At 43.4% G+C, this 144,179-nt stretch overlaps 2 protein-coding genes across 2 annotated transcripts; one reads left to right on the top strand and one right to left on the bottom strand.

Annotated features, from left to right (window-relative positions):
- Window positions 1–11,701: 11,701 nt before the first annotated feature.
- On the top strand, window positions 11,702–78,230 carry LOC130283202 (oocyte zinc finger protein XlCOF7.1-like). The gene is made up of 15 exons (XM_056532408.1): window positions 11,702–11,836; window positions 13,347–13,487; window positions 13,598–13,732; window positions 21,225–21,324; window positions 27,568–27,659; window positions 31,113–31,224; window positions 35,019–35,927; window positions 42,845–43,378; window positions 46,264–46,282; window positions 51,452–51,581; window positions 51,702–51,878; window positions 53,168–53,285; window positions 58,591–58,688; window positions 67,357–67,465; window positions 76,896–78,230. The coding sequence occupies exons 2-15, from the start codon at window positions 13,380–13,382 to the stop codon at window positions 77,786–77,788; spliced, it is 3,534 nt and encodes a 1,177-aa protein (XP_056388383.1). The 5' UTR covers window positions 11,702–11,836; window positions 13,347–13,379; the 3' UTR covers window positions 77,789–78,230.
- A 7,530-nt stretch (window positions 78,231–85,760) lies between these two features.
- Window positions 85,761–117,585, bottom strand: LOC130283203 (uncharacterized). Its single transcript, XM_056532409.1, has 16 exons — window positions 117,278–117,585; window positions 116,755–116,885; window positions 116,282–116,341; window positions 113,871–113,921; window positions 111,026–111,070; window positions 109,087–109,152; window positions 103,944–103,991; window positions 102,490–102,534; window positions 102,060–102,083; window positions 99,508–99,543; window positions 97,826–97,867; window positions 97,618–97,665; window positions 94,156–94,224; window positions 92,829–92,876; window positions 89,258–89,365; window positions 85,761–85,912 (listed from the first exon to the last, which is right to left on the bottom strand). Exons 1-15 carry the CDS (start codon window positions 117,327–117,329, stop codon window positions 89,276–89,278), a joined length of 855 nt encoding a protein of 284 aa, XP_056388384.1. The 5' UTR covers window positions 117,330–117,585; the 3' UTR covers window positions 85,761–85,912; window positions 89,258–89,275.
- Between the last annotated feature and the right edge of the window lie 26,594 nt (window positions 117,586–144,179).

Genomic DNA, 144,179 nt, shown 5'->3' on the forward strand with positions numbered 1-144,179 from the left:
GGTGAAGTTCCTGGAGCGCCGCGCTCTGCAGTAGCAGAGGTTACGGCTTGTTTCAGCTCGGCGCGCGCTCTGCAGGAGCGAGGCGGCGTCTCGCCTAATATCCGGTTTCGGCCGTGCATCACCGTGATGCGCTACACAAATCCCCGCCCAGGATTGGAGCGCAACATCTCGCTGCTGTCAGAAGACAGCGCAAGATCACGGGACTTAGTGCACTGGCCCAGGTAACCACTGGATATGAGGGACTTAGTTAATAGATCTCACTAAGCGGTATTTATGGGCTTGTTTATAGGGTAAGTATACAATGGGAAATCAAAAATGTATACTAACAACCTGTTAGTTTTTGATATTATGCTGAGAAGCAATCAGATCATTATACAAGATTGTAGATGTGCACCATGTCTGTTTTCTATCCGAATTCACACTGTGTTTTCTATCCCCTCCTTTTTTTTTTTTTTTTTGTTTGTTTGTTTGAACATGTGCTGCACTCTTCCCCACCCCCTCAGCCCAACCCTATATAAGTAGTTGTTAGCTACACAAGGGCCATTTCTTTCCTAGTAGCCTCCCAGTCTGACTGGGAGAGCATGGTAAGTGAGCCATTACACCTTGTTCACACTGGTGTGGTGCTGTGCGGCGTCCATTGCTGCTGTGGTGCCGTGTCTGCGGGGAGGTGCGGCCCATAGACTGGTTTGAGTGGCATTGGGGCCGCTCTGCCAGTGGGTCGTTCCCCCCGTGGGCACTGGTGTCGCGGCGGTGGTGGTCGCCGCCCAGTACTACGCCATTTTATGCTAGGGACGTTAGGGACCCACTCTATATAGGTGGCCTTGACGTGGCGAGTGGGCTTGTACTTTTTGATCAAAAATGTATACTAACAACCTGTTAGTTTTTGATATTATGCTGAGAAGCAATCAGATTATTATACAAGATTGTAGATGTGCACCATGGTCTGTTTTCTATCCGAATTTACAATGGGAAATACTAATCTGAAAGGGTACAGTAATGCAATAGTATAAATAAGCAGAATTGTTAGACATGGAGGCAAACGAGGCATATTCAGACAGAGGGTATACCCGGAGCTGCACATAAGGACCGTTACAATGAATACATCCGATCTAAGTGCCAGATCATAGGTCATATCTATAGCCGCAGACGGTAACTAGGGGTAACACTGGGCACATCCAGCAGTGAAAAAGAGGATACGCCCCCTCCCCCAACACACATGACTGTATTCATTAGACCCATACTAGAACAAGGAGCCTTGCCTCCATGTCTAACAATGCTGCTTATTTATACTATTGCATTACTGTACCCTTTCAGATTAGTATTTCCCATTGTATACTTACCCTATAAACAAGCCCATAAATACAGCTTAGTGAGATCTATTAACTAAGTCCCTCATATCCAGTGGTTACCTGGGCCAGTGCACTAAGTCCCGTGATCTTGCGCTGTCTTCTGACAGCAGCGAGATGTTGCGCTCCGATCCTGGGCGGGGATTTGTGTAGCGCATCACGGTGATGCACGGCCGAAACCGGATATGAGGTCAGACGCCGCCTCGTTCCTGCAGAGCGCGCGCCGAGCTGAAACAAGCCGTAACCTCTGCTACTGCAGAGCGCGGCGCTCCAGGAACTTCACCCAGGAGAGGATCAGCTTAACCGTAAGTGTTACTGGGATTATTTTCTTTGCAGGCACCATCTCTCCTGTGTCCTCACTCTCAGCATATGTATATATATTTCTTACAGGTGCGGCATTTCAGGGCTGAGTGAGTACGGAGAGTTACTTTTTTCGCACATCCCATGTACCAGGTTGTATTACTAAGATATGAGAGTGACATGGGTTCTTTTTTTTTTTTTTTTTTTTTGTGTGCTTTTATTTTACAGGTATACAGCAGGAATCCTGAAAGCGCTGGCCTGATCGTGTGATATATTTTGAGCCTATTACATAGATAGTAAACCTTGTATGAACATCTTGTTTACTGTGCTGGCTGTAAAGCAGTTGATGTATGGGCATTTGATACCCCCTAATAAATTCCCCTGAGGAAGGCGCTATACCAATAGGGGCGCCAGAAACGCGTTGGGAATAGTGAGTTTTGTAACGGGTTCCTTCTCCTGATGGATTTAGGAGAAGTCATATGTATTAACAGTGTCTTTCATTAAATCAGTGTCGCACTGGTGGCACTGTACCCAGTTGATCATATACTCATCACTACCAGGTGATTTTATTGTAGAGATTTTACTGAGACATTAATAAATGTTAAGTTTTATTTAGCACCTCCCTTACACTATTATTTTTCTCACATAGTGTTAATATTTCTAATTTACAAATCTGTTTAACTTTCCGGAGCCAGTTGATATATAAAAAAAAGTTTTGGCCTGGAATACCCCTTTAATAAAATGGGAATGGTTGGTGATATTAACTTCCAGTTTGTGGCACATTAGCATATGCGAGGGGGGAAACTTTTTAAGATGGGTGATGACCATGGCGGCCATTTTGAAGTCGGACATTTTGAATCCAACTTTTGGTTTTTCTATAGGAAGAGGGTCATGTGACACATCAAACTTATTGGGAATTTCACAAGAAAAACAATGATGTGCTTGGTTTTAATGTAAGTTTATTCTTTCATGAGTTATTTACAAGTTTCTGACCACTTATAAAATGTGTTCAATGTGCTGTCCATTGTGTTGGATTGTCAATGCAACCCTCTTCTCCCACTCTTCACACACTGATAGCAACACCGCAGGAGAAATGCTAGCACAGGCTTCCAGTATCCGTATACACTGCTATATACTACTATATACACCGCAGGAGAAATGCTAGCACAGGCTTCCAGTATCCGTATACACTGCTATATACTACTATATACACCGCAGGAGAAATGCTAGCATAGGCTTCCAGTATCCGTATACACTGCTATATACTACTATATACACCGCAGGAGAAATGCTAGCACAGGCTTCCAGTATCCGTATACACTGCTATATACTACTATATACACTGCAGGAGAAATGCTAGCATAGGCTTCCAGTATCCGTAGTTTCAGGTGCTGCACATCTCGTATCTTCACAGCATAGACAATTGCCTTCAGATGACCCCAAAGATAAATGTCTAAGGGGGTCAGATCGGGAGACCTTGGGGGCCATTCAACTGGCCCACGACGACCAATTCACTTTCCAGGAAACTGTTCAGGAATGCTCGGACCTGACACCCATAATGTGGTGGTCACCATCTTGCTGGAAAAACTCAGGGAACGTGCCAGCTTCAGTGCATAAAGAGGGAAACACATCATCATGTATCAATTTCACATATCCAGTGGCCTTGAGGTTTCCATTGATGAAGAATGGCCCCACTATCTTTGTACCCCATATACCACACCATACCATCAATTTTTGTGTTCCAGCAGTCTTGGAGGGATCTATCCAATGTGGGTTAGTGTCAGACCAATAGCGGTGGTTTTGTTTGTTAACTTCACCATTCACATAAAAGTTTGCCTCATCACTGAACAAAATCTTCTGCGTAAACTGAGGGTTCTGTTCCAATTTTTGTTGTGCCCATTCTGCAAATTCAGTGTGCCGATCTGGGTCATCCTCTTGAGATGCTGCAGTAGCTGGAGTTTGTAAAGGTACCATTTGTGACTAGCTAATATCCACCGAAGGGATGTTGGACTAATGCCACTCTCCAGTGACATATGGTGAGTGCTACGCTGTGGGCTCTTGCTGAATGAAGCTAGGACAGCCACTGATGTTTCTTCATTAGTGACAGATTTCATTCGTCCACATTTTGGCAAATCCAACACTGAACCAGTTTCACGAAACTTAGCAAGCAGTTTGCTAACTGTAGCATGGGAGATGGGTGGTCTCGTAGGGTGTCTTGCATTGAAATCTGCTGCAATGACCTGGTTACTGCGTTCACCAGACATCAACACAATTTCTATCCGCTCCTCACGTGTTAACCTCGACAACATGTCAATGGCTGTAAACAGAGAGAAACTTGTTAATAGCTCATGAAAGAATAAAGTTACGTTAAAACCAAGCACACCAGTGTTTTTACTGTGAAATTCCCAATAAGTTTGATGTCACATGACCCTCTTCCTATTGAAAAAACTAAAGTTGGATTAAAAATGGCCGACTTCAAAATGGCCGCCATGGTCACCACCCATCTTGAAAAGTTTCCCCCTCACATATACTAATGTGCTACAAACAGGAAGTTAATATCACCAACCATTCCCATTTTATTAAGGTTTATCCATATAAATGGCCCACCCTGTACATTGTATTTATTGGACCTGCACCCGTGTTAAGAATTGGGTGACATCCATATCGCATGGGTAGAGGTTGCCACCAACTTGCTAGACTGATTTCATAACAGAACGGCTACCTTTACATTCTCTGTCTGCCTGGATGCCGCAGCATGTGAAACCTGTTCTTGGCATCTATTGGACTGTGTGATCTCCTGCTGCTGTATCCCATCTGCTTTAAGGTTGGGTGCATTCAAATGGTATTCTGCATACCTGGGTTTTAACGAGTGGTTATTTTGAGTTACTGTTGCCTTTCTGTCATCTCGAACCAGTCTGCCCATTCCCCTTTGACGTCAACAAAGCATTTCCATCCACTGTTCACTGGATATTTTCTCTTTTTTACACCATTCTCTGTAAACCCTAGAGGTTTTGTGTGAAAATCCTAGTAGATCAGTAGTTTCTGAAATACTCAGACCAGCCTATCTGCCACCAGAAACCATGCCACGTTTAAAGGAAAACTGTCAGCCTGTTTACCCACACTAAACCCAATACACTAGGTTATAGTGTGGGTGAACAGGAGTAACGGGTCATTTACTTTGTTTTCTTGCCACCGAGTTGTCATCCGCTAAAGTTCCGTAATTTTGCCCTTCACTTGTGCACTGAAGGCAGGTCCCCCGCTGGTAGCCTTGCTTTGGGTCCCGGAGGAAGGGGCCTTAGCCCGCCCCCTTGTTCGCATATTCATTTTTTCCCCTGAGCACAGCGCTCTGTGCAGTGTAACTGCGCATGCGCCAGTCCCACCCTACACCCAGAAGTACCTCTTTCTGAAGTCTCAATACTCCCGTCTTCCGGGTGTAGCGAAGGACAGGCGCATGCGCAGTTACACTGCACAGAGCGCTTTCCCGATGCACAGCGCATACAGACAGAGCATTGCGCTCAGGGGGAAAAATGAATATGTGGACAAGGGGGACGGGCTAAGGCCCCTTCCTCCGGCACCCAAAGCAAGGCTGCCCGCGGGGGACCCGCCTTCAGAGCGCAAGTGAAGAGCAAAATTACGGAACGCGGCGGCAAGAAAATATAAAAAGTAAGTGACCCGTGTATGTTCATCCATACTATAACCAAATGTATTGGGTTTAGTGTAAGTGAACAGGCTGACAGTTTTCTTTTAAAGTCACTTAAACCCACATTCTGATGCTCGGTTTGAACTTGAGCAAGTTGTCTTGACCTCATCTACAGGCCTAAATGCATTCAGTTGCTGCCATATGATTGGCTGATTAGCTATTTATGTTAACAAACACTTGTACCTAATAATAAAGTGGTGAACAGGGCGGGCTTCTAGTTCAGGAATTCATCGGCGCTGACCGGGAGAGGGACATCAGACAGGTAGGATACCTTGACAGAGGATTTTATTGTGGATAATGCAACGCGTTTCACCACGCATGCGTGGCTTCATCATGTGTGGCCTCCACGTGCCCGTATGACCTCCCTACAATGCCTGGGCATTCTCCTGATGAGGTGGAGGATGGTTTCCTGAGGGATGTCCTCCCAGACCTGGACTAAAGCATCTGCCAACTCCTGGACAGTCTGTGCTGCAATGTGGCATTGGTGGATGGAGCGAGACATGATGTCCCAGATGTGCTCAATCGGATTCAGGTGTGGGGAACGGGTGGCCAGCCCATAGCATCAATGCCTTCCTCTTGCAGGAACTGCTGACACACTCCAGCCACATGAGGTCTAGCATTGTCTTGCATTAGGAGGAACCCAGGGCCAACCACACCAGCATTTGGTCTCACAAGGGGTCTGAGGATCTCATCTCGGTACTCAATGGCAGTCAGGCTACCTCTGGCAAGCACATGGAGGGCTTTGCGGCCCCCAAAGAAATGCCACCCCATACCATTGCTGACTCACCGCCAAACTGGTCATGCTGGAGGATGTTTCAGGCAGCAGAACGTTCTCCACAGCATCTCCAGACTCTGTAACATCTGTCACTTGTGCTCAGTGTGATTATTTTTTGTTTACACTCACTCCTACCTTGCCCTGGATTGTATTCTTTCCCCTGCTCTGTCCCTGCAAATCTTCTTCCCTGAGGGGGCTCTGATCGCGCAGAGGGGGGTCCATAACACCTTCGAGCAGCTCTGCCCGCTGACTGAACTGAGTAGAAGGGCAGAGCTGCGAGAAGATGATGTTAACCCCTCCCCTGCCGACTGCTATTGGCTGGACAATCGTCCAGCTGGTCCGGTCACCGGAATTCCCACGGACATACGCGTATGTCATGGGTCCTTAATTACCAGGGTCCCATGACGAAGCGGTACATCCAGGGTCCTTAAGGGGTTAAAGGGGTACTCCGGTGGAAAACTTTATTTTTTTATTTTTTAATCAACTGGTGCCAGAAAGTTAAACAGATTTGTAAATTACTTCTATTAAAAAATCTTAATCCTTCCAGGCCTTATTAGCTGCTGAATACTACAGAGGAAATTATTTTCTTTTTGGAACACAGAGCTCTCTGTCGATTTTAAGAACTGTCCAGAGCAGCATATTTTTGCTATGGGGATTTTCTCCTACTCTGAACAGTTCCTAAAATGGACAGAGATGTCAGCAGAGAGCACTGTGGTCATGATGTCAGCAGATAGCTCTGTGTTCCAAAAAGAAAAGCATTTCCTCTGTAGTATTCAGCAGCTAATAAGTACTGAAAGGATTACATTTTTTAATTGAAGTACCGTATTTATTGGCGTATAACACGCACTTTTTAGGCTAAAATTTTTAGCCTAAAGTCTATGTGCATGTTATACGCCGATACACCCCCAGGAAAGGCAGGGGGAGAGAGGCCGTCGCTGCCCGCTTCTCTCCCCCTGCCTTTCCTGGGGGTCTAGAGCCCTGCTGCCGGCCCTTCTCTCCCCCCTGGCTATCGGCGCCGCTGCCCCCCTGACTATCGGTGCCGGCGCCGACAGCCAGGGGGGAGAGAAGGGACAGCGGCACCCATTGCCGGCGCCGCTGCCCCGTTGCCTCCCCCCATCCCCGGTGGCATAATTACCCGGGTCGGGTCCGCGCTGCTGCAGGCCTCCAGCGTGCGTCCCCGGCGTCGTTGCTATGCGCTGCACGGCGTGGCGCATGACGTCAGTGCGCCGCGCCGTGCATAGCAACGACGCAGGGGACGTGCGCCGGAGGCCTGCAGCAGCGGGGACCCGACCCAGGTAATTATGCCACCGGGGATGGGGGGAGGCAACGGGGCAGCGTCGCCGGCAATGGGTGCCGCTGCCCCTTGTCTCCCCCTGGCTGTCGGCGCCGCTGGTAAAATGAGGGTGCGTGTTATAGGCCGGTGCGTGGTATACCCCGATAAATACGGTAATTTACAAATCTGTTTAACTTTCTGGCACCAGTTGATTTAAAAAAAAAAAAGTTTCCCACCGGAGTACCCCTTTAAAACAAAAAGGCAGGATGTAAGACATTTCAAACAACTTTATAAACTTGGAAAAATCAAAAAGGTTAAATCAAAAAGGCTGGGGTGCTCACACTATATAATATATACTGAGGTGCTTGTGATACACGTAGTCTACGTGCTGACAGGTACAATATAATAAAAAGAAGACAGACCTCTAGGGGTATATAGGTGATGAAATGGATTTGTGTGCAAAATGTGGGCTAGGTAAAGTGAGTGCAAATGTGGTGTGGAAAAATACTTTATAATCTTTTGAGGAAATTCATGCAGCCCAAGGCATTAAGGGTCTATTCACACGTACATTGAAATCTGCAGGATACTGTACGTGTAAGGATCTGCTACATATTTTTGCTGCAAATTTTCGGCAGCTGCACAAAATATGCAGCAGATCCTGTACGTGTGAACGTACCTTAAGTACCATACTTTTTTATGCAATAGTGCAATAGTAAAACAGCCCTTTGTTCAAACACACATTGATTTTGCGGCCTTAATTTTAATGTTGTAAATTAAAAGTGGGGTCCTTTATATGGGCCGAAAATGGCCCAAAATATGTCCTATATGAAAATTGCTTTTTTTTTTTTTTTTTTTTTTTTTTTGCCTACAACTTTTGCTACAACCAAAAAATTGAGAAAATACAGCTTATAACATTTTGAAAATATATCTGTAATTTCTACCTTTTATTTGATTAAAATTACGTCTCAAAACGAGTGTGTGGACATGGCTTCATTTCTGTTTTCGAAAAAATGCTTCTATGTTGTATATGGTCAGAGCTTGGGGTTCGCTGATCTATACTGTGAGGAATTTTACTGCCAAGAACAGACATTTTCCTGGATACTGAAGCAGGGTGATCTCTTCTTAGCTTCTTCAGATGCAATACTTCCAAGACATGTGAGGTAGAGCCCTGCTTTGGGATTGGGATCCCGCAGGACCTGCCCCAAAACGTGCAGGCGGTCAGGAGGCTGCTATACCTGCAGATCCCGTAAATCCCACACAGCCACAGCCAGGGTGCCAGCTAAATGGGAAAGATGCCTGCCCCCGCAAGGGGGGAAGGGAAGTCTGTGTATGCATTAAGGCTAGGTTCACACTACGGAATTTCCGCCTGCAATTCTGCTTTGAAATTGCAGGTGGAAATTCCGCTTGCTAAAATGTACTGTATAGTGAATGGTTTTCCGTTCACAAATTCACACTGCGGAATTTGTGAAGCGGAATTTGGGAATGGAAAATCCGCTTGGAAATTTACGCCTGAAGAAAGGCGTTGCTCTTTCTTCAGGCGGAAATCCGCGCGGAACACATTGCAGTCTATTGGAGACTGCAGTGTCCGCGCGGTCCTAGCGCCGACTGATTCAGCCAGCGCTGGCCGCACTCTGAATCTCCGGGCGGAAATTTTCTGCTCGGAGATTCCGTAGTCTAAACCTAGCCTAAAGGGTACTCCGGAGGAAAACTTTTTTTTATTTTTTATTTATTTTTTTAAATAAACTGATGCCAGAAAGTTAAACAGATTTGTAAATTACTTCTATTAAAAAATCTTAATCCTTCCAGTACTTATTAGCTGCTGAATAATACAGAGGAAATAGTTTTTTTTGGGAACACAGAGCTGACAGTGCTCTCTGCGGACACCTCTGTCCATTTTAGGAACTGTCCAGAGAAGGAGAAAATCCCCATATCAAAAATATGCTGCTCTGGACAGTTTCTAATATAGACAGATATGTCAGCAGAGAGCACTGTGCTCGTGATGTCAGCAGAGAGCTCTCTGTTCCAAAAAGAAAATAATTTCCTCTGTAGTATCCAGCAGCTAATAAGTACTGGAAGGATTAAGATATTTTAATAGAAGTAATTTACAAAACTGTTTAACTTTCTGGCACCAGTTGATTTAAAAAAAAAAAAGTTTTCCACCGGAGTACCCTTTTAAGTGTGCAGGTGCACACAGCCTCCCCCTCTGGTGCCGTCAGTAAGGTGCAGGCTGGGAAGGGGTTCCACGCTCGCACATGTAGGAAAGGGGATGCTGCTCCGGAACCACAGCTCGGCTTCAGGTAGCCCAGTCCCCCCTGTCATTTGTTCTCCTCTCTTTCACTCCTGTCGTCAACCTTGTCCCCCCCCCCCAATTTAGCCCTCCTACACCCCTGCTATACACATGGGGTTATGTGCAGAGCATTGCACCATAGATTCTGTACTACAGACACTAGGGTGCAATGCTCTGCCCATATCCCCATGTATCTAGCAATGTATAATGTTAGCAGGAGCAGGTGGGATTGGACAAAGATATTGCAGGAGCGGCGAAAACACCCTGCGGGCGGGTCTGGACAGAAATTCATCGGGAGCGGACAGGAGCGGGATTCAAAAAACAGTCCTGCGCAGGGCTCTAATGTGAGGAGCAGGAGATTTCATACAAGACATATGAGGAGCGGGAGACTTTATACAAGACATATAGGGGCCAGGAGACTTATGATATGTGAGGACCGGTAGACTTGATATAAGACATGTGAGGACTGGGAGACTTCATATAAGACACCTGAGGACTGGGAGACTTGATATAAGACACGTGAGGACTGGGAGACTTTATATAAGACACGTGAGGACTGGGAGACTTTATATAAGACACGTGAGGACTGGGAGACTTCATATAAGACACGTGAGGACTGGGAGACTTCATATAAGACACGTGAGGACTGGGAGACTTCATATAAGACACGTGAGGACTGGGTGACTTCATATAAGACACGTGAGGACTGGGAGACTTCATATAAGACACGTGAGGACTGGGAGACTTCATATAAGACACGTGAGGACTGGGAGACTTCATATAAGACACGTGAGGACTGGGAGACTTCATATAAGACACGTGAGGACTGGGAGACTTCATGAAGGACATGTGAGGACTGGGAGACTTCATATAAGACACGTGAGGACTGGGAGACTTCATATAAGACACGTGAGGACTGGGAGACTTCATGAAGGACATGTGAGGACTGGGAGACTTGATATCACACATGTGAGGACTGGGAGACTTGATATCACACATGTGAGGACTGGGAGACTTGATATAAGACACGTGAGGACTGGGAGACTTCATATAAGACACGTGAGGACTGGGAGACTTCATATAAGACATGTGAGGACCGAGAAATTTCATATAAAACATGTAAAAGGAGATTTTATATAAGACATGTAAGGATCAGAAGACATGTTAAGACCAGGGGATTTTTATATAAGAAGACATGTGAGGACCAGGGGATTTTATATAAGACATGTGAGGACCAGGAGACATCATATAGGAGATATAGGGACCAGGAGACTTCATATAAGACATATAGGGACCAGGAGACTTCATATAAAGACATATAGGGACCAGGAGACTTCATATAAGACATATAGGGACCAGGAGACTTCATATAAGAGATATAGGGACCAGGAGACTTCATATAGGACATATAGGGACCAGGAGACTTCATATAAGACATATAGGGACCAGGAGACTTCATATAAGAGATATAGGGACCAGGAGACTTCATATAGGACATATAGGGACCAGGAGACTTCATATAAGACATATAGGGACCAGGAGACCTCATATAAGACATATAGGGACCAGGAGACTTCATATAAGACATATAGGGACCAGGAGACCTCATATAAGACATATAGGGACCAGGAGACTCTCATATAGGACATATAGGGACCAGAAGACTTCATATAAGACATGTTAGAACCTGCGAGGAGCGGGGCACGATCGTAGGAGACATCCAAATCCCCTCCCCTCCCTTCCCTCTGAGGAGCAGGGGTCATGACACAAGGAAATGCCGGGCACAGTTTTCTCCACTACACCCGGCGGCCGGTCACTAGGCGGCAGCACCAAGGATTGCCGTGATGTAAATTCCCTCCTGGCCTTTTGAGTATTGGCGGCCATATTACTTTAGGGCACAGTCCCTACTCTCCGTGCAGTGTTTCAGTGGGTTCCAGCGAGCGGAGCGTTAATGACCGGAAGTAATACCACAGAGCGAGGGATTACTTCCGGGGTGAGTCCAGTGGCTTCTCAGTGAGTGTGTCACCTGTGTGGTTGTCCCTCTCTGCATTGTATCCGGAGATCAGTCATGGCAGGGCTGCTCCAGCATCCTCTCTTTACGGCAGATTTATAACTATACCGTACACCCAATGGGAGCCCAGAGCTGCGTTTTCCAGTATATATTTATTACCAGATGTTGTATTTTAGGGCTTCTCTGCTTTTCCTTGTAGGCATAACCAATGTCCTGCTGTGCCCATACAGCCTGTGTGTCTCCAGTGCCCTAGTATATGTTGGACGCCCCCTGCTGTCTGAACTGTACAACATGAAATTATTGTTTACAGCAGTGTTTCCCATCCAGGGTACCTCCAGCCGTTGCAAAACTATAACTCCCAGCATGCCCAGCGTTGTAGTTTTGTAACAGCTGGAGCCACCATGGTTATGCTGAGTTCCAGTGTTTCAGTTCATATAGATAGGCTACCATAAGGCTTGTGACTTAGCATGCTGATTCCCCATTCTGCCTCTGTTGTTCAGTGTTTGGTCAGCACTCCGGGGTACAGCTGCAGATGTTTTTGGTCAGTGTTACGTGATGGCCGCAGTCGATCAGCATCCTTAGAGTGCTGCTCTGTCTAGCGTCATCGCCGAGGCTGCTGATTGGCTGCATCAGTCACCTGATGTCCGCTGCTCATATAACACCAGAACTGACCACAGGTAGAACTGGGGATCAGCGAGGGAACATAGGCGAAGGTAAGTAAAGCAGTTTTGTTTTTGGTTTTTAAAAGAATGACAAAAACCTGGATGCCCACCACCATGAAATTTGGGATTTGTCAAGCCCTAATATAAGCAATCATGGATTGCATTCACTGTGCAATATAATCCCTTAGCATAGCGTTGCTTAGTGATATCGATGCTCTACTAGAACAGTCTGCCTGAGGAGCCCTTTGGCCGCCATTTTAACTAATGTGCTGCGTTGGTTTGTTGAGAGCACCGAACCCACCGGCAACTGTCCCTATAGCCTTTAGATGCCGTAATCAACATTGATCTCAGCATCTAAATGGTTAATGGATCAGGCAGATGTCCGTCCTTAGCGGTGTGTCCCAGGTGCCGATAGCAGGCGGTCCTCATAATCTATGAAGCGAGCGCAGCTCCTGAGCTCGCTTCACAGACAGATCGCACAGTATGACGTAAATCCCCTATCCAATGAGACCCCCGCGATCTCGGCTTCGGCACCCCAGACATCCGGTGTATGGGGCGGACATCGCTCCGTCCCGGATGGCTGTCGATGCGGTGGCTTGTGACTTAATGGCCACGCCCCCTCAATGCAAGTCTATGGGAGGGGGCATCATGCCCCCTCCCATAGACTTGCATTGAGGGGGTGTGGCTGTGATGTCACGAGGGAGCGTTACCGTGACTCGAGCCTTCAGCAGTGCACCCGATGCTCTATACGAATGCCGGATGCAGCCAGGAAATCGCAGGGGTCGCCAGCCGCAGGACCTCTGCGATCAGACATCTTATTCCCTATCTAGGGGAGGTGTACCCCTTTAAGGTGCAGATCGCTATGATGTTAATTTAGGTCATAGGGCAGGAAGGGGTTTAACAGCACCTCTATTATCTTGTATAAGCAGTGTGTATATACATAATGCTATAATACACTTATGGTGTGCTCTGCTTATGTTCCTTCTCTTAAGAATTCATCTTGCTGAAATCCCCTCGACAAAGCAATGGTCCTATTTCTGACCAACCCACCAAGGATGGATAAGGACAAAGACGACTTAGCCAAGAGGATATTAAACCTGACCATAGAGATCATCTATCTGCTGACTGGTGAGGTGAGGGATTATGGGAATGATATCACATGACATCACTCCAATCTGATTAGACCAAACAATTGTGGAGGAATGTTTATAGTTACATTTCTAGTATTTGTCTCCATACACAGGATTACACAATAGTAAAGAAGACATCTGCTGTGTCAGGGGGTAAGAGCAGGACCCAGAGCCCCATTAAGGAGAAGAACAATGAGAACAAGATCCTAGATCTCACCAACAAGATCATTGAGCTGCTGACTGGAGAGGTGAGCGCTGATGTGACGCATTAAAAAGCTAAAGAGAAAAATTTAATAAACAGATAAAAGCCGCAAAAATAGAGACAGAAAGACTCATTGCCAAAAAAAAAAGTAAAACTAACCCCAAAATATTCTTTAACTACTTTATCTATAAGTAGCAAAAAGGTTAAAAATGAAAGTGTTGGCCCTTGAAATGAATGAAATTTTTGTTTAGTTTTGTAAAAAAAATTTTGGTTCGGTAATATTTTCGGTTTTGATTTTTCGGATACATTCGGTATTAGGGTGTTCGGTTTGATTTTTTAGATACATTCGGTATTCGGGTATATTCGATAAATCTTTTTATTCTTTTTTGGAATACAAAATTATGGAGATGCCTTTTTTATTAAAATTTCATAGGGTACCATAAAAAAATTATTATAAAAAAGATACAGTAGTGATGGAAAAAATTGTATCTAAGGAAATGTATCTTTTTTATTATGAAATGTTTATTAATTTTTAAACAGGAATCAATTTATGTGAGCGGGTAAAGCACTATAGTAGGGGACCATAGTAGAGCGGCCTCCGCATCCATACATTATACAGGAGCATCACAGCGGGCGTCATGAGTGATACCCGCAGTGATCTTTCTTTTACTACAAGTACTACTACTTCCAACATGGAGTACACTCTGCTCCATGCTGGGAGCTGTAGTACCTGGATTAATAGACAGATCGCAGCGGGTTTCAGAAGTTACACTCGCTGCGATATGTCTATTAATGCAGGTACTACAGCTCCCAGCATGGAGTATTAGTACCTGCAGTAAGGGACAGATCCCAGCGGATAAAATAAAAAATGCATAGGGTTCCCCGTATTTTCATTCTCAGCACAATACCAACCAAACAGCAACAGCCTGACGTTACCAGGGTGGGCGAGGACCATTGTTACTGGCCCTCCCCAGCCTAAATAACGCCAGCCTGTTACCGCATAGGCCCAGGAGCGCCATTTTTGACGCTCCGGGCCTGTTGGTACCGGGGTAACAATTGGGGGTTAGCGCTAGCTGTTTTTGGGGCTAGCACTAAGCCCTGGCTTAGTAATGGATTCAGTCAATAAGACAGCTTCCACTACTAAGCCAGAAAATTAAAAAAAAAAACACAACACATTGGAAAAATTATTTTATTTAAAAAAAACACTCCCCCACAGCCCTCGTTAACCATTTTATTAAAAGAAAAAAATAATAATCCGCCGTAATCCATCAAATCCGCAGTAATCCTCTGCATACACGGATCTGAAACGAGAAAAAAAGAAAAAAAAAACACAAAAAATTGGTTATGACATTTTTGGCGCTGTCTGCTGGGGAGAGCACCCTTGATGCAATGTCTACCCAAACAGGGAGCCACCAATTGGTGCAAAACTACAACTCCCAGCATGCCCAGACAGCCTTTGGCTGTCTGGGCATGCTGGGAATTGTAGTTTAGCAACAGCTGGAGACTCCCTGTCTGGGTAGACACTGCCAGAAGGGTCTGTTCAAATTATACAAAACGGACAATGTGAACAGAGCTTCAGATTAACTAGCCTTGTTCCCTTCTGTAGCTCCGCCCCCTAATGAGATCATCACTAGGGGGCGGAGCTACATGGACCTGCCCGGTACTCGAGGGAAGTAAGCGGACTTCGTCTTCTGTATACACTATATACAGCTATCTATAGATAGCTGTATATAGTGTATACCGCCCAAAGGGTTAACCTACACTGTCCGGCAGTGTAAGTTAACTCTTTCCTTGCTGGGCTTGCACATAGCGCTCAGCAAAGGGTTAAGTGAGCCAGCAATGTGTATACTGTATACACATTGCAGGCTCACTGTAGGTTCTTGCTGGGCAGTAGATATACGATGTATACCTACGGCTCAGCGTCAGCTGTTCTCCCGGCTCTGTAGCCCTGAGAACAGCTGATCACGACATTCACATAAGGGCGATCACAGCGGGTGTCAGGAGGAGTGACATCCCTGGGATCTGTCCCTTACTGCAGGTACTAATACTCCCAACATGGAGCACACTCTGCTCCATGCTGGGAGCTGTAGTACCTGCATTAATAGACATATCGCAGCGAGTGTAACTTCTGACACCCGCTGTGATCTGTCTATTAATGCAGGTACTACAGCTCCCAACATGGAGCAGAGTGTACTCCATGTTGGGAGTAGTAGTACTTGTAGTTAAGGAAAGATAACTGCAGGTATCACTCCTGTAACCCGCTGTGATCCTCCTGTATAATGTATGGATGCGGCGGCCGCTCTCCTATGGTCCCCTGCACGGCCGTATATATACACATATTCCTATTTCTCACAGAGAGCTGTGATTGGCTGGAACCATCTGGCCAATCACAGCTCTGCGGGAAATATGAATATGTGTATATATACATGAGTGCAGGGGACCATAGAAGAGGATCGCAAGGGACCCCGGTGATCTGTCAATTAGTACAGGTAACTACTACTCCCATCATGGAACAGTGTGTTCCATGCTGGGAGTAGTAGTACTACCTAAAAAAAAATTTGAAAAAAAGTGAAAAAACACGCACACACTACATTTTTATTATTGTCGGCTACATTTTTAGTGCTTTACCCGCTCACATAAATTGATCCCTGTTTAAAAATGAATAAACATTTCATAATAAAAAAGATACATTTCGTTAAATACAATTTTTTTTTAATTATTTTTTTGTTATTAGAATGAATTCTTTACGTTCGTTTATGGATAACGAATGCATTCATTATTTTGCTATTCGTATTATCGTGGCTATTCGGGAATGTTCAAAATATGTTTTCGTGCATTCGGATTGGTCCGAATGCCTGAAAACGGTAAAATTCGGTAAATTAGACATTCGTGCAGAACCGAATTGCACATGTCTAGAAATTATAGACGGGGATCAGGAAAAAGCAAATATATTAAACAAGTTATTTTCCACTGAATTCACCGAGGAAAATGAAATGCCAGGTGAAATACAGTGTGATAAGGTAAACTCCTCAGTACAGGTCACCTGTCTAACCCAGGAAGAAGTACAGTGCCACCTACAAAAAATCTAAATAGACAAATCACCAGGTCCAGATGCATTCACCCTCATGTTCTAAAGGAATTAAGTAATGTAAGAGACAGACCCCTATTTTTAACCTCTTAAGGACTCAGGGCGTACCTGTACGCCCTGAGCCTGGTCCCGGTGTGAAACATCACACCGGGTCGGTCCCGGCTGCTAACGATAGCCAGGACCCTGGGCTAACAGCGTGCGGCGTGCAGCACGCTGTTAACCCTTCAGACGCGGCGATCAAAGTTGATCACCGCGTCTGAAAACGAAACTAAACGCTTCCCGGCAGCTCAGTCGGGCTGATCGGGACATCTTGATAAAATCGCGATGTTCCGGTCAGCCGGGACGCAGGCGGAGGTCTCCTTACCTGTCTCCGTGGCATCCGATCGGGGTTTGATTGCTCCAAGCCTGAGCTACAGGCTTGAGCAATCGAGCCCCTATCTCGCTGATCCGTGCAAAGCTATGGCTCTGCAGGGATCAGCATAAGAGAACAGTGTGTGCAGTGTTATAGGTCCCTATGGGACCTATAGCAATGCAAGAAAAATAGTGGGAAAAAAAAGTGAATAAAGATCATTTAACCCCTTCCCTAATAAAAATTTGAATCACCCCCCTTTTCCCATAAAAATAAAAAACTGTGTAAATAACTGTACAACTGTACATATGTGGTATCGCCGCGTGCGTAAATGTCCGAACTATAAAAATATATAATTAATTAAACCGCACGGTCAATAGCGTACGCGCAAAAAAATTCCAAAGTCCAAAATAGTGTATTTTTGGTCACTTTTTATATCATAAAAAAATTAATAAAAAGCGATCAATAAGTCCGATCAACACAAAAAGGGTACCAATAAGATCAGAACACGGCACAAAAAATGAGTCCTCATACCGGCCCGTATGCAGAAAAATAAAAAAGTTACAGGGGTCAGAAGATGAGAATTTTAAACTTATTCATTTTCCTGCATGTAGTTATGATTTTTTTCAGAAGCGCGACAAAATCAAATCTATATAAGTAGGGAATCATTTTAACCGTATGGACCTACAGAATAATGATAAGGTGTAATTTTTACCGAAATATGCACTGCGTAGAAACGGAAGCCCCCAAAATTACAGAATGAAATTTTTTCTTCAATTTTGTCGCACAATTATTTTTTTTTCCGTTTCGCCGTGGATTTTTTGGTAAAATGACTAATGTCACTGCAAAGTAGAATTGGTGGTGCAAAAAATAAGCCGTCATATGGAGTTTTAGGTGCAAAATTGAAAGCTTTATGATTTTTAGAAGGTGATGAGGAAAAAATGAAAATGCAAAAACGGAAAAACACTGAGTCCTTAAGGGGTTAATATTCAGGGACTCTATAGTAACAGGGACTGTTCCCCAGGACTGGCGCGTGGCAAATGTTGTGCCAATATTTAAAAAGGTGTCAAAAGGTGACCCCAGGAATTATAGGCCTGTTAGTTTAACCTCCGTTGTGTGTAAGTGAGTGAGTGTTTTCTAAGACATGCTATTTTGGAATACAGTGATCCCTCAACTTACAATGGCCTCAATATACAATAGTTTCAACATACAATGGTCTTTTCTGGATCATTGTAACTTGAAACTAGACTCAACATACAATGCTACGGCCAGTCCAGATCTGCAAAACGTGTCAATGACTGGAATAACTGACCAATCAGAATGGACATTCACTGGTAAAACACCTGTATTACTGAAGTGTATGCACTGACTGGTGTCTAGTAGCGCCCCCTACAGTACAAGGAGGTATTACATGTTCTGTACTACTCTTTACCTGTGCCAGGGTTACCTGCTCCTTTGGACACCAGGTGAGGGCGGCTCCATTCTACTTTTTTAGGACAATGTATGTTCTGTACAGGACCCTGAAGAAGCTCCTGTCCTCTACATAGACAGTGATTACAGCTCCCAGCAGATCTTTCTTACTTTTATATGTAAGGATTTGCTTTATCTATATTAGTTATCTACTTATTTTTCTTTAATCCTCACTTTTTCCTATTTTTGGATGACATTTTGGTGGCTTCAGAACCAATTACCAGGTTTCCATAGAGTTATGGTCTCAACATACAATGGTTTCAACATACAATGGTCGTCCCGGAACCAATTAATATTGTAACTTGAGGGACCACTGTATACTTGATACAAATAAATGTATGACTCCATATCAGCATGGCTTTATGAGGGATCGGTCAAACTAACCTGATCAGCTTTTATGAGGAGGAGAGCTCCAGACTGGACCAGGGGCAATCGCTGGATGTCGTATATCTGGATTTTTCCAAAGCATTTGATACGGTGCCACATAAAAGGTTGGTGCATAAAATGAGAATGCTTGGACTTGGGGGAAAATGTGTGTAAGTGGGTAAGTAACTGGCTCAGTGATAGGAAACAGAGGGTGGTTATTAATGGTACTTATTCTGATTGGGTGACTGTTACTAGTGGGTACCACAGGGGTCAGTCTTGGGTCCTCTTCTATTTAATATATTCATTAACCCCTTAAGGACCAGGATTTTTTCCGTTTTTGCACTTTCGTTTTTTCCTCCTTACCTTTAAAAAATCATAACTCTTTCAATTTTGCACCTAAAAATCCATATGATGGCTTAATTTTTGCACCACCAATTCTACTTTGTAATGATATCAGTTATTTTACCTAAAAATCTACAGCGAAACGGAAAAAAAAATCATTGTGCGACAAAATTGAAAAAAAAACGCCATTTTGTAACTTTTGGGGGCTTCCGTTTCTACACAGTACATTTTTCGGTAAAAATTACACCTTCTCATTCTCTAGTTATTTAATCCATGCGATTAAAATGATACCCTAATTATACAGGTTTGATTTTGTCGTACTTCTGGAAAAAATCATGACTACATGCCGGAAAATTTATACGTTTCAAATTGTCATCTTCTGACCCCTATAACTTTTTTATTTTTCCGCGTATGGGGCGGTATGAGGCCTAATTTTTTGCACCATGATCTGAAGTTTTTATAGGTACCATTTTTGCATTGATTTCACTAATTTTTTTGCGCATACGCCATTGACCGTGCGGTTCAATTAACAATATTTTTATAATTCGGACATTTCTGCACGCTTTGATACCACATGTTTATTTTTTTTTTTTATTTATACTTTTTTTTTTTATGGGAAAAGGGGGTGATTCAAACTTTTATTAGGGAATGGATTAAATGACCTTTATTCATTTTTTTTTTTTTCCCACTTTTTTTTTTGCAGTGTTATAGCTTCCATAGGGACCTATAACACTGCACACACTGATCTTTTATATTGATCACTGGTTTCTCATAGGAAACCAATGATCAATGATTCTGCCGCTTGATTGCTCATGCCTGGATCTCAGGCTCTGAGCAGTCATTCGGCGATCGGACACCAGGAGGCAAGGTAAAGGACCCTCCTGCTGTGTCACAGCTGTTCGGGATGCCGTGATTTTGTGGCAGACATCCCGAACAGCGCCCTGAGCTAACCGGCAATGATTTACTTTCACTTTAGAGGCACCGTTCAACTTTGAATGCCACGTCTAAAGGGTTAATGTGCACAGTAATACGGGGAATGGGAGGACTACAGTACCCAGAAAGATTATCAGAATTAGGGTTACTTAGTTTAGAAAAAAAAAAGGCTTAGGGGCAATTTAATAACTATGTATAAATATATCAGGGGACCGTACAGAGATCTCTCCCATGATCTATTTATACCCAGAACTGTATCTATAACAAGGGGGCATCCTCTACATCTAGAGGAAAGAAGGTTTCTACACCAGCACAGAAGGGGGTTCTTTCCTGTAAAAGCAGTGATCTGCCTGAGGAGGTGGTCATGGGGAACTCTGTAGAAGAGTTCAAAAGGGGTCTGGGTGCATTTTTGGAGAATAATAACATCGCTGGTTATGTATACTAGATTTATATGGACAGAACGTTGATCCAGAGATTTATTCTGATGCCATATTTGGAGTCAGGAAGGAATTTTTACCTCTAGTATGAGGGTTTTTTGCCTTCCTCTGGATCAACTCAGCAGGGACACATTAGGGATATAGGTTGAACTTGATGGACTCTGGTCTTTTTTTTTTTTTTTTCAACCTTATGAACTATGTATGTTACTATGTAAAATGTAACTTAGTGCTTAAAGGTCTCCCCAGGACTTGCTGGTTGACCTATCAACTGCATGTGCGTCACTGCACCACCAATCCACTGTTCATATCAGCACTTCAGTAAAAAAACTAAACAATTGTAATATTCACCTTTTAAAACAAATTGACATAAAGTAAAAATTTGTGATCCATTAGTGAATTCCATTGCATTGAATGGCAGTGCAGTATGGTCTTTACAGTGCTGAATAGTTTAGGTTTTCTATACTTGAAATGATGTGGTCCATACTCAGACACCACCGATAGGATCTTTTAACATCTCTATGCTTTTTTTTTTTTTTTTAACTGATCAAATTAGAGTGAAGATCTAAAAATTGTAGTAGTACCAGGAGAAGAGACGTATGTGAGGACCGATGCGCAATGTAAAGAGGAGAAAATTCCTGTAGATATCAGCAAAAGTGAGTAATAACCACAACATTCTGTACAGAAAATCACATATTGAGTCATTCCAACAGTTCCTCATTCTACACCACTGAAATTGTCAACCCTACTGCTCCTCACTACGTGTCATTGTGGATGGGAAAACATGGAGACAAAAAAGTGTGTAACCCCTTAAAGGAAAAAGGTCAACTGTTCACCCACACGATACGCCGGTTTATAGTTTGGGTGAACAGGAGACCGATGTGAGGTTTTCCAGCGCTGAATTGCGTGCCGGATGGGCGCCTGCCGTCTGGATTTGAATATTCATTGATGCTGTTATTGTGAGCGCTTGTGCCTAATGAGCACTCGCGTGACATTTTATTAGGGGAGGAGCTAATTTACATTTTTTTTTTTCCACTTTCTTTTTTTTATAGCCCCCATAGGGGGCTATACCATCGCTCAACATTGATCAGTGTTATCGGTGCTCTGCTGCTTCAGCCTGCAATGGCTGTCTGAAAGCTTTAGAGCACCTTTTGGACAGTGAGGAGGTAGGTAAGGGCTCTCCAGCCGTCCTTTTAGCTGATCGAGACATCATGGTTTTACCACAGTGTTCCTGATCAGCTCTGCTGAGCTAACAGACACGTTACCCATTTTAGACATGGCAATTAACATAAATATTGGTGTCTAAAGGGTTAATGCCAGGCATCGGCCCGATCTGCGATGTCTGGCATTTACCCTGGGTCCTGGCTTCTGATTGCAGTCTGGACCCACCAGGTTTAAAGCATGCTTCAAACCCCGGTACTGGGGCCACAGGTTCACCCTACATCCTTAAAGGGGTATTCCAGGCTAAAACTTTTTTTTATATATCAACTGGCTCCGGAAAGTTAAACAGATTTGTAAATTACTTCTATTAAAAATCTTAATCCTTCCAATAGTTATTAGCTTCTGAAGTTGAGTTGTTGTTTTCTGTCTAACTGCTCTCTGATGACTCACGTCCCAGGAGCTTTGCAGCTCCTATGGGGATATTCTCCCATCATGCACAGCTCCCGGGACGTGACATCATCATTGAGCAGTTAGACAGAAAACTTCAGAAGCTAATAACTATTGGAAGGATTAAGATTTTTTAACCCCTTCCCGCTATTGGACGTATGCATACGTCCAGGCGAATTACACGTTCGCGCAAATGGACGTATGCATACGTCCAAGCGATTTCCTGCTCTGCCGCGGGCAGCGCAGGAGATCGCGGGTGGGACTCAGCTGTCAATCACAGCCGGAGTCCCACCGCAGCTGCCGGGGCCGCGATCGCGCCGGTCCCGGCAGCATTAACCCCATAGATGCCGTGATCAGTCTGATCACGGCATCTATGGTGTTTGCAGGGGGAGCGCTCTCCCCCTGCCCATCAATCGCGGCGCCGCGATAAAATAAGGGGGATCGGGGGTGTCCAAGACACCCTCGATCCCCCTTGAAGAGATAGGAGTGAGGTGGCAGGGTTGCCACCCCTCCTATCCCTGCTATTGATCGGCGGAGCGGCCGACCAATAGCAGACTGGGGGCGGGGGGGTTAAAGTTCGGTTCCCCGCGCTATGCCCGCCCATCGGTGTCCGGGCACAGCGGGGGGAACCGTGCAGTAGCGGCGGCGGCGGCGGCGGCTGTGATCACGGCGGCGGTGGAGGTAAGTATGACGCCGCGTGTGCAGAGTCTGTTGCCTAGCAACATCTGCAGGGCGACAGTTTAGAGAGTGGTCTCTAAACTGTCGCCCTCCAGATGTTGCAAAACTACAACTCCCACCATGCCTTGACAGCTGTTTGCTGTGTTGGCATGCTGGGAGTTGTAGTTTTGCAAGATTTAGAGGGGTTCAGGCTAGAGATCACTGACAGTGGTCTCTAAACTGTAGCCCTCCAGATATTACAAAACTACAACTCCCAGCATGCTCAGACAGCAGTTTGCTGTCTTAGCATGCTGAGATTTGTAGTTTTGCAACATCTGGAGGGCCACAGTTTAGAGACCACTGTCAGTGATCTCCAGCCTGAACCCCTCTAAATCTTGCAAAACTACAACTCCCAGCATTCAGGAACAGCAAATGGCTGTCTCGGCATGCTGGGAGTTGTACTTGCGTGCATCCAGCTGTTGCATAACTACATCTCCCAGCATTCTCTTTGGCAATCAGTACATGCTGAGAGTTGTAGTTCTGCAACAGCTGGAGGCACACTGGTTGGGAAATACCGAGTTAGGTAATAGGTTCTATTACCCAACTCAGTATTTTCCAGTGTGCCTCCAGCTGTTGCAAAACTACAACTCCCAGCATGCACGTTCTGTCAGTGCATGCTGGGAGTTGTAGTTTCCCCCCCTCCCATGTGAATGTACAGGTTACATTCACACTGGCGGCGGATTACAGTGAATTCCCTGCTTCAGGTTTGAGCTGCAGCAGCCGCAGCTCAAACTCCTAGCGGGAGACTCAGTGTAATCCGCCGTCAGTGTGAATGTAACCTAAAAACACTACACTACGCTAACACAAAATAAAGAGTAAAACACTACATATACACACGTACACTGCCCCCCCCCACCACCACCACCCCTTCCCCCCCAATAAAAATGAAAAACGTATCCTACAGCAGTGTTTCCAAAACGGAACCTCCAGCTGTTGCAAAACAAAAACTCCCAGCATTTCCGGACAGCCATTGACTGTCCAAGCATGCTGGGAGTTTAGCAACAGCTGGAGGCACCCTGTTTGGGAATCACTGGCTTAGAATACCCCTATGTCCACCCCTATGCAAATCCCTAATTTGGGCCTCAAATGCACATGGCGCTCTCACTTTGGAGCCCTGGCGTATTTCAAGGCAACAGTTTAGGGCCACATATGGGGTATCGCCGTACTCGGGAGAAATTGCCTAACAAATTTTGGGGGGCTTTTTCTCCTTTTACCCCTTATGAAAAGGTAAAGTTGGGGTCTACACCAGCATGTTAGTGTAAAAAAAAAAACATTTTTGTACACTAACATACTGGTGTTGCCCCATACTTTAAAATTTCACAAGCGGTAAAAGAAAAAAAGCCTCCAAAGTTTGTAACACATTTTCTCCTGAGGACGGAGATACCCCATATGTGGGCGCAAAGTGTTCTGGGGACGCACAACAAGGCTCAGAAGGGAGAGTGCACCATGTAAATTTGAGGTCTAAATTGGTGATTTGCACAGGGGTGGCTGATTTTACAGTGGTTCTGACATAAGTGCAAAACAATAAATACCCACATGTGACCCCATTTTGGAAACTACACCCCTCACGGAATGTAACAAGGGGTACAGTGAGCATTTACGCCCCACAGGTGTCTGACAGATCTTTGAAACAGGGGTCTGTGAAAATGAAAAATAAAATTTTTAATTTACACAGCCCACTGTTCCAAAGATACGTCAAATGCCAGTGGGGTGTAAATTCTCCCTGCACCCCTTATTACCTTCCGTGAGGGGTGTAGTTTTAAAAATGGGGTCACATGTGGGGGGTCCACTGTTCTGGCACCACGGGGGGCTTTGGAAATGCACATGGCCAAATTCTCTCTCCAAAAGCTCAATGATGCTCCTTCTCTTCTGAGCATTGTAGTTCGCCCCCAGTGCACTTCACGTCCACTTATTGGGTATTTCCATACTCAGAAGAGATGGGGTTACAAATTTTGGGGGGTATTTTCTGCTATTATCCCTTGTAAAAATGTAAAATTTGGGGGAAAACAAGCATTTTAGTGTAAAAAAAATATTTTTTTTTTACATATGCAAAAGTCGTGAAACACCTGTGGGGTATTAAGGTTCACTTTACCCCTTGTTACGTTCCCCAAGGGGTCTAGTTTCCAAAATGGTATGCCATGTGTTTTTTTTTTTCTGTCCTGGCACCATAGGTGCTTCCTAAATGCGGCATGCCCCCAGAGCAAAATTTGCTTCCAAAAAGCCAAATGTGACTCCTTCTCTTCTGAGACCTGTAGTGCGCCAGCAGAGCACTTTTCATCCCCATATTGGGTGTCTTCTGAATCGGGAGAAATTGGGCTTCAAATGTTGGGGGGTATTTTCTGCTATTACCTTTTTTAAAAATGTTAAATATTTGCTAAACCAAGCATTTTTGGTAAAAAAAAAAATTATTTTTTTTACATATGCAAAAGTCGTGAAACACCTGTGGGGTATTAAAGTTCACTTTATCCCTTGTTACGTTCCTCAAGGAGTCTAGTTTCCAAAATGGTATGCCATGTCGTTTTTTTTTGCTGTCCTGGCACCATAGGGGCTTCCTAAATGCGACATGCCCCCCGAGCAAAATTTGCTCTCAAAAAGCCAAATATGACTCCTTCTCTTCTGAGCATTGTAGTTCGCCCGTAATGCACTTCAGGTCAACTTATGGGGTACCTCCATACTCAGAAGAGATGGGGTTACAAATTTTGGGGGGTATTTTCTGCTATTAACCCTTGCAAAAATGTGAAATTTGGGGGGAAACACACATTTTAGTGAAATTTTTTTTTTTTTTTTTTACATATGCAAAAGTCATGAAACACCTGTGGGGTATTAAGGCTCACTTAATTCCTTTTTACGTTCCTCAAGGGGTCTAGTTTCCAAAATGGTATGCCATGTTTTTTTTATTTGCTGTTTTGGCACCATAGGGGCTTCCTAAATGCAACATGCCCCCAAAAAACCATTTCAGAAAAACGTACTCTCCAAAATCCCCTTGTCGCTCCTTCGCTTCTGAGCCCTCTACTGCGCCCGCCGAACAATTTACATAGACATATGAGGTATGTGCTTACTCGAGAGAAATTGGGCTACAAATTCAAGTATAAATTTTATCCTTTTACCCCTTGTAAAAATTCAAAAATTGGGTCTACAAGAACATGCAAGTGTAAAAAATGAAGATTTTGAATTTTCTCCTTCACTTTGCTGCTTTTACCGTGAAACACCTAAAGGGTTAAAACACTTACTGAATGTCATTTTGAATACTTTGGGGGGTGCAGTTTTTGTAATGGGGTCATTTATGGGGTATTTCTAATATGAAGACCCTTCAAATCCACTTCAAACCTGAACTGGTCCATGAAAAATAGCGAGTTTGAAAATTTTGTGAAAAATTGTAAAATTGCTGCTGAACTTTGAAGCCCTCTGGTGTCTTCCAAAAGTAAAAACATGTCAATTTTATGATTAAAATATAAAGTAGACATATTGTATATGTGAATCCAAAAAAAATAATATTTGGAATATCAATTTTCCTTACAAACAGAGAGCTTCAAAGTTAGAAAAATGCAAAATTTTCAATTTTTTCATCAAATTTTGGGATTTTTCACCAAGAAAGGATGCAAGTTACCACAAAAATTTACCACTATGTTAAAGTAGAATATGTCACGAAAAAACAATCTCGGAATCAGATTGATAAGTAAAAGCATTCCAGAGTTATTAATGTTTAAAGTGACAGTGGTCAGATGTGCAAAAAAGGGCTGCGTCCTAGAGGTGAAAATGGGCTGTGTCCTTAAGGGGTTAATAGAAGTAATTTACAAATCTGTTTAACTTTCCGGAGCCAGTTGATATATATATATAAAAAGGTTTTGCCTGGAATACCCCTTTAACGAGTTAATGGGGTTGACTGGATTAGAAGACATATTTTGAGATAACAGTAAATGTTCCTGCAGTCAAAAATATCAGAACACCATGATCAAAATCTAAGATTGCCAGTGTGAACAGAGGCCAAATATGACAAAATAATTACTGAAATAGTTAGGTTCTTTTAGGTCAAAAGGACATAAAGACAAAAGAACCTTTCTGTCAACTTCGGGAGTGGAAGGGTTTTAAAGGCAGAGGGTAAAATGAATTTGGCAAATTTTATAGGAAAACCTATTACAAAAACATACAGAACAACTTTCCCATCATTACATGTAGAAGGATGTAATGCTTAACAATCCCCCGACCCTCACATGGGGATGAGGAGTGGACAGGTATCTTTTAAAGTCATTTATACATATTCATAATTATTTATAAATATTGGAGTTTAAATATTAAAACTGACCATCTAAGAACGCACCATATTTATTACAGTGGATCAGGTTAATTGACTGTTTCTACCACCTTTTTAGTCTGCTTACACTGTGCCAAAGGCTTCTGCAGTTGTGGCACAAAGTCTTTCCTCTTAAACCTTGCTCCACTGCTTATCAGATGCAGAAAAAAAATGGTCCAGAATTTTTTTTTCTTTTTTTTTCTTTTTTGGAGCTAATTGTGCCAAAATTCTGCTGCAGTAAATCTGACCCGATGTATTCAGGCAATGTGTTTTTCTCCTACAGATGAACCAAGGGACCGAAATCCTCCTGAGAGATGTCCTTTGTATTCCCAGCATTTCACAGGAGAAGATCACAATGTGTCACATGATCATGAGGTAGATAAGGTGGATTTCTTACCAAATGCTCTACAAAAGATTTATGAGTATCTCTTTATTTAAAGGGGTATACCGGTCCGTAAAAACCATACATTATGGCATTAAACTTAGATCTGTAAACACGTTAAAGGAAAAGTATCAACTACAAAAACGTTTAGATCGCAGGGGGTCCAACGGCTGGGACCCCCCGCGATCTCCTGTACAGGGCCCTGGCTCTCCCTGGGAACAGAGCGTGTGGACCCCTGCACGAAGCGGTGGCTGACACTCCCCCTCCATATAGCTCTATAGGAGTGCCGAAGATAGCCGAATAGCTTTCCTATTGAGATATATGGAGGGGGGCGTGTCAGCCTCCGCTTAATGTGGGCGTTGACACGCATGTTTCCGGAGAGAGCCTAGGAGATCGCTGGGGGTCACCCCCAATCTAGAATGTATCTTGCGGATAGGGGATAAAGTTTTTATAGATGATATATCTTCTTTAATGTAAAGTATTATAAGAAAATAGCTTATTAGACATGTATTTGCTCACCACAACAGATCCCATTGTAACTGTTCCAAGTTAGAGCTTAAAACAGTGTTTCCCAACCAGGGTGCCACCAGCTGTTGCAAAACTTCAACTCCCAGAATGCCTGGACAGCCAAATGCCATAGGAAGAGGATGCAAAAAACTTAAAGGGGTACTCCGGTGAAAAACTTTTTTTTTTTTTTTTTAAATCAACTGGTGCCAGAAAGTTAAACAGATTTGTAAATCACTTCTATTAAAAAATCTTAATCCTTCCCGTACTTATTAGCTGCTGAATACTACAACGGAAATTCTTTTCTTTTTGAAACACAGAGCTGTCTGCTGATATCATGAGCACCGTGCTCTCTACTGACATCTCTGTCCATTTTAGGAACTGTCCAGAGCAGCATATGTTTGCTATGGGGATTTCCATTTACTCTGGACAGTTCCTAAAATGGACAGAGATGTCAGCAGAGAGCACTTTGCTCATGATGTCAGCAGACAGCTCTGTGTTTCAAACGGAAAAGAATTTCCACTGTAGTATTCAGCAGCTAATAAGTACAGGAAGGATTAAGATTTTTTAATAGAAGTAATTTACAAATCTGTTTAACTTTCTGGCACCAGTTGATTTAAAAAAAAAAAAAAAAAAAAAAAAGGTTTTCACCAGATTACCCCTTTAACGACGCAGGGCGTAAATGTACGTCCTGGTGATGTGGTACTTACCGCACCAGGACGTACATTTACGTTCTGAGCATAACCGCGGGCATCGGAGCGATGCCGGCATCATGCGAGGCAGGTCCCGGCTGTGGATCGCAGCCAGGGACCCGGCAGTAATGGCGGACACCCGCGAACCCCGCGGATGTCCGTCATTAACCCCTCAGATGCCATGATCAATACAGATCACGGCATCTTCAGCATCGCGGTCACTTAACAGAATGATCGGATCGCCCGCAGCGCTGCCGCTGCGATCCGATCATCCTGCACGGCAGACAGAGGTCCCCTCACCTGGCTCCGCGGCCTTCCGGGAATCTTCTGCTCTGATCTGCCTTCCCGCAGACCAGAGCAGAAGATGACCGATAATGCTGATCAGTGCTGTGTCCTATACATAGCACTGAACAGCATTAGCAATTGAATGGTTGCTATAAATAGTCCCCTATGGGGACTATAAGAGTGTAAAAATAAAAGTAAAATAAAGTTAAAAAAAATAACTCCAACAATAAAAACTTAAATTGTCCCATTTTCCCTATTTCACCCCCAAAAAGTGTAAAAAAAATAATTTTATATACATATTTGGTATCGCCGCGTGCGTAAATATCCGAACTAGGGATCGACCGATTATCGGCCGATAATCACGATTTTGGGCATTATCGGTATCGGCAATTACCTTGCCGATAAGCTGATAATGCCCCGCCCCCCGCACCGCCCCCACCGCACCGCGACCGCCACCCCCCCGACCCATCTCACCGCGTCGCACCCCCCACCGTGATGCTGGGCGGTATACCGGTATGGATTTTTGCCCATACCGCTATACCGGTCGGGCCCCTCCCCCACCCTCCGAGTCAATAAAAAAAATTAAACTTACCCGTAATGGGGGTGGTCCGGGCCATCCATCGTTCCTGTAGTGTCCGGGGGCGTTCCGGGTGAAGGGTGAACCGGTCCGAGCTGTCCTTCTTTTCCGGCGGTCATCTTCTCCACTCCAGGCAGGCTCCGGCCTAGTAGCTGCATAGACGCCGCCAGGCCGTGACGTCAGGTGCGTCGCTGCGCACGGGCGTCACTGCGCAGCGGCGTCTATGCAGCGTACTAGGCCGGAGCCTGCCCGGAGTGGAGAAGATGACCGCCGGAGAAGAAGGACAGCCCGGACCAGTTCACTCTTCACCCGGAACGCCCCCGGACACTACAGCAAGGATGGATGGATGGCCCGGACCACCCTGACAGGTAGGGAGAGAGAAGCGGGTGGTGGCGGCGGCGGCCTATGGCCCCGCAAATGCCACTGCAGATCATTGATTTAAAGTGCCCGCTTTAAATCCATGATCTGCAGCGGTGTCGCAGGGGGTTAAATAGCCGATAACTTATACCGGAATATCGGTATCAGCTATCGGCCCTAACCTGCACCGATTATCGGTATCGGCCCTAAAAAACAGATATCGGTCGATCCCTAATCCGAACTATTAAAATAAAATGTAAATTATCCCGTACGGTGAACGGCGTGAACGTAAAAAAAAAAAAGGCCAAAATAGCTGCTTTTTTATAACATTTTATTCCCAAAAAAATTTATAAAAATGTAACAAAATTTTTGTATAAGCAAATATGGTATTAATAAAAAGTACAGATCACGGCGCAAAAAATGAGCCCTCATACCGCTGCTTATACGGAAAAATGAAAAAGTTATAGGTCTTCAAAATAGGGGGATTTTAAACATACTAATTTGGTTAAACAGTTTGCGATTTTTTTTAAGCGCAACAGTAATAGAAAAGTGTGTAATCATGGGTATCATTTTAATCGTATTGACCCTCAGAATAAAGAACACACGTCATTTTTACCATAAATTGTACGGCGTGAAAACAAAACCTTCCAAAATTTGCAAAATTGCGGTTTTCTTTTTAATTTCCCCACACAAATAGTATTTTTTGGGTTGCGCTATACATTTTATGGTAAAGTGAGTGATGGCATTACAACGGACAACTGGTCGCGCAAAAAATAAGCCCTCATGCTAGTCTGTGGATGAAAGTATAAAAGAGTTATGATGTTTTGAAGGGGAGGAGGAAAAAACGAAAACGTAAAAATAAAATTGTCTTAGTCCTTAAGGTCCAAATGGGCTGAGGCCTTAAGGGGTTAAATATCTACCATTTACTATTCAGGCAACTGTTGTCTTTTGCTGTCTTGTTTGTTACTGATTTTTTGTTCCAGTCTTAGCTCTTTGTGATTTTTGCATTATTTTCTCACATGTGACCTTAGGATGAAGAGGTGCTTGATATTAAAGTTGAGGATTTATCAAGTGAAGAAGAGACATATGTGAGGAGTGATCTCCAATGTAAAGAGGAGGAAATCCCTGGGGATGTCAGCACGGGTAATTAATAATTACTGAATACTAAATGATTGCATATACTCCATTTTCAGTCACTTTCTTATTTTACACCTTCCTGTGTCAATACAAACCAAGGTGAAATATATATTTTTCCCCATTTTTTGCTCTGCAATATTTCTAAGCAGTATTTTACTTCTGTGAAACTTGTGTCTTGGATCTAGCTAATAGGCGGCGTCATTTCGTCACAAAACAGACCAGATGTTCATTCATTTTATTTTCTCCCTAACAGTGCCACACTTGTCCACAGGATCATTCAGGTATTGCAGTTCAGCTACAGTTAAGTTAATTCAAGTTAAGTTAATAGTGTTATCTCTCTGGTGGAAAGAAATAGCTATAACGCTTTCAGTGCCAAACACACATGTAGTAGGTGGTAACATTAAACAAATGGTACAAATAAAGTTTCTAGACTAAATCTGTTGAAACTCATTTCACAGACTCGTGACACCAGGGTCACAACTCCAATGTTTTAGGAGACCTTCTGTGTAGTGGAAGGGGGAGCTGCATGTGAAAGCAGGAAGAAATATCACAGCCTGTTTCTGTCATCTCTCTCCTTGTATTGCTACCTGTGACAAGCATTAAAGGGGTATTCCGGGCAAAAACATTTAAGATTTCTAATCGCGCTGGGCCTGCTGCTGAGACCCCCTGCGTTCTCCCTGCAGCACCCACATTCTATGCGGGGACTGCTCCTCTAGTTTCGGAAGCCTCCGGGTTTCCGGGACTGGGGACGGGACGTCACGCCATGCCTCCTCCATTCATGTCTATGGGAGGGGGCGTGACTGCCGTCACGCCCCCTCCCATAGACATGAATTGAAAGGGGCGTGGTGTGATGTCCCTAGTCCCAGAAACCTGGAGGTTTCCGAAACTAGAGACGCAGTCCCCGCATAGAATGCGGGTGCTGCAGGGAGATTGCGGGGGTTCTCAGCAGCGGGCCCCCCGCGATCAGACACCTTATCCCCTATGCTTTGGATAGGGGATAAAATATTTTTGCCCGGAATACCCCTTTAAGTTTAAAGGTGTTATCTCAAGATTAAAAGATATCCCTTATTCACAGGAAAGCAGATACCTAGCTGAATGGTAGAGGTCTGAGGATGATCAATCACAAGAACGGAGTCCAATTGTCCCTTGAGTGAATAGAGTGGCAGTGTGCATACTGGGACACTGCTCCATTCACTGTCTATGGGAGTTCTGAACATAGAGAACAAATTGTACAGCTGTCAAGCATACACATTGCTGCTCCATTCATTCAGGAGACAATTGACCTCCATTCTCATAATCAATAAGAGTCCCAGTGTCATCATACTATTAGCTGAGAGGACACAGTGTGGCTGGCAATATTATAGCCGCACTGTGAGGCTAGCACCATGGAATGACAATGTATGGCTGCCACTCAGAGAGCACTATATAGCTGCCACTCATAGAGGCTAGGGGTGTGGAAATTTAATAAAAAACTACTTGTCCACGGGACTAAAACGGAGCAAAATCTACTTGTCCCTCATGACGATCCACTTGTCCGGGCCAATTTTCGCGATTACACTCTAGTTTTTTCCTCCTCGCCCTATAATAGCCATAACTACCTACTATAAGGATACCTTTTAATTTTTCAATAACATATGCTCCGAACCAAAAAATAAAAAATATATATATATATATATATATATATATATAATTGGTGAAGTGAAATTGAAATAGTAAAAGATAATTTTGCAGATTAGGTGTGTTTTCTTTTCTACGCCATTTACCTTGTGGTTGAGCTAACATGTTAGTTTGATACTTTAGGTCGCCTGATTACAGCAATACCAGATTTGTATCGTTTCCGTCATGTTTTACTAATTTAAAGAAAACTCAGAACTTTTTCAAATTCTTTTAATTGCCATTTTTTGACCCCTGTAGCTTTTTTCACATACCAGGCTGTATGAGGGCTCATTTTTTGCGCCATAATCAGTTTTTTGTATCGGTACAATTTTGGTATTGATCTGATTTTTGAATCGCTTTTTAACTATTTTTTCTGGGATATTATAAAAATAGCAATTCTGTGTTTTTTTTTTTTGTTTTTTTTTACATATACGTCATTTACCGTATGGGATACATAATGTTATATTTTAATAGTTCGTATAATTATGCACGCAGCGATACCAAATATGTTTTTATTTAGGAAAAGGGGGTGATTTGAACTTTTAACATGGAAGGAGTTAATGTGTGTCTTTTAAACTTTTATTAAAACTTTTTTTTTATATACTTTATTAGACTTTTAGGAGGAATCATTAGATTCCTCATACAGATCAATAGAGTGCTATTGAACTCCATTGATCTTTGTGCTCTGTGATCCATTGATGCCTAGTCCAGCCAGGCTTTATCAATGACAGAGCCACGGGACAGCAGGGAACAGAGGTAAGCCCTCTGGTTATCTCTATAGTGGATCGTCCCCTCGCGATCACGGTTCCGGGGGGGGGGGGGGATCCTATATTTTAGTGGAAACTATAGGGCTGTATGAGTTATATTTTAAAACTATTGCTATGTTATGCCTAGTATAGACCATGACTAATCCATGGTGCTGTTTGGACCCCCGTGTCATGCTTTTCTTACTTAGGGCCTGCACTGGTCATTATATTTCATTTTACCAACAGTTTGTCTGACAGTTTGAGGACCTGTGGCCAATTTAAAAAAAAAAAAATTTTTGTTCTATACAGACTAATTTTATTTCTTAAAGGAACCGTAATCCTACAAATAGATAATAAGAGAAGATCAGTGTTGGTCATCTGTAAGTGTTATCCACATGCTCTCATAACAGACAGTCATGAAAAATAGCCTTCCTCGTGGACACTTCCATTATCAGCTGGCAGAAGACAGAAGTGCGAAGAGGAGCTGGATTCCTATTAGACAGAAAAGCTTTCACTGCGGCCAATGAACTTACAACCAAAGACACTGCAGGGAAAGGAGTGTTGCAGCAGCCTCTGAATGGAAAAGGTGCTTTTGTCCCTGGTAGGAAGGCAATGTGATGAATGCACAAGAATGATGAGAACGGCAATTGTCAGGTGTTATTATGTCAAATTTGGCATTTCTTTGTCTAATACATGTTACAAAGTTGCAACCTTATTCTAAACTATAAAACCAGTTGGATGGTGAATAGCATAACTAGTCGGGCTGGAGATGGGGTTCTGTTGGCTGATAGCTGACTCTCCTAATATCTCCATATAAATGCACGCTCACCCAAGCATGCATGTTTTCTGAATGGGGAGAAAACTTTGCTTAAGATTAACAAGCATTAGGCATGATAAAATCCAACATACCGAACTGACGTCTGCGCAGGTCATAGAACATTCCTCGAACATGCTTCTATAGAAGTCAAGGAGTTCATCACAGGTTCCAGTGGTCCACATGGCTTCTGTACAGCAAGTGTCTGATGGCTGAGAACTGGGCAAGTGTCCTATAATGACACAGAAGAGAGAAGTATTTATGGGCCGGCTCTTGATGGAAGTAAATAAAGCAACATGGAAGCTGTAAGAGACGCGCTATGGTTGTATCTTCTATATGCATGGTGTGGGTTTATTTGTTTTATGTTTAAGTTTTTCAGTTATAAAATGTTAATTATTCTGCTAAATTTGATATCTTCAAATTTAAATCTTATTTAAACCTTTAATTTGTTACAACAGGAGTATTCTATGTCAGTGGGGGAATCACTTTATCTCGGTTTGTGATACACAAAAATGTAAGCTTTTGGTCTGAATGTTTAAAAAAAAAAAAAAAATTCACAATGACATTTTATTTTTTCTCTCCAGCAGATAATTGCATCAGGAACCCAGATAAAGGACAAATTATTTTATTTCCAGATTACAAAGTAGAGGATCCTGATATCAGTCAAGATATAAATGGAGAACGGACTTCTGGCCCAAAAATACCCCCAGTCCTTTACAGCAGAGATTCATGGGAAATAGTCCCCTGTTCTGAATGCAGGAAAACTTTTACAAAGAATCCTTCTCTGGATAAGAGGACTCCCCATACAGCGCAGTCATGTTCACAATGTGAAAAATGTTTTATTCGAAAATCTACTCTTGTAGGACATCATAGAGTTCACATTGGCAACAAGTTATTTTCATGTTCAGAGTGTGGAAAATATTTTTCACGTAAACATCATCTTGAACAACATCAGAGGACTCACACAGGGGAGAAACCATTTTCGTGTTTACAGTGTGGGAAGTGTTTTTCACGCAAACATCACCTTGAGACGCATCTGAGAATTCACACAGGAGAAAAGCCATTTTCATGTTCAGAATGTGGTAGATGCTTTGCACAGAAATCAGTTCTTACTGAACATGAAAAAATTCACACAGGCGAGAGACCATTTTCATGCTCGGAATGTGGAAAAAAATTTGCCCAGAAGTCCGTCCTTGTTGAACACCGGAGAACTCACACAGGGGAGAAACCATTTTCATGCTCGGAATGTGGAAAATGTTTTACTCGGAAAGCAACTCTATCTGAACATCATAGAATACATATACTGGGTAAACCATTCTCATGTTTGGAGTGTGGGAAAAAATTTGCCCACAAATCAGTTCTTGTTACCCATCAGAGAATTCACACAAGAGAAAAACCATTTTCATGCTCAGAATGTGGGAACCATTTTGCTCGAAAATCAATTCTTATTGAGCATCTGAGAATCCACACAGGGGTGAAGCCCTATTCATGTTTGCAGTGTGGGTCAGGATTTACTCATAAATCATCTTTTAATAAACACCAAAAAATCCACAAACGGGAGAAGATATTTTTTTGTTGATATTGTCCAGAATGTTTCAATTGATATATTCTCTTAAAGAGAATTTGTTAAATACAGTTTTTTGTATTCTTTTACAAAAATCATTTTGGAATATTAAAATAAAATACAACATTTAAAGCTGTGTGATGGTTATTATTTTTCTAATAACTTATATTCTCTTCCATGTCTACTCTATATGCGAAAAACGAAAAAATTCTGATTTACTATTGATTATGGGTGCAAATGATTGTTTTCAGCCCAATTAAAACAAATCTACACTCAACCTTATGAACTATGTTACTATACTATTTATACCCAGGACTGAATCTATAACAAGGGGGCATCCTCTATGTCTAGAGGAAAGAAGGTTTCTACACCAGCACAGACGGGGGTTCTTTACTTTAAGAGCAGTGAGACTGTGGAATTCTCATATGAGCACACACCTAAATCTATCTTAAAGAGAAATAAATTCCAGAGGAAACGTATACCTCACCACAAGGTTACATTCAGCTCATCAGAAATGGAATCAGATGGCGAATCAGATAACCCCACCACCTCTAATTCCACTCCTGGTCAAGCAACATATTACAAAAAGTCAAAAAACGCCAAACGCAAGGCAAAAAACCCAGGAGGGGGGGGAGAAAACACACCAAACATGGACACTCCCCGCTTGAGGAGTCAAGCTCAGAAACAAGTGGGGTAATGAATATGTCCAGTAGAACTTTAACTGATGATCAAGTGTCTCTACTTTCTAGGGGGCTGAATTTCTCTCCCACAAATGAATTAAATATTTTTTCTACTCTATGTGAGATAAATAAATTTATTCGCAATATCACGGTTAAAAAGCATTTTTTGGATAGCGTATCGGATGATGCAACCCAGGTTGCATCAGAAGATACTGAGAATTTGACATATAATGTATTCCATCAACTTTCTTTTTCAGATCAAATTGTACTCAAAGAGTTGCAGGAATTGGAATGTAACAATCCTTATGATTGTGGTGTTACTACTAACAAATGGCATGTGAACAAAAATCCTGGCTTTTATCCTTTATCCTCTCGTACAGAGGGCATGAATAAATTCCAGAATGAGGTGGAAAAGGATCTGGTTGCCCTAGGCAACAGCATTCCAACAAGACAACCCAAATCAGACAACCTGACCAAAAAAGAACGTTATGCTTTGAAAGAGCTAGCATCGTATGATGATATTGTGATCAGGATGTCTGACAAGGGGGGTCTTGTTACGGTAATGGACAAAGAAATGTATATCTCACAAATCAATGAGTTATTAACTGATACTAACACTTATAGAAAATTGGATCATGATCCCACCTCTAAATTTCAACAGGAACTTAGTAAATTACTAGAGGAGGGCATAGCACTGGGAGTCCTTTCAGAGAGAGATAGGGACTATTTGTACATTGAACAACCCATTATCCCGGTACTGTACACTCTCCCCAAAACCCAAAAGGGCATTATTCCTCCGCCCATGAGACCTATCGTGTCCGGCAATGGATCTTTGCTGGAGCGATTGTCCACATGGGTGGATCGGCTATTACAGCCATTAGTACAGCGAGTTCCTGGGTACTTGAAAGACACCAGAGATGTGTTAAAGTCGTTTGAAAACATGGAGTGGGATCCAGGATTCGCATGGCTTTCCTGTGATGTGGTGTCATTATACACCAGTATACCTTGGACTGTTGCCATGCGAGCCCTGAATCACCATCTCGTTACCCATAGCAACTACTCTCCGGATTTGTGTGAATACATTAAAATGGTTGTCTGGTTTCTTATGTCCCGCAATTATTTCACTTTTGATAAGTCCTTTTTTGTCCAAGTCAGTGGCGTTTCTATGGGGGCCAGACACTCACCCTCACTGGCTAATTTAACCATGTCGTTTTGGGAATCACAATTCATTTATACAAATGACAATCCCTTTAGGAACAGCATACAGTGGTACGGCCGATTCATTGATGACCTCCTCCTTATTTGGAGGGGGGACATCGCGACCGTGCCACTGTTTGTGGATTACTTAAACAATAATATGTATAATTTAAAATTCACCCATTACGTGGACCCCACTAACATAACTTTTTTGGATTTAGTGTTGAGAGGGTCCCAGAACCAAATTATTGAGACCTCCACGTATAGAAAGCCCATATCGGGCAACACGGTCCTAAGAGCAGACAGCAATCACCCCACACATACAGTTCAAGCAATTCCAGTCGGGGAACTAACTAGACTTAAAAGAAATTGTACAAATATAAATGTATTTAACACACAAGCCAGTGAATTAAAACAAAGATTAAAATCTAGGGGATATTCCAATCATACTCTTAAAAAAGCTGAACTTAAAGTAGCCAAAAAAGAAAGAGCTAATTTATTAAATCCAAATATTGCCAATAAATCATCTACCAGTACCGGAAAACCAGTTTTGGCTATTACCTATTCACCTTACTTCAATCAGATTAAAAACATAGTACAGCGACACTTACATTATCTGAAACAGGATTATACGCTGGCTGGAATCTTAGAAGATGGTTGTAGGATAGTGTCCAAACGGGCCCCCACGATTGGGGATAAATTATCCCCTAGTGTGGTCGCTTCACAGAACAAGAAAAACAGCAGTTGGTTAGAAAGGAAAGGGTTTTTTAAGTGCGGACACAAAGTGTGCCGTACCTGTCAGTATGTCAAACAGACGACTCAGTTCGAGAGCTCGGATGGTACCAAAAGGTACTCTATCAACAATTACATTAACTGTAATTACAGTAATGTAATTTATATGATAGAGTGCACAGAGTGCAATTTAAAGTATGTGGGATACACTACAAGAAAATTAAAAATAAGAGCACTGGAACATCTGAATGACAGTACTATAACAGCAGTGAGACAGAGATCTGCTGCATCTGCACACTTTCACTTTGAACATGCCGGTAAATTAAACACCTTTCGTATTTTTGCCATTGAACATGTCAAAATGGGCACGAGAGGGGGTTGCATTAGGAAAAAATTAGCAGATCGTGAAGCATATTGGCAGTTCACATTGGGGACTCGTTCTCCGACGGGTTTAAATGTCCGTCAAGAACTGCTATTTCACTACTAAATAAGCATTTATACCTATTTTTTGAACCCCCTTCCGTGACATTTAATTCCTATGTTTTTATGAACAATCAAGCTACATTATTGCATGTATGTTTCATTTTCTGGTTTTATTACACATTTTTTAACTTTGTTTGTTCTTACTAATGTGAACTATGTCACACGTCTCCAGAGAGAGGTGGGGTTATGGGATTTCTTTCCCTTCCCTCCCACAATCAAAAGGTATTTAAACCTCACCTGGCAGTACCTGTGACATCACTGACAAAGAGCGCATGCGCTCGAAACGCGTCTGAGTTCAGGCTGATTTTACCTGTGTGCTGTGTTCCTAATAAAGCTGCTTGGAAATAGTGCTGGATCATCTGCCTTTCTTTTTTCGCTGCTGGTGTTGGCTGGACACCGATCCGAGCACATTAAAGGGGATTGGAGAGCTGGTATTTCCATGTGGAATTCTCTGCCTGAGGAGGTGGTCATGGTGAAAAAGGGGTCTGGATGCATTTTTGGAGAATAATAACATTGCTGGTTATGTATACTAGATATTTAGGGACAGAACGTTGATCCAGAGATTTATTCTGATGCCATAATTGGAGTCGGGAAGGAATTTTTACCTCTAGTATGAGGGTTTTTTGCCTTCCTCTGGATCAACCTCAATAGGGACTCATTAGGGTTATAGGTTGAACTAGATGGACTCTTGTCTTTTTTCAACCTTATGAACTATGTTACTATGTTACTCTACACATCTGAATAATGTTCTCTAGCATATATAAGCCTAGTTAATTTAAAATCCAAAACAATGGAAACAGTCAGTAAAGTAGGACTCCATTTGGCATTCCTAAATTTTGTAGAATAGACTATAAACTTAGCACTTTTTACCTGTCATGTCACAGAAAAATAATGCTTATACAGTTGAATCCAGAAGTTTACATACACTATATAAAAAGACACACATGCATGTTTTTCTCACTACCGGACGTGAAATCAGAATAAACCTTACCAATTTTAGGTCAACAAGGATTACCAAAATTATTTATATTTGCCAAATGCCAGAGGAATGAGAGAGAGAATTTAAGGCTTACATACAAACACCCAGTTTAGAAGCAAATTTCCATAGCAAACCTCTTCTAAACTGGGCGTTTCCCGAGACAGGTGTCATCAGAGAGCACTTAGACAGAAAAGAACAACCTTAACTTCAGAAGCTCATAAGTACTGAAAGGATTAAGACTTTTTAATAGAAGTAATTTACAAATCTGTTTAACTTTCTGGAGCCAGTCGATATATATAAAAAAGTTTTTGCCTGGATAACCCCTTTAAGTCAGAAAGCAATTGCATTAAGATGAATGGGTGGACAATCCCCTAGGTTGCTCTAGTGGAAAAAGTTAAACATAAAGTTAAAACATGGTGTACAGAAATAGAGGTAGTCCCGAGAAATGTGGGTGTGGGACAGAGATGGTGTAACTCTCTGATGCAGTATACTGCACCAACCCTACTTAGTTCTTTATCTAAATGCTGGATATGGGCTCACATAATAATTTCTGATTGTATATGTTCATCACTTATCTGCTTTTCGGATATGTTTTGGACCCCTATTCCTCCGTCCCCTTTTTTCCTACTTTACTGTAGACATGCATTGTTTTAAACACATAATTAAAAGAGAAACATGGACATTTTATCATTGTTCATTGTTGGAAAAATGTTTAGAGAAGATTTCTTTGGTTTATTATTGCTGGTACATCACTGGGTTTGTGTGACATTTGTTATACTATGATCTGTTGTGTGACTACCCTTAATGTTAACGCACCTGTACACAGAAGGCTTAAATGTAGGCATTCAATGTCACAGAACAGCAGGAAATGCTGAACAGAAAACCTGGGTGTATAGGAAGAGGTATTAGTAGTAGAAAGAGGGAAGTGCTCATATGTGTGTATAGGAGTGGTATTAGCAGTAGAGAGAAGTGCTCATGGGTGAATATGGAGAGGTACTGTATTTGCAGTAGAGGGAAGTGCTCATGGGTGTATAGGGAGAGGTATTTTCAGTAGAAAGAGGGAAGTGCTCAAGGGTGTATAGGGAGTGGTATTAGCAGTAAAGAGAAGTGCTCATGGGTGTATAGGGAGAGATATTAGCAGTAGAGAGAAGTGCTCATGGGTGTATAGGGAGAGATATTAGCAGTAGAGAGAAATGATCATGTGTAGATAGGGAGTGTTATTAGCAGTAGAGAGAAGTGCTCATGGGTGTATAGGGAGAGGTATTAGCAGTAGAGAGAAGTGCTCATGGGTGTATAGCAGGGGTCTCAAACGTGTGGCCCTCCAGATGCAAAACTTCATCTCCCAGTTTTTCAACATCTGGGGGACCGCCAGTTTGAGACCCCTGGTGTATAGGGAGAGGCATAAGCAGTAGAGAGGGAAGTGCTCATGCCATTGTACAGAACACTGGTGAGACCTCACTTGGAGTATTGTACACAGTACTGGAGACCGTATCTCCAGAAGAATATAGATACAGTGGAGAGAGTTTAGAGAAGAGCTATAGTACATGGATTGCAGGATAAAACTTACTAGGAAAGGTTTAAGGACCTTAACATGTAAAGAAGGAAGATGAGACAGAGGGGATATGATAGAGACTTTTATATACATAAAGGGAATCCACATGGTAAAGGTGCAGAATATATTTAAAAAAAGAAAAACTACTCACAAGAGGTGAAAGGTTTGTGCAGTAATATCAGGAAGTATTACTTTACTGAGAGAGTAGTGGATGCATGGAATAGCCTTCCTGCAGAAGTGGTCACTGCAAATACAGAGAAGGAGTTTAGGCATGCATGGGATAAGCATAAGGCTATCCTTCATATAAGATCGGGCCAGGGACTATTGATAGGATTCAGATGGGCCAAATGGATCTTTTCTTCAGTTTCAGATTTTATGTTTCTATGTTGTTGGTTTTTTAATTAAACAAGTTAAATGAAAAAAAAACATAATCTAGTGTCACAATCAGGGATACCAATATACTGCATCATTTTTAATGTCACTTTGGATTGTATTTAAAGGACATTTTGCAAATGACTTCATGTGAGGCTATTTAGTTAAGACGTGTCATTCCATTTATTATTCTTGCACATAAAGTTTTTTTTTTTTTTAGATTTTAGTAATGATTATGTTCAATTTAAGTAGGTAAAATATTTTCCATAATTTCTAGTTTCTATATTTTATAAACTGACTGCTGTGAGTGACCATGTATGTTTAGAAAAGAAATAGTAATTCTGGTTATAGTAAATTTGGTACCAAATTATAATGGAGAGATTTATCAAGACCTGTCCAGAGGAAAAGTGGCCCATAGCAACCAATCAGATCACTTCTTTCATTTTGCAGAGGCCTTTTCAAAAATGAAAGAAGAGATCTGATTGGTTGCTATGGGCAACTCAGCAACTTTTCATCTGCACAGATTTTGATAAATCTCCCCCAATGTCTTTTGTTTGAAGCTTTTCAGAAGGAATGTTATAATATATCCATTGTGGTTTGGAAAAACAAAAAATAATAAAAGTATTTTTCCCCAGCAGATGACTTCACCAAAGACTTAAAGAGACATCACTTTTCTCCTCCAAATGATCAAGTAGAAGATATGGACCATGATAAATCTGGAAGACCACCCATTAGCCCAAATATATCTTTAGTTCTTCAAAGCAGAGAGTCATTATTTAAACATTTTGATCGCAAGAAGCCTACCTTTCATCAAAATGTAGGACTGGGCAGGGATAAAATATTTCCATGCCCTGAATGTGGTAAACTTTTTAAACACAATTCAAGTCTTTCCATACACAAAAGAACTCACAAGGATGAGCGGCCATATTCATGTTCTGAATGTGGGAAATGCTTTACGCAAAAATCTGTTCTTGTAGAACATAAAAGAATTCACACGGGAGAGAAACCATTTTCATGTTTAGAATGTGGGAGATGTTTTGCCCAAAAATCTGCTCTTGTTAAACATGAGAGAACTCACACAGGAGAGAAGCCATATCTCTGTTTGGAATGCGGAAAAAGTTTTACCCAGAAATCTTCCCTTGTTAAACACCAAAGAAGTCACACAGGACACAAGCCATTTTCATGCTCAGAATGTGGGAAATGTTTTACCCACAAATCGGATATTATGAGACATGAGAGAACTCACACAGGAGCAAAGCCATTTTCCTGTTCAGTGTGCAAAAAACATTTTAATCATAAGTCAGATTTTGTTCATCATCAGAGAATTCAAAAAGGGAAAAGGCCGTTTTCATGTTCCGAATGCGGGGACTGCTTGACTCTAAAATAAGATTAATTTGAACATCAGAAAATTCGGAGACCTGAAGCAATTTACCTGTTTTAAATGTTGGAAAATTCTTGTAAAAAGCATCTGTCGGTGAAGTGAAACATCTGGGTGTTTTTTGCCTAAATGATTAAAGTAATATAATAAAGGTATTTTACGTTTAGTAAATTACTTCAACCACCTGAATTTCATATAATGATAGGTTGTCTGTCAGCCTGATCAAACAATCAAGAACCGGTTTTCACGATAAGAAGCGTTAGAAAAAGGGTCACCCGCAAATGTTTGATATACATGCTCCCCAGGTGGCTTGTTTTGGTTTTTTAAAGAAATAATTTGCTTTAGGGCCCCTTCTGCAGCCTCTTACAAGCACAAAATGCAGTTTATTTCCTGATCTGTGCTCAAGGACTACAGTTCTCTCTGATGCATTTCTCTCTGAGTCTTTAAAGGGGTTATCCAGAAAAAAAACTTTTTTATATATATCAACTGGCTCCAGAAAGGTAAACAGATTTGTAAATTACTTCTATTAAAAAATATTAATCCTTTCAGTACTTATGAGTTTCTGAAGTTAAGGTTGTTCTTTTCTGTCTAAGTGCTCTCTGATGACACCTGTCTCAGGAAACGCCCAGTTTAGAAGAGATTTGCTATAAGGATTTGCTTCTAAACTGGGCGTTTCCTGAGACAGGTGTCATCAGAGAGGACTTAGACAGAAAAGAACAACCTTAACTTCAGAAGCTCATAAGTACTGAAAGGATTAAGATTTTTTAATAGAAGTAATTTACAAATCTGTTTAACTTTCTGGAGCCAGTTAATATATAAAAAAAAAAGTTTTTTCCTGGATAACCCCTTTAAGCCTGTATAAAGTTCCCTCCTACTGTTCCTTTCCTCCATCCACCTTTATTGTCTGCATCTTATTTCAGAGCAGTCTGTTTACACTGCTCTGGCACCTCCATATAGCAGCTGCATCTTCTGTGACACTGTCAGAGTCATAGGTCAGTTTTATACTATGGAATTTCCCAGCGGACTTCCGTTTTGAAATTTCACTCAGAAAATCCGGTGCAGCAGAGTCCCATTGCTGGCAATGGTAGTCCGCTGCACAATGCTTATTGTGGAATTTTTGAGGCGAACTTTCTTCCTGGAAAATCCCCTCGAAAAAAATTCTGCTAGAACATTATGCTGTGGTCAATTAAGGGGAGAAAGCAGGAACAGAATGCAGATGGGTATAGTGAGCATATAGGGGGAGATTTATCAAATCTGTGTAAAGAAAAAGTGGTACAGTTGCCCATAGCAACCAATCAGATCGCTTCTTTCATTTTTAAAGAGACCTATGAAAAACGAAAGAAGCAATCTGGTTGCTATGGGCAACTGCACCACTCTGCACAGGTTTTGATAAATCTCCCCCATAGTGGCTGGGAAAAAGCTTACATCTCAGCTAATTTGAATATACTACAGGGGCATAACTTTTCATATGGAATTGACTTAGAATTTTTATTTGCCTGACTACCCCTTTAAAAAGTGTAAAATAAAGCCCTCCCTAATAAAATTTTTATTACCCTCCTTTTCTCAATTCCCCCCCCCCAAAAAAAATAAAAAAAAATAAAGTATATTTGGTATTGCCACGTTCAGAATTAATTGTCTGAACTATTAAGCCATATTTATGATCCCTCAAGGTGAACAGTAGAGATGAGCGAACTTACAGTAAATCCGATTCGTCACGAACTTCTCGGCTCGGCAGTTGATGACTTTTCCTACATAAATTTAGTTCAGCTTTCTGGTGCTCCAGTGGGCTGAAAAAGGTGGATACAGTCCTAGGAAAGAGTCTCCTAGGACTGTATCCACCTTTTCCAGCCCACGGGAGCACCTGAAAGCTGAACTGATTTATGCAGGAAAAGTCAACAACCGCCGAGCTGAGAAGTTTGTGACGAATCGAATTTACTGTAAGTTCGCTCATCTATAGTGAACAGTGTAAATGTAAAAAAAAAATAGAATTGCAGATTTTTGGTCACATAATCTATCAGAACAAAATGATGCAAAAAAAAGAGCCGTCATACAGCCCCGTAGATACATGAAAATAGGGGTCAGTATAGAACAATTTTATGTTTTGTTAAAAAAGTTTTGTTTTGTTATTTTTTAGTACAATAGTAGAAAAGCTGTGTAACCATGGGTATCGCTTTAATCGTATCAGCCAACGGAATAACAATTACATGTTAGTTTTACCGTAAAGTGCACTGTGTAAACATAAAAAAAACTCCAAAAATTTCAAAAAAAAATTTCAAAAAATTATATTACTCTCCAACAAACAATATTTTTTGGGGTCAGGCAATAAACAGTCCCTTATATGGGTCTGTGGATGGAAAAATAAGAGTTATAGGTGAGGGCAAAAAAGCTAAAATTGGCTGTGTCCTTTATGGTGTAAGGTGGTGTTTTCCAACCAGTATGCCTCCAGTTGTTGCAAAACTACAACTCCCAGCATGCCCGGACAGCCTTTGGCTGTCCGAGCATGCTGGGAGTTGTAGTTTTGCAACAGCTGGAGGCATACTAGTAGGGAAACACTGCGCCATAAATGTCTACATGGGAATACCCCTTTAATATCCATTTATATATCTTCTTTAAAAAAAACAGCCATAAATCTGACTGGAGAAAAACATCAATAATAACACCACATTATGTGACACATTAGACTTGTGAGGACTAGGATTTTCTTCCATAGCACCAGAAACCCCCAGTCTTTAGCGCCTGCGCGTTACTGTCCTGATCCGCCGCCGCCGCCATATTACATTTGGTCAGTGCCCTGAGTCTCAGCGCAGTGGGCCAATCATTTGTAGCTAAAAAGTCACGTGACGCGCATTGCTCTGTGACCCGTGCTATAGGTTTGAAGTGATGCTCCTGTAGACGGGCGGATTAGTTCCGGGTGAGTTGGTGCTGCACAGTGTGTATGTGTCTCATGTGTAACTGTGCGCGGAGACATTTGTCTTAAATTTGTCTATAACATCCTGTATCCTCCTAGTGTCCCCCGGAGCTGAGCGGGAAGGGACTATATACCTCTATATACCCGGAGTCTCCTGTGTTCATCCCCCTGCACAGGGTGTTATGGGAGATTTATAATCCACAGAGGACAGGGCTCATGTGTCCCCAAATATTTTACCTGTCAGATGTTTCTTCTGGTCCTTTCTCCCCATATGCACGACGTCTATACTGCCCTCTATATGCAGGATGTCTATACTGCCCCCATATGCATGACGTCTATACTGCCCCTTATATGCAGGGTGTCTATACTGCCCCTTACATGCAGGGTGTCTATACTGCCCCCCATATGCATGACGTCTATACTGCCCCTTATATGCAGGGTGTCTATACTGCCCCTTACATGCAGGGTGTCTATACTGCCCCTTATATGCAGGGTGTCTATACTGCCCCTAATATGCAGGGTGTCTATACTGCCCCTTATATGCAGGGTGTCTATACTGCCCCTTATATGCAGGGTGTCTATACTGCCCCTAATATGCAGGGTGTCTATACTGCCCTCTATATGCAGGGTGTCTATACTGCCCCTTATATGCAGGGTGTCTATACTGCCCCTTATATGCAGGGTGTCTATACTGCCCCCTATATACAGGATGTCTATACTGCCCCCTGTATGCAGGGTGTCTATACTGCCCCTTATATGCAGGGTGTCTATACTGCCCCTTATATGCAGGGTGTCTATACTGCCCCTTATATGCAGGGTGTCTATACTGCCCCCTATATGCAGGGTGTCTATACTGCCCCTTATATGCAGGGTGTCTATACTGCCCCTTATATGCAGGGTGTCTATACTGCCCCTTATATGCAGGGTGTCTATACTGCCCCCTATATGCAGGGTGTCTATACTGCCCCCTATATGCAGGATGTCTATACTGCCCCTTATATGCAGGGTGTCTATACTGCCCCTTATATGCAGGGTGTCTATACTGCCCCCTATATGCAGGGTGTCTGTACTGCCCCCTATATGCAGGGTGTCTGTACTGCCCCCTATATGCATGGTGTCTGTACTGCCCCCTATATGCAGGGTGTCTGTACTGCCCCCTATATGCAGGGTGTCTGTACTGCCCCCTATATGCAGGGTGTCTATACTGCCCCCTATATGCAGGGTGTCTATACTGCCCCCTATATGCAGGGTGTCTATACTGCCCCCTATATGCAGGGTGTCTATACTGCCCCCTATATCCAGGGTGTCTATACTGCCCCCTATATTCAGGGTGTCTATACTGCCCCCTATATGCAGGGTGTCTATACTGCCCCCTATATGCAGGATGTCTATACTGCCCCCTATATGCAGGATGTCTATACTGCCCCCTATATGCAGGATGTCTATACTGCCCCTATATGCAGGACGTCTATACTGCCCCTTATATGCAGGACATCTATACTGCCCCTTATATGCAGGATGTCTATACCGCCCCCTATATGCAGGATGCCTATACCGCCCCTTATATGCAGGATGTCTATACTGCCCCTATATGCAGGATATCTATACTGTCCCCTATATGCAGGATGCCTATACTGCCCCTATATGCAGGACGTCTATACTGCCCCTTATATGCAGGACGTCTATACTGCCCCCTATATGCAGGATGTCTATACTGCCCCTTATATGCAGGGTGTCTATACTGCCCCCTATATGCAGGATGTCTATAATGCCCCTTATATGCAGGGTGTCTATACTGCCCCTTATATGCAGGGTGTCTATACTGCCCCTATATGCAGGGTGTCTATACTGCCCTCTATATGCAGGGTGTCTATACTGCCCCCTATATGCAGGATGTCTATACTGCCCCTATATGCAGGATATCTATACTGTCCCCTATATGCAGGATGCCTATACTGCCCCCTATATGCAGGATGTCTATACTGCCCTCTATATGCAGGGTGTCTACTGCCCTCTATATGCAGGGTGTCTGTACTGCCCCCTATATGCAGGACGTCTATACTGTCCCCTATATGCAGGGTGTCTATACTGCCCCTTATATGCAGGACGTCTACACTGCCCCCTATATGCAGGATGTCTATACTGCCCCTTATATGCAGGATGTCTATACCGCCCCCTATATGCAGGATGTCTATATGCAGGGTGTCTATACTGCCCCTATATGCAGGGTGTCTATACTGCCCCCTATATGCAGGGTGTCTATACTACCCTCTATATGCAGGATGTCTATACCGCCCCCTATATGCAGGATGTCTATACCGCCCCCTATATGCAGGATGTCTATATGCAGGGTGTCTATACTGCCCCTATATGCAGGGTGTCTATACTGCCCTCTATATGCAGGGTGTCTGTACTGCCCCCTATATGCAGGATGTCTATACTGCCCCCTATATGCAGGATGTCTATACTGCCCTCTATATGCAGGGTGTCTATACTGCCCTCTATATGCAGGGTGTCTGTACTGCCCCCTATATACAGGGCGTCTATACTGTCCCCTATATGCAGGGTGTCTATACTGCCCCTTATATGCAGGACGTCTACACTGCCCCCTATATGCAGGATGTCTATACCGCCCCCTATATGCAGGATGTCTATACCGCCCCCTATATGCAGGATGTCTATACCGCCCCCTATATGCAGGATGTCTATACCGCCCCCTATATGCAGGATGTCTATACTGCCCCCTATATGCAGGATGTCTATACTGCCCCCTATATGCAGGATGCCTATACTGCCCCCCTATATGCAGGATGCCTATACTGCCCCCCTATATGCAGGATGCCTATACTGCCCCCTATTTGCATGATGCCTATACTGTCCCCTATATGCAGGGTGTCTATACTGCTCTTTATATTCAGGATGTCTATACTGCCCCCTATATTCAGGATGTCTATACTGCTTCCTATATGCAGGATGTCTATACCGCCCCCTATATTCAGGATGTCTATACCGCCCCCTATATGCAGGATGTCTATACTGCTCCCTATATGCAGGATGTCTATACTGCCCCCTATATGTAGGATGCATATACTGCCCTCTATATACAGGATGCCTATACTGCCCCTATATGCAGGAGGCCTATACTGCCCCATATATGCAGGATGTCTATACTTCCCCCCTATATGCAGGAAGTCTATACTGCCCCCCATATGCAGGATGTCTATACTGCTCTTTATATTCAGGATGTCTATACTGCCCCCTATATTCAGGATGTCTATACTGCTCCCTATATTCAGGATGTCTATACTGCCCCCTATATGCAGGATGTCTATACTGCTCCCTATATGCAGGATGCCTATACTGCCCCCTATATGCAGGATGTCTATACTGCTCCCTATATTCAGGATGTCTATACTGCTCCCTATATGCAGGATGCCTTTACTGCCCCCTATATGCAGGATGCCTTTACTGCCCCCTATATGCAGGATGCCTTTACTGACCCCTATATGCAGGATGTCTATACTGCCCCCTATATGCAGGATGTCTATACTGCCCTCTGTATATACAGGATTTCTATACTGCCCCCTATATGCAGGATGTCTATACTGCCCCCTATATGCAGGACGTTTGTGCAGGAGGTCTATATGTCCCCCCATGTGCAGGATGTCTATACTGCCCCCTATATGTAGGATGCATATACTGCCCTCTATATACAGGATGCCTATACTGCCCCATATATGCAGGAGGCCTATACTGCCCCATATATGCAGGATGTCTATACTGCCCCCCTATATGCAGGAAGTCTATACTGCCCCCCATATGCAGGATGTCTATACTGCCCCCCATATGCAGGATGTCTATACTGCCCCCTATATGCAGGATGCCTATAATGGCCTCTATATATGCAGGATGTCTATACTGCCCCCTATATGTAGGATGCCTATACTGCCTCCTATATGCAGGATGCCTATACTGCCCCCTATTTGCATGATGCCTATACTGCCCCCTATATGCAGGATGTCTATACTGCTCTTTATATTCAGGATGTCTATACTGCTCCCTATATGCAGGATGTCTATACTGCCCCCTATATTCAGGATGTCTATACTGCTCCTTATATTCAGGATGTCTATACCGCCCCCTATATTCAGGATGTCTATACCACCCCCTATATGCAGGATGTCTATACTGCTCCCTATATGCAGGATGCCTATACTGCCCCCTATATGCAGGATGTCTATACTGACCCCTATATGCAGGATGCCTTTACTGACCCCTATATGCAGGATGCCTTTACTGACCCCTATATGCAGGATGTATATACTGCCCCCTATATGCAGGATGTCTATACTGCCCCCTATATGCAGGATGTCTATACTGCCCCCTATATGCAGGATGTCTATAATGCCCTCTGTATATACAGGATGTCTATACTGCCCCCTATATGCAGGATGCCTATACTGCCCCTATATGCAGGATTTCTATACTGCCCCCTATATGCAGGATGTCTATACTGCCCCCTATATGCAGGATGTCTATACTGCCCCCTATATGCAGGACATTTGTGCAGGAGGTCTATACGTCCCCCATGTGCAGGATGTCTATAATGCCCCCTATATGTAGGATGCATATACTGCCCTCTATATACAGGATGCCTATACTGCCCCTATATGCAGGAGGCCTATACTGCCCCATATATGCAGGATGTCTATACTGCCCCCTATATGCAGGATGTCTATACTGCCCTCTATATACAGGATGTCTATACTGCCCCCTATATGCAGGATGTCTATACTGCCCCCTATATGCAGGAAGTCTATACTGCCCCCTATATGTAGGATGCATATACTGCCCTCTATATGCAGGAAGTCTATACTGCCCCCCATATGCAGGATGCCTATACTGCCCCTATATACAGGATGCCTATACTGCCCCCTATATACAGGACATCTCTACTGCCCCTTCAATATGCAGGATGTCTCTACTCTCTAGCTTGCATGCAAAAAGTCTCTTCCGTTCCCATATATGCAGAACGTCTCTACTGCTCCCCCTTGTGCAGGTCATCACTACTGTTCTCCCTATTTTCAGGTAGTCAGGGAATATATTGATTTTACATAGATACCATTGTGCAGTGTAATTGTTAGCACTTATTAATGTTTCCACTATAATTAGACAGGGGGCAGTGTTACAGAAGCAAATCCTCCTCATCTTGCTTGGTCCTATAATGACAGATGACAGAAAGGAAACAGCCGAGAGAATAATAAACTTCGCCCTGGAGATCATCTGCCTGCTGACCGGAGAGGTGAGGGATTCTGGGTATGCTGTCTCAGGAAATCCTTCCCATCTGTAATACATTGGCATATGGTAAGAAAGGTTGGGTTTGTATATCGAGGTATTTATTTGTGTCTCTCTGCATACACAGGACTACACACTAGTGAAAAAAACATCTGGAGAGTGTGGCTCACCAAGTAGCCGTCCCTGTGTGTCACCAGAATGGAGTAAATCCCTGAGCTCCATCATGGAGCCTACATCCTATTCACTGATACAAGAGAAGATCCTAGATCTCACCAACAAGATCATTGTGCTGCTGACTGGAGAGGTGAGAGCTGCCAAGACATACCATCCCAGCAGGGGACATACTTTCTATCTCAATGTCACATATGTGGGTTTTTTTTTTTTTCCAGTAAAGAAGTAAGATGGTGAGTTAAAATACTACAACAATGCTGCAGCTTTGAACAAGTAATACCTTGAACAGCTTATTCTTACATTTTTGCTCTAGTCTGAACTCCATCAGAGCTAAAACATGGTGGATCTCTTCCCACTGGTCCATAAAATTGGGCTTACAGCAAATTACAGTAAATGTTTTCCAGTCTGATCATAGAGGCTCCTTATGGCTATTTAATGATCGATTCTGTGCATTCCATGTTTGGCCAGATAGATGCACTTTAAGGAGCATACTCAGTAGTATTACAGGGGCAGAGTGTGTTTTATGGCTTAGGCCGGGTTCACACTGCAGAATTTGTGCCGAACATCCGCAAGGAAAACGTGCGGACATTCCACATTTGCTCTATCCAATGGGCTCTAGGACCGATTGGAAATGTGCCCGACATCTATACTTGTGAAGTCTGCTGAAAGAATAGACTTATCTATTCTTTCTGCAGACACCGGAATCAGAATTTATGCGACAGAAACATCTAGCATGAAAATTCTGCCATGTGTAGCAGTGCAGCAGAATCCCATTGAAATCCATCAGACTCTGCTGCAGCAGAATGTCCATGCAAAATATTCCATGCGGACATTCCTCATCAATTCCGCCCTGGGAACATACCCTTAGGATCTGTTCAGACTGAGGAAATTCCACAAGAAATTTCCTTGCTGAATTTTGTCAGTGAATCTGCGCCGCCCAGAATCAGCACAACTTTTGTGGAATTTGTTGCCCAAATGAATCCCTGAAATTCTAAATCTCATTGACTAATTGGCTTTTCCAGGCGAATTCTGGAATGAAATGAAATTCCTAGTCAGAAGACAGAATTTCCAACTTGTGAACTGAGCAGCAGCCACTCATTGAGATCAGTGGGAGGCTGCTGCAAGTGCAATCCACTTGGCATTTACTAGAGATTCCAAGCGGAATGTTCGTAGTGTGGAAGAGACCTCAGGGTACAAACATTTCTTCATTGTTATTAAGAATAAAAACTTTACTATTATTTAGTGTTTTTCTCTTTTTGGCAACACAATAGAAAATGAGTCTCCAAGCCATTTAATTGATACAAATAGCGTTAACCTCAGTCATGAAATGGACCATTTTTACGCACAGATTTCACAGTTGGAAAAGCGTGTTACGGCGTGCAACTGTGTTCTCCAATGTTATTTATTGTCTTATTAAATAAGGATGAAGATTTATTAAATGTTAAAGTTGAAGAACTGGAGGTAGAAGAAGAAGAAGAGACATATGCAAGCAGCAGTCAGCAGTGTAAGGAGGAAGAAATTCCTATAGTTATCAGCCCTGGTAGGTATCAGTCTTATATTCACCATTTTCAATCAAAACAACTTTCATGCTCTTGAAAATCAGCAAAATGTATGTTTCTGACAAAATGTCAACCCAAAAACATGTAGACACTAGTTCAAATGGGTTGTCTCCTGAAACTCTCCACCCATTGGTGTACTAAAGCTGGTCACATTGGGGGAGATTTACCAAAACTTGTCCAGAGGAAAAGTTGCTGAGTTGTCCATTGCAACCAATCAGATCGCTTCTTTCTTTTTTGAAAGGGCCTCTGAAAAATGAAAGAAGCGATCTGATTGGGTGCAATGGACAATTCAGCAACTTTTCCTTTGGACAAGTTTTGGTAAATGGACCCGCTGTCACTATGCCGGGGTGTATGCCTGCATATAGCCATGGCCGTAAATGTTGGCATCCCTGACATTTTTCTAGAAAATGAAGTATTACTCCCAGAAAAAGATTGCAGTAACACGTTTTGCTATACACATGTATATTCCCTTTGTGTTTATTGGAACTAAACCAAAAAGGGAGGAAAAAAAAAAATTGGACGTAATGTCACCAAACTCCAAAAATAGGCTGGACAAAATTATTGGCACCCTTTCTAAATTGTGGAAAAATTAAATTGTTTTGAAGCATGTGATGCTCCTTTAAACTCACCTGGGACAAGTAACAGTTGTGGGCAATATAAAAATCACACCGTAAAGCAGATAAAACGGAGAGAAGTTCACTTAGTCTTTGTATTGTGTGTCTGTGTGTGCCGCACTAAGCATGGACAACAGAAAGAGGAGAAGAGAACTGTCTGAGGACTTGAGAACCAGAATTGTGGAAAAATATCAACAATCTCAAGGTTACAAGTCCATCTCCAGAGATCTAAATTTGCCTTTGTCCACAGTGCGCAATATTATCAAGAAGTTTGCAACCCATGGCACTGTAGCTAATCTCCCTGGGCGTTGACGGAAGAGAAAAATTGATGCAAAGGTGTCAACGCAGGATAGTCCGGATGGTGGATAAGCAGCCCCAAACAAGTTCCAAAGATATTCAACCTGTCCTGCAGGCTCAGGGAGCATCAGTGTTAGCGCAAACTATCCGTCGACATTTAAATGAAATGAAACGCTATGGCAGGAGACCCAGGAGGACCCCACTGCTTACACATAGACATAAAAAAGCAAGACTACATTTTGCCAAAATGAACTTGAGTAAGCCAAAATCCTTCTGGGAAAACGTTTTGTGGACAGATGAGACCAAGATAGAGCTTTTTGGTAAAGCACATCATTCTACTGTTTACCAAAAATGGAATGAGGCCTACAAAGAAAAGAACACAGTACCTACAGTGAAATATGGTGGAGGTTCAATGATATTTTGGGGTTGTTTTGCTGCCTCTGGCACTGGGTGCCTTGAATGTGTGCAAGGCATCATGAAATCTGAGAATTACCAACAGATTTTGGGTCACACTGTACAACCCAGTGTCAGAAAGCTGGGTTTGCATCTGAGATCTTGGGTCTTCCAGCAGGACAATCACCCCAAACATACGTCAAAAAGCACCCAGAAATGGATGGCAACAAAGTGCTGGAGAGTTCTGAAGTGGCAGCAATGAGTCCAGATCTAAATCCATTGAACACCTGTGGAGAGATCTTAAAATTGCTGTTGGGAAAAGGCGCCTTCCAATAAGAGAGACCTGGAGCAGTTTGCAAAGGATGAGTGGTCCAACATTCCGGCTGAGAGGTGTAAGAATCTTATTGATGGTTATAGGAAGTGACTGATTTCAGTTATTTTTTCCAAAGGGTGTGCAACCAAATATGAAGTTAAGGGTGCCAATAATTTTGTCCAGCCCATTTTTGGAGTTTGGTGTGACATTATGTCCAAGTTGCTTTTTTCCTCCCTTTTTGGTTTAGTTCCAATACACACAGGGAATAAACATGTGTATAGCAAAACATGTGTTACTGCAATCCTTTTCTGTGAGAAATACTTCATTTTCTAGAAAAACTTCAGGGGTGCCAACATTTACGGCCATGACTGTACTTATTTGACGGGATGCTAACATATACCTCTGAGTAAATGCAGTGTGAACCCAGCCTTAGAAACTCTGAGCGATCAGCTTCACCTGAAAACTCTCATCTGAGAAGTGATCACAAATGCACTCAGTCTGTATTATAAATAATACGCAGCAGAAACACAAATTAATCTGGTAGTTTTGCTGCAAAATGTCCTTCTGGAATCCAGGCTTCTGAATTGTATCCACTTAACTGAGAGAAGGACTAAAGCTGGATAGGTTTGCTGGCTCTGAATGTAAACGTGTAAAAATGTGTTCTTTTTCACTGATGGCAAACAAAGATTTTAAAATTGGTCAAAACTCAACATTAAGAAAGTTGAAATAAATCTGACTAACTTATCAGTTATACACTCTGGCAAGAGTAGAACTGAATATCTGGAGTCCCATAATTCCTGTTGTAAACTGCATAAAGATAGTTTAAGGGGTTCTCTGCCCCTAGACATCTTATCTCCTATCCAAAGGATAGGGGATAAGATGTCTGATGGCTGGGGACCCTTGTGATCTCGGCTGCGGCACCACAGACATCCGGTGCTCGGAGTATACTTTGCTCCATGCCGGATTACTGGCGGGGCGGAGGCTCGTGAAGTCATGGTCACGGCCGCACCCCCTCAATGCAAGTCTCTGCGAGGGGGAGTGACGGTCTAGAGGCGAAGTACCCCTTTAAAGAAGTAAAGAGGGTGACCAGCATGTCATTTGTTTTATTAAAAGCAGCCAGGCTTCAGTTAAAAAAAAAAAAAACGCCCACCTGTCCCATCCGTCACTGCAGTTATCAAAGTGCCCAGTCTTTGCTACTGCTTCCTGGTTTTGTATTAACATGCAAGCGGTGACCTACCTCAGCCATTAATTGACTGAGCATGCATTTCCTTGTGTCTAGAAGAGGAGCAGAAAGTGGTGGGTAGTGGGGATTGGGCACCATCAGAACAGCATTAGCAGGGAATCAGGCAGATGACTCTGGTGGAATTTTTTTTTTATATATATATTTATATATATATATATATATATATATATATATATATATATATATATATATATATATATAAATCAACTGGTGCCAAAAAGTTAAACAGATTTGTAAATTACTTCTATTAAAAAATCTTAATCCTTCCAGTACTTATTAGCTGCTGAATACTACAAAGGAAATTATTTTCTTTTTGGAACACAGAGCTCTCTGCTGACATCATGAGCACAGTGCTCTCTGCTGACACCTCTGTCCATTTTAGGAACTGCAGAGCAGCATATGTTTGCTATGGGGATTTTCTCCTACTCTGGACAGTTCTTAAAATGGGCAGAGATGTCAGCAGACAGCTCTGTGTTTCAAAAAGAAAATAATTTCCTCTGTAGTATTCAGCAGCTAATAAGTACTGGAAGGATTAAGATTTTTTAATAGAAGTAATTTACAAATCTTGATTCAATCAAAAAAGTGCACCCGGCACTGCCCGGCTCAAGCACCTATGCTCTTCAGACGCTCACCTTATAGCAGATCCTAATAAAGTTTCACTGGTTGTGCTCACTGCAATATAGTCACCGGCATATATACAACTTCATCCACAACAAGAAAAGAAGTGCAGGGCACTCACCATTTGATGCTTTAGTGTTCATTATTCAGTAGATCTTGTTACATCAGTGCGGTTAGACGCTAAACAGGGGTGTATTTGGGGGCTACGGGCCGTTTCTCGTGATAGTTGCGCTTCAACAGGCCCACGTCATCACGCTTGTTAGCACGTCTTAAATAGTCCCACCCGATGTTGTCATGGGAACCCCACAACAACCAGTACAAAAGTGAGTGATTTAAAACATTCTAAAAACAAAAGTGATTCAAAGGGAAATTGTTACAATAATGCATTAAGAGTTCAGTCTTATCATTAAGACCTATACAGCCCATAGCTTCCAGACGGAGAATCCATCTGGTTTCTTTTCTTTTATCAGCAGATCGTCTTTGTTCCAGCCTTCGTTCGCATATTCCACCCTTTCAATCCCGGTAAACTTGAAAGGCTCTGTTTCTCCACTATGAGCTTCATTGATATGTTCAATGAAGCGCAGAGCTCCTGTGCCGGTTTTCAAAGAGCGGACATGCTCGCGAATGTGATGGAACAAAGGTCTTTTCGTTTTACCGATATAAAATCGGTTACATTTACAGGTTAATGCATACACAATAAATGGAGACCTACAAGTTATCAATTGTTTCACTTGCACATTGTATCCGTTCAGGTTTATGTTCTTTGCCCTCGAATTAAGGTGGCAAAATGAACAGGAGCCGCAGGCATAATTGCCCTTTGGCCTCTGTTCAGACAGCCAATCCCAATTTTTTTCACATTTCTTCTGTTTTTGTTTTTTCAATAACCCACCGATAGTTTGATTCTTCTTATATGTTATTAATGGTCTTTCTTTAGTAAATTTAGCCAAATCCTCATCATTTTGCAATAAATTCCAATTATTCAGGATGGTATTCTCCGTCTGGAAGCTATGGGCTGTATAGGTCTTAATGATAAGACCGAACTTAATGCATTATTGTAACAATTTCCCTTTGAATCACATTTGTTTTTAGAATGTTTTAAATCACTTACTTTTGTACTGGTTGTTGTGGGGTTCCCATGGCAACGTCGGGTGGGACTATTTAAGACGTGCTAACAAGCGTGATGACGTGGGCCTGTTGAAGCGCAAATATCGCGAGAAACAGACCGTAGCCCCGAAATACACCCCTGTTTAGCGTCTAACCGCACTGATGTAACAAGATCTACTGGATAAAGAACACTAAAGCATCAAATGGTGAGTGCCCTGCACTTCTTTTCTCGTTGTGGATGAATTAATTTACAAATCTGTTTAACTTTTTGGCACCAGTTGATTTAAAAAAAAAAAAAAAAAAAAACGTTTTCCACCGGAGTACCCCATTAAAGGGGTACTCCACTGGCCAGCATTCGGAATATTTAGTTCTGAACGCTGTGTGCGTGCTGTGGGATTCGGCCACGCCCCCTCAATGCCAGTCTCTGGGAGGGGGCGTGGCAAATGTCACGCCCCTTCCCAGAGACTTGCGTTGAGGGGGTGTGGCCGACTCCCGCAGCGCGCACACAGCGTTCGAAATGTTCGGAACGCTGCCCAGTGGAGTACCCCTTTAAGGATGTACAATGGAGCACAAGCTGCTTACATCACCTGGTAAGAGGAGATTTATAAATTGGAAAGCAGGGAGCAATGTCACTGAGGATCACTGAGACACAACATAATTTCATTTACCTATGAATGTAGTCACTGTATGTGTGTTTCCTACAGATGTACCAAGTGACAGCAGTCCCCCAGAGACTTGTTCAAGTCCTATGTTTTCCCAGTGCTGGCAAGAGGAGATTCACATTACTGCACAGGATCGTCAGGTAGATGGAGCTAAGGTCTTATTAAATACTTTGCATTGACACCTTTTATTTTACCATAAAAAGTCGATTGAAACTGAAAAAAAATGTTGCCACTGAATTTAGTTTTTTTTTTTTTTATATGTTGCCACTAAATATTCAAAAAGGGACAACAGGGCATTGATTTTGGTATAACAATTAAAATGATCTTATATATATATATATATATATATATATATATATATATAAAAAGACCCGACTCTGACTCATCAACGCCCAGCCTAAACCCTTGGACCTAGAAACCTGAATTTTTGCACAAGTGTTGTTTTTAAGATGTAGACAAGGAATAAGAAAGGAATTTCCGAAATTCCACCCTTAACCCCTTAAGGACACATGACGTTCTCATACGTCTCCATTTCCGAGTCCTTAACCCCTTAAGGACACATGACGTTCTCATACGTCTCCATTTCCGAGTCCTTAAGGACACATTACGTATGAGAACGTCATGTGTTTTACCGGCCCCCCGCAACCATCTGGAGCGGAGCCGGTCCCCGATGCCTGCTGAAATCGTTCAGCAGGCATCGGGGCATATCGCCCAGGGGGGTCATTATGACCCCCCATGTCGGCGATGGCCGCAGATCGCTGGACAATTCAGTCCAGCGATCTGCGGCGGATTCCGGGTCAATCGGGTCTCCAGTGACCCGGTGACCCGGAATTATTGGCTGATCGGGGCCGTCAGAGACGGCCCCGATCAGCCAGAGCCAGCAGGGGTGAGGTGGCACTGGTGCCACCTCACGATCGCCCTGATTCGTCGGCCGGATTACCGGCCGACCAATCGGGGCGCCTGCTGCGGGTGTCACTCCCGCAACCCGCTCCGCCCCTCTTCCGGAGGACGTGAGCGGGTGCGGGACGTGCACCCCGGGTGCTGGGGACCCCGATCCCCGGCGCCCCTGTTGGGATCGGGGCCCCAGGAGCAGCGGCGGCGGCGGAGACGACGAGGGACTGACCTGATGCGGCTGGAACGTTGGAGGTGAGTGACAGCCTCCTGCTGTTGCTTAGCAACAGCTCCCAGCATGCAAAAAGGGCATGCTGGGAGCTGTAGTTATGCAACAGCAGGAGGCAGACCACCACAACTCCCAGCATGCCCTTATGGGCATGCTGGGACTTGTAGTTTTGCAACAGCTGGAGGCACATTCTTTCTATGGAAAAGTGTACCTTCAGCTGTTGTGTAACTACAACTCACAGCTTGCACAATCAGCTAAAGTGCATGCTGGGAGTTGTAGTGGTGCATCTGTTGGTTGCATAACTACAACTCCCAGCATGCCCGTTGGCTGTCGGTGACTGCTGAGAGTTGTAGTTTTGCAACAGCTGAAGGCACACTGAGTTAAGTAGCAAACCAGTGTGTCTCCAGCTGTTGCATAACTACAATTACCAGCCAAAGTAGTATGCCTCCAGCTGTTGCATAACTACAACACCCAGCATGCCCTTCCGCTGTCCGTACATGCTGGGGGTTGTAGCTTTTGCAACAGCTGAAGGCACACTGGTTGCAAAACACTGAGTTTGTTACCAAACTCGGTGTTTCACAACCAGTGTGCCTCCAGCTGTTGCAAAACTACAACTCCCAGCATGCACTGATAGACCGTACATGGTGGGAGTTGTAGTTTTGCAACAGCTGGATGTTCCCCCCCCCCCAATGTGAATGTACAGGGTACACTCACATGGGCGGAGGATTACAGTAAGTATCTGGATGCAAGTTTGAGGTGCGGCAAAATTTCTGCCGCAGCTCAAACTGCCAGCGAGAAACTACTGTGAACCCCCCGCCCGTGCGACTGTACCCTAAAAACACTACACTACACTAACACACAATAAAATAAAAAGTAAAAAACACTACATATACACATACCCCTATACAACCCCCCTCCCCAATAAAAATGAAAAACGTCTGGTACGCCACTGTTTCCAAAACGGAGCCTCCAGCTGTTGCAAAACAACTACTCCCAGTATTGCCAGATAGCCGTTGACTGTCCAGGCATGCTGGGAGTTTTACAACAGCTGGAGGCACCCTGTTTGGGAATCACTGGCGTAGAATAGCCCTATGTCCACCCCTATGCAAGTCCCTAATTTAGGCCTCAAATGCGCATGGCGCTCTCACTTTGGAGCGCTGTCATATTTCAAGGCAACAGTTTAGGGCCACATATGGGGTATCGCCGTACTCGGGAGAAATTGGGCTTCAAATTTTGGGGGGTATTTTCTGCTATTACCCTTTTAAAAAATGTAAAATTTTTGGGAAACCAAGCATTTTAGGTAAAAAAAATATATATTTTTTTACATTTGCAAAAGTCGTGAAACACCTGTAGGGTATTAAGGTTCAAATTACCCCTTGTTACGTTCCCCGACGGGTCTAGTTTCCAAAATGGTATGCCATGTGTTTTTTTTTTTGCTGTCCTGGCACCATAGGGGCTTCCTAAATGCGGCATGCCCCCAGAGCAAAATTCGCTTTCAAAAAGCCAAATGTTACTCCTTCTCTTCTGAGACCTGTAGTGCGCCAGCAGAGCACTTTTCACCCCCATATGGGGTGTTTTCTGAATCGGGAGAAATTGGGCTTCAAATTTTGGGGGGTATTTTCCGCTATTACCCTTTTTAAAAATGTAAACATTTTGGGAAAACAAGCATTTTAGGTAAAAAAAAATATTTTATTTTACATATGCAAAAGTCGTGAAACACCTGTAGGGCATTAAGGTTCACGTTACCCCTTGTTACGTTCCCCGAGGGGTCTAGTTTCCAAAATGGTATGCCATGTGTTTTTTTTTTGCTGTTCTGGCACCATAGGGGCTTCCTAAATGCGGCATGCCCCCAGAGCAAAATTTGCTTTCAAAAAGCCAAATGTGACTCCTTCTCTTCTGAGACCTGTAGTGCACCAGCAGAGCACTTTTCACCCCCATGCGAGGTGTTTTCTGTATCGGGAGAAATTGGGCTTCAAATTTTGGGGGGTATTTTCTGCTATTACCCTTTTTAAAAATGTAAAATTTTTGGGAAACCAAGCATTTTAGGTTAAAAAAATATATATTTTTTTTACATATGCAAAAGTCGTGAATCACCTGTAGGATATTAAGGTTCACTTTACCCCTTGTTACGTTCCCTGAGGGGTCTAGTTTCCAAAATGGTATGCCATGTGTTTTTTTTTTTGCTGTCCTGGCACCATAGGGGCTTCCTAAATGCGGCATGCCCCCCAAAAACCATTTGTCGCTCCTTCCCTTCTGAGCCCTCTACTGCGCCCGCCGAACAATTAACCTAGACATATGAGGTATGTGCTTACTCGAGAGAAATTGGGCTTCAAATACAAGTAAAAATTTTCTCCTTTTTACCCCTTACAAAAATTCAAAAATTGGGTCTACAAGAACATGCGAGTGTAAAAAATGAAGATTTTGAATTTTCTCCTTCACTTTGCTGCTATTCCTGTGAAACACCTAAAGGGTTAATACACTTACTGAATGTTTTTTTGAATACTTTAGGGGGTGTAGTTTTTATAATGGGGTCTTTTATGGGGTATTTCTAATATGAAGACCCTTCAAATCCACTTCAAAACTGAACTGGTCCCTGAAAAATAGTGAGTTTGAAAATTTTGTGAAAAATTTCAAAATTGCTACTGAACTTTGAAGCCCTCTAGTGTCTTCCAAAAGTAAAAACTCATACATTTTATGATGCAAACATAAAGTAGACATATTGTATATGTGAACCCAAAAAAAATATATTTTGAATATCAATTTTCCTTACAAGCAGAGAGCTTCAAAGTTAGAAAAATGCAAAATTTTCATTTTTTTCATCAAATTTTGGGATTTTTCACCAAGAAAGGATGCAAGTTACCATAAAATTTTACCACTAAGTTAAAGTAGAATATGTCACGAAAAAACAATCTCGGAATCAGAATGATAACTAAAAGCATTCCAGAGTTATTAATGTTTAAAGTGACAGTGGTCAGAATTGCAAAAAACGCTCCAGTCCTTAAGGTATAAAATGGCCTGGTCCTTAAGGGGTTAAGGGGGTAAAAAAAGGGGTTGGGGTTTTATTTTTTCAAGTCTCATACAAGTCTATGGGAAATATATGTTACAGCATAACTTCCAAACGGCTGGAGATATTTCGATAATACTTGGTCACATGTTACTTATATGTCCACTTAAAATATAGGATAGTTAATTTAACCCTTAACTACCCCCATTTGTGAGGGTCGGGGTTTTTGTTTAAAGTCCCATGCAAATCAATGGGAAATGTATGTTCCCACATAACTTCAGTACGGCTGGAGATATTTCACTATCTGGTACACATATTACAGGTCGGGATATGAGGACGGAATGGGAGGTCAGGATAGCAGGTCGAGATAGGAGGACGGGATGATCGGGATAGGAGGTAGTAATAGGAGGTCGAGTTAGGGGGATGGGATATAAGGTCGGGATAGGAGGTCGGAATAGGAGGTGGAGATAGGAGGTCGAGATAGGAGGTCAAGATAGGAGGACGGGATATGAGGACTGTTGGCAGTATATAAGCAGCGCGAGAAGGCGGGTTCCCCTGCGCGCAGACTCGGTAAAAGTCCTCAAAGGATGTCGATCTTCAATTCCATGAAACAGCAGATGTAATGTTTCGGGTTGTTTGGATGCCCGTAGACTTTACCCAGAGCGGCCTCATTACTATAGGATCTTAAAAAGTAAATCTATGTTACCCCAAATTTAAAGCGAGTGAAGCCGCGGGCAAAAGCTAGTTGCTTATAAAATTGTAAAAAAAAAACAAACACATTTTTTTAAAGTTTAAAGGGGTACTACGGTGGAAAACTTTTTTTTTTATTTATTTTTTTTTTTTAATCAACTGGTGCCACATTAACATTTTATTTTAATAGTTCAGATATTTACGCACGCGGCGATACCAAATATGTATATAAAATATTTTTTAACACTTTTTGGGGGTGAAATAGGGAAAATGGAACAATTTACGTTTTTATTGGGGGAGGGGGGGGTTAAATTTTTTTTAACTTTTATTTTTCCACTTTAATAGTCCCCATAGGGGACTATTTATAGCAATCATTCGATTGCTAATACTGTGCAGTGCTATGTATAGGACACAGCACTGATCAGCATTATCGGTCATCTTCTGATCTGGTCTGCGGGAAGGCAGATCAGAGCAGAAGATGCCGGGAATGCAGCGGAGCCAGGTGAGGGGACCTCCGGCTACCGTGCTGGATGATCGGATCGCTGCGGCAGCGCTGCGGGTGATCCGATCATCCAGTTTAGTAACAGCGATGCTGCAGATGCCGTGATCTGTATTGATCACGGCATCTGAGGGGTTAATGGCGGACATCCGCGGGATCGCGGATGTCCGCCATTACGGGCGGGTCCCTTCCTGCGATCAGCAGCTGGGACCTGCCGCACATGATCCAGGCATCGCTCCGATGCTTAGGACGTAAATGTATGTCCTGGTGCGTTAAGTACCAGCTCACCAGGGCGTACATTTACGTCCTGCGTCCTTAAGGGGTTAAAATAATCTTATATATAAAAAGACCTGACTCACTGATTCATCAACGCCCAGCCTAAACCCTTGGACCTAGAAACCTGAAGTGTTGTTTTTAAGACGTTTTTTTTTGTTTTGTTTTTTTTAAAGTCCCATACAAGTCTATGGGAAATATATGTTACTGCATAACTTCAAAACTGCTGGAGATATTTCGATAATACTTGGTCACATGTTACTTATATGTCGACTTAAAATATAGGATAGGTCGAGATAGCAGGTCGAAATAGGAGGTCGAGAAAGGAGGACAGGATGATCGCGATAGGAGGTCGTGATAGGAGGTCGACTTAGGAGGATGGGATTTGAGGTCGAGATAGGAGGATGGGATAGTAGGTCGGGTTAGGAGGTCGAGATAGGAGGACGGGATAGGAGGTCGAGATAGGAGGTCGGGATAGGAGGACGGGATAGGAGGTCAAGATAGGAGGACGGGATAGGAGGTCAAGATAGGAGGACGGGATATGAGGTCGAGATAGGAGGTCGGGATAGGAGGTCAAGATAGGAGGACGGGATAGGAGGTCAAGATAGGAGGACGGGATAGGGGGTCGGGATATGAGGATGGGATATGAGGACTGTTGGCAGTATATAAGCAGCACGAGAAGGCGGGTTCCCCTGCGTGCAGACTCGGTAAAAGTCCTCCAAAAATTTTGATCTTCAATTCCATAAAACAGCAGATATACTGTTTCGGGTTGTTTGGATGCCCGTAGACTTTACCCAGAGGGGCCTCATTACTATAGGATCTTAAAAAGTAAATCTATGTTACCCCAAATTTAACACGAGCGAAGCTGCGGGCAAAAGCTAGTTGCTTATAAAATTGTAAAAAAAAAAAAAAAAGGGTAGCTCCCACCATCACTTTTTTGCTTTTTTCTGTCCCTGCCTATTGCCCATCTATCCCTAACCCCCTCCCTGCCTTAAATTTTTTTTTTACATATTAAAAATGCCTTTTGTCTGCCTGGCAGTGTGCTCACTACCAGGCAGACTTTCCCAGCAGGCACGACGTCACTGATGCCTGCTGGGGCCGACACTTCCGCCCGTAGTTCACCTATACAGTGTGCCTCCAGCTGTTTCCCCACTGCAACTCCCTGCTTGCCCTGACATCTATTGGCTGTCAGGGCATGCTGGGAGTTGTAGTGGGAAAACAACTGGAGGCATACTGTATAGGGGAACACCGTATCTGTGATGGCTGCACATCCCGCTCCCCGCCACGCAGCCCGCAACCCCCCCCCCCCCCCCCGCGCTGCTCAACCTACTCCCCCTCCCCCCCCTTAGTTAACCTATTCAGTGTCCCTCTAGCTGTTTCCCCACTACAACTCCCAGCTTGCCCTGACATCTATTGGCTGTCAGGACATGCTGGGAGTTATAGTGGGGAAACTGGAGGCATACTGTATAGGTGAACACGCAACCCCCCCGCCCCCCCCCCGGCATAATATTTTACCTTGTCCCCGGGAGCCTGCGCGCATCCACTTCCTTCAAAGTGCTCGCTCCCGTCTGTCTGATTGACAGGCAGGGAGCAAGCTCAGCCTGACTGAATTAGGACCGATGCCCGGCTGGGATCGGTCCTAATTCAAGCCTGACGTCACGCTAGGCTGCTAGTGGTCGATTTTTAAATGTAAATTAAACAATTTTAATGGAAAAAAAATAATAAAAGTATATTAGAGGTATGTTGTAGTGCATAAGTACTACAACATATCAAGAAAAAAAATTGGTGACAGTGCACATTTAAGTTTAAAGGGGTACTACGGTGGAAAACTTTTTATTTTATTTTATTTTTTTATTTTTTTAAATCAACTGGTGCCAGAAAGTTGAACAGATTTGTAAATTACTTCTATTAAAATAATCTTCATCCTTTCAGTACTTATTAGCTACTGAATACTACGGAGGAAATTCTTTTCTTTTTGGAACACAGTGCTCACTGCTGACATCACGAGCACAGTGCTCTCTGCTGACATCCCTGTCCATTTTAGGAACTGTACAGAGCAGCATATGTTTACTATGGGGATTTTCTCCTGTTCTTAAAATGGACAAAGGTGTCAGCAGAGAGCACTGTGGTCATGATGTCAGAAGAGAGCACTGTGCTTGTGATGTCAGCAGAGAGCTCTGTGTTCCAAAAAGAAAATAATTTCCTCTGTAGTATTCAGCAGCTAATAAGTACTGAAAGAATTAAGATTTTTTAATAGAAGTCATTTACAAATCTGTTTAACTTTCTGGCACCAGTTGATTAAAAATAAAAAATAAAATAAAGTTTTCCACCGGAGTACCCCTATAAAGCGTACCTCCAATGATGGTGGGGCAGGATATCTGTTTAAATTTAGCAGAAACTTCATAGTCTGAGACTGGCCCCAAAAATAATGCGACCAGTAGAGATATTTGTAGGAGGTCCCACACATGTTTGTCTGTCTCCTGATCACGTTAGTCTCGGGCTACAAAGTTGCCGCAAAATTAAAGCAGATAACCTGCCACCGAGACCATCATCGGAAGTACGCTTATAAGCAATCATTTCAATATACAGCTCGATTGGCACTCGTCAATTGCATTGCAGGGGTCCTGATCAGAGATCGAACAGGAGTGGCACTTTTCAGATAGCCCCCTAAATGTTGCGATCACTTTTGATTGTGGCACTTAGGGAGCTAAATGACTGGCATCAGTGTGATCGATAATATTGGCCTTTAGCGGCAGGTGTTAGCCGCTATCAGCTGACACCCACCTTATATGGAGCAGGATTATCTGTATACACCCCTTCCCGATCATTAACAAATGTATTCCACCATATAGTGCAGTGGTCTTCAACCTGCGGATCTCCAGATGTTGCCAAAAACTACAACGCCCAGCATGCCCGGACAGCCGTTGGCTGTCCGGGCATGCTGGGAGTTGTAGTTTTGCAACATCTGGAGGTCCGCAGGTTGAAGACCACTGATATAGTGGCTACTTAGTCTCATATAATTAATTTTCCCCAAACAATCCATTAAACATTGTTTTGTATCATATGTTTGCTTAGTATATTTACTACCTGGGTAAACATTTTAAATGTGCTAATTCCATAATTTTTGCCAGAGGTTGTAGTTTCCCTACCACAGTATCATTGTACAATTTTAGTGATTTTTAGAAAACTGTTAAAAAAAAATAACTTTATTCTGTCCCTTAGGATGAAGATATGAATACATTTAAAGTTGAGGGTATACAGAGTACAGAAGAGACCTATATGAGTGATGAGCAGTGTAAAGAAGAGGAAAGTCCGGTACATATAACCCCAGGTGAGTAAGCCATGGCGTTGTTTTACAGGAAATTTATTTTTTATTTTTGAGGAAAATGAGAAGCACCATAGGGCAGATTTATTTTTACTTTCCTAAATTTAGGCAGCTTGAAACAGACAGTCAGGCAAATAACAATGTACCACACACAAGATTTGGCACAGCTTTCTAGACACATTAGACACTTCTTTCTTTATTACTCCACCACTTTGTTTCTAAAATTGATATCATGTGCCAAAATTGTTTACCTGACCCCATTTCCCCCAAGCAACACTCTTTATTCATACATTTTTCAAAACAAAACTCTCTGCTGAGTTACAGAAGTGTCAAAATTACATGATAAATCGTATTCAAGGCATGAATATGAACAAAGTAAGCCAGGATTTTAGCATATTGAGCTTACTAAATCTCTAAATACTAGAATGGCCTTCTTTTTAGGCAGTGCTTAAAGGGGTACTCCGCCGAAAAACATCTTATCCCCTCTCCAAAGGATTGCGGGGGGCCCCTCCACTGGGGGAACGGGCCAGCAGCGGCGTCCGAAACACAGAAGCTTGGAGCGTCTGCATTCGTGATGTCACGCCACGCCCCCTCCATTCATGTCTATTGTACTGGGCGTGACGGATAGTGTGTAGCCGTCACGCCTCTTCCCATAGACATGAATGGAGGGGATGTGGCAGCTGTAGTCGCAGTCACCCGGGACAGAGCGGAGTTCGCTACGTGCATGGTTGACAGGGGTGCCCGTGCCCAGCGGCGGGACCCCTGCGATCAGACATCTTATCACCTATCCTTTGGATAGGGGATAAGATGTTTTAGTACTCCTTTAACCCCTTAAGGACCAAGCACATTTTGACCTTAAAGGGGTACTCCGCCCCTAGACATCTTATCCTGGGGACCCCGGGGATCGCTGCTGCAGCACCCCGCTATCATTACTGCGCAGAGCGAGATCGCTCTGCACGGAATGACGGGCAATACAGGGGCCGGAGCATCGTTACGTCACGGCTCCACCCCATCGTGACGTCACGGCCCGCCCCCGTCTATACAAGTCTATGGGAGGGGGCATGGCGGTCGTCATGCCCCCTTGCCATAGACTTGCATTAAGGGGACGGGCCGTGATGTCATGAGGGGCGGAGCCATGACGTCACGCTGCTCTTGCCCCTGTTTCGCCCATCATTACGTACAGAGCGAACTTGCTCTGTGCAGTAATGATGGCGGGGTGCCGCAGCGGCGATCCCCGGGGTCCCCAGCAGCGGGACCACGGCGATCTAACATCTTATCCCCTATCCTTTGGATAGGGGATAAGATGCCAGGGGCGGAGTACCCCTTTAAGGACCAGGCCAATTTTATTTTCTCTATCGGCTCCATTGGGGGACACAGACAGTGGGTGTATCTTGCAGTCTCTAGGAGGTGACACTATGGCAACAAAAACAGTCGGCTCCTCCCAGCAGGATATACCCGCCTTCAGGCTCTGAGCTAATCAGTTTAAGCTTAGTGTCTAAGGAGGTGGGACATGATCTGGGTTGCTCCAGACCAGGTCTTCTGATTTTTTGTTTTCCTAGTTAATGACGTGTTAGTTTTTTAATTCCTTTTCTTTTCTGTTTTCAGGTGGGGACTCAGGGACTGCGGTTCCCTGTTTCCCCATTGCGAGTAAGGGGGCACAGACATTGCATATATGCACTGTTAACCCCCCCCCTCGCCAATGGCCAGCGCCTGGGTGGTACCTCATGGGTCCGAGTCCCCCTATGTCTCTGCTCGCCTCGCTCGCGCATAGCAGCCAACCGTGATGCAGGGACCATAAGCTGGCTGAAGACTTCACTGAAGACTCCATTAGGTAAGTTCTTCTGACTGAGGTAAGTAACTTTTTCCATAGGTACAGCCTCGCAACCTCTGGAGACCCCCTATCTTGGCCCACCTCAGTTTTTGGGACTTTTTTTAACAGGGGCTGGATTTGCTGGGGGAGCAGTTTATTCCAAAGATTCCTTTATTGTGTGTGTGCTGTGTGTTTTTGGACTCTACCGAGCGCCTCATATGCGGCTGTCAGCCGCGGCGCTTTTTTCTGCTTGAGCGCTTTCAGCGCCAGCTTATTTCTCTCCTCACAGCGCCTTATACATGGCTGCTGCCGCGGCGCTGTTATCCGGCAGAGGCGCCCGAGCGCATATATATCCTTCAGAGCGCCTTATACCCGGCTGCAGCCGCGGCGCTGTTATGAGCCGGGCGCTTCTGCGCCAGCTCAGTTTTACTTTCTTTTTCGCCGGCAGAGGCTGCCGGCGCTCTGGCCGCCCGCTCCGTTCCCCCGAGTGCATATACAGTTATTTGGCGCTCTGGACAAGGAGCGGGCGCCATTACACTTCTTCCCTGACGCTGTAGCTCCGCCCACTGACTGGGGGGACCTCTCAGAGGCGCGAAGCAGAGCCCAATCAGCGCCGGGTGTGCCATTCTCTGTGTTTAGGGGTCAGTTACTTTGTGCTAGGCACGCCCCTCCCTCCCTATTGGCTGGCCTTATTAGTCTAGCTGCTGCACGGAGCAATGTCTCCTCACTGCAGCTAATAGGGGACACAGATCTGGTGAGAAGTGCCTGCCTTCTCCTTTTTAACCCTTTATGTCGTACCCAGGGCTGTTCATCCTCTAAACTGGAGCCTGGGAACTTAGTGACTTACTATACCTGCAAGCACTGTACTACCTAGATACCTGGTTCTGCTGAGCCCTCTGGCTCTGCATGCTCCTCTGCTCCCCCAGTCCCCCTGGTGCCCCCTGATGCCCCTTCGGTCCAGTGGGTTCAGCCGCTCCTCCAGCCTGGGTTTCTTCCCTGACCCAGTGTATGGCTGACTTGTCCCAAGTCTCCCGTTCGGTGGCTGAGGCCTTCCGCGAACTGGCCGCTTTGAAGGGGTCATCCCGTCCCAGGACCTCTGAGAGGGCCCGCTCTTCGTCCCCTCGTACCTCACGCTCTCACAAGCGTGCTAGGGGTGCCTCGTCTGACCCTTCCATTGAGTCTTCGGATAGACGTGGGCGTTCCCCTCGCGGGTCCCGCCCCTCCCTATCATCTGGGCACAAACGTCACTCCTCTAGAGGACGTTCCCGGAGTCGCCGCTCTGCCACGCCAGAGCCGCGTACCCAATCTGGATCGCCCCACTCCAAGACTGCCTCTACCCATTCACATTCCCCTGGTGAACTAGTGGACGAGGCTTCCGAACCGGCATCTGACCCAGAGGACCGCTCGGACTCAATTGCTATGGTGAACTCATTGGTTACAGCCATAAGAGACACCTTTCACTTGGAGGACCCAGGATCTTCGGATGTCAATCCAGGAGTATCCTTTCATCGTACTAAGCCAGCACCTCAAAGGTTCAGCTCTCACGCTGACTTTGACGACATTCTGAAATCCGCATGGAAACATCCAGACAAGAGATTCCGGGATTCAAGGCAACTCAGGAACGTTATCCATTTAACAAGGACTTTGTCGCTAAGGTGGCTTCCCTCCCTCTGTGGACCCACCAATCTCCCGGATATCAAAGGCGACTACACTGCCTCTGGCAGATGCCGCTGCCTTCAAGGATCCCGTGGACAAAAAGGTAGAATCCTTAGCAAAGTTCGCCACTGAAGCAGCTGGCTCTTCTCTTTTTCCCATCTTCGCTTCGACATGGGTGTCCAAGGCCCTGTCGGAGTGTTGTCAACAGCTCCATCAGGATATCTTAGTGGGATCCCCCCCAGAGGGTCTATCTGCTCTGGCTCTCCGTTGCGCTAAGGCTGAGGACCTTTTATGTGCAGCTTCCATGCAGGCAGCCCGTTGTTCTGCCTTTGCTGTGGGTCATCTAGCAGCCCTCTGCCGCTGTGGTTTAAGGCTTGGAATGCGGATGCCGCCTCCAAAAGGTCTCTCACTGAGCTTCCCTTTACGGGTGGCCATCTTCTTGGCAAACGCCTTGATGAGATTATCTCCGAGGCAACGGTAGTTGAGAGTTCCTTGTTACCGCAAAATAAGGCTCGTCCTACTTCCCAAAGGAAGTCTTTTTTTCCTTTTGGTCCTTTCGGACCTCTGGCTCCAATTAGGGGTCCGGGCAGGCGCCCTCGAGGGACAAGAAGGCTCCCTCGTTTCGGGCACGCCCGTCCTGGAAGTCGGACTCCAACCGCTCTGGCCGTTTTGCGCCCAAATCGGGCAACCGCAAACCCACTTCTGCATGAAGTCAGGCCCCCACCCGCTGTTTCCTTGCGGGTGTGAGGTCGTCTTTTGTTTTCCGAAACATCTGGACCTCATACATTCAGGACTCTTGTGTCAGGGACGTGGTATCCAACGGTTACCGAATCGAATTTGCCTCCCTTCCGAGGGATCACTTTTTTCGATTCCGGTCTCCTCCCCTGGCGAAGCAATTTCGTGCGGCTCTCCAGTCCCTGCTTCTCCAGGGGGTCATTGTTCCCATCCCCCGAGAGGAACGTTTTCGGGGTTTCTATTCAAATCTCTTTGTGGTCCCCAAAAAGGACGGTTCTGTACGGCCAATCCTAGACCTCAAGCGTCTCAACTGTCATCTTCTCATCCGCCACTTCCGGATGGAATCTCTCCGCTTGGTGGTGGCGTCCCTGGAACAGGGGGAGTTCCTCTCCTCACTGGACATCAAGATGCCTACCTCCATGTGCTAATATTTCTGGGCCATCATCGGTACCTCCGCTTTGCGGTTCCGGAGGGGCACTTTCAATTTGTAGCTCTCCCCTTCGGCCTAGCCACGGCTCCTCGGGTCTTTACGAAGGTCCTTGCGCCCGTCGAGAGGCATCTCGGTGATACCCTATCTGGACGACCTTCTCATCAGGGCTCCATCCAGAGCCCAGACTCTGGAGAATCTGGTCGTCACTCTCCACACTCTGATTCGTTTCGGCTGGCTGGTCAAGCGGGATAAGTCAGTCTTCCGGCCTACCCAGTCTCTAACCTTTCTGGGGTTTCGCTTCGACACGGTCTCTGCCCAAATTTATCTTCTGCCGGATAAGTGTCTGGCGTTCCGGGAGGGGATCCGCTCCCTGCGGATTCAGGTATCAGTCTCCATCAGCACTTGTATGGAAGTCCTAGGTCGGATGGTGGCAGCCATTACCGTCCCCTCCATCTGGCGATTCCTTCTCCATGGAACAGGTCACCTCTGTCCCTGAATCGTCAGATTACTCTCCCTCCCAGGGTCCGTCAGTCTCTGCTCTGGTGGCTCCGCTCGCCCCTTCCCCTTCATTGGCAGGTGGTTACGACGGATGCCAGCCTGTCAGGCTGGGGCGGCGTGTTCAGGGATTGGACGGTTCAGGGTCTCTGGGCTCCCCAGGAGACCCTTCTTCCGATAAACATATTGGAATTACGGGCGATTCTTCTTTGTCTTCTTCTTTGTGAGTCCCGGCTTCAGTCCCGTCCTGTCCGTGTCCAGACGGACAACGCCACGGATGTGGCGTACATAAATCGACAAGGCGGCACTCGCAGCTCGGCAGCCATGGCCGAGGTGACCAAGATTCTCATCTGGGCGGAAAGCAAGGTTCCGGTCATTTCGGCGATCCACATTCCAGGAGCGCTCAACTGGGAAGCGGACTTCCTCAGTCGCTCAGACCCCGGCGAGTGGTCTCTTCATCCGGAGGTCTTCACGCAGCTATGCGACCTCTGGGGCTTTCCGGACGTGGACCTCTTCGCGTTCCGGCACAATCGGAAAATTCTTCTGTTTGTGTCCAAGTCCCGGGACCCTCAGGCCTTGGCCGAGGACGCCCTAGTGACTCCTTGGACGGGGCTCGCTCTGCCTTATCTGTTCCCTCTTCTTCCGCTCCTTCCCAGAGTGCTGAGGAAGCTCAAGGCAGAGGTCGTTTCTGCCATTCTGGTAGCTCCAGATTAGCCCCGAAGGTCGTGGTATGCCGACGTAGTCAGGCTCCTGGACGACGCTCCACTGCGCCTTCCGTTCCGTCCGGACCTTCTCTCTCGGGTTCCTCTTTGCCACCCCATTTTACAGTCGCTGCATTTGACGGCGTGGCGGTTGAGACCGCGGTTTTGAGGGCCCGCGGGTTCTCCTCACATATCATTCACACCATGCTCAAGGCTCGTAAGCCCTCCTCCGCTAGAATTTACCACCGTACTTGTCGGTCTTATTTTCGTTGGTGTGAAGCTCAGGACTTCTCCCCGGTGACCTTCTCAGTTCCCCGTCTCCTCTCCTTTTTACAGTCAGGGCTGGAGCTGGGATTGTCTCTCAGTTCCCTTAAAGGTCAAGTTTCGGCCCTTACTGTTCTTTTCCAGCGGCCCCTCGCTTCTAATTCTCATGTCCGGACTTTCCTTGGGATTTGAACTTGGTTCTGAGTGCCCTCCAGGGTGTACCCTTTGAGCCCCTCAGAGAGGTGTCTCTCCGCCTCCTTTCTTGGAAACTGGCGTTTCTTGTGGCTATCACCTGCATCCGGAGGGTGTCTGAATTAGCAGCTCTTTCCTGCAGTTCTCCGTTTCTGCTGATCGACCAGGACAAGGTTGTTTTTCAGCCAGATCCTTCCTTTTTGCTTAAGGTGGTCTCGGCTTTTCATTTTAATGAGGACATTGTCCTCCCGTCTTTTGGATCCGGCTCCTTCGCATCCTAAGGAGCGCTTACTACACAAGCTGGACGTTGTTCGGGCTGTTCGGTCTTATATCTCTGTCACTTCTTCGTTTCGTCAGTGCGTTTCCTTTTTCGTCTTTACGGAAGGTCGTCGCAAGGGACAAACTAATTCCAAGGCCACCATTTCTAGGTGGATTCGGTCCGTCATTTCGGAAGCCTATCGCTGTAAGGGGAAGATTCCTCCTTTCAGGGTTGTGGCTCATTCCACGTGTTCTGTGGGGGCATCCCGGGCTCTCCAGAATAGGGCCTCGGTCTCGCAGATTTACAAGGCAGCTTCCTGGTCGTCTTTGTACACTTTCTCGAAGTTTTACCGGGTTCATACTTCGCATCGGCTGATGCTAGTCTGGGGCGTAAAGTGTTGCAGGCGACAGTGGATCGGCCGTCTGCCTGATTACTTATCTGCCCACCCAAGGGACGGCTTTGGTACGTCCCACTGTCTGTGTCCCCCAATGGAGCCGAGATTTTTTTAACACTTACCGTAAAATCTCTTTCTCGAAGGATCCATTGGGGGACACAGCTCCCGCCCTTTTTGTTTTTTTTTCCTTTGGTTCTCTGTCCGAGGGTGTGTTCAGTTATGTTTTTCTTCTGGTTCTCGGACAGTTTTTGGGTCTTTCTTTGACCTATTGGTCTCCTCCTATTGCTCTGGAACTTAAACTGACTAGCTCAGAGCCTGAAGGCGGGTATATCCTGCTGGGAGGAGATAACTGTTTTTGTTGCCATAGTGTCACCTCCTAGAGACAGCAAGATACACCCACGGTCTGTGTCCTCCAATGGATCCTTCGAGAAAGAGATTTTACGGTAAGTGTTAAAAAATCTCCTTTTTGCATTTTCATTTTTTCCTCCTTCTAAAAATCTTAGCTTTTTTATATTTTCATCCACAGACTGGTATGAGGGCTTGTTTTTTGTGCGACCAGTTGTCCTGCGTAATGACATCACTCATTTTACCATAAATTGTCTGGCGCAACCAAAAAATACTGTTTGTGTGGGGAAATTAAAAATAAAACCGCAATTTTGCAAATTTTGGAAGGTTTCGTTTTCACACCGTACAATTTACGGTAAAAATGACATTGGTTCTTTATTCTGTGGGTCAATATGATTAAAATGATACCCATGATAACATACTTTTCTATTACTGTTGCGCTTAAAAGAAATCGCAAACTTTTTAACCAAATTAGTATGTTTAAAATCCTTCTATTTTGATGACCTATAACTTTTTTATGTCTCCGTATAAGCGGCGGTATGAGGGCTCATTTTTTGCGCCATGATCTGTACTTTTTATTGATACCACATTTGTATATATAAAACTTTAGTACATTTTTGTATTATTTTTTTTATAAAATGTGAAAAAAAGCAGCAATTTAGCGTTTTTTTTTTTACGTCCGCTCCATTCACCATACGGTATCAATAACACTATATTTTAATAGTTTGGACATTTACGCACGCGGCAATACCAAATAAATGTATTTATTTATTTATTTTACACTTTATGAGGGTAAAATGGGGAAAAAAGGACATTTTAACATTTTTATTGGGGGAGAGGATTTTTAACTTTTTTTTTATTTTTTTTACTTTTACTTTCATTTTTACACTTTTATAGTCCCCATAGGGGACTATCTATAGCAATCCTTTGATTGCTAATACTGTTCATTGCTATGCATAGGACATAGCACTGATCAGTGTTATCAGTCATCTTCTGCTCCGGTCTGCTCCATCTCAGACAGGAGACGGCCGGAGGCAGGTGAGGGGACCTCCGGCCGCCATGCTGGATGATCGGATCCCTGCGGCAGCGCTGCGGGTGATCCGATCATCCATTTAAAGTACCACACTGCCGCAGATGCTGTGATCTGTATTGATCACGGCATCTTAGGGGTTAATGGCGGACATCCGCGCGATTGCGGATGTCCGCCATTACCGGCAGGTCCCTGGCTGCTGATAGCAGCTGGGACCTGCCGCGCATGACGTGAGCACCGGTCTGGTGCTTGCGGTCATGACTGAGTGTAAATGTACGCCATGGTGCATTAAGTACCTCGGCACCATGACGTACATTTACGTCCATTGTCGTTAAGGGGTTAATCACCTTGGTAACTCTGGGAAGGTGGATGTATTCCTTCACTTCCTGGTGACTGTATTAGAGTCCTTTTAGATGGGACAAGTGAGACAGGGAATGAGCACTGATCGGCACTTGTTGTTGAGCATTCACAAGACTCAATCAATTGTTTGACCCAATAAATAGTGGCTGCACGTTCACTGTTTATACAGGGCAGTGTGGGGCCGACAGCGATAAACTTATGTGGCCGCACAAAAGGTGTGATCAGCAGACAAGCAGTTTCTGGTTTGTAGGCTGATCGCTGGCTCTTTTACACAGGCCGGATATTAGAAATGAGCAATTCTCATTTTCCCAATAATCACCCTGTGTAAAAGGGCCTTAGTCCAGACTTACTATTGTCATTTAGCCATATTTAGGCTAAGTTTCTATACAGGTTTTTTTCTGGTGTTTTTTGGAAAACTGCCACTGCAGTTTTTGAGACAAAGTCAGAAGTGTATTCAAAAGGCATGGGAAATATAAAGGAAGGACTTCTATTTCTCCTTCCTGCTGGATCGACAAGCTCAAAAACTGCAGTCCAAAAAAAGACAGCGATAAACCTGTGTGGAAACCTAGTCTTGCAGCCTACCATAAAGTAGTGTCTATGCAGGCAATATAGGAAGGCTGTGTGTGCTTATGACGGAATTTATCTTAACAGTCTGAATGCCTTATGTGTGAAGTTTCTGTAATGTAATAAAATGTCTCTCATTGTTTTGGAGGAAATAATCAAAATAATTATTAATAATAATAATCTTATATTTTTACCCCACAGATGACTGCAGCAGGAACAACGGAGGACAGAGCCCCCTATCACCAGATAATGGAGCTGAAGATATCACACAAGGTAAATGTAGAGAACACCTCGTCATTTCCAATATATACCCAGCCCTTCACAGTAGAGAACAAACATCCGATCCTTTCAATCACAAGGAACATTTTCCTGATCCATCACCAATCGTTAATGAAAGTGCAGATCACGGAGCAGGTAAAATATTTACATGTTCTGAATGTGGAAAACATTTTAAGAAGAACTTGAGTCTTTCTATGCACAAGAGAATTCACAATGATGAGCGGCCATATTCATGTACAGAATGTGGGAAATGTTTTACGAAGAAATCTATTCTTGTGGAACATCAGAGAATCCACACAGGGGAGAAACCGTTTTCATGTTCAGAATGTGGGAAATGTTTTACCCAGAAATCATCCCTTGTTGAACATCAAAGAATTCATACAGGGCAGAAGCCCTTTTCATGTGCAGAATGTGGGAAATGTTTTACTCAGAAATCAGTTCTTGTTAAGCATCAAAGAAGTCACACTGGGCATAAGCCATTTTCATGTTTGGAATGTGGGAAAAGTTTTACCCAGAATTCAGATCTTGTTAAACATCAGGTAACTCACACAGGGGAGAAGCCATTTTCATGTTTGGATTGTGGTAAATGTTTTGCACGTAAAGACTATCTCGAGAGACATCAGAGAACTCACAGATTCAAGAAGCCATTTGGATGTTCAGTATGTGGGGAATGTTTCACACACATATCAAATCTTGTTGACCACCATAAAATTCACATGTGGGAGGGGTCATTTTCATGTTCAGAATGTGGGGAATGTTTTACGCACATATCAGATCTTGTTGACCATTATAGAATTCACACTCAGGAGAAGTAGTTTTCATGTTCCAAATGACAAAAATCGATTCATTTACTGAATATTGAAATGTTAAAGGGGTTATCCAGGAATGGAAAAACGGCTTATTTCTTCCCAAAACAGCACCACACCTGTCCTAAGGTTGTGTGCAGTATTACAACTTGGCTCTTTTCACTTCAATGGAATTGAGCTGTAATACCACACACAATCAGATGTCGTGCTGTTTTTCTAATCCTGTATAACCTCTTTAAATCCTGAAATCAACTCAAATTGTTGTATATTAGAAAAATAACACAGGAAGATGCTATTTTCATGTTCAAATGTTATCATAAAATCAGATGATAGTCAGAGAATTTCCACCAGAGACTATTCTCCTATAAAGCAGCTGTCAGTAAAAGTTTTTTCTGCATGTTTTTGCCTAATTTATTGCCGAATGACGTAATAAAGATGGTAAATGTTTTGTACTTTATTCTAGTGTACTGTGTATTTTTCTTTCTTTTAACATTTTTACGCTGAGAATGTCATTTGTGATTCTAAATTAAACTCATCAGAACTGGTAGTTTTCGAATGGGAGACAAACAGTGAAGAGTTAAAGGGGTACTCTGGTGGAAAACTTTTTTTTTTTTTTAAATCAACTGGTGCCAGAAAGTTAAACAGATTTGTAAATTACTTCTATTAAAAAATCTTCATCCTTCCAGTACTTATCAGCTGCTGTATACTACAGTGGAAATTATTTTATTTTTGGAACACAGAGCTCTCTGCTGACATCATGACCACAGTGCTCTCTGCTGACATCTCTGTCCATTTTAAGAACTGTCCAGAGTAGAAGAAAATCCCCATAGAAAACATATGCTGCTCTGGACAGTTCCGAAAATGGACAGAGATGTCAGCAGAGAGCACTGTGCTCGTGATGTCAGCAGAGAACACTGTGTTCCAAAAGGAAAATAATTCCTTTGGATGGGGGATAAGATGTATTTGGCCAGAATTCCCCTTTAAAACATTCGGGCACAGCACTCGACCACACAATACTGTCTGTTCCTTTAGTGATCTCAGACTACACTGCACTGAAGCAACTAATAATATATCATTATGACATGTCAGAAGTTTGTTAAAAGTAGAGATGAGCGACCCCAGATTCAACCCGAACCTTATGATTTTTGCGGCTTGGTGAACACTTGAGCTTTTACTGGTCTGGCCCATGGGAGCCAGTAAATAGCACAAAAAAAATGAAATCATAGTTTTTTTTGGTAGGCGGAACAAGCAGGGCGGTAAGATTACATCAGGGACATCAGCAGATCACATGGTAACCTAGTTTTATCATGTGATTTGCTGCTTACTGTGTCAATCAGCACAAAGGCCAGTAGGACACAGCAAGTTGGGGGGGGCATCTTTACACAGATAAGAGGGCAGTGACGTCACTTAATGCACGCAGAGCGCTGAAACTGCTGAAAGTGACAGGGAGAGAGACAGAAGAACTAGGGACAGTTAGTGATTAGAATGACAGAGAGATACAGATTGGAAAGAGAGACCTTGTGTGTGTGAACACGATTCAATCCCCATGCAAGAATCCTATATGGGCTCCTTTACACTAAAACAGTATATAAGGGGGCATCCTAATCACAGCCTCTGAAGGGCTAATCTTTTGCTACCACAAATCCAAATCTAAGGCTTATAGGGGAGATTTATCAAAATCTGTCCAGAGGAAAAGTTGCCCATAGCAACCAATCAGATTGCTTCTTTCATTTTTAACAAGGCCTCTGCAAAATGAAAGAAATGATATGATTGGTTGCTATGGGCAACTGGGCAAATTTTCCTCTGCACAGGGGTTGATGAATCTCCCCCAATGTCTGCATTTACCTGAATCAAATTGTGTTCCTCAACCAGCTACAGTAGCCAGTGAGGTGCAGTGATCTGTATCTAGCCTGTAGTGTGAACACAGTTCTGGTGCATTTCATATTGTTCCGCAAACCCCTTCAGTACTCATGTCATCTCTGCCATGCAAAAGTGGTGAAACTTAGATTTGACTAGTAGGTTAGTGAAAATTCATTCAAAAAGGATAAAAGTAACCAAAAAAAACCATATGTCTGGAATTAGGTAGACTCAGTGGTCGAGCCCAGCACAAGGGGGACTGGGGGTGGTGGGGTTACTGTAAGGCGTCAAGGTGGCTATGCTGAGGGGGAGCAAGGAACCCAAGATGTTGACGATGTTGTGGTGTTGGACGTGGGAACCACCTGGGCAGGAGCTGAAGTGTTCAGAGCAGGAGAGTAGTTGCAGTGTCAGCGAAGAAGTGCATAGCCGAGGTTACTGATATAAAGTCTTCAACACCCCAGGAGTGAATAATGAACATAAAATAAAATTAGAATTCCAGTCTTCAAGGTTACACATTAAAATGTATTTATTAACATTATAAAATATGTACCCTTTGGCGTGTATAGAGTCGCAGGGCCCTCGCATCTCACAACAGCCTAAATATTACTCAGTAGATTAAATTAATAGTCCAAAATATAAAAATATAATTAGGAAGACATTTATATAATCAGTAAAAATGAAAAATATAGTAGTATAACTGTACAATTGCACTTCAATTAATAGCCAGTCAATTAGCTTAATGATATAATGTTATTTATGTTCTGGTCTGCTGTGACATCTAGTAATCCAAGATTACACTTCAAATTTAGAAGGATTTGTCTCAGATCTATAGACTTTTCTGGTACCAGAATATAATAAAAAATTGTAGGAAAGCAGTTCTAATGAGAGTTTTTATATGAAGAGGTTATAAAAATCATTAGGTATATAACCCCTCTTACCCCCTTCGTTAATGCTGAGTTACAATATATTGCAGCCATTCCAGGAGCTCTGTTTGTGATACACAGATTTGCCGGTAAATGCTGCCAATTAGTAGTATACTGTATGTGGAGTGTGGAGGTCCCGGCTTTCAACTTTGGCCAGACAGCAGTGTCTTTGCGGCCGGAGGCCTCGGCTGTGATGCGGGGTCTGCAGGATGGCAAGTAGTATCTCCGTCTATATCTTTGATGTTCTCCGCTATGATAGTTGGAGAATCGGCTCCTCATGGTTTCACGGTGGGAATAAGGTCTGTCAATCACTGGCTTAGTGGGATTGTAACAGTGTTAAAGGGGTACTCCGGCACTTAGACATCTTATTCCCTATCCAAAGGATAGGGGATAAGATGCCTGATCGGGGGGGTCCAGCCGCTGCACCCCGTTTAAAATCAGTCCCCGGAGCTTGTTCGCTCCGGGTCTGATAACTGTCAATCACGTGGCCGGAGCGTTGTGACATCAAGGCTCCGCCCCGTGTGACGTCATGCTGTCAATTTGTGTCACAGCATCTATTGTGATTTATTGCCAATCGAGCATTTATAGGACAGACTGGGACAGCAGTTTTGGCAACCTATAAGGCTGGGTTCACACTTACCAGTCAGTTGGTGCTAAGACTACACAGACATTGTCGTCCCCATAGACATTCCATTGCACAACCAACACCAACGGGCCCCCACTGTTCCCATTTAAATGGGGTCGGTTTGGTGCCCGTTGTTTTGTAGTAGTTGAGAAGGAAAAAAAACAGACTTTCCATCATTTGAACAGATTCTGCAAACAAATCTCCAAACTCAGGTGTGAACAAGCCCTTATTTATGTGTTCAAAGTAAGATGAATAAAGTTTAAGCCCTGAGTGGAGGACATTCATGCGGTACTATAGCAATGGTACTATAGCCGGGTGAAATGCATGACAGAAGCACACTTCACTTCAAGACTTGGCACTCATTGTGGGAGACAGGCTCCATTAGAGTTAGTATAGCCTGACACCTGCAGTCAGATGGATCGAGCACCAAGCCAATGAGTGATGTGCGCTGCTGCTATGGGCTTCACCCGGCTAGATCTAGAAATGGGTGGGGGACTCAGCACTCAGACCTTGGTTGATCAAAACATTTGACATGTGAAAAGTTTTGTATAATGATAGTAACACTTTAACCCTTAGCATGCACTAAGGGTCTTTAAAGCATGCATAGGTGCTGAGCTCAACTTAAACCTGGGACTCACCGCTAATGCCAGGTAGAACAGGATTTTTAGCAGACAGCTTTAGTTGTTAATCTGGGACATGCACTGGAGAATCAGTAAGGTACAAGCAGGATCAGACAGAGCCACACACTGCCCCCTGAATATAACCCTGCAACACACAGTCCCCTTTGAATATAATTCTGCCATGCACTGTATGTATTGCCCCAATAGGTGTGGACAGCTGTGCCACTTTGTGCCAAAACTTTTGCACAGTAAGTAAGTGTTCCTCTCGTATTCAATCTTTAGTCTCCAGGATGCAGAAGCTAGACTTCAGCTGCAGGGAAGACACCAGGTTCCTCCTGCAAGAGTGGTCCCTGTTAAGTGGAAGCTAGCCAGGCAGGCCAGAACACCCTGGTGCCAAGCACCAGCGATACAGGCAGGTCGGGTAAGCTGACGCGATAGATGGTGAACAGTGGAACAGTGCAGAGTCTGATGAAGCAGAGCAAACTTGGTGTCTGTGTGGGGTGCACCAAAAACTGTTGCCACCTGAGAAAGTACTGAGGATGATGCCCAGAGTCTGCAGCGGGGAGGAGGAGCTGAGCCTACGGCTTGGCCAAGGTAAGCAGCAGAACACGCTGCGCACTGGTGGCTGCCAATCGCTTTCACCCTACAGCGCAGGAACCAATTAACCAGTGCTAGTGTTACAGTGTACCGCTAGTGTTACACTGTACCCTCTGAATTTAACCCTGCTACACACTGTACCCTCTGAATATACCCCTACCATACACTTTACCCTCTAAATCTAGCCCTGCTACATACTGTACCCCCTGAATATAACCCTGCCACCCGCTGTGTCCTCTTAATATAACCCTGCCACACACTGTAGCACTTGAATGGTTAGACTTGGGAACTCAGTTAAAATAATTCGTAACAGGATCTTCATGGGTTGGCTTAGAAGAGGCCAGTGGATGCAAAAGTGCGCTTGTTCACCTTGTCTCTTTTGACTTTTTAGGTGACATTCTCTCCCTCTCAGAGGCAAATTTAAAATTTTAGAGACGCCCCTTCAGTGTCGATTGGTAGCAGCTTGTGGTTGTAATAATACTTCACACGATGTATTCTCTTTGAACAACCTAAGCTGACCAGACTTTAGCTTTACTTGGATCTGCACTGACAGAGCCAGGCCTATCAAGCTTTCTGCTTAGCAGCAGGATATCTACCTTTACCCGCCATCTATCAGGGTCAAGCGTTATTTGTGTTTTTTTGTTTTTGTTTTTTCACATTGTATTTAAATTTTTTGTATTGCTTCACATTTATTTTTGGACACTGGACATGGTTTCACATTGTCTTATGTGTGAGGGTTAAGTCGTACCATCCATGACACTGACTGATTACCAGCTCTAACCCTGCATATACTCTCCCTCCTATCTTTCCTCCATTGTTTTTTTAGTTTCATCCTGTGCACATTAGCCCTAAGAACGGAACGTCACCGTGATTGAAGCCATCCTGTTAAATAGATGGGTCCCTCAAAAGGCAGGTTCAGTGCCACTGGAGGTTACAGATTGTAGGGTGGGCACTTATCTTCTCCCTCCCTCTCATTTTTTAGCCTATATAACATCTTATCTTATTGTTTAGTAGTTATTTGTGGAGTCTATGGTTTCCATATTACTACTTCCTTTTGGTATCTTTTTTTTAAATAATAATTATTAAAGAATATATTTTATTGTTCCCTAAGGGTAAGTTGTGTTCCTTTGAATCTTGTGTAATTGTGGTTGATAGCCCACCACCCTGGGTCTAAGCCATATTCAGTTTTCAGTAACTGACATTGTTTAACCGTTTCTGTGATTTAGCAGGAGTTCTGGCATAGGCACTGCTTAATTGGTTCCTGCCCTCTAGGGTGAAAGGACTGGACATGGGGACTCCTCCCATCAGGTTTCTAGCAACCCTCTCCTTCCATATGCTTCTTAATAACTGAATATATATATTCACCTGTAAGGTGAGTGTGGCTGCGTAAGTGGCAAAGGTGTTTGTCAGAGTAAGTGGTGAAGTTGAGTGTGAGCCTGTGTAAGTTGCAATTGGGAGTGTGAGTAGTTCTGTGTTAGTGGCAAAGGTGTGAGCGTGTGGATCTGTGTAAGTGGCGACTGTGTTAAAAAAATTTTTTTTTGTAAATAAGACTCTCTTCTTTGTCTCTTAGCAAAAATCAATAGTACAAATAAATATAAGAAACTTTGTAAATATCTTAGATATGAACAGTGTAGTAAAAGAAGAGCACACTCACCATACGGATTACTTCATCAATCGATGTTTAACGTCTTCATGTCGCAAAAAACATACAGAATACAACGTGCAGGAGTCAAAGGAGTATGGGTGTATTCATCGGCTACGGACCCTGTCACGCTACATGTGCTTCATCAGACCCTGTTACGTAATGCGGGCCTGATGAAGCACATCTAGCGTGACATGGTCCACAGCCTGTCAATACCTCCATACTCGTCTGCCTCCTGCACATTGTATTCTGTATGCTTTTTGCAAGATGGAGATATTAAACATTGCTTGATGAAGTAATCCGTATGGTGAGTGCACTCTTCTTTTAATACACTGTTCATGTCTAAGAGCAACCATTGTTTCATTGGGACCTAGTCTGCACAACGATTATGTTTTACATGTTAATCAATTTTACATGTTAATCAAGTGGATCGTAAGAGTTTCTGCTGTGCCGAGTTCTAGTTTCTATTGACTGTGTTTTTGTAATACATCTTATCAGAGAAAAAATGCTTTTTTTCTAATAATCAATCCACCTCACACACACACACACACACACACATTTTCATATACTCTGAAAAAGTCAGCTCAGTTCCATCTTGTGTCTACAAGACAGACTAGCAGCTTACTGAGAGATCAGAATACATGCTGCCCATACAAATCTATGGATAATGTAGGGGTGAGATGGGAGGGGAAGAGAGTTTAGAGAGCAGAGGCAGGTAGACTCACAAACTACACAGAGTCTATGCTAACTACATAAGTGATAGATCCCATTTAGTTCTTCATTCAGGGCTTAGACTGTTCACTACTACTCTATAATGTCGTACATGCTGCTGTGTTTAGAGACATAGCATAGCATGATTCTCTTTTATGTCTGTGCATTATATGTGAGACATCATAAAGGCTATGCTCTACCCACCAGCTCAGGGATTACTGAAAATTTGAGATGGAGCATGCAGAACGGAAATCGGGTGAAAATACCATAGACAAGTTGTACAATGGACAGAAAAGATGCTGCTCCTCATGTACACATGAAAGATTATCCAGAAAATGTACCTGAATCAACAGGTTCACTTTATGAAAAAAATAAATAAGAAGAAGCGTTGAAGGGAATGATAAGATGGAATAAGTCCCCAGCTAGGTTCCTGACCTCCCTTTAAAAGGAGACAACAAAGGGGTATTCCCAAAAAACTTGAATGAGGTTTCCAATATCTGCTTGATATTTCCAGTAGGTGACTTACATGGTAGCATTTAGGGGGTGGACATATTGTACCAGTGCATATAAACATTTTGCATTGTGTTCCCTTGAGAGTAATTTAAGAAGAATAGGTTTGAGGGAATAGTCCTCCTTGGGAACTTGCTATGTATTTATGACAAATAGCCATGCTACTGTTGTAAAAGATTTCATATACCGTAGAGGTGGAGCTTTTGAGCAGATACCGGTCTGCAAGGGATGGAAGAGGGAACTTTAGCAGAGCAAAATGTAGAGGTAACAATGTGATGTGCTTAATGGTAACGATATCGCTCACAAACTTGGCTTATTTTAACCTACATAACATGATAACATTCTTGCTCCTAAACTTTACATTTGCTCATTTTAGTATAAAACCTCAGACCCCCCCCCCCCCCCCCCCCTTTTAACCCATACTGGCTACAGACCCATTGTGTATTTGTTCTCAGCTTTGATAGGCATCAGAAATAAAGCAAACAGTACATTGTATGCAGTGAATTTATTTAGTAATCACAGTGAGGAATGATTCGATAGGATTCACAATTATCGTAGATTTAGGTGAAAGCTAGTCTTTCAAGATTAAAGTTGATTTAATTTCAGATTGAAGTTTTTCATTCTAAAATTCTAAATTCAATCCGATGCCTGTAGAGGAAAAGAAAAAAAAGTTAATATTTATCATATTACTTCTGAGTTGCATATTTACTATATCTTTATTACAAGGTTCAACTACAAGGTAGAATAAATTGGATAGCTATGACCGAGTAGGCTATAGGAGACTTTATCCTCTTTCTGTATGTAGATATTGATTATTATTGTTTGAAGACTTGAATCTGATGCTTCTTCAAAGGAATATCCTATCTACAGTCTATCGTATTTATGTTTATCACTAATAATTATGGCATATCCATAGGATCCAACAAGTGGTCGGTGTCTAGACCCTGTTTTAAACAATATACAGTACCTAGCAGAATACCTAAAGTACAAGTTGAGGGTCTGTTGGGTTAAAACATCTTTCATAATTCTAAATATGTTTAATGAAAAAGATACACTAAACTAAACTTCGGTAAGCCTAGTTTATGTATTAACATTAAATGTGAGACCAACTGTATATACCCTATGGAAATAAACAAGTTTCAAAATAGTAGAAAACCAATGTAAAACCATGTCCAGCAAAATAAACAGCAAAAGAAAACTTTTTAAATTGTACCTTTAATTTGCAAAAACGTTTTATATAATGTAAATAAAAGCACATTGTATGTATATTTGTAATATATATTGGTTAAAAAATATGTATTTTGGGTGATAAAATTATGTTATTTCTGTAAGGAAACCAAATACAGGAAGTGAGGGCAGGAGAAGCTCTGTGCATGTTTCTGGCTTGTCAATTATCTTACTGTGTGAGCCAGGAGTGTGCCACAGAGCCTCACTGCACAGAGCCTTGCTTGTCCTCAGTGTACAGAGCCCTGCTTGTCCTCAGTGTACAGAGCCCTGCTTGTCCTCGGTGTACTGAACCCTGCTTGTCCTCAGTGTACAGAGCCCTGCTTGTCCTCACTGCAAAGAGCCCTGCTTGTCCTCACTGCACAGAGCCCTGCTTGTCCTCAGTGTACAGAGCCCTGCTTTTCCTCAGTGTACAGAGCCCTGCTTGTCCTCACTGCGCAGAGCCCTGCTTGTCCTCATTGCACAGAACCCTGCTTGTCCTCAGTGTAAAGAGCCCTGCTTGTCCTCAGTGTACAGAGCCCTGCTTGTCCTCAGTGTACAGAGCCCTGCTTGTCCTCACTGCACAGAGCCCTGCTTGTCCTCAGTGTACAGAGCCCTGCTTGTCCTCAGTGTACAGAGCCCTGCTTGTCCTCAGTGTACAGAGCCCTGCTTGTCCTCAGTGTACAGAGCCCTGCTTGTCCTCAGTGTACAGAGCCCTGCTTGTCCACAGTGCACAGAGCCCTGCTTGTCCACAGTGCACAGAGCCCTGCTTGTCCTCTCACACCTCCTGTTTTAGGTCTCTGCACAAGGACACACAGGCAATAGCTGCAGGGACAAGACAGCATTTTCTCACCCAAAAATAAACAAATGTTTTAACCAATGTATATTACAATTATACATATAATGATATTCTCTACATTATATGAAATGTTTTTGCAAAAGACAGGTAAACTTTAACAGCTAAAGAAAATAGGTTGTGATGAGACATAAACAAGAAAAACAATAACTAGCATACAGTAAAAGACAAAGACAGAAACAGTGAGATTATTTGCCAAAGAAAACAAGAATAACCTAAATATAATACATAAATAATAAGAGAAGTGTTGGCGCCCTTAGAAATAAATGGGGAGGCATGGTAGAGGAGAAGGGAAAAACAATAATTTCTTCTCTTCTTTATTTACACAGTAAATCCAATGACAGGATAAACTATTAGTGGTAAGTTAAAGGTAAAGAATGTCACCTGCTTCAGGGACATAGCTATAATGGGTTCAGATGTAGCAGTCACACCCAGGACTTGGTTCCCAAGAGGAACTGCTACATAAGAATCAGACAATATTATAAATGGTAGTTTAGGTGCTTATCACAAATTTTTTAGTATTTTTTTAGTGTGACCATGAAGCTTTGAGTTAAAGGGGTACTCCTGTAAAAAAAATATATATATTTTTAAATCAACTGGTGCCAGAAAGTTAAACAGATTTGTAAATTAATTCTATTTAAAAAACATAATCCTTCCAGTACTTATCAGCTGCTGTATAATACCGAGGGATTTCTTTTCTTTTTTAATTTATTTTCTGTCTGTCTACAGTGCTCTCTGCTGATACCTCTGTTCATGTCAGGAACTGTCCAGAGCAGGATAGGTTTGCTATGGGGAATTGCTCCTGCTCTGGACAGTTCCTGACATGGACAGAGGTGTCAGCAGAGAGCACTGTGGTCAGACTGAAAATAAATTTAACAAGAAAAGAACTTCCTCTGGAGCATACAGCAGCTGATAAGTACTGGAAGGATTAAGATTTTTAAATAGAAGTAATTTACAAATCTGTTTAACTTTCTGGCACCAGTTGATTTAAAAAAAACATTTTTTTTCACCAGAGAACTCCTTTAAGCCTGTGACCTGCTTAACACAGCAAGAAGGGCAATATTGGGCAGTACAAACTTGAGGGGGTTATTCAGGGGAATAAAGATGGCTTCAGGCAATCTTATTACTGTGTACAAGTACATATATCAATGAACAGGCCTGTAAGAATGTCAAGAGGGCATCCACATCTTGGAGGAAAGAAGGTTTTTCCATCATCACAGACAGTGATATGGTACTGTAAGAGCAGCTCCCTGACACATGATATTCTGATGCTTGGTTAATTGAACAAGGGTAACCACTTTAAAGGGGTACTCCGGCCCTGAGACATCTTATCCCCTATCCAAAGGATAGGGGATAAGATGTCTCACCGCAGGGGTCCCACCGCTGGGGACCCCCGCAATCTTGTATTCGCCACCCACCTGTTTGAGCTGCACACCGCGGTGCCAGCTCACAAACAGCCGGGTGGCGACCACGGGGCCAGAGTATCGCGATGTCACGACTCCGCCCCGTGTGACGTCACGACTCCACCCCCGCTATGCAAGTCTATGGGAGGGGGCGTGACGGCGGCTCCTTAGACTCCCTGGTGTGGCTCATGTCATCGTCCACTCAGGTACAGCGGATCCACACCACCAGCCGTTACAGTGAGTATTTATGGAGCAACTATAATAATAAAAAATATTTGTCATAATAACATGATAAGAATTGAGATTGGTGTAATCCTGTGATTGCTACTGAAGGCCAAGCTCCTGTTCACTTCTCCTCAAAAAGCTATATAAAAGCCAGGGACAGGACATTGCCTATGCTAAACTCTCTACAGGGAATTAAAAACAGCATAGCGCTCAGCACAGGAGGTTTTAGCAGTCCGATCCCTTACAAATACAAAGTATGAAATGCTTCAATGACAGTTACCAGATTTGATTTCATTTAATACATACTTTCTTTATAAGTTTCTTTTAACGACCTAGAACACTGAGAATCCCCCCTTTCCCTTTCCCTTTCTTTCTTCCACTGACAACTTTGGAAACTGGATGAAGGGTATTTTTCTGGTTGAAAAGGAGATAAAAATATAAATTAATTAAGAGTGAGGAAATAATGATAAGTTTTGCTTAATTGTATGTAACACAAACTACAAAACATTATACAGTATTTCATGTAAATAATGTATTGGCGGTTCTTTATCTATATTGAATATTATACTGTGTTCTTTGGTATGTGTTGGGTGGCATATCAGTGCCAGCTAGAGGATGACCCATGAAAGGTGCCCCTGCCAGTATGGGCCTCCTATACATAGTGAACCAGTCAATAAAAAATAAAAAAAAGTCTGCTCACTTCCTATTTTCATCAGACCAGAGAGCAGCCAACTAGTGATTGCTGACATATCACTAGTCTAAGTTGGTAGTTTACTTGCCAATTGTTCACATATTGTTTGCTTAGCTGTCATTGTTGTGTCCCGATGCAGAACACACTTGTCCACCTGTCCTTTCAGGTAGATGTCTCTTTATTGTGTCTGCTCCGGCCTACAGCTCCAGGTTTAATGTTATGTCATTTTGTGATTTATGGCAATCTATTTTCCTTCATTTAATGTCTTTATATTTTCTCTTTTGTGTAAAGAGTTAACTGTAACTGTGTAGGAGGATGCCAGGGGAATCACGTGAGCTTTTTGGCCAATCAGGGCCTTTTACCCTGATTCCCCAGGTCTGTCTAGATGGGGAGGAGTTAGTTAATCAGTAGTAGTGTGTGAGTCTGGAGAGGAGAGAGTGTGGAGGTCCTGTCCAGACCTCTGCTGTGTGACCTGTACCTCATCACATAAGAACAGGCCCAAAGACCCAGTTGCTGCAAAGATTCCAGTTCCTGAGGAGCATCACCCTTCACCAAGATCCCGCCGACCAGGTCGTCCGTCTCTCAAGCTCCAAACAGCTTTGGTGACAAGAGAGCTGTCAGGCCCCATAGCCAAAGAAAAGGACAGAAGATCTTCTGCCCACTTCTGGTCCATACATGTCCACCTTGGTGATAAGCCTTTACATTGGATTCCACAAGTGAAGTTGCAAGAGTCAGTGATAGGCAGCTCCCAAGTCAAGTTAAGCCTGATTCCAGTCAAGTCTCAGTCAGTCAGTCTAGGCATGTCAACGCTAGCTCAGTCAAGTCTGTCCACGTCAAGTTCAGACAAGTCAAGTCCCATCTTAGTCGAGGAGGATTGCAAGTCCCAAATGCCACTACAGCAACTGTGGTTCCCTATAGCATACTCAGGGCCGGCGTTAGGGCAAATTGCCTAGGGCCCCCATCCCCCAGGGGGCCCCCTGCCGGCTGCTCAGGAGGGGGGCAACTGTTTTAAAGTGGCCGCAGCGCCGGCTGCTTGTTCAAGATTAGCAGCCCAGCCGCGGCCACTTTAAAACAGTGACCAGCTGCGAGCCCCGTGCCCGCAGGCGGCCACCGTCACATTCGGGATATCCCTGTGTCCTGAAAAATCTTTTCAGGACACAAGGATGCCCGGTTACCTCACAGCGGCCCCGCGCTAACTTTAAAAATGCAGGGGCCGCTGGGAAGAAGCGCACGCAGGGACGTATACTGCACTTAATGTGGGGAACTACTGTATACTGCACCTAATGTGGGGGACTTCTGTATACTGCACCTAATGTGGGGAACTACTGTATACTGCACCTAATGTGGGGGAACTACTGTATACTGCACTTAATGTGGGGGGACTACTGTATACTGCACCTAATGTGGGGGAACTACTGTATACTGCACCTAATGTGGGGGGACTACTGTATACTGCACCTAATGTGGGGGAACTACTGTATACTGCACCTAATGTGGGGGAACTACTGTATACTGCACCTAATGTGGGGAACTACTGTATACTGCACCTAATGTGGGGGAACTACTGTATACTGCACCTAATGTGGGGGAACTACTGTATACTGAACCTAATGTGGGGGACTACTGTATACTGCACCTAATGTGGGGGAACTACTGTATACTGCATCTAATGTGAGGTAACTACTGTATACTGCACCTAAAGTGGGGAACTATACTGCACCTAATGTGGGGGAACTGTACTGCACCTAATGTGGGGAACTATACTGCACCTAATGTGAGGGAACTGTACTGCACCTAATGTGGGGAACTATACTGCACCTAATGTGGGGAACTATACTTCACCTAATGTGGGGAACTATACTGCACCTAATGTGGGGAACTATACTGCACCTAATGTGGGGAACTATACTTCACCTAATGTGGGGAACTATACTGCACCTAATGTGGGGAACTATACTGCACCTAATGTGGGGAACTACTGTATACTGCACCTAATGTGGGGAACTACTGTATACTGCACCTAATGTGGGGAACTATACTGCACCTAATGTGGGAAACTACTGTATACTGCACCTAATGTGGGGGACTACTGTATACGGCACCTAATGTGGGGAACTACTGTATACTGCACCTAATGTGGGGAACTACTGTATAATGCACCTAATGTGGGGAACTACTGTATACGTCACCTAATGTGGGTAACTATACTGCACCTAATGTGGGGGAACTATACTGCCCCTAATGTGGGGAGCTATACTGCCAACCTAATGTGTGGAAACTATACTGCACCTAATGTGGGGGAACTATACAAAAATATAAAATTGTACTATTCTGATCCTTATAACTTTTATTTTTCTGTATATTGGGATGTATGAGGGTAATTTTTTGCGCTGTGATTTCTAGTTTTATCGGTACTATTTTTGTTTTGATGGGACTATTCAGTTGCTTTTTAGATATTTTTTATAGTATTTGTAGTGACCAAAGATGTGCAAATCTGGTTAGTTACTTTTGGGGCCCCACTTTTGATTTTGCCTAAGGCCACGCTAAGCCTAAAACCGGCCCTGAGCATACTTCAGTGAAAATTACACTAAAATGGAACTGTCCTGTGTGCATTACCCTGTTGCAATTCCTGAAGTAAAGTTTAAAAGTGGTTTCCCTAACCTTGCATTTGTTGTATTACTTACCCAGCTCTTGGCACCGGTAACCACTTCATCCTTGGAGTGCGGTGGTTAACACTCTTGGCGTTACAAACTGTTATTGTCACAACACCCATCAGTCTACTTACACCCCACCCTTAGCCACCACATCATTAGTAACAAAAAAGGGCATTATTTGATAGCTTTACAATTTAAAAGACAGACAAAAAAACTGACATATTTTAAATTGTTGATTTCATTAGTACTCAACAGAAAAACAGCTGGTAACGCACACTTTGTATTATTTCTAATATGTTAGAAAAAAGGGGCAGAGCAAGAAGTGGTTAAAAAAAATAATAATATGGCTGTGTTTTTGTGGCTAAATAGACACAGCCCTACACAGCAATTTAAAGACCTTGAAGGTCTGTGAATTAAGTGACTGTCTATTGTAGACAACCCCTTCAAATTAAAAATTATCAAATAAATAACAAATAAATCAGGTTTAACTATAAGGGACACAAGAAGCCTGTGCAGGAAATCTTTAACTCACCAAAGAACAGAGTGTATCGTCCAAAGTGTCGCTAAGAGCGTCATTGCTCTGTAAGAAAATATAAAATATATCATTTGTTATGCCAAAAATTAATCTCTTTAATCTGAGGTATCTAAATTTTGTATAGTTGTTTTCCCAACATTTAATCTTTAAAGGGGTATTCCAGCCAACTGCATTTTATCCCCTATCCAAAGGAGAGGGGATAAGATGTCTGATTGAAGGGGGTGTCCCGTGCAGCACCCGCATTCTATGCGGAACTGCGTCTCCAGTCTCAGAAACCTCTTTGTTTCCGGGACTGGAGAGGTAACGTCGCGCCCCCTCGTCATGCCCCTTCCATTCATGTCTATGGGAGGGGGCGTGACAGCCGTCACGCCCCCTCCCATAGACATGAATGGAAGGGGCGTGACGTGACATCACGAGGGGGCGTGGCGTGACGTCACGTCTCCAGTCCCGGAAACAAAGAGGTTTCCGAGACTGGAGACGCAGTTCCGCATAGAATGCGGGTGCTGCATGGAGATTGCGGGGGGTCCTTTGGATAGGGGATCGCGGGGGGTCCTTTGGATAGGGGATAAGATGTATTTGGCTGCATTACCCCTTTATTTTCTAAAAGCTGTACAACAGCCAAATACTGTACATAGTTGATATGAATCTTTAAGAATGATTGCACTAAGTCTGGGTTAGGGAATTTATCTCCTATCCCAAGGATAGGAGGTAGTTGTCTGATTGCAGGGGGGTTAGACCGCTGGGACCCTCCGCGATCTCCCATACTGCACCCCTCTCTCCTCATGAATAGAGTTGTGACGGCAACGTTTTTGGCTGAAACACCCTTCCATGCATCTCTATGGGAGAGCTGAAGCGATGTACTCGGGTAACTCCGGCTCTCCCAATAGAAATGCATGGAGGGGGCGTGTCTGCCAATGCTTCCTGCGGAAGTCGACACGGCTCCATTCATGAGGATAGCGGGATGTTGTATGGGAGAGTGCAGGGGGGTCCCACATATCCCCTATCCTTATGATAGGGGATACAGTTCCCTATCCTAGAGTACTCCTTTATGGCCTTTACAAGAAATGAAGAAGTAAAGTAGAAGTTAAGGATTTTATTTTTTCGGGTGTAATAAGATTCCTAATTGATGTAAGTCTTGGTACAATCCACATAGCAGGTAGTGATGTAGTCAGTAAGAGTCCTTCAAGGTCTCTTATCCTAGACAATTGACTGACACCCAAACTGATGGTATTGAGTAGAATTAATTAGAGTTCATATACTTTAGGAAATGTTTTTAAATGACAAAGAAGGGATGTAAGATGAAGTATAGAGATAGAATAATTACCAGAAGTTCATCAACAACATTTGACAGGTCCTTTTTGATCAACATTCGAACTTCTTTAGTAGTCTCTTCCTGAAAAGTATCAATATGAAACAAGTCACTTCTTTCTAATAATGTATTCAGATAAAAATAGAAATGTGATGTAAATGTAAAATATATAATATATAAAATGAACAGGAATATTAAAGGGAATCTGTCAGCTGTATTTGCTGATAAGAGCTGCAGACCCGTTTGGATAACTCAGGATGTAATGCAAACTTGTACCTTTCCTAGAGCTGATGGTGGTGGCTTAACTTATAAAATTGCCTTTTTATTTCTTAGACAAGTGTCAAGTAGGTGGGGCCAAGCTGTTCAAGTGCCAGAGCCTGCACGCTTTCCCGGTCATCCTTACCTCCCAGCCCCTTCTTGACTGGCATACAGATCTGTACATCAATCAAGTAGGGGCTGTGAGGTGACGGTGAGTGAGGAGGAGTACCAGGCTGTGGCACTTAAGCAGCTTAGTCCACATCATTGACGCTTGGCTGAGAAATAAAAAGGCAAGTTTGGCCACCCCCATCAGCTCCAGGAAAGGTACAGCTTCCTTTTTTTTACCTTAACACCTATCCAATGGTGTCCACAGATCTTAGCAGCAGATCCAGCTGACAGATTCCATTCAACTGTTTAACCCAAAAAAGATTTTGCATTAAATCGGTTTTGTCATAACACTATGCCGCTCTGTTTAGGGAGTGCATAGTATGGAGACATGTCCATTAGCCCAAAAAACACAAATAATATGTATTATACAGGGATGTGGAATTTTTATAATACCCCAGAAAAAAAAAGTTAAAAAGTGATTAAAAAGTCAGATACAAAAAACAGATTATGGCGCAAAAAATTTGCCCTCATACAGCCTGGGATGTGGGGGAAAAATTAAGCTACAGGGGTCAAAAAATGGCAATTAAAAAAGTTCAGAATTTTTTAAGAATTTGTAAAACATGACGTAAACTATACAAATCTGGTATTGCTGTAATCAGGCCGGTCTAAAGTATCAAGCTAACATGTTATCTCAACCACAAGGTAAATGGCGTAAAAAAGAAAACCACCAAATCTGCAAAATTATCTTTTACTATTTCAATTTCACTTCACCTATTTTTTGTTTCTGAGAATATGTTATTGAAAAATTAAAAGGTATCATTATAGTAGGTAGTTATGGCTATTATAGGGCAAGGAGGAAAAAATTAGAGCGTAAAAGCGAAAATTGGCACGGACAAGTGGATCGTCATGAGGGACAAGTAGATTTTGCTCCATTTTAGTCCCGTGGATAAGTAGATTTTTTTTATAAAATTTCCACACCCCTGATTATAGTATCTAATAGCAGCTATCAAAGAATATACCATGGTCATAATTTTGCATTTACTGTAAGCCAGAGAGGAAGCACTTATCTTCATCAGTGGTTAATAGGTTTCCACAAAACTACATATGTATACTCAGCAGCAATTCAGTCACTTGTAAGAGTAATAGCTATGATTCCACTGTATTCCTTGCTAATAGTTGCTAATAGCCAAATAGCCTAATAATATTTTCTGCCATGTTAGGCTAATAATGCACCATGTCTGTCTTTATATTATGCTATACGTATGTAATATCCTCCAACACTCAGGACAGATTAGGTGTGTTAGATCCCTCCCCAGATCAGGATGTGCAGGCACAACACACATAAAAGCCAAATCATGTGGATCATTCAAGGCTGCCGCTCCTCCTCAAAGATAATGGCGTATAGAATCGACAAGGCCTTCTCAAAAAACGTCCTACTTCAGGGAATAATCTGCGCTGCTACAGTCCAATATAGATAATAGAAAAGATTTTTTTTTAAACTGTATCTGAGGGAGGGTCAAGAATGGCCCTGAAACGCGTAGTACATTTTATTAACAAATCTTTTCTACTATTATCCACATTGGATTGTGGTAGCGCCTTCTATTCCCACAAGGAGGAAGTGTTTGGAGAATGTCTTGTTGATACTTCACCTGGAAAGCAAAGTACATTAAAGAATCTGTAGCAAGGCTTTACAAGCAGTTACAAATCTCTGACATTTATTGATACACACCTAAATGGGGGAATATTCAGTATTAGTACTTAGGGCAGCAGAAACTATAAATATGAACCTTGAAGCTTGGCTCTAAAAGATTTAGCTAAATACAGGGGAAATTTGAAAAATTTGAATATCGTGTAAAGTTCATTTCTTTCAGTTATGCAACTTAAAAGGTGAAACTAATATATGAGAGAGACTCATTACATGCAAACAAGATAGTTCAAGACATGATTTCTCATAATTGTGATGATTATGGCTTAAAGCTCAAGGACCCCCCCAATTACTATGATTCAGGGAGCCATGTCATCTGCTGGTGTAGGTCACTGTGCTTCATTAAAGGAGTAGTCCAGTGGTGACCCAGTGGTGAACAACTTATCCCCTATCCTAAGGATAGGGGATAAGTTTGAGATCGCGGGGGATCCGACCGCTGGGGCCCCCTGCGATCTCCTGTACGGAGCCCCGACAGCCCGCGGGAAGGGGACGTGTCAACCTCCGCACGAAGCGACGGCCGACACGCCCCCTCAATACAACTCTATGGCAGAGCCGAAGCGCTGCTTTAGGCAATCTCCGGCGCTGCCATAGAGATGTATTGAGGGGGCGTGTTGGCCGCTGCTTCGTGCGGGGGTTGACACCCGCTATCTGGCCGGAGAGCCTGGCCCCCGTACAGAGAGATCGCAGGGGGCCCCGGCGGTCGGACCCCCCGCAATCTCAAACTTATCCCCTATCCTAAGGATAGGGGATAAGTTTTTCACCACTGGACTACCCCTTTAAGTCCAGGGTCAACACATCCGTCTACCAGGAGATTTTGGAGCACTTCATGCTTCTTTTCCTTTTAAGTTGCATTAATGAAATACAGTGGAGGAGATTTATCAAAGGATTTAGACTGGTTTTTCCTGTCTAAATTTGTCGCACAGAAAGTCACAGTCTAAATATGTGTGACTTTTTCGCGACTTTTGCTTTAGAGGATTTTTAGAGCATCATTCTAGCCTAATTTAGACGGAAAAATGCATTGGTGCTGAATTTATCAAAAGCGACTTTTCAGCGACAAGTCGCTTCGGCTGAAAGTACGCCGAAATGTCAGACCGTACTGGAGCAGGTTTAAATACAGTGCAAACCGTAGATCCCGAAGTCCGTGCACAGAATTTATTAAGAGCCCTGTGACTTTTGATAAATTAGGCGCACAATAGACTAACCTTACCCTCTGTAGTTTGGTCTATATTGATGCTGGACATAGACAACTTTGATAAATCTCCCCCAATGAACTTTTGCATGAACTTTATATTAAAATTTTTGGAGTTTCACCTGTAATTGTACAACCATTAAAACCACCATAGACCATTGGAAAAAAATGAAAAATGAATCTATAAATAATGTATATAATGATTACCATAACTTACCAATTGTTTTACGTCTAGGCCATCAGCCAGAGTGCACATTGCTTCCCTCTGAAAGATAAATAAGGTGCCGAATTTAGCACATATCTTACATTTAGTCAATGTGGTGATCCTTAGAGACTAAACAGTGTAAATAAAAACTCATTTAGATAACTGCATAGCACATAAAATATATCACACAAACATAACAAAGTGTGGAAGTAAACCTTACCAAAGCTTTTCTGACAGTTCTCATATTAAGGTCACCCTTAGCCTATAAAAACAAAATACATTTTATAGCATGAATGTGAAAATACTTTTATCACTTTTACATACGCAGTAATTCATCTAGTCTTCTTTGGTCTATGTGATCTGCATAATGTTGTGTTACTTTTTGTGCAATTTTCTAACCCAATGACTTACAGTAAATTAGTCGTGGACACCTTAAAGGTGTACTCCGGTGGAAAACATTTTTTTTTCCTAATCAACTGGTGCTAGAAAGTTAAACAGATTTTTAAATTACTTCCATATAAAAATTCTTAATCCCTCCAATACTTATCAGCTGCTGTATGCTGCTGAGGAAGTTGTATACCGTATTTTTCGCCGTATAAGACACACTTTTTCTTCCCCAAAACTGGGGAGGGGGGGAAAGTTGGTGCGTCTTATACGACAAATACACATTAAAACCTGTCCTATCGTGGCGGTCCCTGCGGCCATCAATGGCCGGGACCCGCGGCTAATACAGGACATCATGATGCCCTGTATTAACCCTTCAGACGCGGCGATCAAAGCTGACTGCCGGGTCTGAAGCGAAAGTGACACTAACCCGGCTGCTCAGTCGGGCTGTTCGGGACCGCCGCGATGAAATTGCGGCGTCCCGAACAGCTTACAGGACACCGGGAGGGACCTTACCTGCCTCCTCGGTGTCTGCTCCGTGCCGGGATCCCCTGCATGGCCGGCGCTCTCCTTCGTCGTCATCACGTCGTCACGCACGCCGTCCCGTCATCCAATAGGAGCGGCGTGCGTAGCAGCGTGAGCAGCGACGTGATGGCGGCGACAGAGAGCGAGGATACCCGGCAGCAGAGACGTTCCGGAGCGACGGGGACACCCCGGGGACGCGGCGACAGCAATGGAGGGCGACATTCAGGGCAGCGGTGACGGGTCCGGAGCGGCGGGGACACGTGAGTATTACCTCCTATACCAGTGGTCTTCAACCTGCGAACCTCCAGATGTTGCAAAACTACAACTCCTGGCATGCCCGGACAGCCAACGGCTGTCCGGGCATGCCAGGAGTTGTAGTTTTGCAACATCTGGAGGTCCGCAGGTTAAAGGTTCAGAATCTTCTTTTTCTAGATTTTCATCCTTTAAAATTGGGTGCATCTTATATGGCGAAAACTACGGTAGTTCTTTTTGTCTGACCACAGTGCTCTCTGCTGACACCTCTGTCCATGTCAGGAACTGTCCAGAGCAGGAGAGATTTTTTTTAATGGGGATTTGTTCCTGCTCTGGACAGTTCCTGACATGGACAGCAGAGAGCACTGCGGTAAGACTGAAAAGAAATTAAAAAAGAAAAGAACGTCCTCTAGTATACAGCAGCTGATAAGTACTGGAAGGATTAAGATTTTTAAACAGAAGTAATTTACAAATCTGTTTAATTTCTAACACCAGTTGATTTAAAAATAAATAAATAAAAATGTTTTTCACCGGAGTACCCCTTTAAGTCAAATATAATGATTTCTGCACAAAACAAGTTATCAGAGTGAAAGCCTCCAGCATTCACTGTTGTTTACATAAAGGCAGTGAGTGTGACGGGAAGAAAAAAAATCGAAATGACCTAAAATTCTCTTTTAATGGCTTTGCTCGTAGCTTCCAACTAACCAATTTGGCAGCACAAAAACATTTTTTCTTTCTTACCGCACATGAAAGTTCCTGGGCTGGGGTAAGTACTGTCTGAAAGATATAATGCAAATATTTACTCAATTAACTCAAAGTCAGAAAAGTATTTTGGTCCAAGTGAAGTGCAGGTTTGTTCTTTATACATTCATGCGCCCTTGCTGAATTTTTTCAATTGTGTTCTGTGATCCAGTACAATAGTAAAGTGTAACTCCGATGATGCAGCAGGATATTTAAATCTCCCAGCAACTTTGTAGCTGTATTATTTGTTTAACTGTTTCTATGCAGAGGAAAAGATGGATATTAGAGATGAGCGAATTTAAAGTAAATTCGATTCGTCATGAACTTCTCGGCTCAGCAGTTGATGGCTTTTCCTGCATAAATTAGTTCAGCTTTCAGGTGCTCCCGTGGGCTGGAAAAGGTGGATACAGTCCTAGGAGACTCTTACCTAGGAATGTATCCACCTTTTCCAGCCCACCGGAGCATCTGAAGGCTGAACTAATTTATGCAGGATAAGTCATCGACTGCCGAGCCGAGAAGTTCGTGACGAATCGAATTTACTGTAAATTCGCTCATCTCTAATGGATGTGTATGGTTCTTAAAAGTTGAGTAACTTTGTATTCTGGCACAAATATATTACATTAACCTTCTTAATATGTTAAAATTCTTGTGGGCTTAATGAAATTATTAGTTATCTGTTAAGTTATGTTGGTTAGAAATTGTTAGTGTTCTTAGTCCCTATGGTATTGTTTGGCCTGACCAGTAAGATTCAGAGCTAGCTGACTGACTATGCCAACATTCGGTTCTTAACCAGGGTTTGATTGAACCCCAGGGGTTCGGCGAGTCAGTCTCGGGGGTTTGGCGGGGGAGGTCGTAAGAGGATGGGCAAACCAAGCAATTGCTTAGGGCCCCGAGCAGAGCCTTTGTTTGCCCGCCCTGTAGCAACAGGGCAATTCCCTCCCCCCCCCCATCACTATTAACTTCCGCCAGGGCCGCCGGGACATAGCACACGCCGAGACGTCACTGACGTCCCGTGCGTTCGCCCATGGAAACGAAGGTGCCGAGGACCGGAGGATAGGGAAGGAGGAAGACACGCGCTGGGCAACTTGGTAAGTGACCAGCGGCACGTCATCTTCGGTGCTCCGACCACCGGTCCCGAGACCTACTGCTATAGTCGGAGCGGTGAAGTGGGCAGTACACAGGCATACAGCCTCCAGCCATACACTGTATATGGCTGGAGGCTGTATGTCTGTGGGGGAACACTGCCTACATCAGTGGTCTTCAACCTGTGGACCTCCAAATGTTGCAAAACTACAACTCCCAGCATGCCCGGACAGCTGTTGGCTGTCCGGGCATGCTGGGAGTTGTAGTTTTGCAACATCTGGAGGTCCACAGGTTGAAGACCACTGGCCTGCCTAATGTGGGGGAACACTGCCTGCCTAATGTGGGGGAACACTGCCTGCCTAATGTGGGGGAACACTGCCTGCCTAATGTGGGGGAACTCTGCCTGCCTAATGTGGGGGAACACTGCCTGCCTAATGTGGGGGAACACTGCCTGCCTAATGTGGGGGGAACACTGCCTGCCTAATGTGGGGGGAACACTGCCTGCCTAATGTGGGGGGAACTCTGCCCGCCTAATGTGGGGGAACACTGCCTGCCTAATGTGGGGGGAACACTGCCTAATGTGGGGGAACACTGCCATTGTTGTGAAAATGACATGAGAGTGGCAACATCTGGAGGTCCACAGGTTGAAGACCACTGGCCTGCCTAATGTGGGGGAACACTGCCTGCCTAATGTGGGGGAACACTGCCTGCCTAATGTGGGGGAACACTGCCTGCCTAATGTGGGGGAACTCTGCCTGCCTAATGTGGGGGAACACTGCCTGCCTAATGTGGGGGAACACTGCCTGCCTAATGTGGGGGAACACTGCCTGCCTAATGTGGGGGAACACTGCCTGCCTAATGTGGGGGAACACTGCCTGCCTAATGTGGGGGAACACTGCCTGCTTAATGTGGGGGAACACTGCCTGCCTAATGTGGGGGAACACTGCCTGCCTAATGTGGGGAAACACTGCCTGCCTAATGTGGGGGGAACACTGCCTGCCTAATGTGGGGGGAACTCTGCCCGCCTAATGTGGGGGAACACTGCCTGCCTAATGTGGGGGAACACTGCCTGCCTAATGTGGGGGAACACTGCCATTGTTGTGAAAATGACATGAGAGTGGCACTTGCCAAGGTAAAGCCGCGCATTTCTGAACTGGTCTCTGAAAGTCAACAGCAGAAGTCACACTGATTTGCAGTAAATATTCATTTTGTTTTTGTGTGAAAATCATATTTTCATGGTTTTGTTCTTTGTTCTTAATGGTTTTGTTCATTTTGTGCACCTATGTATAAATATATACCTCCTATGTTTTGAATTAGAAAAAAATCCTATTTTATTTTTCCAATTAAGAGGGGTTCGGTGACTGCGCATATGAAACTGGTGGGGTTCAGTACCTCCAACAAGGTTAAGAACCACTGCACTACATTATACGGAAAACTGTACAGATAGACAATTGTATATAAAGATTTACCTGCAAGGCATTAGGAACTGTATTCTGAAGAACATAAAGAGAAAGTCAATGGGTAGAAAAGTTATCATGTAAAGTTGGGAGAATACAAAATAATCTCTGAATTAAAAATGAAAGATTTGAACATGTACAGAACAATGGGTCAACATTGGGAGAATGGCCCAAATCTGGGGAACCAATACAGGATTTATCCAAGCTAGGCATGAAAAAACAATTAGACTTTTTGGATTTTTTGTCTATCCTCTGTACACTATTTATTTTATATGAGCTAAACTGTTCAAATAAATGTTCCTTACAGATATGTTCTACATAGGACATGAAATAGTCAGGGCTGATCAGACATATGAAATAATTTTTTTAATAATGTCTTTTTGGTTATGGTTCGGTTTAGTTGACCCAAATCATATATTTTTCAATCCCATTACATGCCTACCTGGACGAGTTTTTGTAGACATTGTGATTTTATCAGAGGGCTTATCTATAAAACATAAAGAAATACATGTCAAGGATTTACCATTAAGAAAGTTGTGTCCATGTCTGTAGTGTTTAGATGGCTTTATTGAAACACTAGCTGAGTACCCGGCGCTGCCCGGTTTTTCCTACCATGTCCTTGTGTGGGAGGAAAAGCAACAAAGGAGGAAGCTTTCGTCCTCTTATCCCGTCCTTAAATCCTGACCCCATATCCCCTCCTGATATCCCGACCCCAAATCCCATCCTCATATTCCGACCTCATATCCTGTCCTCGTATCCCCTCCTCATATTCCGACCTCATAAACATGTCTTCATATCCTCAAATCCCATCCTCATATCCCGTTCCCATATCCCGTCTTCATATCCCATCCCTATATCCCGTCCCCATATCCCGTCCTCATATACCGTCCTCATATCCCGACCCCATATCCTGTCTTCATATCCCGTCCTCATATCCCATCCCCAAATTTAATCCTCCTTTCTAATCCTCATATCTCGTCCTCATGTAGGGATGAGTTGGGGTAAAGATATTGTAAGCTGAAAATAAAAGGGGTGTGACTTGAAGGGTGAGCGTGTCTTTGCAAGATGGGGCATGGAATGCGTGGAGAGTGTGGCTTGCCAGCCAGACTGACGCATTCACCAGGAGAAGGAGTAAGGCACCAAAAGTCCTATATACTAGCATGGGACTTAAAACAAAAACCCCATCCTTCACATATGGGGGTAGGTTAGGGGTTAATTTAACTATTATATATATTTGTTTGAAAATATAAGTAACCTGTGACCAAGTATTATCGAAATATCTCCAGCCGTACGGAGGTTATGCTGGAACATTCATTTCCCACAGATTTCCATTGGACTTTAAACAAAAACCCAGACCCTCGGAAGTGGGGTTAGTTAAGGTTAAATTACCTATCCTATGTTTGTTGTCCACATATAAGTAACATGTGTGCCAGGTTTCATGTTAATATCTTTTGGAAGTGATGCTGGAACATACACACACATTGATAAGATATATATATATATATATATATATATATATATATACTAGAAGATGAAATATCTATGTCTACACTTAGTGTGTTCTACATGTATGAATCTATTAAAAGCAGAGCAGGTGGACTTGGGAATAAGCCCCATTACCATCACATTTTCCCCCATGTTTAGTGTGTACATCAGGAAAGCTCCCAAAGTACATTGTCAGATCTATACCAAAAGAGTGTCCTTATTTCCTTCTTCTTATGGATATATGTCAGTATATAAAAACAAAGGATGAAATGGATAACTGGTGAGATCCTGTAACAAATGTTAACCTCCTTCTACCACTTTATCTCTCAAAAATTCTAATAAAAGTAAGAAAAATGAAGTGCACATAACATGCAGCCCAATTTACAATAACATATTAAATAGTTAACTTACTAAATCGCATAACAGTTTTGTGGTGGACTCGGTCAATCCTACTTGTTCCTAGAGATATGGAAGAGAAAAAATACTTATTATCAGAATGCTAAAGAAATTGGTGCAAAGTTAAGAGACAGACTCTTACTTATGAAGCGCTACCATTCCTGTCTACCATTTTTCACAATGTCACCTATTATTTGGTGTCACTAGAGATTGGAAGACTTCGAATAGAAAATGTGTAAATAAAGTTTAATACCGGTACATAATAAAAGTACATACATTTGGGGAGATTTATCAAAACCTGTCCAGAGGAAACGTTGCTGAGTTGCCCATAGCAACCAATCAGATCGCTTCTTTCATTTTGCAGCGGCCTTGTTAAAAATGAAAGTAGTGATCTGATTGGTTGCTATGGGCAACTCAGCAACTTTTCTTCTGGACAGGTTTTGATAAATCTCCCCCATACATCTAAACAAACTAAGCGTCTATTATTAAAGGGGTTATCCAGGGAAAAACTTTTATATATATATATATATATATATATATAGGATCCAACAATAACGCAGCACTCCAAAGAACTTTTGAACCTTATTTTGAATAACAACTATTTTGTTTTTGATAACAAATATTATTTACAGTTAACCGGAACCGCCATGGGGACGAACGTGGCACCAATGTATGCGAATCTATTTGTGGCTACCCTGGAGGAGGGTGTCGTCTATGGATCCCACCATTTCAGACATTGTCTGGGATGGTGGCGGTTCATTGACGACATCTTCCTCCTATGGGAAGGGTCAGTGGATGAGTTACAGCTATTTTACGAATTCTTGAATAATATGGACCCAAATATTAAATTTACGATGACACATTCTACCTCTGAAGTGAGTTTTTTGGATGTATTAGTGAGGAAGGTAAATGGCAAATTAACAACACAATTATATACAAAACCAACAGACAAAAATACATTGCTACACTTCAATAGCCACCACCCCAGGAGTATGATAAAATCATTGCCCTACAGCCAAATGCTGAGGGCTAGAAGGGTGGTGGATAATGAAGATGCTTTAAAACAATCTCTTGAAACCATGACAAATAATTTCCTGGTGAGAGGATACCCGAGGAGGGTGGTGGATCAACATAGACAAACGGTGGAGACTCTAGATAGAGAATCTGTATTGTTGAAAAAACCAAGAACTGAGAACAAACGTATTCCATTTACCTCTACCTATCATGACATGAGCGGACAGATTGCAAAAATATTGAATAAACATTGGTTTATATTGAGAAACAGCTACAAGGAAATTGATGAATTTTCGGTTGGTCCACTCATGTCCTATAGGAGAGGTCAGAACATCAAGGACAAATTGGTTAAAACAGAAGTCATACCAGAGAATAAAACAGGGCAGACATTCTTGACCCCTAGGAGGATGGGATCATATCCTTGCCTGTCCTGTATAAATTGTAATCAGATGATGAAAGGTTCTACATTCATACATCCAGTTACCCAACAATTACATACATGTAGGTATTTCCTCACGTGTGACTCTACATGGGTCATATATATTCTTATGTGCCCATGCAAGAAGTTATACGTGGGACAGACCACATGGAGCTTAAAAGTTAGAATTAACAATCACAGGTATAGCATAAGGAAAGGTAAAGTTGATTTACCAGTTTCTAAACACTTTATTGATTGTAAACATTCCGAGAAGGACTTGAGATTTATGGCGATTGATTTTGTACCAGCACCAACAAGAGGAGGTGATAGATTGGCATTATTGAAAAGGAGAGAAATGTGGTGGATTCATAAGTTGGATTCACTAAGACCAAAGGGCCTAAATGTAGATTTTAACATTATTTAGAATATGGCAGAGAGTGCATAACCAGAAGTGCCACATAGAGTTTTGACTCTGAATCCTAAGGCAGTCACACACAGTTTTGGATAGGGTACTATGTATAATTGGATATTATTTTTACAACCTTTTTTTTCTTTTTTCTGTTTGTCTATTCTTATAGATCTAATACAAGATGAAACACCAAGGAGAAGACATTACCTGCTCTGTGTAGATCCTCTGTATGGCGTTATTCTAGAGATCAATAAACTTCAAGAATTATGTTTAGAATATGTGCCTTCCTTGAATATAATATGGTATTATAGTGTTTGAATTGGTTCAGTGTGCATGCATGTCGGTTCCCCTCTCCAACGGTTCGATGTGTAATTGAGAGAGAGTCCCCATATACAGTTGGTGGGTGACCCTGTCTCAACACACATTTATTTCATTTCTTAAAATCCTTTTTATCAATTTTTTTTCTTTTCTTATTTTTTTACCTTGTTTTTTATTATTTCCTTTTTATTTATATACCATCAATGGATAACCGAGACCACATTGAGTATGACTGATGCTGCTATGATAACAGAGAAGCTCCAACCAAGATGTAGGTGGGTAGACGGAGACATGTTGGGACCCTACAATCCCAATGTCACTGTCCCCCGGTGACAGACATCCCTTTGGAGATCAGAGATGACTCTGAGGGATGAAAGTCCTACACAAGAGGAGCGATTCTGAGATGTAAATGTAAAGTATGTCTGGGTATAAAATTGCCCTAAAAAAGAAGGGATCCTTATAAATAAGGAATGATATTTTTCTTTATATTTGTTTATTTATTTATCTTTTTTATGTATTTTTTTAAAATTATTCTTTATTTTTAAAAAAAAATTTTTTCATTTTTTTATTTTTATTTTTTATTTTTTCATTTTATTTCAATTTTTTTGTACTTTATTATTATTTCTTTATATACATCTTTTTATTTTTCTATTCAATATCTTTGTTGGTTAACGAACTGACCTTCATGCACTATATATATAGATCTGGTTAATAATAAATATATATCATTAGTTTTTATGGAATAACTTGTATTCAAGTCTGGCATGTACCTTTATAACATCCGTCATGCCTGTCTCCTGCTTTACACCAGTGCTGATCAGCACAGGTGGTAACCAGGACAACGGGCGACGCTTTCAGTGCAGTAGTATGCGGAAGTGATCACATGACCCGGGGCTAGTCATGTGACTTGTTCGCGCGACAGCTCTGGACTGGGACCGCTTCCTGCACAGGCGCAGTGGTGTTTTCACCCACGCCACTGGACGCCATTAAACGAGTACAGAGCGGGTAAGAGTCAAACTCCCCATTTAATTATATTATATATGTATAATTGTATTGTACAGCTGCTATGTATTAACATAATGTCAGTGGAGTATCCAATTTCGAGCGCAGCTATGTCTTAATACACTTGTATGCACTAATATGCACGAATTTGCACTTTAATATATAAAAGATGCACTGAAGATCTATGATATATACACAAGGGAAGATGTATGTACACACTGTTTACAAAATTTTAATATTTTTATGTAATGAGCACTTAATTGAAATTTGTATGATGTTTAATGCACATGGGTATTTAAACCCCCTATTGATGTGTGACACTAAGCTTGAAAATGGCTCCATAGGAGCAGAAACGTTGCTTGTACTGATGTGACAGGAATAAATCAACACTTTTTTCACCGTTCTTTGGAGTGCTGCGTTATTGTTGGATCCTATTTAAACTGAGGACTTTTGGTCAAGAAGTTTTTTGGACGCTGGCACCCACACATTGAGGCTGAGTAGTGCTGCAATACTTTTTTGGCTTTTATATATATATATATATATATATATATATCAACTGGCTCCAGAAAGTTAAACAGATTTGTAAATTACTTCTATTAAAAAATCTTAATCCTTTCAGTACTTATGAGCTGATCAAGTTGAATTGTTCTTTTCTGTCTAAGTGCTCTCTGATGACACGTGTCTCGGGAACCGCCCAGTTTAGAAGCAAATCCCCATAGCAAACCTCTTCTACTCTGTGCAGTTCCCGAGACAAGCAGGGATGTCAGCAGAGAGCACTGTTGCCAGACAGAAAACAACAACTCAACTTCAGCAACTGATAATTATTGAAAGGATTAAGATTTTTTAATAGAAGTAATTTACAAATCTGGTTAACTTTCTGGAGCCAGTTGATATATATATATATATATATATATATATATTATATAAAAAAGAGTTTTTTTTCCTGGAATACCCCTTTAAAGGTGTCAAGAGAAGCAGACTATAAGAGGACCCTAAGCTGGAGCCCGCCATGATCGCTAAGCCGATATTGTTATGGAAAAAGGTTTGTTTTACCTAAAGTATCTCGACAAGAAAGACTGTATCGCAGACCTTCAGAGCTGTGAACAGTGCTGGACTTGATTACACCAAAAAACACAAGATAAATGAAGAGAAGGGGTCCAGCGTTCCATTGGTAGAACACAATGCCTCCCTTTATTTACTTATGGATCCATTACAGTCTCAAGTACAAAACAGTCTCAAGCTGGAAACATTACAGCTTGATGCGTTTCTTGGTGCCCACTTATTCGTCATAACCCTAAACTAGTAGGCTTATAACCAAGAGGGCCACCACAAAACGCATCAAGCTGTCATGTTTCCTGCTGGAGACTGTTTTGAACTTGACATTTTAGTGGATCAAAAAAAGTTAAAAATGTTATTCTACCACTGTTCCTTTTCTCTTCATTTGTGTTTAGACATCACTCTTGTGGATTACCTGTGTGTCCCTGACCCTCCTCATAGACGGTGAGCTGACTGTATGTTTTCTTGCTCTAATAGGCACAAAATCCCCTCTAGCAGCTTGAAGGGGTACTCCGCTGCTCAAGGTTTGGAACAAACTGTTCCGAACGCTGGAGCTTGTAACGTCATAGCCCTGCCCCCTCAATGCAAGTCTGTGGGAGGGGCGTGACGAATGTCACGCCCCCTCCCATAGACTTGCATTGAGGGGGCGGGGCGTGACGTCATGAGCGAGTGGGGCTATGCCGTCACGAGCTCCCGGCGTCGGATCCAGTGTTCGGAACAGTATGTTCCCAACACTGAGCAGCGGAGTACCCCTTCAACATTTTAAACTATCTGAATAAGACATTCATTTCTGATAGATGAAAATGGACATTATTGAGGCTGTGTAAACTGTTGGAATGCTTTAATAGTAGCGATTAATACTATTTCCTAGACACATACATGTGCATTCACATAGATTGATAGATACATTAGTCTAATAAAAATGAGTAAATATGACTTACTAAAATTGGCTGCAATTTACTAAGAATTTCTTCCGTAGTAGAAGAAACAGTCGATGTTGTTTCATCCTAGGGAAAAAAGAAAAAACTAGCATTACACGAGAGAGAAATAATATGCTAAATTTTTAGCCTCACAAACATATCAAGTTGTAGGAAGTTCACAGTACATGGTGTTTTGGCGCCCAAAGAAAACCTTGGAAAAATATGTTCCCCACTTACCCAGCCACTCATATTATGCTATCAGCTATAATGCTATCAGTGCTAACATACTACATATAATACAGCTACCATCAGTCTCCAAAGTACAACCGCATTACACATGTATTGCTGCTTTGCTTCTCGGTGTAGAGTATAACAAACCCTCCTTAAAGGTTTCTGAAATAATAAATGTTGTCTGGCTAAAATAAGTCTAATGGGTGATATAATTACTATGTACAAATATATGAATGGGACGGTACAGAAGAGATAATGCACCTAGGTCTGTGATCAGAACAAGGTGGTGTCCTCTCAATGTAAAGGAAAGAGGCTTTCAATACCACCATAAACATGGATTCTTTCCAGTAAGAGCAGGGAGCCGATGGAACTCCGTATGCCACATGATGTTGTGATGGTTGATTCACTGAATAACTGAGAAGGCCCTGGATACCTTATCTGTATCTGAGGAAGGGGGTGGCTCCCCCGAAACGCATCATCTGTGTATATTTTATCGTTTTTTTTTCTTAATAAACCACTCCGGTGTTTTACAATACTCCTTTCTTGGATCTACTTCTTACCTGAACCAGCAGCGCCTTTTGGAACGGTCGTTTTTTTTCTCCTCTACATTTGACTTCTATCAGGATTGGATTACTCCTTCTCCTGGGACCCGGGCTCCGCAGCTGGCTCTCCTCTTCTTGGTAAACCCATTCATTGGGTTGATATGCAAATTTCCTATTCGCTTCTGGTAAGGGGCCATCACCTAAGGGCAACTCTCGCCTGGTGACGCCACCTGTCACATTTCTGTCAATTGTTTTAGTGGCAACGCACAAAGCGCCCCCCCCCCCCCTTTTGGTCTCCTTTTTACTATTTTCAGGTTTATCTGTATCTGGGAAGCTAGGAGGAGTGGTTGGCATCCACCTCAAGTCTGGCCTTTTCTGGATCAACACAGAATTTTAATACTTACCCCACCAATTTAATATAAGTTTTATAATGAGAGCTTTCTATACAAGGAGTTTTTTTTATTTTTATTTTTTTTGCGGGTGGGGGGGGGGGTTTGGTGGGGGTTGCTGTTATTTTAGAAAATGTATTATTTAACTGGTCATCACAATTTTAAACCTTGTTCTTTTTATGTAGACTAGATAAAAACTGTATATGATTGTCAACTTATGCCAACCGGTCACAAATTATTTGCCTATATAACCATCTGTAGCATGGAGTATATGAAAGTATCAATTTTTCCTACCATTGTTGGATGTCCACAGTATGATCCATTGTTGCGAAGAAATTGACTTTTAAAGTCGTTACACACAAAATGTCAACTACCCGCACCCTATTATAAAATCACTCCCCAACAGCCCATCCACATGACTTGGTGGAACTAGTCGTATTGGCAGGCGTGCTGTTGGGGATTGATCGATGGTGTATACATGCCTTGATTTCAGCACGCTATTGCTGAAATCACACGTTATCCTGCAGCGATCTTCACACTACTGAGACTGCCACTACTGGGCATATGCAATAGCCCGCTGAGATCAGGGCTGGAGGTTCCCACCCATATGACTAGTTGTGGGTAATTTAAAATATTGCAAAGAAGATTTTAAAAGTACATTTCTTCACAGCTATGGATCAGACTGCAGACATCCAATAATGGTAGAAAATTAGATTTTTTCATACATTGCATTCTGCCGCTGGTTATATGGGCTAAAAAATTGTGACTGGTTCCTTTTAAAGAGACAATAATACTTACAAGTTCCAATCCAGTGATTTCTTTTACTTTGCAATCAGTATTTTTCTGAAAAATGGGAAGGAAGTAAATGACATTGTTATATATAGTAATTATTTCACTTACACTCAATATTTTATTATTATTATTTTTTTTTATTATAGAGTTAATGGTTTATTAACCTCTTATGGACCCATGACCTACCGGTACGTCATGAGTCCGCTCCCGTTCTGTAACGCAGGGCCACGGCGGGTCGGGCCTGGCCTCTAACAACGGCCGTGACCCGTGGCTAATTACCCCCGGCATTGATCGTGGTGCCGCGCGCTATTAACCCTTTAGATGTGGCGTTCAAAGTTGAACGCCGCGTCTAAAGGGAAAGTAAAACAATGCCGGTTAGCTCAGGGAGCTGTTCGGGATCGCCGCAGCGAAATCGTGGCATCCCAAACAGCTTGCATGACAGCCGGAGGGTCCCTACCTGCCTCCTCGCTGTCCGATCGCCAAATGACTGCTCAGTGCCTGAGATCCAGGCATGAGCAGTCAAGCGGCAGAATCATCGATTAGTGGTTTCTTTTGAGAAACCACTGATCAATGTAAAAGATCAGTGTGTACAGTGTTATAGGTCCCTATGGGAGCTATAACACTGCAAAAAAAAAGTGAATAAAGATCATTTAACTCCTTCCCTGATAAAAGTTTGAATCACCCCCCTTTCCCCATTAAAAAAAAACAAAAAACTGTGTAAATTAAAATAAGAATAAACATATGTGGTATCGCCGCGTGCGGAAATGTCCGAATTATAAAAATATATAATTAATTAACGTGCATGGTCAATGGCATATGCGCAAAAAAATTCCAAATTCCAAAATAGTGTATTCTTGGTCACTTTTCATATCATGAAAAAATGAATGAAAAGCGATCAAAAAGTCCAATCAATACAAAAATGGTACCGCTAAAAACTTCAGATCATGGTGCAAAAAATGAGCCCTCATACCGCCCTGTACATCATATGTGGAAAAATAAAAAAGTTATAGGGGTCAGAAGATGACAATTTTAAATGTATAAAGTTATGATTTTTTCCAGAAGTACGACAACATCAAACCTATATAAATAGGGTATCATTTTAATTGTATGGACCTACAGAATAAAGAGAATTTTTAGCGAAAAATGTACTGTGTAGAAACGAAAGCCCCCAAAAGTTACAAAATGTTTTTTTTTTTTTTTATTTTGTCTCACAATTATTATTTTTTCCATTTAGCCGTAAATTAAGTAAAATGACTGACGTCATTACAAAGTAGAATTGGTGGCGCAAAAAATAAGCCATCATATGGATTTTTAGGCGCAAAATTGAAAGAGTTATGATTTTTTAAAGGTAAGGAGGAAAAAATGAAAATGAAAAAACAGAAAAACCCCCGGTCCTTAAGAGGTTAAGTTGGGCTGCATACAATTTGCCGTTAAAGGGGTACTCCAGTGGAAAATATTTTTTTAAATCAACTGGTGCCAGAAAGTTAAACAGATTTGTAAATGACTTCTATAAAAAAAAAAATATTTACTCTTCCAGTAATTTTTAGCAGCTGTATGCTACAGAGGAAATTCTTTTCTTTTTGAATTTCTTATTTGTCTTGTCCACGGTGTTCTCTGCTGACACCTCTGTCCATGTCAGGAACTGTTTAGAGCAGGAGCAAATCCACATAGCAAACCTCTCCTGCTCTGGACAGTTTCTGACAGACAGAAAAGAACTATACAACCTCCTCTGTAGTATACAGCAGATCATAAGTACTGGAAGGATTAAGATTTTTAAATAGATGTAATTTACAAATCTTTATAACTTTTTGGCACCAGTTGTTTTCCACTGGAGCACCCCTTTAAATAGAATGACATCATAACTCAAATCCTTCAAAAAAGTCCAAATGTTTTATGACTACCTGACGCCTAATAACAATTGAACATTCATTTTGCTGATTCTCTTTGCAAATAAATATTTTTTTTCCCCAATGACACAAAAGAAGTTTAATATTCAGTTTAAAGTCCCCATAAACAACCTAATGACCTAATCGCCGATCTGTGGTTGATTTCCATCTGCATTTAACCATTGCATGTGACAGGAATGTTTGAAAGGTTACGTCATATCTATCTCTCAGGTACATACACATCTGCCATTGGTTTCAAATCCTTTGTATACTTTACTTTTTTTTTTTTTCATTTATACATACAGTTGCACGGAAAAGTGTGGTGAACTACCGTATAATTTTCAATAGAGCTCAGTGGGAAATTTCCAGTGCAGCAGAGTCCCATTTCATTCAATTTAACACAATGTCAAGCTCTAGAGGGGACTCAACCCTGCTTTTGTGGCTCTGGCCAGGCCTAGCCCATATTCAGCACTCTTCCCCCTGCTCCCTGTACTACTAGATATCAGGGGGGTGGTGTCTATCAAAGTATCATCCACATGGATGCCAGGACCCAAGGCCAGTCAAATTGTCCGAATTATCAAAGTTGCTCATATCCTTATGTTTGCCGATTTTTTTAAACTTCAAACAGATCAACTTTAACAACTGTTTGTTTTCTTGCTGCCTACAATATCCAACCCCATGACAGGGGAAATTTTAACAGTATATTGAATGTGATTCACTTTACCTCTCTGTGGTTTAATTTTATGTCTGATCTTTGTATATCTACTTATTATTTAAAATGGCAGTCAAATGCAACTTATTATTTTTCACTCATAAGTGTGAAGGTAAGTTACAATAGATATGATATTGTCATAGGACCGGCAAACAGCGTGCCGGTATATTGACCAATGTGTTATCTGTGGTTTTACGTAGCACTGTAGTTAAAGCAACTGTGTAATTACATCACCTGAAAAAACAAATCTTACCAGAACTGATTCCAGTTCCATCCCAAATTCCTGTGTTGATGAAGAATCCCCCTTAAGACATCAAAAGTAAGACAGTTGTTATTTTTGGTATTATGCAGTACTCATTCCCAATACTTGGTGTTTCTACATGTGAATTGTCTACTCATTCTTCCTACTGAATGATCAAATAATGTACATTTTATCGAATTAAAATAATATTTACACATAGTAGTGGGAAGTAGAATTGGTTATAGAAGGACACTGGAGCTCATAAACCTTTCCTAGGTGAATGTAGTTGTAGGCTGTAAGGCCACATCCAGATTCAATAGGGGAGCTGTATATTGTAGGCAAGAATGGGATTACATCTGGCAGGTTCATGGGCATATACAGAAATGATAACGACTTCATGGCGTCCATAAATTGGACCCGCCACCTATTTAGGTTAAACAAACGCTGCCCTTTTTAATGTTCCTTCTTCCATTTTTAGGTGCAAATTTAATTGTTTTTCTTCACTATATTAAAAAAAGCCGAAACTGTTTTAGTTGTATTCTACAATGGCACCGATTTTAAAATGGGCAAATGCAAAGAAAACAGCAATTGCCATCCTTTGCCTTTGTAGTTATCTTTTAGCCGCTTATCTGGGTACTCCGGTGGAAAACTTTTTTTTTTTTTTTTTTAAAATGAACTAAGGCCAGAAAGTTAAACAGATTTGTAAATTACTTCTATTAAAGAATCTTTACCCTTCCATTACTTTTTAGCAGCTGTATGCTGCAGAGGAAATTATTTTCTTTTTTGTCTTGTCCACAGTGCTCTCTGCTGACACCTCTGTCTGTGTCAGGAACTGTCCAGAGCAGCATAGGTTTGCTATGGAGATTTTCTCCTGCTCTGGACAGTTCCTGGTATGGGCATCAGGTGTCAGCAGAGAGCACTGTGGACAAGACAAAAAAGTAAAGAATTTCCTCTGTAGCATACAGCTGCTAAAAAGTACTGGAAGGTTAAAGATTTGTTAATTGAAGTAATTTACAAATCTGTTTAACTTTCTGGCACCAGTTGATTTAACAAAAAAAATTTTTTCCACCGGAGTACTCCTTTAAGGTACATAGATATAAAAAGCATGTTAGCATAACTGTGAGTGTCATTATGAATTCAGGAATATCAAATATGTAAAGTATCTGTTACATTTTTGTAGTGTGGCATAGTAAAAATTTGTTGCCACATTCTCAAAGCCATAACTATTTTTTTCATAAATATAGCCAAATGAGGGCCTTTTTTTGTTTGTTTTTTTGAGGGACTAATTGTAGTGTGTCTTTGCCCCATTTTGGGGTACATATAATTCATGGGAGGGTGGAATGTTAAAAAATAAACTCAACTCTGTGTGCAGTGCAGTACAGATAATAACCTACCTATAGTTTATGGGTTATTGCATTTGCAGTAGAACATTATTTATATATATATATATATATATATATATATATATATATATTTTTATTATGAAGAACCGCTTTAAAAAGAAATATTTTTTAAGAATAAAGAGGTTTACATATTTATACTTTGTATCAGTTTTTTTTTTATATATAAAAATGATATGTATGTGATTTAATCCTGTTTTCTGTCCCACTAGGATGTTAGAAGCAGTGATCATGTGATCACTAGTATATTGCTGTCAACATTTAGGGCTCATTCACACAGCAGAACATCTACCTGGAAAAGTTCTGTGTGTGGCTGGCTAGGACCGCTCAGAAATGCACTGTCTCTATTGATGGCAATGCATGTCAGAGCAGATTCCACTGAAAGAATAAAGATGTTAATTCTTTCAGTTGAGTCTGGAATTTGCAATGGAAATTCTGACATGTGCATGTTACGGCATAATCCCATTATAAAATATGGGAAGCTGCTGTGCCAGGATTTCCAAGCAGAATTATTCCACTCGGAAATTAAGCTGTGTCAATGGGCCCTTACTATTCCAAAGGATCACTAGCTATCAGTGTCACACTGACGGGCAATCTATTAGGAAACACCTCTGGCCCGGCCTAAGAGCCACATCCTAAAGGAGACCTTTGGGGAATTTTTAGTCCACTGGTTGCCATAATAACTATTGGCAACCCACAACCTAAAAACAAGAAAAGTCACATATTATAGCACAAATATTGTGTCTACTTAATTTGTGGCTTTTTTTTATACAAATCTGGTGGAAGTCGCTCAGTACATTCTCACCATTTTTCTTCAACGATTATCTAATCATAGAACATTAATATATACAGTATAAAGCCTTATAGTAGAGAAACTGAGACTGAATATTACAAGTGTCAAAAACATGATATTTTGCTTTCCTTTTGCCAAATGTTAAACCAGTGTTATTTTTGTATAGCTTTTTTTTTATATCATTGTATTAAACAAAACATATAGGTGTCATGGAAAATTTATGGACTTACCTGTCCAGATCTAGCCTTGCAGATAACGTCTCTCGTTTTTTCAAGTAAAGGGTATGAATTCTGTTAAAAGACAAAATTATTACAGAAATGAATAGTCAGTATATATTCAGAGATATATATGCCCATGGGAAATGCACATGCATTTAGGGCTCATTCACACTAGGGAATCTGCCCCCAGAGATATTCTGGGTGGAGAGTCGATCTACAGCGATAGGACCGCTATGAAATGCTCCGTCTTACTAGACTGCAAGACCATTCAGAGTGGATTCTGCCAAAATAATGATCATGTTCATTCTTTCGGCTGCTGCCCCATAATTTCTGAATGGAATTCCGCTAGTAAAATATGTAGTGTGCATGGGCCCCAAAAGTCCTAAATACTTATTTTTCTTTAGCCTTAGGAAATTTTCTGGTGACACATTCTTTTTAAGGTTCAGATTAGAAACGAATATTTTATATTTGAAAGAAAGAAATACCTTGATAGCATTCACCAAACAGTCCTGTGTTTCAGCGCTTATGCGACCTGTGTCAACGTCTTCCTGTCCCTCTCCCTCTCCATCTACCTGTCCCTCTACCTGTCCGTCTACCTCTGCTTCAATGCAGTATCCTGAGGAAGAAATAAAACACTTTAACCAATATTATAATATTATATTTAAAAAAAATGGTGTATAACGCTACCGATGTTCATAGCTATGTCCTAATTCAGTGGTCTCCAAACTGCAGTCCTCCATCTGTAGCAAAACTACAACTCCCATCATGGGGGTTGTAGTATTGTAACAGCTCTAGGACCTCAGTTTTCTGGCTACTGTCATAATAGATAGGAAGGAGCTAGAGATCAGCCAAGAATTAAATAAATAAGCAATAAACCACCTAAAGATTAGAGACCATCATGTAACCTTCCAAGACACAACTGGCTATGGGCTATAAGTGTAAAGATGTACATTTAGCGCCTTAAAGTAATAATCTAATGTATGGCATATCGAGAAATAGGCAACTTACCATTACCAAAAAGGCTGAGACCAACCAACAAGAAGATAGCGATGTTCTTCATTTTGCAGATAGGTGAGTTCTCCTCGATCTACTGATGACAACTACTTACGGCTCCTATTTTTATACTGTCCAAATGCGCTGACATCATCAGAGACAAAAGATAGAGATAATGGGACCATCGTGTGCCAAAACCGCAATGTCCTGTAACATTTACACATAAATACAACCATTGGCATTACATAAATACAACCATTGGCATCACATAAATTCTTAGAAAAAACAACACACTTTTTGACTTGAGTTCAAGGGATTAAAATACCATTGTTTTTCTCCAACCACTAATCCCTTTATTTGAGAACCGAACTATAAAGTCTAGTTCTAATGACCTGTAGGAACGTTCAGCACTATAAGTGCATCATGAAAGATATTGACTACTTGCTAAAAGAAACCTTCACGAATTTCATAAATGGATTTTCACAAACTTAGTTAATTTAACAAAATGTTATTAAAATAGTTTGAATCAGTCCAGATGTTTTACTGCTCTAGTGATTTAAGGATTTTTTATATATGTTATGTATTTATTTATTTATTTATTTTGGTAGATATATTAACATCAATGCTTTTCCCTGTCCCCTTTTTTAGGATTTTTTCAGTCTTCTTTTCCCTTGGATTACTTGGGTGTAAGGTACTAGTACATTATGGGGGCCGAGTCCTATAGGTTACAGAGCTATAGACCTACTTACTTAATATACATTATTGGGTTTACACACTGTTGTATATATATATATATATATATATATATATATATATATATATATATATGTCTATGAAATCTTATATCTATTTGATTATGGTACACGGTAATATCTTTAGCGTTTCCAGAGTTCATTCACAACATCTAGTTTACTAGGCACATGTCACCTTGTAGAGAGTTGTTGTCATTATGATTCGGAACAGGTCTACATTATATTTTTTTATATTTTGTTGCAAGCCATTCTTTTTTTATTTTAATTTATTCCATAGATGTGTCATACAACACGTGTTGACAACTGGCATTACTTATGCTGCTGTGTTGAATATGTTGCGTGTTTTAACATAGTCATTTTATGAATAGATTATGCACAGATCTTTTAATGGGATTGATGTTAACGCTATGTATGAGTAAGGCCAATGTGATTGCTCGAAACGCGTCATATGTCTAGTGGTGTCCATCTGTGTGAATCCATGTGAATTTTTCTACAATAAAGAAGCATCCCATTCCCCGAGCTCTTGGGCTGAACATTTCTTCTTTTCTCTTCATTGTTGCCATCGGTGTGATCCGCATTGGTCCATTCCCAGAGAGGCTTGAGGGTTGAGCTGGAGTTATCTTTTTGTACACAGTCCAGATCTTCATCACAAATGATTAGCTAATTAGTAAACATCATTAATACATATCTGCAATGTAAACATATTACAGATCACTTTTCATCAGTATGTCATCAGTAAGACAACTTACACACAGGACTATTTTAGTCAGTTTTTGTAAGGGTACATTTACACCACTGTATGGGTATGCAGCAGCAGGATCCGGTTGGAAAATTTCAATACCAGCTGTTGAAATAAAATAAAATGGGGTACAGCAATGGGGTACTTCCCCAGTTGGATCCCACTGCTGTATGCCTAAACCGGGCTGTGAATGCATGCTAAGACAAAACTAGGTGCAAGTCTAGAACACGGAAAAAGGGAAATTTTTTTTATTATGTTTTTTTTTCTGTAGGTTCTACTTCTGAATACTAACTAACTGCTATGTGAAGATAGCTTTTCATAGAGAAAAACTATATGGAGTAGAATTTTATCTGGTAAAATGCCAGGCACTATGATGGATACCCAATGGACTCAGAGGGGCCCATTAGGTGCCCTTGGTGGTCAGCATGTAAGGAATCCATTAAAGCCATTATTATTGTGGTAGCACCGATGAAGCAGATTTGTATATTGTTAAATTCTTATATTTGTTATTCGCTAGATCATACAGATTCTTTGTGTCCTTTTATATGTCTAGCTTCTGTATTTGGCTCACAAATCCCTCACTCATGCTGCTCACTCATTCCTACATACACTGCTGTTACGCCGAGCGCTCCGGGTCCCTGCTCCTCCCCGGAGCGCTCGCGGCGTTCCTCTCTCTGCAGCGCCTCGGTCAGACCCGCTGACCGGGAGCGCTGCACTGACACTGCCGGCGGGGATGCGATTCGCATAGCGGGACGCGCCCGCTCGCGAATCGCATCCCAAGTCACTCACCTGTCCCGGCCCCCGGCTGTCATGTCCTGGCGCGCGCGGCTCCGCTCCTTAGGGCGCGCGCGCACCAGCTCTCTAAGATTTAAAGGGCCAGTGCACCAATGATTGCACCAATCAGCCTAATTAGCTTCCACCTGCTCCCTGTGTATATTACCTCACTTCCCCTGCACTTCCTTGCTGGATCTTGTTGCCTTGTGCCAGTGAAAGCGTTTAGTGTTGTCCAAAGCCTGTGTTCCAGATCTCCTGCTATCCTCTTTGACTACGAACCTTGCCGCCTGCCCCGACCTTCTGCTACGTCTGACCTTGCCTCTGCCTAGTCCTTCTGTCCCACGCCTTCTCAGCAGTCAGCGAGGTTGAGCCGTTGCCGGTGGATACGACCTGGTTGCTACCGCCGCAGCAAGACCATCCCGCTTTGCGGCGGGCTCTGGTGAAAACCAGTAGCAACTTAGAACCGGTCCACCGACACGGTCCACGCCAATCCCTCGCTGACACAGAGGATCCACATCCAGCTAGCCGAATCCTAACAACTGCTCATGTGAAGGGATATGTCTGAGGGAGCATCGAGCCCGCCTTTACTCACCATGCATGCATTTCCTCCATGAGTCTGCTGTGCTGTGGTGTGTCTCCTCTTCCAATCACTGCAGGCTGCTCTGTAACCCCCTCCTCTCTGTTTACATGCTGTAGTCTAATAGGACAGGAGTGAGCACAGTACTAGTTGCGCCCTCACTTCCTGGACTTTGCCCCAGCCTGTGCTTCAGATGGACAGGACCACATTCTGGATGGTATGGGGTCTTTTTTTTTTTATATGCCATGATTTCTATAAAAAGAAGACAAAAAATGTATAGACAGTATTAGAAAGTATATTAGAAAGGTTCATGTTTGCCAAGATGTACAAAAGTTTTGGATTCTGACAGTGTCCATTTATTTGCAAAAATTGTGAATTTTTTACTACTCAACTACAAAAACTTAAACTGACTGCTGTGCACCTATTTTTTGGTGGATTATTGACAGAAATGCATGGTAAATTAATATACATTTGATAATTATGTAAAATTATCCTACCAGTCAGCAGGCTTATAAGAGACTGTAAGAAGTGTAGTTCCTGCATGTTTTAGTACAGGGGTATTCCTATCTCATGAAGTTACCCCCTTTCTACAGGATTGGAAAGTGTTTCCCAACCAAAGTGCCTCCAGCTGTTACAAAACTACACCTCTGAATGCTGTCTGGGCATACTGGGAGTTGTAGTGTTTGAAAACACTTGGATAGGTGATAACAAGCTGATCCGTAGGGCTCCATTCATTCTCTACTGGGCCACTAAAAATTTTCGGGTTGAGCGTCCTGCATTTTTCAGCAGCTTCATAGAGGATGAATGAAGCACTGGCCACAGACGCATGGGGGGGGGGGGGGGGGGGGGGGGGAAATTATCATTGGTTTTACCCTGGTTTCGTGATGTACATTTGTCTCACAGTTTGTCTCAGATGCTGTTTTGAGACTTTTCATTGTGACTTTTGCTTTAGAAGGTTTTTCTACAAGAACGTACCAAGTCATGATTCCAGTTGATATCATGCAGCGGTAAGGAATTCATGAAGTGCGACATTTCAGTTTGTCGCAACTGCGCTAAATCAGGTGCAAATCTACACCAGCCCTGACTTGCCTTACAAAACAGACTGCAAACGGGACTGTTAAAAAGTCACACATTTTGTCACACAAAGTCGCACAAAAAGTCACAAAGGGCACCATACAAAGTGGTGTACTGAACTAAGAAATGTGATCAGCACCAGATTTATCACTTGCTCTGTACCAAGTAATAAATCTAGTGCAGGTACACAGTTTCCACCTCATGAATTAATGGGGCACAAGACGTTCACCTACACCACTCTTTATGAATACCCCCAATGGTGTGCAGTATTTATTCCAGGGACCATTATGTCTCTATTCTCAGCAGTCAGCTCCCCACCGATCTGCATGCTATCCCCCTTTCCTGTGGCACCTCCAATATAGTAATGTAAGGGACAAAGCTTGATGGAAACATTAACCTTCTGAGCATTTTTATACGCAACATTCTGTAGTTGTCACAAACCCTCAACAATTAAAAAGCCATATTCACACGATATGGTAATGTTTGTGTAACGGCTGGTGATGGAGAAGTAGATCTGCTGGACTTGTGTGGCAGATGATGTGGGCCATACCAGGGAGTGGAGTTTAAGGTGCCGCTGTTTTTTAACCAGAGACCGCCGCAAAGTGGGACGGACTTGCTGCGGCAGGTGGCACCCAGGTCACTACCCCTGATACGACTCGTCCACACAGACTGCCAAGGTGTAGTGTAGCACAGGAAGGATAAAGCAAGCTCGTAGTCAGGTCAGGTAAAAGGTCAGGGCTGGCGGCACAGGAGCGTGGTCAGGGATGTGGCAAGGTGGTCAGAGGCTGGCAGCACAGGAGCAAGGTCAGGAACTTAGCAGGAAGGTAGGTACATGGATAATAACACACAGGAAAACGCTTTCTCTAAGGCTCTAGGAGACACAAAGATCCGGCAGGGGTCAAGTTGAAGTCAGTCCCCTTTATAGGGTCAGCACCCGGCAATTACCAATTACCGGTGCGCTGACCCTTAAATCTCAGAGAGCTGTGCACGCATCGGCAAACAGAACGCACAGGAGCGTGGAGAGGGCAGGGGACACGGGAGTGCCCGCGGTCCGGGGAGCGGACCGCAGCACCAGAGGGAGGCAGAGGTGAGCGCCTGCGGCCGGGACACCAGACCGCAGGAGCGCTTGTAACAGTTTTTTTAGTTTTTTTAAATTTTGCTATTTTGAGGTTTGTGCAAATATACTGTGATTTTGCAGAAATTTTAAGAACCGTGGAAAAAACTACTTGTTTAATGTTTAAAAGAGCCTATGGACTGCAAGAATGCTGGACATATTCTGAATGGTTTAACCAGCCACTTTATATCTTATATAACAGCTTATATCTATTTTAAAGGACGATTCCTGTAACAGATTTTGACAATAACAATTCTTATGCTGTGAATGCTGTGGAGTCGGAAAGGTTATTGTATAGGAAACCTAGAATAGGCATACATGTGAGTACAACTAAAAATAAAGGGGCTCATGTGCACAATGTAACTAAGCCTGTAATACATATCTGTGAATATATTGTTTGATTGTTCATTTGCGACAAATCTGACATTTAATCCTTTAATCCTTCATCATTGTAAATGTCATATTTATAAAGTAAGGGCATTGAAGATAAAATATTGTTGTTATATTTATTCAGGAGATAAAGAGTGTCCATCAAAGGAAGAATGTAGCAATATAAGACAAAGAAATAAACTGTCCTCAGAGTTTATATTGTTATCTTATATTCAAAAGACAGTTAACCCTTAAATATCTCAGCCATTTTGCGCTTCTGAATGCAGAGCATTTGACACCCCTAAAGTGTTGCTGGGATTTAATAAAACTGGCAGCTGTCTGTAAAAATGATTAAAGGGGTACTCCGTGCAGCTCCCTGCAGCACCTAGCGTTCGATTGTTTAGAACGCTGCGTGCAAGTGGCGGGGGTAGTGACTTCACAATAGGGCTACCCCCTCGTGACGTCACACCACGCCCCCTCAATGCAAGTCTATGGGAGGGGGCGTGACAGCTGTCACGCTCCCTCCCATAGACTTGCATTGAGGGGGCGTGGTGTGATGTCATGAGAGGGGGCTTGGTGTGATGTCAGGAGGGGGCGTGGCATGAAGTCACAACCCCTGCCACCCACACCCAGCATTCGAAACAAATGCCGGGTGCTGCACAGAGATCGCAGGAGTCCCAGCAGGCCCTGGACATCTTAGCGTATATCCTTTGGATAGGGAATAAGATGTCTAGGGGTTGAGTACCCCTTTAATTCTGATCAATACTTGAAACAGGTTGTTTATACATCTACATCCCATGTGACAGCAAAATAGCCACCATCTCTGTGCTTACACTACAATGTCTTGTGGGGGTCATCTTGCTAAGAGAATATGTGAGGTAGAAGAGTGGGGCAACTGTTTTGGATATTCCTAGCTTTGGAACACATCTACTGGTAAGACTTTCGGTGAGAACCTCTCAAAGGCTGACAACCTGCCACTGATCAGTCCTCAGTTCCAGAATGTTGCCCACCATGCTGATCCCTTTTACAGACATCACATACATAAATAAATATAACTTATGTGTAGGGTACCTGTTGATGAGATATCATGCCACTATGACGCACACATATTGCCCACCATCTAGGCCGTTCTGACCAAGCTGTTAGGAGGTTTTGGGAGCTGTACACATGATGAACAGGCTCTTAACGGCCCAGACAGACCACCAGTAGAGTGGATCATTCGATCCACCGACAAGAATGAGCAGCTCCTTGTCTAGGGTTCCTTGTCCACCATCCAGACACAGGCAGGTGGCACCTTTACTACACACTTCTTTCTTTTGCGTGGACCATTTCCAGGTGCTTAGCAGGGCATTTGGTGTCAAGGAACCCATTATGTGTCCTGCCACTGATAGCCGTCCAGCATCATTTCATTACCAGTGGTGAATGAGAAACCTGGACTGCTACAGACTGGAACTGTATAGTCTTTAGCAATGAATCAAGGTTCGGTTTGGGATCCAACAATGGTCAGTTTTGAGTATAGAGACCTCTTAGTAAGTATTTCACTTGTTCCGTTTCTGTGGAGGACCCATTGCCCCAACTACTAATGTGATGATGTGGGGAGCCATCAAATACGACAGTCGGTCACCCCTAGTAGTGATGCGAGAGACACTAACAGCTCAGGGATATGTGTAGGATGTCCTGAGGCACATGTGTGGCCTCTCATGGCTTCCAATGGGCATTTCTCAGCAGGATAATGCTCACCCACACACAGCATGGGTTTCTCAGGAATGTCTCCACCAGATTGCAACACTTTCTTGGCCTGCACAGATATCAGATTTCCCGCCAATCAAGCATTTATGGGACCAGCTAGGATACCAGCTTTGGCAACCTATAAATGTGCAGGATCTACAGGTCCAGCTGCAACATCTGTGGGCAAATGTGCCTCCGGATACCATAAGGAACCTCTATGCCTCTTTGATAAACTGTATTTCATCTTGTATACAGGCTAAAGGTGGCCCAACAGAATACAAGAGCCTCCTTTCAGTTTACCCCAATAAGATGATAGAGCCTAGATGGTAGACTCTGGTGGCCACAATGTGTAAAGCAAATGTATTAATATTGAGAATTTTAGTCTTCCGTTTCTACCTTCTTTTGAATAAATTAATTCACAAGCAGTTTTTAAGGAAGAGCTAAATATTCTGCTTGAATTACAATGCAATGCATTCAGTGATTTGCCCTGACGAAGTGCAGAGAGCGCGATACGGACCGTCACCGACCAGCTGAACCCGCCCATCCTTGTTCCATCCTCCTACCTCCACTTACTATGTGAATAAAGACGTTACATCACTGCTAGCCTGGTGTCCGAGGTGAGTGCTCCAAGCTAATCTCTCAATGTGAATGTATGGCATTCAGTGATTTATTTGCTCTAGATCCAAAGAGTTTTATCTGTAATAGAAAAACAAAGAACCAATTGAGCCACCAAAAGCAAACCTGAGCGAGCTGCCAGATAAATCTTTTTCTTTAAGGTCATCATTTTATTGTATTTATTTTATAATGTTGCATGAGATAAGCTTTTAATACTGCCATCATCTTATGACCACAATGGGCTTATTTATCATACTTTCCATTTCATCTTTCCAGTACATAATCGATTTTGGGTAGTTTTTATGCATTTTTAAAGCCAAATCCAGGAAGGAATCATACATATATATAAACCTCAGAAACTGTACAATAAAAAAATATAAAGAGAGAAACATTACTGTTCTTGTTACTTATTTTATTTCTATTAAGTATCAGCTCGTAAACTTGTGGGTTGATAAGCCATTGATGAGACAGTTGGATGCCCAAATGTTAATTTCTGTTTTTAAATGAAGTTAGACCCTTTGCACATAATATTTTGGGAGATATGTACACTTGTTCATCTCAAGTGAGATACTTCTCAAATATTTCAAGTGAGAAAGGAAACATTTGGGTGGTGCCACAGGGGTGTTAGTAGAAAAACCAGATCACTTTGTGACGCCAGGGCACCGTTATCCTATACACGGTCCGAGGTTGGAGACAGTTTCTCCTGGGCCAGACACTGGGAGTAAATGAACACACCAACGTCAGGTTACGGATAACTGTCTTTACTCAGCTGGGTGCAGATGGTATTACACTGACAGTTGGTTGTGGGTGAGAGAGTGCAGTGTAACTCCTTGGGAGCCATGTTGCCTTGCTGGGATTTGTTGTGCTTTCACCAAACAATTTAATACTGACTTGTAAGACGGGTAGATTAATCCTAGTAAGTAGGGTCCTGTCAAGGAATTGAAGCCTTCTCTGCCGGGGCATGAACTTCCACCATACAGGAGATTCTTGCAGCATGACCAGAGAGAGTAGATTTGAGCTAGGCCTTCCCTCAGAGCACACAACACTGAGTTGGCCGCAGATGTGGGAATTGTTCTTTCTGCGGCCAACTCAAGCAAGGTCACCTAGGTGGTGAGAACATACACGTCAAAGATCTCATCACCTGCAGAACTAAATTCGTTATATATTGTATACAGTGCCCTTGCAGTCTCTTCTACATCGGGTGTACTATCCGCCCTATGTTTGTGAGGTTCAGAGAGCATGTCCGACTCTAGGAGAGAGGAAGGAGTACCAAGATTGGCGGATCATTTACACACTGAACACAGTGGCAATCCTACACTACTAACTTTCTTTGGTCTGGAAACAGTCACAACGACTCCTGCAGGTCTTACCAGACAGACCTTTCTGCAACAGAAAGAAGCTCGCTGGATCTCCCGGCTGGGAGCCACTGGACCCATAGGGTTCAATGAACGCAATGAGTTTAGAGCGTTCCAATAACCGCACCTGACACTTTTTGCTAACCATCCTTTCCCCCCCCCCCTCCTTTTTCCATATGTACTCTGCTTTGTGTATCCTGATATTAAGATTTCCTTACCCTTCCTTAGCTATACGCCTGTACTTTTGGCAGCACTGGAGGTCCCCGCACAGCAGCCGCTGGCATGTAGCGTCATGTTGCCTAGCAACAACACGTCAGCTGATTAGAGGTCGCGGCGGTAAAGTATAAAACCGCGACCGTGAGCATCATCAGTGGGCGTGACCAAGCAGACAACCCCCTAAACGGAACTGTTGTTCCACAAGCTCGGCTGAGCTCAAATTTCTCCCTTTCCCTGACCCGAACTGCTGTAACCCCATCAGCATGGAATAAAAGCACCTTGTTTGGCATAATACCGGTTGAGTGCTTGATATGTACTTTTCTTTTCTTGATATATTGCAGTGCAACAATTTAACAATATGGATGCTGAGGTAGATATTGTATTATGCACAAGTTCCATTCTAAATGTAGTAAGAGGATACAGGGTTGGTGCACGGTTGGTCCCACTTTCTGCCCCTACCTCAACATTATTCCATTTTATCTTTATTACCCATCCATCTCCATTTCTAATTTTTTTTTCTATATTATTATTTTTATTATTTTCTTTATTCCTATCATTATAATTTTTATTTTATCTTTATTTTTATTTTCATATCTATTTATTTTATTTTTATATTATAATTTTTTTATTTATATTCAACCGTTTTTATTAGAAAGACACTGCGCATACAGTCACAATCATAATGGGCAGACACAAAATGTCAAGTGCAGTAAACTAAGTAAGAACAGTAAACATGTACAACAGCTCACATCTTCTGGCCAGTTAGTGAAATTGTCATATGGGTCGGTCAGCGGTGTAGTAGCAGAAGACCGAAGAATAAACATAGCAATATTAAGGTCTTTCCAATAGAAAAAATAACAAACAGACCAAAACAGGGGGGAGAGGGGGATGAGGTAAAGGTAAGAAGAAAAAATACCTGTTACACCGAGCGCTCCGGGTCCCTGCTCCTCCCCGGAGCACTCGCGGCGTTCTCCTCTCTGCAGCGCCCCGGTCAGACCCGCTGACCGGGAGCGCTGCACTGACATTCGTGATGGGGATGCGATTCGCATAGCGGAACGAGCCCGCTCACGAATCTCATCCCAAGCCACTTACCTGTCCCGGTCCCCGGCTGTCATGTTCTGGCGTGCGTGGCTCCGCTCTCTAGGGCGCGCGCGCGCCAGCTCTCTAAAATTTAAAGGGCCAGTGCACCAGTGATTGGTGCCTGGCCCAATCAGTCTAATTAGCTTCCACCTGCTCCCTGTCCATATTACCTCACTTCCCCTGCACTTCCTTGCCAGATCTTGTTGCCATTGTGCCAGTGAAAGCGTTCCTTGTGTATCCCTAGCCAGTGTTCCAGACCTCTTGCCGTTGCCCCTGAGTACGATCCTTGCTGCCTGCCCTGACCTTCTGCTACGTCTGACCTTGCCTCTGTCTAGTCCTTCTGTCCCACGCCTTCTCAGCAGTCAGCGAGGTTGAGCCGTTGCCGGTGGATACGACCTGGTTGCTACCGCCGCAGCAAGACCATCCGGCTTTGCGGCGGGCTCTGGTGAAAACCAGTAGCAACCCTAGAACCGGTCCACCGACACAGTCCACGCCAATCCCTCGCTGACACAGAGGATCCACATCCAGCTAGCCGAATCATAACGATACCACACCAGTGATTGTTTCCATACGTGAAAGCACCACTTCCCAGAACGAAGTTATACGAGAGCAGGACAACCAAATATGCGTCAAGGTGCCCCTGTAAGCCCCACAGCGCCAGCACAGGTCCAAAGCCGTGGGAAAAATCCTATGTAGGACCACAGGTACCCTATACCAATGGGAGAGGAGTTTAAAAAGTGTTTCTTGTGATCTACACGAGATCGAGAACTTATGGCACATGGTGAATGCTGTGGTCCAATCCGAGGGGGCGATGGAGGTCTGCAATTCCCTCTCCCAGGCCCTTGTGTACATCGATAGGGTGCTAGCCACCTCTTCCAGAAGGAGGCCATATATTTAGGATACCAGTTTGGTAGGCTGCAAGGGGGAAGTGCACAACTTTTCAAAGGGGAGCAGGGGTCTGTTCAACCTCAGCTGTCGTCGCTCGGTCTCAACAAAATGTTTAATCTGCAAGTATTGGAGGTATCTAGTCGTGGAACGTAAGTGGGGCGGGACCAGATCTTCGTAAGGACGGAGCAAAGTACCTTCTAGTAGACTCTGAAGGGGTAGTGAGGGAGGGTGTGATAGGCCCATGAAAGAGGAACAAGACATTCCAGGGGGGAATCTGGGGTTATGCAACACCGGAACCAGGGGGCCATCGGAGGAAAACAGGGATGTGCTGCGGAGGAATCTTTGAAAACCCCTTTTCAGTTATATACCCAGGGAAACCCCTCAATTTCCCTGAGGGATAGTGTATTCGGGGGCAGCCAAGGGAAAGACATTATCTCCAGGTCTGTCCCCGACAACTCCACCTCCACCCATCGCCTGGCGGAGCGACCATGGAAAAGGTCCATAAATCTTGTTAAGGATGCAGCTATGCAGTAGGCCCTGCAGTCAGGGACCGCCAAGCCTCCTGTAATTTTCCTTCTCGTTAGGATTTTCCTGGCTGTTCTCGACGGCCGCCCCGCCCAGACAAATGAACGGATCATGGAATCCAATCTCTTAAAAAAGACTAAGGGTAGAGCCAAGGGGACAGTTAGAAAGAGGTACAGCAAACGGGGTAACACATTCATCTTCAAAATGTTCGATCTACCCAACCACGAGAAGGTACCCCCAGACCACTTGGAAAGATCCCTCTCTAATGTCGTCAGGATGGGTTGGAAGTTCAGCGAGTATGTGTTGGTGAGGTCAGCAAAGACCTGTACCCCTAAATATTTAATGGAGGCAGGAGACCATTTGAATGGGTATGCCCAGGGGTCAAGTCCTGCAGGAACATGTGGGAACTTAGTTCCTGCACTTTTTTCACTGCAGGAACACCATTCCCATTAGCAGGACCAGCCCTTGAGTGGAAATCATGGGTGAGTTCCCTCACTTCTTTTTCCAGGACTTGATCCCTGGGTGTGCCTTTTGGATAGAGTGTAGTTCAGGTGATGGGATATTAATGTTCATTGCCACGCTTTTGGCCATATTTACTCGGTGGTTGCTGAAATGAGAGTATGTACTGAGAGTGGTTTTGAGAGCGGGCAAGGACGTTGAGGGGGAGGAAAGGTATAATAGCAAATCGTCAGCAAAGGCAGAACAGAGGTGCTCACCACTTCACCTGATTCCTGTAAAATCCTCTTGTGCAGTGCTTCCAATGACGCCAGAGTGTCATAGAGGCTGCATAGTTTTGCACGTTTCTCTTTCTTAAGGCGCAAGCCATGTTTTATAAGTACCCCCCTCAGCACACATTTAAGCGCTTCCCACTATAGTGGGGGCGGGGTCTGATCTGTGGCGTGGTCAGCGCTAAATTGGGCTATCATGGATCTCAGCTCCGAGATACATAGTACATCCAGGAGCAGAGACTCATTCAAGCTCCACATAAATTTGGGGGGACTAAGTGAGGGTATCCTAAGTTTGCAATATACAGGAGCATGATCGGAAAGATAAAGATTGCCTATTTTGGTGGATGACAGTCTGGGTAGGTAGTAATGGGGTAAGAAGATGTAATCTAATCGACTGTACGTCCTATGCAGGCTAGAAAAGTGAGTGTATTCTCTCTCTGCAGGGTGCTGGAGACGCCACACATCACAGAGCTGCATAGAATGTAAGATGCGACGTAAAGAACTGAGTTGGCAATATGCAATAGTCGTGCGATGCGTGGACGTATCCAGCAAGGACTGCAACGGAACATTGAGGTCTCCACAGAGCATCAGCATGCCCTGAGAGAAGGCGGATAACTCCTCCAGTGTGCGTGTCAGGAATGAGATCTGCATGGTGTTAGGGGTGTAGATAGTTGCAACAGTCACCACTTGGTCCAAAATCCGGCCTCGAAGAAAGAGGAAGCGGGCTTCAGGATCAGAGCGGACGGCCAGCAGCTCGAATGGTAGTGATCGGTGAATGCTGATTGATACACCTCTCGAGCGAGAATTAGGGTTCGGACAGTGGAACCAAGAGATGAAGTAGCAACACAGCCTGTCAGGAATGTGGCCTGTCTTAAAATGCGTCTCCTGGAGACACAAAATGTGGGTCCTCAGTTTATGCATATGATAGAGAATTTACTACCTCTTTTAGGGGATATTAAAGCCCTGAACATTAAGTGTCGTCAGTGTGATCTCTGTCATACTCACGATTAGTCGGTGGGGCGGTCAGGAAGGGGGCAGGAAATGCGTCAGCCGAGGGACGACCAGGAAGCTCCAAGTACCAAGAGGGTGCACTAAGGGAGAAAAAAGGAGAGGTAAGCAGGTAAAAATAAAAGAAGTACACAACTTAAACAAGGTTAGGATAAATAAAAAGGCAACAAACTTGCAAAGGGAATCTAAGTGCAGTAGGGTACACTCAATGCGTACCCGCCCTAAGCGGGGGTAGCTAAGGAGCACTTAGTGAAGGCAAAAACAATTCTAACAATCTGTGTGGTGTTCAATTAACAGTAACGGACTACCAGAGCCGTCCAAGGCCTAGACAAAAAATGGAGAAGACCGAGTACCCCTCAGGGCCAGCCTTCAGCAGAAGAACTAGGGGGGGGGGGAATAAAAAGGGTGAAAGAGAAAAAAATTTGCAACAATGAGCAATGGGAGACATGTACGCTACGTGTCCCCTGGGTGGGGAGGGTTCTAGGGAGACACAACATGGGCAACAGTTCAGAGAGCTATCTCAGGTCGTGTACAGCCATCACAAAGTCATCGGGACAGGGATCAGGTCTCCATAGTTGGACCCTCCGAGCAGCGTCTCGGCCTACGCTGTCTTTGTGGCATCGGCCAGTCCGGATGAGGACGCCTAGGCACTTGCCTCTGTGAGTTGGTACCAGGCGGCATCGGTGCATATGGATCCTGAAGAAAGGTAGCCCATTCCGGGAGGGACAAAGATGGCAGATTAAGAGCCTCCAAAAAACGCGGCAGATCACTTGGGGACTTCAGGGTCGCCGTAGTACTGCCAGACGTCACATGCAAGGCGAATGGAAAGCCCCATCTGTAGGGCAACTGGCGGTCCTGAAGCAAGCGTAGCAGGGGGCGTAGTAGGGTCCGTTGGCGCAAGATACGCCGTGACAAGTCTGGGTATATCTGAATTGTCGCCCCGTCGAAGTCAAAGTCACCTCTCTGGCGTACTTTCATCAGCAGTTGCTCCTTCAAAGTATAACGATGAATGTGACAAATAACATCTGTGGGGCGAGACGGATCATTGCTAGGAGCCCTCAAAGCGCGGTGAACTCTGTCTATTTCAATAGGAGAGTCAGGTGGGCGGTCCAGTATCATATTGAAGATGCCAGTCACTGTCGGGAGCAGGTCCTGTGTCCGCGTTGCCTCCGGGAGCCCCCTCAACCTCACATTATTGTTTTGTCGGTTTATGTTCTCTATATTGTCCAAGTGATCAGCCATGGCTTGCTGAGTATGAGTATGTGAGCGTACAGCAGCCTGTAGGTCAGAGATAGTGTCAAGAACTGAGTTTTGAAGTCCTCTAAGGCACCCACCCTCTCCTGCAGGGCAGACAGGTCTTCCTTGACCGGCTGAAGGTCCTGGCGCCAGCTGTATTTCATGTCAAGAGCTAATGCCGTCAAGTCTGCTTTTGTGGGGAGGAGGGCCACGAGGGCATGCAATTCGGGGTGCCCCTTTAGTAAAGCCACCACCTGGGCAGGGGGGGGGGGCAAATCTGGGGTAAGGGGGTCGACCCCCTCCACATTGGTGCGTATCTCCAGCGAGGCATGGTCAGCTGAAGTGGGGCTCATCACAGGAAAGTCCCCGTCCCCTATAACGTGAGGATTATGGACAGGTAGCAGGTGTTGGGGACTTGTCAGGAGTCCCGAGGCTGTGGCAGAACGGTTGATGAGGGGCGCGCAGGTCCCTGCATCTGTGGCCACTCAGGGGGATTGCCCTCGTCACGTACCTCCGCCGACCTGGAGGGGTTCGGCATCACTGCGGGGTACTCCTGGTTGGCCACTCGGTCGGCTGAAGGCACAGACGGAGAACGCTGCTTGTCCTGTCGGCACTCCCGGCGCCTGCAAGGGGCCGCAAACAGCATCAAAGGTACGGCCTGAAGGAGAGGACCCCAGGGCTGTCCCGGATCCTGCCGGTGGTGGTTGGAGACTCCTTCCATCTTGCTGTCTGCTCGGGAGGTCGAAGAGGGCCGGGAGGTGAGTCCTCTGTGAACCAGCGCTCAGGTCAGTCTGCTGCTGCTGGGCGCGGGGCGGTGTGTGAACGGCCACCTCGTGTTGCTGAGGCACCTGCGCCATCTTGGAAAGACCCGCCATTGCTCCCCGCGGCTCTTTCAGCTCCTGCAGCAGGCTAAAGAAATTGGAAATCGGCACCACAGGCGTCTGGGCTGGTCCCTGGGTCTTGCGGTGTCTCCCAGAGCGGTGTGTCCCCATTTAGAGGTCGTAGGTCCTCATTGGCGCATGGCCTCATTCACATAGTACGTTTTTGATACGGGGGGCAGCTTGGACCTGTTTCAAGAAAGGGTTTTTGCCGACATGCAAGCTTTGGTCTATCCCCGGGCCCCCCCTAATCTTAGTACTGATGAGCTTTTAGCTCTAAAATGGTTGAAATCCCAAAAGGATTTGTTAATTATAAAAAAAAGCGGATAAGGGGGGCAATGCGGTTGTTTTATCAAAAACGTACTATGTGAATGAGGCCATGCGCCAATTAGGAGATTCTTCAACATATGACAAGTTAACATCTAACCCTATGGAAAAGCTGAAGTCCAAACTCCAGACTTTCCTTAGGCGACAGGTGGAGATTGGTGTCTTATCGGAGAAGACTGCAGAAAAATTATTTCCAACAATACCTAAAGAGGCTTGTTGGTATTTTGTTCCAAAAATTCATAAGGCTCTTGAGGCCCCACCCGGGAGACCCATTGTCTCCGGGGTGGGGGTCTCTTACAGAGTCACTTTCTAAATATATCGACTGGCTTCTACGGCCCCTCCTGAAGGAGATTCCAGCTTTGGTGCTTGATACCAATGATGCCCTCACCTGGCAAGATGTTTCATCCTCACTTCCATTGATGTGGAAAGTTTATACACTAGGATCCCCCAGAGGGAGGGCGCTGAGTGCATACGACAAATCTTGGTACAACATGAAAAAAGTTCTAACTTCACCAACTTTGTAGTTGACGCTTTATTGTTTATTCTTGAAAACAATGTTTTCAAGTTTGGGGAACAATGGTTCAGGCAGAAAGAGGGTACTGCGATGGGTACCCCCGTCGCATGTACCCTCGCAAACCTTTTTCTGGCTTGCTTTGAGCAATCGTATGTTTTTTCATTATCAAACACATACCTGAGGTACACTCGTTGTTACCTCAGGTATGTGGATGATATTTTCATGCTATGGAATGGCACAGTGGAGGACTTCACTGAATTTGTAGAATATCTAAATCATAATAGCATGAATATGAAATTTACCTCCAAATGGGACACAAAAGAATTGGAATTCCTGGATGTGCAGGTGGTGATGGAGGATGGAATGATAGTCACAAAAGGCTACAGAAAGGCTACAGCCTCAAATTCTTATTTGCATCTCTCCAGCTATCACCCCACACATACCAGGAATGCAATTCCATATGGGCAATACTTAAGGTTGCGCAGGATTAATAGCTCGAATGAGCATTTCCTAACGCAGGCTAATGAACTTACCCTGAGGCTGAGAGATAGAGGGTATCCCCCTGATGTGTTACACCCCCGGCTAATAGAACATGTAAAAACGGCACATAACAGTGACAGTAGTGTACTAAAATTTATGGGAATAAAAAGAATAATACCAGAAAAAGGGTGAGACAACTTAAAAATATTAAGAGAGATCGAAGCAAAATGGATTCTTAAAACCAGAGCACAAGAGCAACCTGGAATGAATGATAGAATCGATCTCGGGGTTTTCTTGTAACATTACTTGCTATGGTTTTTGTATTTTACCGTAATTGTTTTTAATACACTTACTTTTGTTGAAGCACCTCCCCGTGGATTACGTCAGCAGAAGTTCTCGTATATAGCTGACTCTCACGGGATAGGTGGGATGGTCTGTTGAAGCGCGAAACAATTGTTACCACCTTCTTCCTGAACGAGGCTGGCGTCCGCCCTGCGAGGCGAAGTGCTGCCGCATACCTGCACCCATGTCTAAAGAATAAAGCCGTTTGTTTCTACTACAACGTGGTGAGTTGCCCTCGTTCATTACCTGCTTCGTTGTGATTGCTTTGTGTATATCTACACTTCCCGAGAGAGTTGTGCACCACCGATGGCAGTAGACTCCTATTAGAGATCCCGCACCACCACACACCTGAAAGTAGCAGTGCCTTTCACTCTGTCTCTCACCGTTTCTACTATATAAAGTACACTATCCCCACTCATTATTATCCTGCTACTGAAGAAAAGGCCCGTTGACCTTTAAATGCGTCTAGCAGGATTACCTATCCACCCTTACCTTTATACCAACTGGAAAACCCCTTCTGGACACTTGCAACAGCTGTGAACCCCCTTATGCACACTTGCAACAGCTGGATGCCCCTCATTTCGGGACCACCGCTGCACGCGCACTCCTAGCGCATCACCGACACGTGGATGTCGGCATCCACTCCCGTACCAGCCCAGGACTCATCCCTAACTCCACAGCATTCACTACGGCAATCACCTACCCAAAGGCCGGACGCTGCCCCGTGCCAGCAGTGCACCGCTATACAGACCTGGAGACCGAGTCCCTGCAGCACCACGCAGACGGGCATCAACCATAAGCGCCGGACGCCTCTGTGCCAGCCCGGAATTCTAATTCCCATACACCCCAACGGTCAGTGAGTGGTGCCGTGCACCAACCCTGTATCCTCTTACTACATGGTAAGAACGGAACTTGTGCATAATACAATATCTACCTCAGCATCCCTGTTGTTAAACTGTTGCACTGCGCTACCAATGAATTTCTAATATCGCTACTGTGCACTATACCACCAAGGAACTATTATACCATCTAGCGCAACCTATTCTATATTTTCTATACCATCCAGCCGTTCCTTATTTTCTCAGTTGGTATACCCATTCAAGACATTTTTTTATATATATATATTTTATATTATTTTATTTTACTCACTACCATTGTGCATTTACCATTTTAACCCCTCCGCCTGATGCAAGGGCCCTGCTAAGGCGACAGGAGGTTCACTTAATTTCAGTCTTCTTTTATGCATTATACAATAAATTGTTTTTATCTGGATCCTACTTCTTTTCACGTTTTCCTTTTCTCAATGTACCTTTGAGTACTGGTTAATTTTTTTTTCCATTTCCTCTATACAATTTGGCCTTTTTTTTGGATGAAGGTAACACCATTAACATCAGGTACATTCTCTCTGCAATTCTAAGTGAGCTACACATTCCCTTTTTCTTCTTTTAATTCAAAAAAGTAATTTTCATCAAACGGCAGGATAGGCAAATTTTGGAAAACAAGAACAGACACAAAAATACACAAAACCACGAGCACAATGACCAACATGTCTGAACACGAACCAAGCAGACTCCTAGGTTAGAAAACACAGCAAAGCTCAAGAACTGAACAAACTATAGGAGGGACAGAATTAAAGGAGTAGTCCAGCGCGCACTTTTCTTATTTTATCCGGTCCGGGCTGCAAAAAAAAAAGAAAACGAACTTTCTCTTGCCTGCCAACGCGCCCCCGGAGCTCCGGTACAGATGTTCGGTCACTGGGCTGTTTGCTTCTTACTTCCTGTTAGCCCGGCACGTCACATGGAGCTTCAGCCTATCACCGGCCAAGGTGGGACATCGCTGCGGCCGGTGATAGGCTGAAGCTCCGTGTGAAGTGCCGGGCTAACAGGTAGTTAGTTACCTGTACCGGAGCTCCGGGGGCGCATTGGCAGGCTAGAGAAAGTTTGCTTTCTTTTTTTTTTGCAGCCCAGACCTGATAAAATAAGAAAAGTACGTGCCGGACTACTCCTTTAACTACAAAACATAGAGTAATATGAGATCCAGGCAGGTGCAGTCGAGCAGCAATAACACTGATCAATACTATGCTATTGCATAGCAGTGATCAGTGTAGGAAATCAGTGTGGGCAATGTTATAGTTCCCTATTGGGGCTACAACATTGCAAAAAGAAAAGTTTAAATAAAGTGTTAATAAATGTGATTTAACCCCTTCCCTAATAAAGGTTTGAATCACCCCCCTTTTTCCATAAAAAAAAAAGAAGCTATGTAAATAAAAATAAACATATGTATCGGCGTGTGCGTAAATGTCCGAACTATAAAAATTATTAAACCGCACGGTCAATGGCGTACACGTTAAAAAAAATCCAAACTCCAAAATAAAGTGTTTTTGGTCACTTTTTATACCACAAAAAAATGAATAAAAAGCGATCAAAAAGTCAGATCAAAACAAAAATAGTACTGATAAAAACTTGGGGCAAAAAATTTGTCCTCATACCGCCCCATATGTGGAAAAATAAAAAGTTATAGGGGTCAGAAAATGACATGCCCGGAGAGCCAAAGGCTTTCCGGGCATGCTTTGAGTTGTAGTTTTGCAGCAGCTGGAGGCACTCTGGTTGGCAAACACTGCCATATAGACTGGGAGATGATGAGCAAAGCTTTATTGTACTGCTCCAGACCTAGATAAGTCCAGATAGAAGCTATTCACACAGATAAGGCTTTGTATCTGCCCTGCCACTCCCTGGTTTCTATTACTTCCTGGAGGCTGTAATCATTTATGACATTTCTCTGACAATCGATCAATAGATTTGTGGTGACGGGGTGGTGCTGGTGATAGTGTAGGGTATATCGGTGTTAACCCTTAAAAGTCGGTGATGCCAGGGTGCGGTTTCCTCAATGTAGTGATCCTACCGCCAACCGTCCCACAAACGGCAGGGAGAAATAACGAAATGTCCACAGCAGATTTTATGAAATAAACTTGAAGTAACTTTACTGTGTATTTTATGCAACGGCATGGAACATAACAGTCTTTGCAAGAGAGAACCGTGGTACAGGTTTCTCACAGGTTTGTTGGGACTCCGGGTTCAATGAGTTTTGTTTGCTAGCTGCTGTGCTACTATTTCTAGGAGATTTGGGTTTCTAGTAGTCACACAGAATTCAGTAGTTTGGTAACTCACGGTTTTGTGGCTGCTAGGTATTAGGCTTCAGGCCTAGCTTGAATTGATGCTGATGAGATGATGAGATTAGTGCTGCTTGATAGTCCGGAACTATTGGTCAGTCCTGACCCAGTGAACTCTGGGTATCACATGACCCAAAGGTCCTTAAACCATAATACCATAATACAATTAATTTAAGGCACGTGACCTCTAAGGTCCCATACAGAGGTATTCCTATATAACATATTAGATATATACAGGGTGGGCCATTTATATGGATACACCTTAATAAAATGGGAATGGTTGGTGATATTAACTTCCTGTTTGTGGCACATAAGTAAATGTGAGGGGGGAAACTTTTCAAGATGGGTGGTGACCATGGCGGCCATTTTGAAGTTGGACATTTTGAATCCAACTTTTGTTTTTTCAATAGGAAGAGGGTCATGTGACACATCAAATATATCGGGAATTTCACAAGAAAAACAATGATGTGCTTGGTTTTAACGTTACTTTATTCTTTCATGAGTTATTTACAAGTATCTGACCATTTATAAAATGTGTTCAATGTGCTGCCCATTGTGTTGGATTGTCAATGCAACCCTCTTCTCTGACTCTTCACACACTGATAGCAACACCGCAGGAGAAATGCTAGCATAGGCTTCCAGTATCAGTTGGGGGCCATTCAACTGGCCCACGACGACCAATCCACTTTCCAGGAAACTGTTCATCTAGGAATGCTCGGACCTGACACCCATAGCAAGATGGTGCACCACCACATTATGGGTGTCAGGCATTCCTAGATGAACAGTTTTCTGGAAAGTGGATTGGTCATCGTGGGCCAGTTGAATGGCCCCCAAGGTCTCCTGATCTGACCCCCTTAGACTTTTATCTTTGGGGTCATCTGAAGACAATTGTCTATGCTGTGAAGATACGAGATGTGCAGCACCTGAAACTACGGCTACTGGAAGCCTGTGCTAGAGGGTTGCATTGACAATCCAACACAATGGGCAGCACATTGAACACATTTTATAAGTGGTCAGAAACTTGTAAATAACTCATGGAAGAATAAAGTTACGTTAAAACCAAGCACATCGGACTTCCGGTTCCGGCGCAGGCAATGTAGGAAGAAGAGGACGTGCGCTCCTGCATAACCCAGCCGAAACAGCTCTGTAACTGCCCGTATCGAGAGCCCGCTCATCCCACAGCTGCTCCCCGCCTCACACCGGGATGGATCGCTTCGTTCAGCAAAGCGCGGCGCCGGCTCCACATGTACCGGAGCTTACAGCGCCACAATGCAGTGCTGCCAAGATCAGCAGAGGCCCCTTCACCACGCAGCACACTGCAAAACAAAATGCCTGCGGACACAGCACAGCCACAAGCATCCCCACACAATATGGGAGGCTCACAAGATTGCCCTGAAAGCCCAGCTACACCTCACCCTGACCCTCCAGCCACACAGAGGGATTCAGACATGGAAGTGTCCTTACCTGAAACTACCAGACACGCTGCTGATAGCGGTGTTGCTGCAGCCTCCCAGCCACTTAACTCACTGTCACAGACCTCACCTGCTACAGAGACCATGGAGGGACTAATTGATTACCAACTGATAGCCGACAAAATGGCACAGAAAATGTTTCCCACTGTAAAACACATAGTGGAAGAAGTTTTAAAATCTACCCTCCAGAATTTGCATCTTGAAGTGGCCTCACATACAAGTCGCATATTGGAAACAGAGCAGCGCATATCTAGACTTGAGGACACAGACACGGGCATACAAGCCCGCCTTCATGCCACTAAGGTCGAACTTCGCAGAGCTACCGACAAATTTGAAGATCTGGAAAATAGATTGCGCCGCAATAATCTCCGCATAGTGGGGGTACGAGAATCTATCACATCCCAGGAATTACAACGTTTCTGTGAGAGGGACATTCCAAAAGCATTGGGACTAAATCACCCCTGCCGGGTGGAAAGAGCCCGCCGCATCGGCCAAGGTCAGCCTCCCACACCATCTCAGGGTCCTCCACACGCTTTGGACCACCACCCCAGACAAGTGATACTCCGCTTCCTGGACTTTAATGATAAGGTGGAGGTACTTGGGGCGTATAGACGTTTGACTCAACCATTTGAACTGTTGGGCATGCGCCTTCTTTTATTTGAGGACTATTCAGTGGAAGTGTCCAGGAAACGCAGAGCCTTCAGCAATATATGCACTTCCCTTTTTAAAGCCAATTACCGGTTTCAACTTCAGTACCCGGCACTATTGAGAGTATTTCACCCAGATGGGAGCATGTTGGTCTATAAAACGCCAGAGGAAGCCTCAAAAGCTCTGGACAACCTACAGAGGCATTCAGCACAACGTTCTGCTAGGAGATCACAGAGGAGATCCCGTTCACCAAGAGGACCTCGTTGCTCAAGATCTTCCACCAGGACATCGGCTTATTCTCCAGAGCCCCATGACCGCCGCAAGAGACTCAGGTCCCCGCGACGGCATAGTGCAGAAAATCGTCATCCCTCCCCGGACTGATAATTGGAGAATACTTGTTTGCCATGAACATGCTCTTCCGGTCATTCAGGTTGGAACTGATACTATGCTCGCTGACGACTGAACTGCTAATGATCATCTCAGGTCGTAAGGTTTTCTTTTTCACTTACGGTTTTGTCTTTTTGACCCTACTGATATGGGATATAGAGGGACTGTTTGCTGTTTCTATTGTTGAGATATCCTGGGACTGTGGGACTTTCTCATACACTGGCCTAAGTGCGGACGGTCTTCCATCTTCCCTGCAGCAAAATGAGGGAGACATGCCGGGTATGGGGGGAGGCATGTCCCCGTTTGTTGCGTACGTAAAGACTTCCTGCTCTGTGGCCTGGATTGCCTGAAAAAAGGGGGTCCTTTAGCCTATTGTAGGACAGGGATATTTCCCTGTCACCTCCAGGGTTATCTATAGTTTTACTTCACATTTCATTCTGGATGGGGTCGTCCACCTGGGATTCTTTCGGTTATGTTTTTGTTTATTTAATGTTTGTAATGCTAATGAATCTTGGTCTTATGCTCTACACTCCTGGTTCTTCTATGCTCCTGACTTTGACGTACTGGTAGGGACACTTTCTAGCATACCATGCAAATTACATGACGAGACCCTTTATTTGCCACGCATATATATGACTACGTTGACACCATGGTAAACCTGATATCTTGGAATGTAAAAGGTCTCTGGTCTCCGCATAAGAGAAGGATGCTCTTACGCCATATCAAAAGACTACACCCAGACGTAGTCGTGCTGCAAGAGACACACTTAGATGACCGAGACTTTTTTAGAATGAGACAACAGTGGGTAGGTCACGTATATGGTTCACCGGCACATGAGGGTAGGGCGGGGGTTCTAACATTGATCAATAAATCATTCCCATTCACCTTTCTCTCCCATACTCATGACTCTGAGGGACGATTCTCCCATCTCTCCATAGATCACCACGGTGAGCAAATGAGTATATATAACATATATGCACCTAACGGGACAAATTCTGACTTTTTCAGAGACTTAATTGATAATACCCAGACGGATTCAAATAAAGCAAGGATCTATGGGGGTGATTTTAATTTGGTTATGGACCCGGTAGTGGACAGAAAATCTTCGTCCCCTCTACCTATACAAATTAGGCCCAGGGATCTAGTTTTGCCGACCTTTATAACACAACTAGGCTTACAAGACGCGTGGCGCTCTAGCCACCCTGATGATCGCGAATTCACACACTACTCCAATGCGCACAATTCATGGTCAAGAATAGATTACATTTTCCTTAATACTGAACTGAGTAATCGTGTTCAATCAGCAGACATCGGGGACTTAGCACTCTCAGATCACACACCTATTATGGTATCCCTGCTACCATCTTTTCCAAGCCAAGGGGCTCAGACATCCTTTGGAGTTTCCCCTCACTTCTGACTAAGGACGAAACGTTCCTGGAACTATTAAGGGGGTGGTGGACGGAATATGACTCCTTTAATGCCGAACACAAATCTGACCCTCTTCTGTTTTGGGAGACCGGAAAGACGGTACTAAGGGGCAAACTGATAGCGCATATGTCTCACCTAAAGAAAACGGCCCAGGCCAATTTTACTACAGCCAGTGACCAATTACGACGGATGTATGCAACATTTCTTTCTTCCCCGACTGCAGATAATAAGAGAATGTGGACGGAGGCAAGAGCTCATTATGAGTTATGGCTGGACCGCAAGGAACGCCTTAAACGATCACAGATGGAAGTTGACCTCTTTCGTTATGGCAATAAGGCAGGCCGCCTAATGGCACACTTAGCTAAAGCTAAACAGGCACCCCAACATATCACGGCCCTTAGGGACTCCACAGGTAGAACGCACAATAATCCACATCGCATAAACGACATCCTAGAACACTTTTATAGAAATTTATATAGTGGTCCTCAATCGGATCCTTCCGCTAGTGCTCGCATGCTAGAACAAATAGCAATGCCAACTCTGACAGAGGATCAATGAGACACTCTTAACGCCCTGATAACGGAGATGGAGGTATCATATGCGATTAAACACTTACATAATTGCAAAGCTCCGGGTCCGGATGGATATCCCAGAGAATTTTACAAAGCTCTAGTATCCCAGGTTACCCCGTCATTAGTGGGTGTTTATAATGAGGATCTTTCCACAGGTCGACTGTCTACGGAAGCCTCTTTAGCTTATATAAAGGTGCTCCCGAAACCTAATAAGGACTTTACAGACCATGGGTCATACCGTCCAATCTCCTTGTTGAATCAGGACATCAAGCTAATATCAAAAATTTTAGCAGACCGACTGGCACAATTTATGCCCTCTCTTATAGGTCACCACCAAGTAGGATTCATAAGGAACAGATCGGCTACCACTAATATAAGGACAGTTATGGCTGTCCTGGATAGGATCCAGCACCATCGCCAGCTGGGGGAACGACTGGCCCTGCTAACTCTTGACGCTGAAAAGGCGTTTGATAATGTCCACTGGGACTGGCTGGGAATGGTGCTGGATAAGATCGGTCTACAAGGGGCATTCCGTACCTATTTGTCAGGAATGTATAGGGCACCGGTTGCAAGGGTTTACACCCCGGGGATCTTGTCTTCCCCCATTCCTTTATATAAGGGCACGCGTCAGGGATGCCCTCTGTCCCCACTCTTGTTCAATCTAGCGATTGAACCTCTGGCTCGATCACTGATTTCCTTGGACATTTATGAGGGCATCAAAATAAAGGAATCCAGTGTCCAGTGCAGATGATCTATTGCTCTTCATAAATGATCCAGGAACTTCGTTACCGAGAATCCTAGCACACCTAAAATTGTTTGAGGACATATCAGGATACCGTATTAATGTATCCAAATGAGAATTATTGCCGCTGGGGCCTACACCCCAACGATGGATGAGGGACATTCCAGACTCGGGCATACGGATCACCTACACCTATGTCACTTACCTGGGGATAAGAGTGGGAGGTACACCAGATAAGTAATATACTCTTAATTTCCCACCCTTACTCACCAAAATCCAAGCAGAATTAAACAGATGGAGGTCCATACCTTTAACCTTTATGGGTCGTTGTCATCTGGTAAAAATGATAAGCTTTGCGCGCTTATTATACCCACTACAGACGTTACCCATCCTCCTCCGCCACAAAGACATAAAGCAGTTAAACTCGGGATTCACAAAATTTATTTGGGCAGGTAAACGACCTAGAATAGCCCTACGCAAATTGATGTTGAGCAAACAGGAGGGGGGCTTAAATTTCCCTAATATACTAGGCTATAATCTAGCCTGCTTATTCTGATTCCTAGTAGACTGGATTCATGGCTCCTCCTACCATGCCACTTATCGTCTGGAGGCGGATCTAGTCTCACCGTGGAATCTTACTGCTTTGCTCCATACCTCATACGCATGGCTCCCTCCCTTAGTAAAAAGTTTAGGGGATAGGGGACTGTTGACAGCAGGTGACTTCATGGACAAGATTAGTAAACGCTGGATACCACCAACTGAATTGAGGACTTGGTTCAACTTGCCTCTGTCACACACTCTCCCCTTGAACCAAATGTACTCTTTTTTTCTCTTCCAGACTTCGATTATTAGACCCGGAAGCCGCAGACCATGCACTTGACAGATTGATAGACATTTACCCAGTACTGAGACAAGCACTAATTAACATAGACCCCACCACTGTTTTTTCATCTTGGTCCTCTTGGATACCAGGTGATGACATATCCGATTGTATTCTAAGGGGTTGGCACATAGTGAGACATCACATTATAAATGAAAGGTGGAGGGAATCGTATTACAAACTAGCTCATAAAGCGATATATGGTTTTAATATTCTTCCCTCACCAAATTTCCCTGACAGGATAACTTCATGCCCTAAATGCTCCATCCCCTTCACTGATCTTTGGCATGAGGTGTGGAC

This window comes from Hyla sarda, chromosome 7 (assembly GCF_029499605.1).
Source record: "Hyla sarda isolate aHylSar1 chromosome 7, aHylSar1.hap1, whole genome shotgun sequence".
In the NCBI taxonomy this organism is placed as follows: Eukaryota; Metazoa; Chordata; class Amphibia; order Anura; family Hylidae; genus Hyla; species Hyla sarda.

What these genes read in the sequence shown, in the direction of transcription:
- LOC130283202 (XM_056532408.1), top strand. Translation starts at nt 13,380, where the DNA reads ATGGTCCTATTTCTGACCAACCCACCAAGGATGGATAAGGACAAAGAC. An exon ending in TCCTGTAGATATCAGCAAAA is followed by an intron (nt 21,325 to 27,567) that starts GTGAGTAATAAC and finishes TTTCTCCTACAG; the next exon opens with ATGAACCAAGGGACCGAAAT. An exon ending in TTACTGCACAGGATCGTCAG is followed by an intron (nt 58,689 to 67,356) that starts GTAGATGGAGCT and finishes TCTGTCCCTTAG; the next exon opens with GATGAAGATATGAATACATT.
- LOC130283203 (XM_056532409.1), bottom strand. Translation starts at nt 117,329, where the DNA reads ATGAAGAACATCGCTATCTTCTTGTTGGTTGGTCTCAGCCTTTTTGGT. An exon ending in TCTCAGCCTTTTTGGTAATG is followed by an intron (nt 116,886 to 117,277) that starts GTAAGTTGCCTA and finishes TTTCTTCCTCAG; the next exon opens with GATACTGCATTGAAGCAGAG. An exon ending in GCCTAGACGTAAAACAATTG is followed by an intron (nt 94,225 to 97,617) that starts GTAAGTTATGGT and finishes GATACTTTTCAG; the next exon opens with GAAGAGACTACTAAAGAAGT.